The sequence below is a fragment of the Halichoerus grypus genome, chromosome 14 (genome assembly GCF_964656455.1).
Source record: "Halichoerus grypus chromosome 14, mHalGry1.hap1.1, whole genome shotgun sequence".
Lineage (NCBI taxonomy): Eukaryota > Metazoa > Chordata > Mammalia > Carnivora > Phocidae > Halichoerus > Halichoerus grypus.
This window is the reverse complement of record NC_135725.1, coordinates 4,636,807-4,780,985: the sequence shown is the minus strand read 5'-3', so window position 1 is coordinate 4,780,985 and position 144,179 is coordinate 4,636,807. Positions and strand designations below refer to the sequence as shown.

General features: G+C 41.6%; 2 protein-coding genes and 1 pseudogene across 3 annotated transcripts; 1 reads left to right on the top strand and 2 right to left on the bottom strand.

Annotated features, from left to right (window-relative positions):
* Window positions 1-13,355: 13,355 nt before the first annotated feature.
* Window positions 13,356-61,429, bottom strand: LOC144380133 (serine/threonine-protein kinase MRCK alpha-like). The gene is given in 10 exon segments (XM_078062186.1): window positions 13,356-13,455; window positions 23,972-24,111; window positions 24,755-24,891; window positions 26,438-26,543; window positions 28,856-28,939; window positions 41,960-42,070; window positions 53,618-53,684; window positions 57,351-57,427; window positions 59,785-59,872; window positions 61,365-61,429. Coding segments are annotated over 10 exon segments (975 nt in total).
* Window positions 33,987-34,181, bottom strand: LOC118535980 (small nucleolar RNA U3; annotated as a pseudogene).
* A 24,784-nt stretch (window positions 61,430-86,213) lies between the features above and the next one.
* Window positions 86,214-139,770, top strand: SPTLC1 (serine palmitoyltransferase long chain base subunit 1). 2 transcript variants are annotated; one of them, XM_036092658.2, is made up of 15 exons: window positions 86,214-86,338; window positions 88,395-88,502; window positions 90,191-90,285; window positions 102,217-102,310; window positions 102,860-102,932; window positions 109,762-109,894; window positions 116,353-116,482; window positions 120,238-120,327; window positions 126,790-126,897; window positions 128,840-128,935; window positions 129,296-129,392; window positions 130,469-130,523; window positions 133,735-133,852; window positions 136,709-136,782; window positions 138,381-139,770. In XM_036092658.2, the coding sequence occupies exons 1-15, from the start codon at window positions 86,282-86,284 to the stop codon at window positions 138,610-138,612; spliced, it is 1,560 nt and encodes a 519-aa protein (XP_035948551.1). In that variant the 5' UTR covers window positions 86,214-86,281; the 3' UTR covers window positions 138,613-139,770. The 2 variants fall into 2 exon arrangements, with proteins under 2 accessions (XP_035948551.1, XP_035948550.1); XM_036092657.2 differs by having other exon boundaries at window positions 138,349-138,582.
* The last annotated feature ends 4,409 nt before the right edge of the window (window positions 139,771-144,179 follow it).

Genomic DNA, 144,179 nt, shown 5'->3' with positions numbered 1-144,179 from the left:
CCCCATCCATTAATTGCACATTAATCTCACAATTAAGGAACTGTACAAATCTACTACTCTAATTTTTAAAAGTTAAAACTGGATGCTTATGGCATCCATTATCCATTATCAAGAATATGAGGGGAGCATTAATGAACAGAATTTAATGTTCAGTTTAAACAATACTTGAAAAATAAAACTGCTGATATATAGACTTATATATCTATAAAGCAACATCATTTCTGTAGAAGGAGAGAGCAGTTGCACTGGTGTCTTTCCACTTTGGCCTTCACGTGTCTGTGCTGTTTTCCTCCTACCAGATTTTTGTGGTGTAAGGGCATTAGAATATTCTGTTGTGCTGCAGGGTAAAATGTAAAGGGTGAATCTTTCTATAAATTAAAACAATTACTGTAACAAAGCAAAGCGTTTCTGAGGCCCACAACAGGAGGAAGAGGTGCAGAGGTCGGGTAAAGGGGAGGTATACCTACCTACTGGAGGTAAGATGTGAAAGGAAACCCTAGGAAGGAGTTGTTGGAGCCTCTGACCTATACCCTGTTTGTCAGAACCACAGGTGACAACCTGGGTTTGAGACTTACGTCTGAAGTGGAGGGGAGGGGGCAGTCTTGGGACTGAGCTCTTCAGCGGTACTACCCTATCTCCAGGTAGATAGTGTCAATACCTACCTACTGGAGGTAAGAATCAGCCTCTACTGTCTGCCTCTTCTAAACTTTGGGGAGGATGCAACTCTTCTTTAGACCCCTAGGAGTCCAGGGCCCACTCTATTTCAGTTCTTAATATCTAGAAGTAAATAGAACTGTCACCCAGAAACCATCAAAACTGTCTTAGACTTCAAAAAGAAAATGAGAAAGCTTGTTACAGGTTAAATTGAGTCTCCTCCCAAAAGCTATTAATGTCCTAACCTCCAATACCTGTGAATGTGACCTTGTTTGGAAATAGGGTATTTGCAGATGATCAAGTTAAGATGAGGTCATTGCAGTGACCAACCTGGAGCAGGTTGTCTCTCACAGCCTTCAAAAGGGACAAACCCTGCAGACACCCTGATCTTAAACTTGTAGCCTCCAGGACTGATAAGCAATAAATTTCTGTGGTTTAAGCCACCTAGTCTGTGGTACTTTGTCATGGCAGTCCTAGCAAACTAATACTTAGCTACACTCTGCATTCCATTCTTTCAGTAAAATAAGGAAAAAAAGAAATGAATCCATGTGTTTTTTTCATACCACAAATCTAGAGTCTAAAAATATAGGTGGGGGAGGCTGAAGTAGGGCTTGGATTATATTGGCTCCATTTTCAGCCAATAATGAAGGAGAATCACTCTTTGCCACCAGCACATTGAATCAATGTCACATCTTCTCCACTTGCTTGCTCTGTGACCTTGGGAAGTCAGCTAGAGACATGGTCCCTTAGAAGTAGTTCTACTAAGAAGAGAAGTTGTTTCTTACATGTCATCTTATTTTTGAAATAGATTAATCTAATTGTCTCCGAAAGTAAAATATTTAGGGATCCTTCACTATTCAGGGGTCGAACCTAAAATAATAAAAAGCAAGATTACCATCTCAAATAATTTTTTTAAATTAAGTTATAAGTCTATTTGCTTATATATAAAGCATTAGTTAATAAAATATTCTAAGCGCCCGCCTCACAATACTTTATTCTCAAAACAAAACAAATAAACAAAAAAAAACAGAAAAATACCAGTCAAAGAGAATGGATGGTGTTACAAAATCATGGATAAAATTTCAGAAACGTGAATATCCTAGGTTAAAGAAATCCGAAAATTGGTAACAAATAGAAATACATTCCATTTTCAAGTTAACTTTTTAAAAGTTACTAGCAATAAAAGGTTATCTTCAGAAGATTCATCTGCCTCGTAAATTCATTTTATCAAACAGTTAATGTGACTGATTCACATTTAGAATGCTGGAAAACTTCCATGTTTTATGTAGTTGGGCAGTCCTTGCAAAAGCTTTTCCCAAGCTGATATTGTTTAAAGTAGGACAAAATCTCACATAATTGTGACTGCATTCTTCATCCTATTCCTGTATAAACTTTTTTTGATACATAGCTCATCTTATGTATAAATATCCCAAAATTTAATTATTCTTAAATCTTCAGTGATCTTTTCTTATAGAATGGCAGTCTTTATTGTTTAAATTTTTATTTATGTTTCAGATTATTTGTAGTAGAGATATACATTTTTTATTATGAATTTATAAAATCCTAATTGAGAATCTTAAACACAGGTTTGGTTATATATTTTTCTTTTTTTTTTTTTTTTCCTTAGCTTGTAAAATTTTCCTTTTCAGGATGCAAAAGTATACGAAGTGAAAATTAGTAACAAGTAAAAGAAACTAAACTGAATGTGGTATGTAGCATCTATAGTGTATGACATAAATAAATACGTATAAATGTACTATTTGATCATAACAGTCCTACTTTAATATAAGTATGAATCACAAAATAGCTTTTGTACTAGTAATAAAATTAACCAATTGGGGTTTTGATGTGGATTTTCTGTTCTCAGTTCAGCCTTCAAATTAGTAAAGGCACAAATGAATATTCCTGTTTCCATTTTCAGCCAATAATTCATTAGTCACATGATCTCAATGTCAAATCACCTTCTTGAGAGGGACAGTCTGGATCCATTCCATGGAGTTCACGTTAAAGATGTCCACTGCATTTTCACTGTACACGGAGAGATATGGGGCATTGTAACCTGGGAGATGGGGAGGAGGTGACAGCAAGTGTGGGCTTCAGGATTCATTTTTTAACTGGATTTTTTATTAAAATAATTATAAATTCACATGCAGTTTTAAGAATACAGAAAGATCTCTTGCACACTCTGCCTAGCTGAACCCAAGGTAACATTTTGTAAAACTAGGATACTGACATTGACAGAGTCAACCTACCCATCCTAGGCAGATTTCCCCAGTTTATGTGTGTGTGTGTAGGTCTCTACAGTGTTATCACCTGTGTAGGTTCACGTATCCAACACTACAGTCAAGATACAGAATATTTACACCACCACGAGGATCCCTCAGGGTTCCCTTTTATAACCCCACCCACATCCCCTCCTTCCCTAACTCCTGGGAATCAATAATCTGTCCCCCATTTCTAAAATTTTGTCATTTCAAAAATGAATGAGTGGAATCACACAGCATTCATGATAAATTATATCTGCTAAGCCATAATACATTAAAAAAAAAAAAACCTTCAGATTGGGAACCTAAGAGAATCCCATTATAATATTCTAATTATCATATAGTTGCTGCCTCAAATATTTTTAATATGGTTAAAAGAAATAAAAACGATGATGCACATGGTTTACATTTTAAAATACGACACAGTGAAAGTCTGGCAAAAAGCTTTCTAACATTTTCATCTAATGGCAGCTTTATTAAGTAACTGTGTAACATTTCAAAATCTGCGGCTTCTAAACTAATTCAGCTCATGGCAAGAATATAGTGTAAGATTAGAAAAGTATATGTGGAGAGTGAAGTTAATGAACAAAGCAGTGAAAACTTGCAGCCACTAACATTTTTGGAACTTTCTACATTACTAATAATAATTTATGATTATGTAAGTCTCACATGAATGTCTCCCCATTAAAGCAACAGCAATGTAACAACTCTTCTATGCTCCGGTTGTGCCATCCTTCTCCCTTTTCTTATAGCCAAGCTCTTAAGAGTGCCATCTACCTTTCTTGCCCCACTTCCACACCTCAGTCTAAGCAGTCTGACTTGTGCCCTAACTCCTCCATTAAAACTGCTGTCACAGCAAATCTTCAACCACCAATTGTTGCTGAAACAAACAGAAACTTTTTAGTCTGTCTTACTTGACTACTCAGTGATACTCGCCTTCCAGAATTAACCTTTGTGGGCTTCTTGCCCCCTGACCATCCCTCTAACATTTGTGTTTCTCGGTTCTCTAACCTGTGCCCTTTTCTCTGTTTACTCTCCCACTGGCAGTACAAACTCAGCATGTCCAAGGAATCAGGCTGACGACATCAGAAACTAGTAATTCATTTTAGCATTGCCACGAGTAGATGAGCAGATATCATGTGCCCCAATGTGCTTCAGTGTGACATACACAACACTATTAATGATGTATTCTTAATAATAGTCTTTAGAGCTTATTTTCAGTTACAGGAAATTTAGAATATAGAGGAAGAAAGAAAGCACCATGAGGAAACAGACCCAGATTGTGGAACATCCTGCAGGGTAAAAAAAATCAGCAGCATGGAAGACCACTCAAGATTAGACAATATTTAAGTTATAATAATAACAAGGAATATGTGGACCTTCTTCAAATTTTGATTCCAAGAAATACATTGTCAAAAGAGACATCTTTGTGATAATCAGGAATATTTGAATATGGACTATGTATTTGATGAAAATAAGAACCATTTGTAACTTCTTAAGGGGTGATAAAAGCAATGTGGTTTTATGAGAAAATGTCCATATTTTTAGAGATGTAATATAAAATGTATAGAGGTGGAATGATAAGGACTTCTGGGATTTGATTTAAAATATTTCAGTACAACAAAAAAGAAAGAAGTTGAATTATCACAGCCTTCATCCCCTGTCTGAGTCTACCCTTCCTTGTGTTTTATTAGTAAATATCAGTGACATCCACCCATTTGCTCAAGTTCAACATCTGAGAATCATTACTGATTGTCTTGTACCTCAGCTTCCACTGCCAATCAAGTGTAAAGTTTTGTCAGTTATATCTCTTCAATATCCCTCAAATTCTCTCCTCTCCACCCTAACTGCCTCTACTTTACACAATTTTAATCCACAATTTCTATAATGACCTCCAAGTTGGTCTCTTGGCCTCCAGTCTCACCTTGCATCATCTTTAATCTAACCATTGGAACCTAGGGATTTTTCTGAAATGCAAATCTAATCATGTGCCTACAAAACACCTTCTGTGGTCTGGCTCATGACAACCCCTCCAGCCCCATCTCTTGAACTGTCATCTTGAACTCGATGCCTGAAACACTGAACTTATAGTTCCTCACAAAGTGCAGTTTGGATGGCCTATTCCAGTTGTGACGAAGCAGCTGATGTTGGACATACCCTGCCACAATCAGTAATTATAAAGCTGGAAAAATATGTATATGAAGTAACTTTTTAGGTATTAGTATACAGCACAGGACTGCCATCCCTAAAAAAGGAGAAAGATGTGAGATAGATCCTACATTCCCCCAGCTTTCTGCTAGGGAAAATTTCCAAACTGCTATGCAGAAAAAAATGGAGCCCAAGCATAGAGTGGAAGTTTTGCTGGGCAGAGGAAACAGATTCTAATGTGTCTGGAATTTGCAAGGTAGAGTACACAGAGGAAAGAGCCACAAAAAAGTCCCAGACATCTGCACACCGATCCCTCAAAGTCCCTAGCCAAATCCAAAGCTGCTCGTGGACAGAGCAAAACTCCATGAGACCTGCTCAGAGCATTGAGGGATGAACAGAAATTTTATAGGTAGTACAGTGTTGGAAAGACATTAGATTTCTGACCTAGACAGAGTGGAGAGACATTGGCAAAAACCCTGGTCATTCAGTTGAGACCCCAAAAAGGCCATTCTTTAGGAGAAAGGACTAAAAGAAAAGCCAAAATAGGCCCATCCTAACAAAGTATAAGGCCAAGCCTCAGCAAAACCAAGGTGACTAGTCCATCAGTAGATTGCCTATCAGAACAAAACACAGCACTCTCTAGAGAAATGCATAATGTAGTCGAGCCCCTATGTCCTAGCATGATAACATCCAGTGAAGGGTAAAAAAAATAATAAGATGTAAAAAAGCAGGAAAACATCCTGGAGCAAGAAGAAAAAAAAGTCAATAGAAACAGACCCACAAATGAGCCATATGTTGGAATAATTATAAATAATTATTGTAAGTAGCTCAGGACTTTGTGAAAAATATAAACATATTAGAAGATAGGACAATTTCACTAACTGGAAATTTCAAAAAAATTGAAATTATAAACAGAAGAATATCTCAAATGCTTAATTCCTGGATAAACCAGGGAAAAAACATCAGTGAAGTTGAAGATGGGGTCAATAGAAATCATCCAAACTGAAGGAGAGAAAAAAGGATAAAAAAAAAAAAGCCTCAGTGACCTATGAAACAAAATCAAGAGATCTGGGGGCACCTGGGTGGCTCAGTCAGTTAAGCATCTGTTTTCGGCTCAGGTCATGATCTTGGGGTTCTGGGATCCAGCCCCAATTCAGGCTCCCTGCTCAGCAGGGAGTCTGCTTCTCCCTCAGCCTCCCCCACCCCACCCTGCTGGTGTGTGCACGTGCATGCTCGCTACCTCAAATAAACAAATCTTATTTAAAAAATGAAGAGGTCTGCTAAACATGTAATTTGATCCCCAGAAAAGAGAAAATAGGTTAGAAAAATTTGTGGAAATATAATGCCTAAAAATTTTCCAAAACTAATGAAAGATATCAATCTTCAGATCCAAAAAGTTCTGAAAACCCCAAGCAGAATATATACAAAAAAAAAAAAAACTGCATGTAAGCCCATCATAGTCAAATTGCTGAAAACCAAAGATAGTGAGAAAATCTTAAAAGCAGCTGAATAGAAAAGACATGGAGGGAACAATGATGAAAATGGTTGATTTCTCATCAGAAACAATGGAAGCTAGAAAACAGTGGAATGTGTTTTTGAAGTGTTGAAAGACAAAAACCCTTCACATTTCTTTAGCTGGCCTTCCCTGACCCACTGGTTTAGATTAAGCATCCCTCCTGTGTGCTCTTGTAGAAAACTCTGCTCCCCTATCACAGCACTTTCTTAATTATTGGTCTCATCTCATGATTATAATCTCCATATGGACACAGACTAGTTTATCTTATGTTTAATATTGTGCCCTTAACCCTTGGCAGAGTAAGTTGCTCATATTAAGTGCTCAATACTATTCTCTAAGTGAATAAAAAAGGCCATATTTAATTTATAAAATTAATTTATAAAATTGGCCTGCACCAATAAAATATGAAATAAGCTAAAATTATTTAGGAACATTACATGTATACTTCACATAAACTAAACCTAAAAGGTAAAAAATAGTAACTATTTCTTATGGTTTATTAATGTGTATGTGATTTTCAGTGACCATGAAGATAACCTATTTAGGAGCTTACAAAAAGCAACAATTTGGATTAAGGATATATTCAAGGTAAATTTTCCTGTGAATATAGTAAAAGATAAAGGCTAAGTTATCACATGTATGACTTAGATACAACTTCATTAGAGCTGTTCTACTTAGAAAGACTTGGAAATATCTTCAGTGATGTTGTTTCCAGAAATAAAACCTATCACTAACAATAGCAGAAATAGAAATATAATAAAAAAGGCAAGAAAGATACAGAAAGACAAGGGAACAAATTTTAAGATAGCCTTACAGCAATAAGTTGGAGTTGCAGGCCACATCAGTTCAATTGGCCTAGATCGGAGGCCCCTGCTGTCAGTGTAAATTCCAATGCTCTTAAAACATAACAGATACTCAATACTGGAGATCTCAATTGCACAGAGAGCATCCACTGGTTGATGAGCAATAAACGATAGTGTAGGATCATGTGAGTGGAGCATCCTGTATGGAATTCCTTCTCTTCTCAAAGGGTATCTCAGGAATCCTGACTGGAATCCTACACAAAGCTGTTCACTGAAGATGGCCATCCACTGGACATTGGTTGGGATTTGGAGCTCTTTAAATTTTCTGTGAGAAATTTTCTTGCTCTGAAACAGCTCATAACAAAAGACTTGGCTTTTCCTAGCTACACAGAGGCATGTATGGGCCCCTTGGCACACTGTTCCAGAAGTCAATGTCTGACACCCTTTTGTTTCTGCCAGCTTGTGAATATCAGTCTTCCGTCCATCCAAAGCTGACATGGGGAACAGCTGCACGTGGTGACTTCTCCCAGAGATCACTGCAACCATCTGGCCATGGGGAATGAGCTCAATCTGATGAATCTTCTTCATGTCACCAACCCGAATAATTTCTACACAAATAAACATAGTTATAAGTCATTTTCAAATTTAAGATCTCTATTTATTTTGAATGTTCTCTTCAATTTTATGCAAAAGCAATTGAAAGGGGTCAATAAAAATGATCTCATAAATGTTCTTAATGTTATTAATGTGAATAAATTCTTTACAAATGGCAAGTCACATTCAAATTAGCAATGTCTTCTTATTTTTTTAAAAAAAATTTTAACGAGGTATAATTGAGGTATACCATTATATTAATTTCAGGTATACAACAGAATGATTCAATATTTGTATATACTGCAAAATGATCACCACAATAAGCTAATTAACATCCAGCACCATACAGAGTTAACAAAATTTTTGTTCTTATGATGATAATTTCTAAGATCTACTCTCTGAGCAACTTTCAAATATACAATACAGTATTATTAACTATAGTCACCATGTTATACATCATACCTCCACAACTTATTTATTTTATAACTGGCAACTTGTACCTTTTGACTCCATTCATCCATTTTGCACCCTCCCTTCCCCACCTCTAGCAACCACCAATGTGTTGTTATCTATGAGCCTGGTGTGTGTGTGTCTGTGTGTGTGTGTGGTTTTTTTGCTTGTTTGTTTAGATTCCACATAAAAGAGCCATCATACAATATTTGTCTTTGTCAGATTTATTCACTTAGCATAATGCCCTAAGTTCCATTCATGTTGTCACAGATGGAAAGATGTTCTTTTTATGGCTGAATAATATTCGATTGTATAGAATACCATATTTTTTATCCATCCATCCATTGATGGACACATAGGTTTCACATCTTGATTATTACAAATAATTCTGCAGTGAACATGGGGTTGCAGATATCTTTTCTAGTGAGTGTTTTTGTTTTCTTTGGCTAAATCACCATAACTAGAATTCCTAAGTCATATAGTAATTCTATTTTTAATTATTTGAGGAACTTCCATACTGTTTTCCATAGCAGCTGAACCAAATTACATCCCCAGCAATAGTATATAAGAGTTCTCTTTTTTCCACATCCTTGCCAACACTTGTTATTCCTTATCTTTCTGATTGTAGTTTTGATTTGCATTTTCCTCAAGATTCAGGATATTAAGCACATTTTCATGCCCCTGTTGGCCATCTGTGTGTCTTTTTGGGGGGAAAAAAATGTCTATTCAAATCCTCTGACCATTTTCAAAGCAGATTGGAGATTTTTTTGCTAGTGAGTTGTATCATTTCTTTTTTTTTTTTCTTTCTTTTTCTTTTTTTTTTTTAAAGATTTTATTTATTTGAGAGAGAGAGAGAGAGAGTGAGCACGAGAGGGGGGAGCAGGAGAGGGAGAAGCAGACTCCCCGCGGAGCAGGGAGCCTGATGCAGGACTCGATCCCAGGACCCTGAGATCATGACCTGAGCTGAAGGCAGATGCTTAATGGACTGAGCCACCCAGGTGCCCACATACTACTTTTTTAGGGGGAAAAAAAAAGTGTCCTTTTTTCCTGGCACTACATTGAATCCTTTATTACACAGGTATGTGTTGAGTGGTCCCTATGTGCCAGGCACTGTTTAAGTGCATGGAGTGCAGTGCAAACAAAAAGAGACCAGTTCCTGTTCTCTTGCTGGACACCTGCTGGACCTTTCATGGGCCTCCTCAGCAACTGAGTCACCCACACAGCACAGGAGGCCTTCGATGCAGAACACAGTTAATGTCTTCAAATGTGGGTTCTCCTTTAGCTAAGCCATCGTACAGGTGCCAGACATTCAAGAGGACAGCGGTATAGAATAGCTCTGTTTGACTTCATCTAGTCCTCCATTTCTCCTTCAAACAACCGTGAGCACCCAGACAAAAACAAAGAACTCTACTATCTTCTCCAGGACATACCCAATTGTATGTTATTACTCCCTGTGGTACCGATGTAATGGTGGGGGGAGGGGGTAACAAGCAGAACTGTGTGTTTTTTTTCAGGTGCCAATTTGAAGACAGTAAACTGAGTTCTTACAGTAGACTTATTATATAAAATCACCTGTGAAGATATTTAGACTCTGGGGAATTATGGATCTTCAGATATTAGAAAAGTCATCATTTGACTTGAAAACATATCAAACCAGATCTGGAAGATTTACAGAATAAAAGAGAACAAATCTGTTATTGTTATTTTTAGCGTTATAGCAGAACAGTAGACTCTCCTTACCATCTATGGTAACGTGCACAACAAATAACCCTTCTTCATTTCCCAGAGCAATTCTTTTGTGATCTATATTTGACACATAAATATAAACGTCAAGGATTTTTTGGGGGGGGTGAACATTAAGTAAAGCTATTAAAATAAACTGGACAAATTTATCAATATGGAAAAAGTTTAAAGTCAAATTAGATACATATTTAGCATATGTAAAAATGAAACAATTCGCACTATTTTTCTTTCAGATTATAGAAGTAAAAATAAAACATGAGTTTTCTCAACAGAAAGATCATTATCTTTATGAATACTTGAAAAGAAGATAACATTTAAGTAATGATATATTTTTTAATTTGCTATCAGTAAGTAACTGTCTCGTGAATGCAAAAAATTGTATCATTTAATTTGTCAGTGCTCCTGGCCTGAACTGTAACAGCATTGGGTGTGTGTAAGAACACACTGAGAACTAAAACTCAGAGTGCAAGGAGAGCATTTATTGAGTGAATGCCTTGAATACAAAGCACAGAACCTTCCCTATATTAGCTCACTTAACCCTCTTCATAACTGGAAAGCAGGAATTATCTGCACTCAATGCATAAGCACGTAACAGGTTCCACGCTACATAGCAGTAAATAGCAAAGTGGCTCTAAGGCAAAAGAAAGGATGTTTGGGAAATAAAAATATTCTTGTTTATTGAATATTGATCTTGGCAATCATTCATTTGCTCATTATTTTTCATTTATTTATTGAGCTCTGGGCATTGGGAATACAGATACGAAAGATAGTCTCTGCCACCAATGTAGGTAGTTCACAATTACTACACAGGGTCACACCTCTGATGCGTTGGAGCCAGATGGGTTTGGGAACTCAGAATTACTCAGACTCAAGAAAGGTATTACTGTATATTAAAGAGACATCATTTTGCATAGGGCCTGGGGAACCATCATAGAATCAAATATATTAATATTTTTGCTGAGTAGTAATGGGCAGGTGGGCTGTGGGGAAGACCCCTCAGTCAGGTTTGGCTGACACATGAGTTGTGAATAAAGTTATGGTTTTCAGATCTTGATCTGGAGATTGGGGTGAGGCATACGAACCTAGGGCATAAATGTTGTAAATCCATACCTATGATTGCAGCTGTCTGGGTGGTTTTGATCAGGGGCAGACTGCTATCATAAGCCTCTTTCAGCACGTAGACTGAGCGGTCTCTGGAGTGACTTTTTCTCAGCATCTTGTGCAAGTCACTCAGCACTCCCACCCACTCACACTTGTCATTCTCACTGTCTGCTAGGATTGGTACTGAGTACTGATTGCTAGGCGCCGAGAGCTGAGAAGCCGTGACCTGCAATGATTTAAGGAATATCTCAGTTATAAGAAAGCAGAACTCTTTATGCCAACCTGTTTAACATTTTTCATCAAAATCACCATTGGTAGATGACACTTCTAATACTATTACCCTCTCCTTGGTTAGTAGAATAAATGATGTGAGAGCATCAGAACCCAGGCCAAAAGAAAAATGTCAGAATCACTTCTATTTTGATCCTCATAAAAATACTGGGTACTCTGCCTAAATAATATTGAACTTCATTGATGAAAATAGTTACCATTTTATTGAGGACTCTGTACCAGGAACTGCTCTAAGAAATGTACATATGTTAATTGATTTAATCCCCATGGAAAACTCAGCAGGTAGATACCACTATTCTGTCCATTTTACAGGTGAGAAGACAAGCACAGTGGGAAAAATTGCTAGCAGTATGATGCCAGAACCCCACTCTGAGCCTCTCTGTTTCTTCAATTCTAGACACAGCTTTATACCTTTTGATAAGTGTCTTAATTGCAATCAGGCAATGTGTCTTAATTGCAGTCATCATAATCAATTTTGATATTATGCAACATTCAGGGGTCCTTTGTTATTAAGTCACAAATACTTAGAAGTAATTATGCTTTCCTGGCTGCTACGTGCCTATAACTTACATCATTACTAGTGAAGGCAAATAAAATTTAAATTTAAAAATAGATTCTTAGCCTAGCAGCACTCTAAATTTTATGTAAAACTTCTTTTGTAAACATCAATTAAGCAGCAGCAGCGTAATAAATTCCTGCTTCCTAAGTCAGTGCCAATGGCCGGGTCTTTGTAGGGTTTTTTGGTGGTTGGGTAGGGTCTACATAGATTTCTATCCCTGGACTAAGGAACTAGAAGCACCTTTGTGCAGCGTGTGTTAAATACAAGAGTCATGGGTTGACTGTAACCACCTGGGTCACAAGGGGACTGTAGTCCTTTGCTTTCTCTGTCACTTTATAGATAAAGAATCACTTCCAAAATCACTTTAATTTTTTAAATGAATTTTAAAGAGCGGAGTGTTTATTTTTTAAGAGAATGCAGGGGCGCCTGGGTGGCACAACCGGTTGAGCGTCTGACTCTTGGTTTCGGCTCAGGTCATGATCTCAGGGTTGTGAGATCAAGCCCTGAGTCAGGCTCCACGCTCAGCAGAGTCTGTTTGTGTTTCTCTCTCCCTCTCTCTCTGCCCCACCCCCCTCCGTGCGTGCACTTTCTCTCTCTCCCTCTAAAACAAATAAATCTTTTAAAAAAAAAGAGAGATTGCAAAAGTACATTCTTCCTTGATTTTTTATTTTGTAATCTTGGTTTGAATTTGAATTGACTTCGAAAGGTTGCCTCAAAGGAAACAGTTTTACAAAGTGCTTCTAGTTTCAGAAGCCGCACACTCATGCTACCAAGGTCCATGATGAACCATTGGTCATGATGACCTTGAAGGAGGTCATCTCTCTTTCTCCGTCACTGTTTTTCCCCTCTTCGTTCATACTCCCAATACCACTCTGCTTTGTAAGCTTCTGTTTTCAGCTATAGACTGACATCTGTCCTGTTAACTTATAGTGTAGAATGAATGGACCTCCTCAGGAACATCTGCATTTTAAGGCTTAGATTTAACTGAAGGATGAAAAGACTGTGGCTCGTGTAAAAAGCTCTTTACATTATCCCCAACTAGAAATAGGGGAATAGATTTATTGTCGCAATTGGGAGGTAGGAAGGGGGGACATGATCCCCCAGCACTTCTGAAATCTCAACCTTCAATGACCTTCAGCAGCACAAAGTGCTTTGACCTTCTATAGACAGTCAAGAAAGGGATGAAACAAAATGTACCATCCAGAGATCCAGTGGCAGCATGCATGCTTACTTTAAACATACGGGGCATTTCCTTTCTCCTTGCAGGAATAAAATCAGAGGGCCAGACAGAACTGACAGAAAATGCTCCATCCCTGGAGGAAAAGCAAGACACTGAAAGTGAGTAGAATCACCTGAAAGTGAGTAAAACAATATATAAACATAATCATCAATTTTAATTTCATTGATTTTTTACATTCTTTTCTATAGTAACTGATATTAATCAAAATATTGTATCAGCAGTGCTTGCCCAGCAGCATATTAGAAAACCCAAGTAGGGGCACCTGGGTGGCTCAGATGGTTGAGTGCCGACTTTTGGTTTGGTTTAGCTTGTGATCTCAGGGTTGTGAGATCAAGCCCCACAGCAGGCTCCCGCTCTCCTCTCCCTCCCACTCCCCACTCACGCACTCTCAGTCTCTCTCTCTCTCAAATAAATAGATCTTAAAAAAAAAAGAAAGAAAGAAACACCAGTAAACTCTAGGCTGACCCCAATTCAGACAGTCCTCATGGACTGGAATAGGAGCACCTGACTGACTCCAAAGCCACTGCCTAGAATAGGGGACTTGTGCCCTCAGATCAGCTGCTTTGATAGATTTTTTTATACTAAGGTATAACTGACCTACAACTGCGCATATTTATAAAGTGGACGATTAGAAAAGTTCTGATTTATGTATACACCCGTGAAGCCATCACCACAAAATGTACATGATGAACATGTCCATCACCCGAAAAAGTTTCCTGGGACTGCTTTGTAATCCCTCCCCTTCCCCAATCAACCACTGATCTGCTTCCTGCCACTTTAGTTTGAATTTTCTAGCATCTTATATAAATGAAGACATACAATATGTATTTTTTCTGTCTGGCTGCTTTTTCGCAGCATAATTATCTTGAGATTCATCCATGTTGTCGCACAGATGAATATTTAATTTCTTCTTATTGGTTTGCAATATTCCATTGTATGGATATGCCACAACGTATCCCTTCACCCAATAATGGATATTTGGGTTATTTCAAGTTTGGAGCTATTTTAAATAAAGCTGCTACGACTATTCATGTGTATCTTTCATGGACATATGATTTCTCTTGGGGAAATACCTGGGAGTATTTCCAGGTATTCCAGTCTCTCCAGAGAGACGGGATGATATAGTAGATGTGCATTTAACTTTTCAAGGAACTTCCAAACTCTTTTCCAAAGTGATTCCTCGATTTACAAAGCAGTGTAAGAATGTTCTAGGTCCTCACATCCTCCCAACACTGGAAACGGTCAGTCTTTTCAATTTTAGCCTTTCTTATGGATGTGTAGTGCCATCACATGGTTGTTCTATTTGAATTTACCTAATAATTAATGATGTTGAGCATCTGTTCATGTGCTTACTGGCCATATGTGTATCTTCTTTGTTGAAGTATCTTTTCAAATTTTTGCCCATTTTTTGAAAATTGAGCTATTTATTCTCTTATTATTGAGTTTTAAGAATTCTTTCTACATTTTGGATATAAGTCCTTGTCAGGAGTTCAATTTCCCCCACTCTGCAGCTTGTTACTTCTCTTAACAGTGGACTTCAAGGAGCTGAAGTTTTAAATTTTGATATAGTCCAATTTATCAATTTTTTTTTCTTGTACGTATTGTGCTTTGGTGTTACATCTAAAAATTCTTTGTCTTATCCATGGTCAGAAAGGTTTTCTCCTGTGTCTACTTCTGGGTACTTTACAGTTTTAGGTTTTACATTTGGTTCTATGATCTATTTTGAGTTAATTTTTGTATATGGTAAAAAGTATGGATCAGAGTTTATTTTTTTTTTTGCATACAAATATCTAAAATTCCAGTACCATTTGTTGGTAGCCTTTACAACTTGTAGAAAATATTGTATACAGTTGACCCTTGAACAATGTGGGGGTTAGGGGCATTGACCATCCCCGTGCAGTCAGAAATCCATGTATAACTTTTAACTCCCCAAAAACTTCATTGCTAGTCACCTACTGTTGATTGGAAGTCTTACTGATGACATAAACAAGTAGATTAACACATATTCTGTATTTTATATATGTTATATACTATATTCTTAAGCTAGAGAAAAGAAAATGTTCTTAAAATCATAAGGAAAAGCAAATACATTTACAGTGCAGTATGATGTACTGTGTTTATCAAAAAAAAATTTGCATGTAACTGGACCTGTGCAGTTCAAACCAGTGTGGTTCCAGGGTCAACTGTCTAACTAATAGAATAGAAAATCCAGAAAGGTATACACAAATCTGTTATGTATATACGTAAATATATTTTGTATATTTGCAAATATATTTTGTATGTATGTTATAAATGTTTTATATATGTATGTATTTGTGTATGTATTTCTGGATTTGTTCTTTTTTTCAAAGTTGTTTTGTCTCTTCCACCTCTTTGCATTTCCCTATGAATTTTAAAATCAAATTTGTCAATTTCTACAAAAAGTGAAAAAGCCTGCTGGGATTTTGATTAAGATTGTGTTGAAAGTATAAATCAATTTTGGGAACACTCATATTTTTAAAATATTGACTTTTCCAATGCATGAACACAGTCACTCTCCATTTATTTAGGTCTTAATTTTTTAATCAGTATTTTATAGTTTCAGTGTACAAGTCTTGCACATCTTTTGTCAGACTGATTCCTAACTTCTAATATGTTTTGATGCTATTGCAAATGGTATTGCTTATTTAATTTCAATTTCTGATTACTTGTTGTTAGTGTAAAGAAGTGCAGTCCATTTTTATATATTGATCATGTATCCTGCAAACTGGCTAAATTCATATATTAGTTCTAATAGCTTTTTTATAGATGGCTTTGGATTTTCTTCATAGATGTTCATTTTGTCTATGAATAACTTTGCTTCCTTTTTTCCAACCTGGATGTATTTTATTTCTTTTTCTTCCCTGGCTAGGATTCCAGTACAATGTTAAATAAATCAGGGTCGTAAGAGTAAACATCCTTTTCTTGCTTCTGATCTTAGACAGAAAACATTGAGTCTTTTGCCACTAATTTATGATGTTAACAAGATTTTCATAGATGCCCTTATCAGGATGAGGGAGCTCCCTTCTAAGAGTTCATCAAGAATAAATGTGATTTTGTCAAATGCATTTACTGTATCTTTTGACATGATCTTTTTTCATATGTTAACGTAGTAAATTGATTTTGGAATGTTAATCCAACCTTCCTCAGATATACCATACTTGTTCATGATGCAATATAATTTTTACATAATATTGGATTCAAGTTACTAACATTTTGTAAAGACTTTTTGCAACTAAGTTCACAAAGAATATAGGTTTGCGCTTTTTAAAATATTTTATCTTATTTTATTTCATCATGATAAGTATACTCTTGAATCCCTATCCCCTATTTCCCCCATCCTCCCACCCACCTCCCCTCTGGTAACCATCAGTTTGTTCTCTATAGTTAGGGTCTTTTTCTTGATTTCTCTCCCTCTCTCTTTTCCTTTGCTCATTTGTTTTGTTTCTTAAATTCCACTTATAAGTGAGATCATATGGATTTGTCTTTCTCTGACTGACTTATTTTGCTTCACATTATACTCCCTAGCTCTATCCATGTTGTTGCAAATGGCAAGATTTCGTTCTTTTTTATAGCTGAATAATATTCCTGTGTGCGTGTGTGTGTGTGTGTGTGTGTGTGTGTGTGTGTACCACATCTTCTTTATCCATTCATCTGTTGATAGATACTTGGGCCGCTTTCATAGTTGGGCTATTGTAAATAATGTGGCAATAAACATAGGGTGCATGTATCCCTTTGAATAAGTGTTTTTGGGTAAATACCCAGTAGTGCAGTTACTGGATTGTAGGGTAGTTCTATTTTTAACTTTTTGAGAAACCTTCATACTCTTTTCCACAGTGACTGTACCAGTTTGCATTCCTACCACCAATGTAAGATGGTTCCTTTTTCTCCACATCCTTGCCAACACTTGTGGTTTCTTGTGTTTTTTATTTTAGCCATTCTGACAGGTGTGAGGTGGTATCTCATTGTAGTTTTGATTTGCATTTCCCTGATGATGAGTGATGTTGAGCATCTTTTCATGTGTCTGTTTGCCATCTGGATGTCCTCTTTGGAGAAATGTCTATTCATGTCTTCTGCCCATTTCTAAATTGGATTATTTGATTTTGGGGTATTGAATTGTATCAGTTCTTTATATATTTTGGATACTAACCCTTTATCAGATGTGCCATTTGCAAATATCTTCTATTCAGTAGATTGCCTTTTAGTTTTGTTGATAGTTGCTTTTGCCGTGCAGAAACTTTTTTTTTTTATGTAATCCCAACAGTTTATTTTTGCTTTTATTTACCTTGCCTCAGGAGACATATTTAAAAAAGAGTTACTTCAGCTAATGTCAGAGAAATTATTGCCTATGCTCTCTTCAAGGATTTTTATGGCTTCAGGTCTCACATTGAGGTCTTTAATCCATTTTGAGTCTATTTTTGCAGATAGTGAATGATAGTGGCCCAGTTTCATTCTTTTGCACGTGGCTATCCAGTTTTCCCAACACCATTTGTTGAAGAGAGTCTTTTTCCTGTTGTATATTCCTTCCTCCCTTGTCAAAGTTTAATTGGCCATATAATTATGGGTTTATTTCTGGGTTTTCTGTTCTATTCTGTTGATCTATGTGCCTATTTTTATGCCAGTACCATACTGTTTTAATTACTACTGTTTTCTAATAGAACTTGAAATCTGGAATTGTGATATTTCCAATTTTTTCTTTTTCAAGATTGCTTTGGCTATTCGAGGTCTTTTGTGGTTCAATACAAATTGTAGGACTGTTTGTTCTAGTTCTGTGAAAAATGCTATTGACATTTTGATAGGGATTGCATTCAGCCTGTAGATTGCTTTGGGTAGTATAGGCATTTTAACGATATTTGTTCTTCAATCCAAAAGCATGGAATATCCTTCCATTTCTTTGCATTGTCTTGAATTTCTTTCATCAGTGTTTTCTAAGGGTACAGGTCTTTTACTTCTTTGGATAAGTTCATTCCCAGATATTTTCTTGTCTTTGGTGCAGTTGTTAATGGGATTATTTTTTTAAATTTCACTTTCTACTGCTTCATTATTAGTGTATAGGAATGCAACAGATTTCTGTACATTGATTTTGTATCCTGTGACTTTACCAAATTCATTTATCAACTCTACCAGTTTTTTGGTGGAGTCTTTAGGGCTTTCTATACATAACATCATGTCTTGTGCAAATAGCAAGAGTTTCACTTCTTCTTTTCCAATCTGGATGCCTTTTATTTCTCTCTGTTGTCTGATTGCTTCCTGACCTTAGGGCAGAAGCTCTCAGTTTTTCACCATTGAGTCTGATGTTGGTTGTGGTTTTTTCCAAATAAGGCCTTTATTATGTTGAGCTATATTCCCTCTAGACCTATTTTGCAGAACGTTTTTTATCATGAATGGAAATTGTACTTTGTCAAATGCTTTTTCCGTATCTATTGAAATGATCACATGGTTTTTACCCTTTCTGTTAGTGATGTGACATATGTTGATTGTTTTGTGAATATTGAACCACCATTGTGTCCCAAAAATAAATCCTACTTGACGTGTGCTGTATGACTTTTTTAATGTATTATTGGGTTGGATTTGCTAATATTTTGTTGAAGAATTTTGCATCTATATTCATGAGAGATATTGGCCTGTAATTCTCCTTTTTTTTTTTTGGTGTCTTTATCTGGTTTTGTTATCACAGTGATACTGGCCTCATAGAAGGAATTTGGAAGTTTTCCTTCCTCTTGTATTTTTTGGAATAGTTTGAGAAGAAAGGTTTGTAGTTTTCTTGTAATGTCTTTGTCTGGCTTTGGTATCAAGGTAATGCAGGTTCCATAAATGAGTTAGGAACCTGCTCCTCAATTTCCTGGAAAATTTTATGTAGAATTGGTATTGTGTGTTCCTTAGACATTCAATTAAAAAAAAAAAAACAAACCTCAGTGAAACTATTTGGACTTGGAATTTTCTATAATGTTTCATTAAAATTGAATTACTTAAAGATACAGAGTTACTCAGTTATCTTGAGGTTTCCAGTCTGGCTGGTTGGAACAGGCACTCTTCTCTCTAATCCTTCAGGTGGTTCTTTCACTAGCGTCTGGTAGTTTCCTCACATGCATGTGCTGATCAGTAATTTGCTGACTCCTTGAATGAAATCTTCTGTAGATCCCTGGAGATTTCTCTGTCTCTCCCTCTCAGCTACATGTCTTCAACTCTAGGAGTCTACCTGGCTCTGCCTGGAATTCCTCTTCCTGTGTTATGTCCTAGAAACTCTCACAAGGCAGTAACTTGAGGCAAATATAGAGATCACCTCATTTGTTTCCACTTTTTAGGAGTCACTGCCTTTTATTATCTGATATGCAGCACCTTAAATCAGTTTCTTGGTTGTTTCAGAGGGAAGGTTAAATATGGTCCCTGTAACAGGGGACTCCATTTTTTTTTTTAATTCTTTTTAGTAATCTCTACACCCAATATGGGGCTCAAACTCACAACCCTGAGATCGAGTCACATGCTCTTCTGACTGGGCCAGTCCCGCACCCTGAGTCCCTGTTACTCCATTTTGGTTGAAAGTAGAAGTCTGTTTGATCTGGCTCACTTGATGATTTTCTGCTGCTTCAACATCTAAAACTAACTTATATCTTTCCCCCAATATGATCATTTTCCATTGTAACTTTACTGCTGTTACCCTTTCTTATTCTTCATGACTTAAAACCTCAGTACCATCTATTATTGTTACTCTTTTCTTCATTTTCCTTTCTCTGTGAGATCACCTTAGTAGTATTTCTTGTACCCATCTCTTCTTTTGTAATTCCTGGAGCCATCACATTAGCACAGACACTCATTCAGTCTGAAGAATGGATGATTGCAAGCTGGACTTGACTCCAGCATTGCTTTCATTTCCCATCCCCAACACCAAACACTCTCTCACATAAAAAATAAATCTACTGCCAGACTAATCTTTCAAAGTCACCTTCAAGATAATCTGGTTTCCTGTGCCAGTTATTCAAGGTACTATCAAATTTCTGACAAGGGTGACATTAACTTGTATGAAGAATATAGAGCAGAGTTTTTGAGTAAGGAATCAAAATAAGACAGGATGAATATGAAGACCCAAATAATCTGTGATAGAACATTCAGGCAGAGCATGTCATCATGGTGCAGGTGATGCCTGGAGCCACAGGAAATGATGGGATCACCTTGGGTGTGTGCAGAGGGGGAAGAGTAAAAGGCCAAGGAGAGATACCCAGATACACTAAGAGGAATGTGCAAAGGGACTTCAGAGATTCAGAAGGGCAGGGGAGACAACATATTATTGCATTTCTTTCAATAAGATACACTTGCTACAAGTTCACTGATTCAATAATTACTTAATAATAAACAAAGAGACATCGGCAAAAATGGCAGAGTAAAGATCTCTGAAGATTCTCCCCTTCATAAAAAAAAAAAAAAGAGGGAAAAAACTGGTAAAATGAATCAAAATCAACTTTTTCAGAACTCTATAACCAAAGTTTGTGGCAATCTGAGGAGGATTTATTCAAGAAAAACAGCTAAATCTTGATGGGAATCCTGAGCTTTGTGATGATTTAACTTGCCCTAGTTGCATGCTCCATTTTCCAGCTCCTCAGTAGCCTTGAAAAATGGCAGCCTATTTACAGTGCATCCTAGAAGCCAGTGGATACTGGGGGGAGCAGAAAAGAGGAGGAGGTATTAGAAAGAAACTGGTATATTTGATTTAACTCAGAGCTCTCCAAGTTTGAAAAATCTATCCCCAAGGGGCTCTTATAGAAAACAACTACCAGGAAGCATCTTAACTACACAGCTGCCTAGGCAGTGTTTAACAACTGGGGCAAAAAAAGAGATTAATCAAAAATCTTAAAAAGATAAGATAGGAAGTGAGATGTCCATAGGGTCTTTGAAAAGCTCGGGCATATTGCTAGGAATCTAGATGTCGATGCACATGTATAGGGCTATGAACATTCCTGGAGCTGTGCTATACTCAGGGAAAGACCTGAGAAGGCCATAAGTTCTCACTTCTTGCTGACTTGGATGTGTAGATTAATGTTTTACATCAAATTTGGGAAGTTTTCAGCCATTATTTCTTTCATTATTCTTAAGGACTTGCACAAGTAGAAAGTAAAGGCTAGGACAATGTTATCAACTGCCTGGCTGAGTACTGAAGGAGTGCCCCAATTTGCACACAAAGCCCTTCAGCAAAGACTGGGAGATATAATGGATCCAGATGCTTAAAAAAATCTCTGCACAGTCATTAGCTGACCATTAAGCTAACAAAGTAGCGACTTCAGTGACCACACATGACAAAGAATAAAGACTTTACAGATTAGTTCAGAAAAGTCACCAAAGAAACAAAAAACAATTACAAGTAACAACAACAACAAATTCTGGAGAGGAGGTGGAATTGAATTACCAGAGTTGCCAATTTCATTAATTGAAATATCCAATTTTTAAGAAAAATTTATAAGACATGCAAAGAAACACAAAAGTATGACCAATACACAGGAAAAATGCAGCCAGTAGAAACTGTTCCCCAGGAAACCCATATGTTGAATTTATTAGACAAAGATTTTAATCAGCTATTTTAAATATGTTTGAAGACCTAAAGGAAGCCACGGCTAAAGAACTAAAGAAAATTATAAGAGTGATGTCTTGCCAAATAGAAAATATCAATAAGGAATCCAAAATTGTAAAAAAAGAACCAAATAGAAATTCTGAAGTTGAAGAGTAAAATAACTGAAGTGAAAAATTCACTAGTGGGGCTCAAAAACAGATTTGAGTAAGCAGAAGACAAAATCACTGAACTTGAAGATAGGTCAGTAAATATTATCCAATCTAAGAAAAAGAAAGAAAAAAGAATGAAGAAAAATGAACAGAGCCTCAGAGACCTGCAGGACATCATAAATAATACTAAGATACACATCATGGGAATCCCAAAGTAAGAGAAGAGACGAAGGGGGACAAAAGGAGTAATTAGATGAAGACCTCAATTCAATAACCTAACTTTCCACCTTAGTAAACTAGAAAAAAGAGCAAACTAAACCCAGAATAAGCAGAAGGAAGGAAATAACAAAGAAAGAGTGGAAATTAATAAAACAGAATATAGAAAAATAAGAGAAAATCAATAAAAGCAAAATTCGGTTCTTTAAAAAGATTAACAAAATTGGCAAGCTTTTAGCTAAACCAAGAAAAAAATGAGAGAAGATTCAAATTACTAAAATCAGAAATGAGAGAGGGAACATAACTAACTGACCTTTCAGAAATTAAAAGAAGTATACAGGAATACTATGAACAATCACATGCCAAAAAAATTAGAAAATATAAAAGAATAGAAAAATTCCTAGGAAACACAAAGTATTAAAGCTAACTCAGGAGGATAGAGAAATCTGAATGGATTTATAACAAGTAGAGATTGAGATAGTCATCAGAAAACTTCCCATAAATAAAAGTTCAAGACCAGATGGTTTCATTAGTGAATTCTGCCAAACATATTTAATACCAATCCTTCACAAATTCTTCCAAAAAAATAAGAGGGGAAAGAGTACTTTCCAACTCATTCTGAGGCCATTATTACTCTAACACCAAAACCAGGCAAAAATATCTAATAAAAGAAAACTATAGACCAATATTCTGTATTAATACAGATGGAAAAATCCTCAATAAATTTGCAGCTAATCCAGTCCAGCAGCATGTAAAAAGGATATTCCTATTTTTCTCACAACGTAACCAAGTGGGATTTATCCCAGGAATGTAAGGTAGGTTTTATATTTAAAATTCAATCAGTGTAATACACCATAATAAAAGGGAAAAAAACCATATGACTCCCTCAATAGACACAGCAAAAGCATTTGTCAAAATCCAACACCCTTTCCCGATAAAAACACTTAACAAACTAGGAATAGAAGGGAATTTCCTCAACCTAAAAAAGGGCATAAGCCGTAAAAAGTAATGAAATATGGATACAGGCGACATGGAGGAAACTTGAAAACAGTATGCTCAGTGAAGGAAGCCAAAGGCAAGCTTCACATATGATTCCATTTATGTGAAATAACCAGAGTGGGCAAATCCATAGAGACAGAAATAGATTCGTGGTTACCAGGGGCTTTGGGGCAAGGGAAAATGTAGAATGACTGCTAATGCCTATATGGTTTCTTTTTGGCATGATGAAAATGTTCTAAAATTAGATTGTGGTGATGGTTGTATAACCTTGTGAACATACTAAAAACTGGTGAATTGCACACTTTAAAATGGTGACATTTATGGTGTGTGAATTACATCTCACTATAAAGTGTCTGGTTTTGAGATGCTATTTCTTCTCTTGCCGTACACCCACACCCACACCCACACACATACACAGACTAAGAAGATAACTTTTGGGTAAAAAACTCTTAGAAATATCGCCCTGAATTATAATGCATACCTTAAGGGTGGTGATGCAAACTTTAGACAAAAATCTTCTATTTTGAAGTTTACATGGCAATGGAGAAAATTAGGAACTTTAACATAAAGTTAAATTTTAATGACAACAGTATTTAAAGAAAATATCAGAAGCCATTTTTATTCCCATTTTTTTTAATTAAAAAAATTCTCTCTTTCAAAGCTTACCTCATGTCAATCACTTGACTCACGACAACATTGGGTTTTGAGTCTTTTTCTTCATCCATATTATACAGGAAGAGCTTGAAGTCACAAACTATAGCTAGTGCTCTCTGCCATCCTTTCTTCACCCCTGCTTTCTTTGGGATCTTTAGTTTTGATTTTAAAAAAACAACAACAACAAATAAAAACAATCTGAGCTGAAACATCAAATACTATCCAATTATTACATATAAAATTAAAATAATAAATGTGTTATAAATCTGTCACTTTTCTTGTTAAAGCTGTGGAACAGAACTGTGTATAACATAATTAAAATTTTAAAAAACAAGGGAATTCCTTTGAAGACTGAATATCTCTTGTGAAAATAAGATTGACACTTGTCTCTTTGTCTCTGGTAACATTAAATTCAAATTTGGTAACACCATGCCTCAAATTCAACTCAGAGTTTAAATATTTCTCAGAAAGGTTATTTTACTTTTAGTCTCAAAATTTGTCATTGCTGACTGGAATTCAAAGTTCCATCATTAGTTTTCAACATTTGTTCATCACGGGGTGAGGTTTGCACAGAAAACTTAAGAGACATTTAAAAATATCCTATTGGGGACAGCTAAATTTTGTTCTCAAACTAGCTTCTTAGGATGGAACAAATATGTTGATTTGCATATGATTTGTATTGTGTAATCTGTTATAAATATTATATAACCTTTTTTTTACAAATGTGCTCACAGAGTGCGAGGTGATTAATAAACTTATCTAGAGTTCATCTAAACCCCAAATAGTGACACTTACCCAGACGTGGCCTTCATAGGCTGTTCCTGTGCCTTTCTGTGCATCCAGACAGAGGGCACCTTTCTTCTGTTGAGAAGGCGCTGGACAAGCTCTCGGAGCCTTTTCTACACAGGTTGTGTGACATGAGAACCCACATGCTTTTTGAAGGGAATAAAGAGACATGATAGCGGGAAACACAATGGTTTTACTCTCTCACCCCCCACTGCAGTTCTGTCTGCTCTTAGAGAGATCAAAATGCTCAAAACTACATTTTCCAGACTCCTTGCAGCTGAGTTTTGGCCCTGATTGAAGTTCCACTAGTAAGAGGACTTCCTGTGAGACCGCGTTGAGCCAGGCTGGGAGAGGTGCAGGATGCAGACCACCCACTTTACTGCATGGATGCAGCCCGCAGGGGTGTGAGGTCCCAGCTGCGGTGGTGGCCTTATTCCGTGGGTGATATTCTGATTGTGCAGACTGCAAGTCGCAGGGCCTTTCCTGATCCCGGCAGAAGTAGCAGGCTCTGGGAGCTGCCCCCGTGGTGGCCGCGGCCTGATTTTGTCATCTTTTTCTGACCCTGGTAGCAGCTGTCCCAGGCTCAGCAGAGACCGAGCCACGCTGGAGGCAGGAGACGCTTCTGAGCACTCAGCTCAGAGCCTGCTCCCTTAGCCCTGGAAGGATATTATACGCACCTAATTCCCCATTTTAAATCCTGTTTTGTTTCATGCACTAGGTTGCGATTATGGTTAAGGTGCCTCCAACCATGGCAGTGCTGAGGGCAGGAAAGTTGTCCCGCTTAGTGCTGTGTCCTGGAGGGAGCACTGGACAGGATTGGCTAAGGGAACCCACGGCACAGAGTCTGTTCCCTAGAAGTTTTCCTCATGCCTTGTCCAAGGGCACAGTGATCCACTGTTCGGTATCTCCAAAAGCACATTGCTCCCTTACAATAATGTTTACCGCGATAAATTAAATGAGTCAAATAAAGCAATTGCAACTCACCGATAGTGTTCCATTTCCCTGCCACATAAACTAGTGAATTGGGTCCTCGTGCTCTACCAGTGCTATGGAGAACGAAATATATCTAAATGCATGTTCTTAATAGATATGGCCCTGCCTGCAGGCTACACAACAGGACCTCCGGGGACAGCGTTCACAGGCTGAAAAGGCCGGAGTCACACAGTGCCAAGGTCCCCCCAAGCATTCCCAATGGCCATGGGTCCAATCTTTCCAATATGAAACAGATTCAGAGAGATTTTTAGCAAAGGGGTCGCTTTACTGACATGCTTCTGCAATTCAGAAAACAAAATTTTTGCTTAATAACGTATTGCAAAATTCATATGTTGACATCATATCCCCCAGTGTGGTGGTATTTGGAGGTGGGACCTGTAGGAGGCGCTGAGGACCTGAGGGTGGAACCCTCATGAATGGGATGAATGCTCTTATGAAAGAGGCCCCAGAAAGTTCCCTGGCCCCTTCGCCCTGGGAGGGTACAAGCAGAAGTCAGCAGTCTGCCCCCCTGAAGGGAGCTCTCGCCAGAGCCGGCCCACGCTGGCCCCCTCATCTCAGACTTCTGGCCTGTGAGCCATTCCTTCCTGTGTTTATAGGCCACCCAGGGAGTGTGCTTTGCCGGCAGGCCCTGCGGATGGGGGCACGTGAGTGTAAAGCTGCCGGCCCTGGCCCCCCACACCTCTCTTCCCCAGCTCTTACCGTCACAGGCACAGCCTTGTCTTATCAAACCCACCATCAGAGACGTGCACTGGTGACACTTGGTGGGGGCCGTGAAGGACGTGAGGAAAAACCGGTGGCTCTGACTCTACAAGACAGACCAGCCAAGCACTGAGGGTGAAGTAACGTGGAAGGGGTGATTCTGGTCACAAATCCTTGCCCCAGATATCATTTTATGTACAAAGAAAAGCAGCTCCCCCACTTTCTCACCAGAATGGAAGATTCTTGTCCCCTCATTACTTCATAATTAGGAAATGTTGAGCAAGAGATCCAAAAAAAAATTACCGAGAAGAGGAAGAAGAGGAGGAGAATGATTTCACTGGTGATCACATATTCATTAATACTGTTTGGAACCAAATAAATCAAGCCTGGCTTTTATTTGGGCCGATATATCCTGAACCTTGCAAAGATGCTTTCTCGACTGACAGATTCTTCGATTGTTTCCTTCTCAGTCGGTGGAGTGAAAATTGCCTTTGTGTATATACTTGAATGAGGAAGGGTAAGCAAAAAATAACATGGTTTTTATACCTTCTCTGGAGGGAAAGAATAATTTCAAAATTTTCTCTCTCTAGCAAATCATGTGTTTCATTTTCTACTGTCAATAAAAAAATAATCATGAATTGGAAGGTCCAGTGAAGCAGGCTATGTCACTCTGAGACAGAGGGCATCCAGAAATTTCTAACTGAAACCCCGACAAGGAAACCTGCAAATGCTGTCACAGAATTAGCAACAAATCAGTCACCCCCCGAGGACTATCCATTTCTTGATCGGGCCTCTTTGTTATCACAAATTAGCAATAAGTACATCCTAACAAACTCTGGCTTCTCCAAACACTAGTTGGCAAGTTTGCTCTCCTTTGTATATCTTTTCCCTCCTTGTAAAGTGGACAAAAGGGCAGAGTCTACAGGCCCTGCCATGGGCACTCTGTGTGGACCGGGCTCCCTGCACCCCATTCAGGTCTTCAGTTTGCCCCCATTTGCAGAGCTGCACATCACCCTCCCCTCCTGGGGCACCTGGTGCCTCCAATCCCTGAGTCTCTCTGGGCTTCCAAACTACCGACTGTCTTGTGACTCTTCAGTAGGCCCTCCCCATCACTTGGCATGCAGATTTCTCAGCTCTGCTAACCTCACCCAGGCTTTCATCTTCCAACCTTATGCCGACTTATTTGCCTGTTCTTTTTTCTCCCTTTATTGGCTTTCATTAGAAAGCAAAGATGTATGCCTTTTTTAATATACTGTGATTAACCACAAGTCCCCAGGGGAAGAAGGGAAGGAAAACAGGAAAGAAAATAAAATACTTTTGATATTCTAATTGATACTGCCTTATAATACATTAATTTCGACAAAATCCTCATCATGTTTATTTTTTTCTTGGTTTTAATATATATTTTTGTTGATCTTGGCATATAAATATCTTCTATTTCTTTTCTAGGTATTCATTATATAACAGAGATAACCCATGTTATTTTATATATTTACCTTATGTTCAGATTACTTTATTAATTTTAGTAGGTTTTTGGTTTTTTTTTTTAAACCAGAGTCTCTTAGGTTTTGTGGGCAAACAATCATATCAATCTTACGAAAGACTTTTATGTTCCAACGTTTATTCCAGTCATTTTATTTTCATTTTTATTGCATTGCTTAGAAACTACTGAATACTAATGGTGATATGGGGTAATTCTATACCGTTCCTGGTTTTAATTGAAAAGATTTAGTGTTTCATCATTTATGATAATATTTGCTATCAGGTTTGGGAAAACAGGTTTATTGTATTTATGAATTTTCTTTTTATTGCTATTTGTTACAGCCTCTGGTTACTTATTGCTAATAAAGAGGAATGCTTTGAATATTTTGGTCATTTTAAATTATTTGTTAAATAGGCAGTATATTGAAAAATAAATAAATAAATAGGCAGTATATTGATTCAAAAAACAAAGGCTTTCTCTCTTCCAAAATTATAAGACTTTCTAGTACATTTCTAGTACTTACGTGGTTTCAGTTTTACATTTGAATTACGGCTGAATTTAGAATTTATCTGGGAGTAAGTTATGAGATACAGCATATGAATCCCTTGAGCAGATTTCAAGGCAAAACTCGGTTAATTAGTTTACCATCATCTATAATTTCGAAATGAGACTTGACAGACACAAAACAAAGCCCATTTAATAGAAAAGACATTCCCCTGAAATTGTCACTAAATGTTTTACCCCTATGTTGGCTGTATTCAACCTTAAGAAGATTTTTACAGTGGAATTTTCTGTTGTGTAAATTTTTAAATCTGATCAGATGTTTGATGAATGTAACTGCAAAAAAATTTTGGTCAATGCCAAGACAGTAACAGCAAAACCAATTTATTCTCATTTTGAAAGGAACCCGCTAAACTTATAATTAAATCACGTACCTTGGTTGGAAAGAGGATACTACTATGATATTCCTTTCTCTTTATTGTTGGTGTGTGAACCGGTAGATGAGCAGAATCTACAATCTGAATCAAGGAAATGAAAATAAACAAGGGCAAGTGACATATATCTCCAAAATTATAAGAATTAAATAATTCCTCAAGTGAGGCAAAAGAATTATACTTGTTAATAGACAAAAACATAGTAAAATTAATATTCTTACAGTGGTGAAAAGATATTTTAAGTAATTTAGATATATGCTTCACTTTTTACAAACAAAATATATGTATATTTTATACAATTTATTGCAGGTGGGCTATTTTAAAATATTATGTCGTAGCATGTATACTACATTAAAAGAATGCTAATCATACATATATTTGAAAGGGACTTTTAATAAGTAGATATATAATCAGAATCCTCAAAAGACTCTTTGAAATACCTGTTTTATAAGTGTAAATGGGGGTTTTATGGCTGTACATATATAGGAATATATCAAAATCAATTACAGAGGGTTCAGCAAGATTTTGTGAGTACTAACTATCTAAAAATATTCTTAGGTAATCTAGATCACCTTTATGTACTTAGACTTCAACAACTATATAAAATTTTGCTGTTTATATGATATAAAACATTTCTTTCCTGGGAACTCATAGAAAATAATTCTTGAAATGGGAAGAACTGGATGCTTGTGGGTGTTACTGGGAAGTACAGCCTAGTTGTAAGGAAGATGTTAAGTGGTTGAGCAGAAGATGTAAGTATACAGATTTGATGAATGTCCCTCCTTTCAGGATGGCAGATACCATGGAGAAAACATACAAGTTTGGTAGTAAATGCAGGAGACCCAGGACATTTGCCATATTTACAAAAATACTTTAAAAAGATGGTGTTTCACTCCTTTTACTATATATCCCATTAAATAGACTTTTTCATATGAATTTATAAAAACGAATATGATAAAGATTCCCTCTTAAAAATCTTAGATACATGTACTGATGAATTACCCTTGTTTTAGCTTTCTTTTGTTTAAAAAGAGACTATCTTCAGTCTAAAGAAGAGATACCACATCATACCAGTTGATACAAAAGCATTTGACAAATTCAACATCTATTCATGATAAAACTCTCAACAGACTAGGAGTAGGAAGCACTTCCTTAGTCTGATAAAAGGCCTCTACCAAAAAACAAAAGCAAGCATTACCACTCAGGATGAAAAATCAACAAAAAAACAAAGGCGGGCATTACCACTCAGGATTAAAAATCAAATGCTTTCACCTAAGAATGAAAACAAGGCAAGAATGACCACTACCACCACTTTTATTCAACATTGAGCTGAAAACCCTAGCCAGTGTGTCAGGCAGAATTAGAAAAGATAGGTATACATGTTAGGAAGAAAGCAAACTGTCCTATTTGCAGAGGACATGATTGTATGCACAGAAAATTCCAGGGAATGTCAAAGGAAAAAAATCTTGAACTACTAAGTTTGGTAAGATCCTATGACACAAGATGTATTTCTCTGTAACACCAATAAATAATTGGAAACTGATTTTTTTTTTTTACTAAGACAATTTTTCAGAACCGTTTAAGGTTCACAGAGAAATCGAGGGGAAAGTACAGAGATTTCCCAAATGTTCCCTGTCTCCACACATGCATAGCCTCCCCAGTTATCAACAACCCCCACCAGAATTAGAATCAATGAAATACTGACACATCATAATCACTCAAAGTCCACAGTTTGCATTAGGGTTCACTCTTGGTGTCGTACATTCTGTGGTTTTGGACAAATGTATAGGCATGTATCCACCATTATGGTATCGTACAGAGTATTTTCACAGCCTTGAAAATCCTCTGTGCTTCACCTATTCATCCCTTCTCCCAAACTATGGGAACCACTGATCTTTTCACTATACCAATGGTTTTGCCTTTTTCAAATGTCATATGGTTGGAATCATACAGTATGGAGCCTTTTCAGATTAGCTCTTTTACTTATTAATAATTTAAGGTCTCCTCATGTCTTTTCATGGCTTAATAATTCATTTCTTTTTAGTAGTGAATAATGTTCCCTTGTCTGGATGTACCATTTATCCATTCACCTGCTGAAGGACGTCTTGGTTTCTTCCAAGTTGTGGCATTTATGAATAAAGCTGCTGTAAACATCCATGTATATAATTTGATATGGAGATCAGTTTTCCTTTTTTTTAGGTAAATATCAAGGAGTATAGGTGCAGGGTAGTATATGGTAAGAGTATGTTTAGATTTGTAAGAAACTGCCAGACTGTCTTCCAAAGTGGCTGTACCATTTTGCACTCTCAGCAGCAGCGATGAGAGTTGCTATTGCTGCACTGGCATTTGGTGTTGTCAGCGTTCCAGATTTTGGCCATTCTGATAGGTGTGTAGTGGTATCTCGTTGTTTTAATTTGTACTTCTCTGATGATGTATGATTGGAAGCATATTTTCATATGCATATTTGTAATCCACCTATCTTCTTTGTTGAAGTACCTATTTAGGTCTTTGGCTCATTTTTAATTGAGTTGGTTTTTTATTGTTGAGTTTTAAGAGTTCTTTGTATATTTTGGATAATAGTTTAAATTTGTCTTTTGCAAATATTTTCTCCCAATCTGTCGATTATCTTTGCCTTCTCTTGACATTGTCTTTTACAGAGGAGTTTTTAATTTTAATGGAGTCCAGCTTATCTTTTGATATTGTATCTAAAAAGTCAATGACAAACTCAAGGTCATCTAGATTTTCTCCTATGATATCTTCAGTGAGTTTTATAGTTTTGCATTTTACATTTAGATCTGTGATCCATTCTGAGTTAATTTTTGTGAAGAGTGTAAGGTCTGTGTCTAGATTCATTCTTTTGCATGTGGATGTCCTGTTGTTCCAGCACCATTTGTTGAAAGACTATCTCTGCTCCATTGTTTTGCTTTTGCTCTTTTGTCAAGGAGCAGTTGATTATATTTATGTGGGTCTATTTCTGGGCTATCTGTTCTGTCTCATTGATCTATTTGTCTATTCTTTTACCAATACCACACTGTCTTGATTACTGTAGCTTTATAGTAAATATTGACATTGGGTAGCATCAGTCCTCCAACTTTGTTCTTCCCCTTCAATATTATGTTGGTTATTCTTGGTCTTTTGTCTCTCTGTATAAACTATAAAATCAATTTGTCAACATCCACAAAATAACTTGCCAGAATTTTGACTGGGATTGCATTGAATCTATAGGAAATTGATTTTTAAGTACTATTTAAATACTATTTACAGTACCTCTAAAATTTAAATATATATATATATAAAACTAAATAAGTAAATATATATTTACATATATATGTAAATAAGCCTAACAAAACATGCACAGGATCTGTTGACTGACAACTACCAAGCACTGATGAAAGAAATTAAAGAAGCCCTAAATACATGGAATGACATATCATGTTCATGAATTGGAAGATGCCATGTAGTTAGTATATTAATTCTCATTAATCTATTCATTTAATGCAATACCAATCAAAATCCCAGAAAGAGTGTTTGTAGATACAGACGAGTAGATTCTAGTTTTTATATGGACTCAAAGAAACTAGAATAACAGAAGCATTTTTTAAAAACTTGTAAAATATATTAAAAAATATATATAAAGATATTTTAAAAATATTTAATATATATATATAAAATATAAAAGAAATAGAAGATATAAAGAAGAACCAGTGGAATTTGAGAAATTAAAAAAATACAATAATCATTATTAAAATATCAATGGATGGCCCAATAAAAAAATGAAGAGGACAGAGGGAAGAATTCGTGAACTTGATAGAACAATATCAGTTATCCTATATGAACATCAGAGAGAAAATAGACAGGAAAATAGGACTATTACCAAAGATCTAACATCAGAATCCCAGAAGGAGAGTGTAAAGAGTGAGGCTGAGAAAGTACTCAGAGAAATAATGTCTGAAAATTTCCTGAGTTTGGCTAAAGACATAGTAGATTCCAGAAGCTGACTGAATTCCAAATAGGATAAACCCAGAGAAATACATGCAAGACACAATGTAGTAAAACTTCTGGAAACTAAAGGCAAAAATGAAATTTAAAAAAATAATAATGAAAGCAGCCAGAGAGAAACAACATATTAAATGCACATTGCTAAATGAAAGAAGCCAATCTGAAAAAAGCTGTATGATTCCAACTATCTGACAGTGGAAAAAGCAAAACTATGAAGATAGTAGAAAGATCGGTGGTTTCCAGGATTTCAGGTGGAGGGAGGAAGGGAAGAATCAGTGGAGCACAGGAATTGTTAAGACAGTGAAAGTGCACTTATATGATACTGTCGTGATAGATACATGTCATTGTCCATTTGTCATTTATCCAGTTGTACATCTGTAAAATGTATAATCCAAAATGTGAACCTTAATGATAGACTTTAGTTAATAATAATGGCTCATAACTGTAACAAAATATACCACACTTTTGGTGTTGGTACATAAATTGTTAATAATGGAAGTTGTTAATAATGGAAGAAACTGGGACAGGGGCGCGGGTGGGGTGGGTGGTGGTGAGACAAGTAAGTAAAAACTTTGTATTTGCCACTAAATTTTTCTGTGAATGTAAAACTACCCCCAAATAAAGTCCATTAATTTTTTCTAAAGATTTTATTTTTAAGAGGCACCTGGGTGGCTCATTCAGTTAAGCATCTGCCTTTGGCTCAGGTCATGATCCCAGGGTCCTGGCCACATTGGGCTCCTTGCTCAGCAGGGAGCCTGCTTCTCTCTCTCTCCCTCTGCCCCTCCCCCTGCTTGTGCTCTCTCTCTCTCTCTCTCTGTCAAATAAATAAATAAAATCCTAAAAAAAAAAGATTTTATTTTTAAATAATCTCTACACCCAATGTGCAGCTCGAACCTACAACCCTGAGATCAAGAGTTGCGTGCTCTACTGACTGAGCCAGCCAGGTATCCCTAAAGCCCACTAATTTTTTAAGTGATTTTTAAATCAAAACAGTCGCAAAATCTCTAAGAGAACTTGTCTGCAGTATACTTAGGATAGCTACAGTAAGTTCTCTACAAGAAAGGAAATGAAGGAAGCAAATGGGAAGAGTGAAAATATGGGTAAATAGGATCCTGTGTTTTTTTTTTTAGAAACCTTTCAAAGGGTGTCCCTCCCTTTTCCCCCTCCAAAAAAGGAGAAAAACGATCATCAATGGCAAAGGGCAGCTGGAGAAGCTTCACGCTCAGGAAGGGACACTGTCTCCTTCTTGTGGTTTCGAGTACTCTACACATTCAGAGAAACTTCTCTAGTAACAAACTATAGAAATGATCCCTGAAAGTATAGTCTTGATAGATTTTCTAAATTATGTTAGATGGTTGAAGCAAACATCATAACACTAATATCCCTCAGTGCATAGAGAGAAATATGTAGCACAATTATATTACAAATGGGGAAGAGTAAAATGATGTAAAGGGAGGTGAAGTTGACACACTTCATTTGATCAGATAAAACGTTGTTGACACAATATAGTAGTAAATTATGTATCCATAATGAAATCACTTAAATGAAATGGACCAATTTCTCCAAAAGTACAAACTACCACAACTCACCCAATATGACATAAGTAATTTGAATAGCCTGATAACTATTAAAGAAATCAAATTTATAATTTAAAAACTCCCAGAAAGAAATCTCCAGAATAGCTTTATTGAAAACTTATAGCAAATGTTTAAAAAATAATTATCAATAATTCTCTATAATTTTTTTTTACAAAATAAAAGAGAATACTTCCCAACACATTCTATAAAGCCAGTATTACTCTGATGGCAAACTCAGACAAGCACAGTACACACATGAAAATACTACTGAGCAACATTCTGGGCTAATGTGGATACAAAAGTCTAAGGGTAAATTAGCAAATAGAATTCCACAGTATATACAAAGCATATACATTATGAGTGTTGTGTTTACTTCAGGAAAGTAAAGGTGATCCAATATTTGAAAATCAATCAATGTTATCTATCATATTAACAGGCTAACAGAAAGCTCATGAGATAATACATTAATGCAGAAGAAGCATTTGACAGAACTTAACATCCATTTGTGATAAAAACTCTCCACAACCTAGTGAGACACTTCCTCAAATTGATAAAGAGCATCTACAAAAATCCTACAGCTACCATCATAATTAATGGTGAAAGATTGAATTGTTTTCCCTTAATATGAGTACAAGAGATGTCCATTCTTATCAGATAGTAGTAGAAGTTCTTGCCAGGGCAGTAGGGCAAGAAAAGGAAAGAAAAGTCATACAGATTAGGAAGGAAGCTATTTTCAGATGACATGATCATAGAATATTCCAAGGAATCTGCACACACACACACACACACACAAACGTCCTAGAAATTAATGAGCTTAGCAAGTTCTCAAGTTACAAGATCAGCATACAAAAATCAATTGTACTTCAACAATACTAGCAACAAATACATGTAAATTGAAGTTAAAAGTATAGTACCATCTACAATTGCTAAAAAAAAAAATACTTAGGTGTAAATCTCACAAAACACATCCAAGACTTGTGTGCTCAAAATCACAAAATGCTGTTGAGAAGAGTCCAAGAATATCTGAATAAGTGGAGAGGCATACTGAGTTCATGAATTGGAAGACTCAGCATAGGAAAGATGCCAATTCTCTCTAGATTAAATACAGGTTTAATGCCACTTCTCTCAGAATACTAGTACTGTAAGGCTTTGTTATAGATATAAACAATATTATTCTAAAATTTATATGGGAAGAGGATATATGGATATTGATTCACAGATGATATGATCATATCTGAAGAAAGAAAAGCTCCATTTGTAATAGCATGGAAAAGAAAAAAAAAATGCTTAGGAATAAACTTAACCATGGAGGCAAACAACTTGTTTACTGTAAACTGCAAAACATTGGTGAAGGAAATCCAGAGGACACCAATAAATGGAATAACATCCCATATTCATGTATTAGAAGAATTAATATTGTTAAGATGTCCATATAACCCAAAATGATCCACAGATTCAGTGCAATTCTTATCAAAATCTCAGAGACACTTTTTTGCAGAAATAGGAAAATGTATCCCAAGATGCATATAGACTCTCAAGGGATCCAAATAGCCCAAACAGTATTGAAAAGAAGAACAGAGTTGGGGGTCTCACACTTAGAAAGCTAAGTGTGATACTGACATCGGACAGTCATATACACCAATGGAATGCCCAGAAATTAACTCACTTATATGATCAACTGATTTTCAACAAGGGTGCCAAGACCATTCAGTAAGAAAAGGATGGTACAGATGGGGTTGGGAAAACAGGACAGCTGCATGCAAAAGAATGAGGACCACTTTCTTACACCATACACAAAAATAAATTCAAGATGGATTAAAGACCTAAATGGGAGACCTGAAACCATAAAAATCCTAAAAGAAAATATAGGCAGTAATCTCTTGGACATCACCCTTTGCAACATATTTATGAACATGTCTCCTCAGGGAAGAGAAACAAAGCAAGCATAAACTATTGGGACTACACCAAAATTTTAGAAAACTTGCACAACAGAGGTAACTATCAACAAAATGAAAAGGCAGCCTCCTGAATGGGAGAAGATTTTTGCAAATGCTATATCCAGTAAGGGTTAGTATCCAAAATATATAAAGAACTCATGCAACTCAACACCAAAAAGCCAAATAATCTGATTTTAAAATGGGCAGAGGACCTGAATAGACATTTTTTTTCCAAAGAAGACACACAAATGGCCAACAGACACATGAAAAGATGCTCAACATCACTCATTGTCAGGGAAATGCAAGTCAAAAACACAATGAGATACCACCTCACACCTGTCAGAATGGCTATTATCAAAAACACAAGAAATAAGTGTGGACAAGGATGTGGAGAGAAGTGAACTCTGATCCACTGTTGGTGGGAATGCAAACCGGTGCAGCCACTGCGGAAAACAATACGGAGTTTTCTCCAAAATTTAAAAATAGAAATACCATATGATCCAGTAATTCCACTGCTGGGTATTTACCCAAAGAAAATGAAAACACTGATTTGAAAAGGTACACGCACTCCTATGTTTATTGCAGCATTATTTATGACAGCCAAGATATGGAAGCAACACAAGTATCCAACAATAAATGAATGGATAAAGAAGATGTGAATATGTGTATATATATGTATACATATATATAACAAATTATTATTCAGCCATAAAAAATGAGATCTTGTCACTTCCAGCAACATGGATAGACCTAGAGAGTTTTATGTTAAATGAAATAAGACAGAGAAGGATAAATACCATATGACTTCACTCATATATGGAATCTAAAAAACAAAATGAACAAACAAAAAAACAGAAATGGACTAATAAATACAGAGACCAAACTGGTGGTTGCCAGAGGGGATCAAGAAATACAAACTTCCAGTTATATGCAACTAATGAATCATTGAACACTACATCAAAAACTAATGATGTACTATATGTTGGCTAATTGAATTTAAATTAAAAAAATAATAAAAAATAAAAACTTCCACTTATAAATAACTCATGGAGAGGAAAAAGTATGGCATAGGGAATATAGTCAGTAATTATGTAATAATGTATGTTGATCATATAAGTTAGGGTTAATTCAGTGCAATTCTTATCAAAATCTCAGAGACTTTTTTTTGCAGAAATAGGAAAATTTATCCCAAGATGCATATAGACTCTCAAGGGATCCAAATAGCCCAAACAGTATTGAAAAGAAGAACAGAGTTGGGGGTCTCACACTTAGAAAGCATTACATTTAGGGCGGTGAGCGTTGAGTAATGTATAGAATTGTTGAATCACTATGTTGTACACCTGAAACTAATAAAACATTATATGCCAACTATACTACAATAATAAAAAAAGAAAAAACAATGTACATATCTTAATTTAAAAATATTTTATCTCTAAAAAGTGCCATCATCTGAGCTTTCAGCGAGTCATAGTCACTGATCACAGATCACGTAACAAATACAATAATAATGAAAAAGTTGAAATATTGCAAGAATTATCAGCATGTGACACAGAGATAAGAAGTGAGCAGATGCTATTGGAAAAATGGCACCAAGAGCCTGTTTGACACGGGCTTGCCACAAAAACCTTCAATTTGTAAAAAACGCAGTATCTGTGAAGTACAATACAGCAAAGCACAGTGAAATGGAATTTACCTGTACAAATTATCAGGGAAATAATAGACAAGTCAGTCCATGGGATTGGACAGCTATCATGCTGGCAATAGTTGATTTGTATTTTCTAGCAAGCAAAGATCTAATTTCCCAAATGTGAAAAGCAAAACCTTAAAATCTTTTTGGAACTTTTGGGATAGAAGGATAGGATAGAAATGGATTTCTCAGAAAACACTAAAAAAGTGCAAGCAATAAAAGAAAGGACTGATGAATTTTACAGTGTTAAAACCATAACTTAAAAACCTCTGTGTGACAAAATGAAAGCAATAATTAGATACCACTTTATACCCATCAGAATTACAAAATTTCAAATGTCTAGTGTCAGTGTTGACATGGATATAAGGAAATGAGAATTTTTACATGCTGCTAAGTAGGAGTAGAAGTCGATTCTCAAAAACTCTCTGCTCCAGGCAGAAGAGTGTGCACATGCAGGGTACCCTGGAATGTGGATGCAGAGCCCACGTGGGGTGAGGATGGGCTATCTGCAGAGATGAACCCTATAATGTTGGACTGGAATTAGTTATTTATGTGTGCACGAACTCAGTTTTGGTAGATAGATAGATAGATAGATAGATAGATAGATAGATAGATAGATAGATTTGGGGGCACCTGGGTGTCCAGGTCCAGCCAGTTAAATGGCCAACTCTTGATTTCAGCTCTGGCCATGATCTCGGGGTAATGAGATTGAGCCCCTCGTAGGGCTCTGTGCCCTGCGGGGAGTCTGTTTGGGATTCTTTGTCTCCCTCTGCCCCTCCCCGCGCTCATGCTCACTCAGGCACGCGCACACTCTCTCTCTCTTTAAAATAAATAAATCTTAAAAAAAAGATTTCTACATTTAGACTGATGTACAAATTTTCTGTAGTAAAAGGGCCTGGAATAGTGATATTCTAGTAGCAGTGGGCACACCTAACACTTAGAGCGAGACTTCTGAATACCATTCTCCATCAAAAGCAATCAGTGTTCCTTGGAGAAATGGCTGAATGCAGGGCTGGGGCAATACCGTATGGATGAGTTGATGCGTCTTGTTCTGCCAGATAGAAAGAAGGTCCTCAGTGAACGTCAGATGGACACAGTACCAAAGGGCTCACACAGACCACATCTGCGACCGTATGGACATCAGAATAAATAATGACACGAATGGATTGTAAGCCATTGAATAAAATAAGAAACCATGAGTCCATAGAGATATAAATAAATGGAAAGTTTGGTGAGCAATAGGGTACTTAAATGGTTTCAAAGTACCTCTCTACAAAATACTTATCAATTACCAAGGAAAAGAGAGGCCTGGAAAATCCCACCTTAGTGCAGTGGTCAAAGCAAACATCCCTCCTGGTGGGATAGAGTGAGAAAACCACAACATCCCTTCTGGGGTATTCTGGCCAATAAGGCGTAAGCTGCATAAAGCCACGACGAAACTTTTTTTTTTTTTTTTTAAATGAGGAGCATTCTACTCGACATTGGCCTGTGGCTTTTGAGAGTCTCAAGGTCACAAAATCAAACAAAGACTAAGAAATTGTTGCAGATGGGAAGAGACTGAAGAGAGATGACAAGCACATGCAAAGCAGGATTTTGACCAGGATCCTTTTGTTGTGAGGGGCGCCACGGGGACAACCCGTGAAACCTGAATGGGGCCTTAGGGTCAGATGGTAGGAATGCGCCACCATCAGGCACAATGCTTGTACTGTGGGGGTATATATATATATGCAGGAGAATATTCTTTTTTTTTTTAACTTCTTTATTTTTTTATTTGAATTCAGTTAATCAACATATAGTGTATTATTATTTTCAGAGGTAGAGTTCAGTGATTCGTCAATCTTATATAACACCCAGTGCTCATTCCATCCCGTGCCCGCCTTAATGCCCATCCCCCAGTCACCCCATCCCTTCATCCTTTCCCTTCCAGCAACCCGCAGTTTGTTTCCTATGATTAAGAGTCTCTATGGTATGTGTAGGAGAATATTCTTAATTGTAAGAAATACACGCTGACATATTTGAGGTGATAGAAAATCAGATAGCAGCCTTCAGTAGTCTAGGAAAAATAAATTCATATGTACCTGCAAAGTTCCCATAAAATCTATAACTATTCCCCAAAAATTAAAGCACTGTTGCCAAAATTTTACATTGAAAATACGCATATATGTGAAAATAACAAACTCTCCCATATGTATACAGACCCCCAGTGAATGCCTGAAACCACAGATAGTAACAAATCCTATATATATAAACTATATTTTTCCTATTCATACATACCTTTGAAAAAGTTTACTTTATAAATTAGGAACAGTAAGAGATTACAACAATAACTAATAACAAAATTGAACAATTTTAACAATATACTGTAATAAAAGTTACGTGAATGTGGTCGATCTCTCTCTCTCTCCCCGCCCCAAAACATCTTGTCCTGTCCTCACCCTTCTTCTTGTGATGATGCGAGATGATAAAATGTCCCTGTGATGAGATGAAGCGAGGTGAATGCTGTGGACACTGGGACCTGGTGTTAGGGGACTGTTGACCTTCTGAGCAGGTGTCAGGTGGAGGGTCATCTGCTTCTGGACCCTGGTTGACTGCAGATGACTGAAATCACGGACTGGGGGGAGGGGACTACCGTAGAAGCAGCAGGAACCAACAGGCTCGTTATAATGGAGAAATTGCGGTAGTGAGAAATGGAATCAACCCAAATGTGCATCAAAAGGAGCCCTGTCCTGTAAGTCTAAGTGTATTGATACACTGGAATACCACCCAGCAGTCGGAATGAATGAAGTAGCTCAGCATGGCTAGTTGTGCAATAATAGGGAGACTCTTTGTGTGAGTGTTTTAAGCCAGCGAAGCAGTCCCCCCACTTGAAGGACATGTGCACATGTACAAGAAGGTGGCAGGAAGAATGCACACATCTGCTAGTGATGTCCTGTAGCCTCCCAGGAGGGAGGAGAGTGCAGTTCACGCGTCCCGTGCTTTCCAGTTCATCTAATTTCTCTTATCTAACACAAAAATTGTGTACAACAAAAATTGAGCCCTGTTTTGCTAAATTTGTGAGCAGTAGGTATATCAATAGGTGTATGGATTCATGATAGATTATTCCTCTATGACGGAAATACTTTATCATTAAACTTTTAAAACAGTAAGATAAAATTGTTATCAAAATTTCAGAGAATCTGAGCAGAATTTGCAGATAACGTCTGGCCTGGCTGCAAGGCACACCGAAGCTTTCCCCACTAAACTATACACCCCCCCCCACAACTTGTAGCCCAGCCCCCAGATTCCAAAGCAGGCAGGAAGCAATCCCTGCCCGGATTAATGGATTAATCGGGGTGAAGGAGATGCAGAGCGGGAGGGGAGCGGCATTTCTGAACAGGGAGCGTGTGAGCTGAGAGACACCAAACCCCTCGACTTCTGGAGGAAAGATTTTCTTTGGCAGCGACTCACAGTCTCTGAGTAACATGAAGGAAGGGCCAATGAAGCATTGCTTTACGTACCATTGTACAGAAGAGAAGAAACTATCTCAGACCTTAATAAGCATCGTCACAAATGTATTTTATAGCTTACTAATTATACATAACCCCAGACTTGGCGTTACAATATACTATGTCCCTGCCCTATCCTGACTCCTGAAACGTTCAGAGTGGACACAGTGATGAAGCCTGTTCTTCCAGACCCAGTAGAAGCTTTGTCATTTGTTGCTGACTTTCGGGAATAGTGTTCTCATCCGAGTTTCAAGTCTCCCAGTGTACCAGTTAACCTTAATACCCTCTAAGGGGCTGTGCCAGCCACACAGTGTATTTGACTAGGAGAGAAATGCCGCTCTCTTTCTGATTGGGGTTCGTTCCCCCTTTGTTTTGTTGCACGTGCAGAGTTTGGGAGCAAAGCTACCCCAGGGAGGCACCTTAACTGGGTCAGCTTCGTCTCCACTGTGAGAGGACGGAGATGTGGACCCAGAACTGATGTAAAACTTGATCTTGAGGTTCTGTTCAAATATGTTCTCAACTGGATCTGTCTAGAAAAAAAAAAAATCCGGAGCTCATTGTTTAGAATTCACAGTTCTTAATGTCAGTCATGAACATTACAGTATTTCTCAGTAACAAACTATAATTTTAGTATTTTTGTTAGAAGTATTTCAACGTACGAGGCTGCCGTAGTGAGCAGCCTGCTCCACCGCATCCTTCTGTTCTGCTGCCACGTGCTGGCACGGGCCGGGGGCGCTCGGGTCGTGATCCCAGGCTCCTGGGATCGAGCCCCGCGTCGGGCTCCCTGCTCCGCCGGGAGTTTGCCTCTCCTCAGCCCCTCCCCTGCTCATGCTTACTTATTCTCGCTCTCTCTCAAATAAATAAGTAAAACCTAGGAAGGAAGGGAGGGAGGGAGGGAGGGAGCAAGGAAAGTGCTAAGATGTCAAAAGAAGAGTGGATTCCATCCAGAGTGGGTAGTAGAGAAATGAACTAGAAACTAAAGAGAAATCTGTCTGTGGGAGTCCTTAACGAAGGTATGCCAATTTGGTATATTGATTATTTTGAATTAAAGTTACTTGAGAAACAGTCCAGTGCAAGAAGGACACTCTGACCCTCCTTTGTCTTCCTGAAAACAGGTGATAAATCTCCCCTGTGAAAGGTGCCCTCCCTGTACCAGGAGGAGGGAAGACATTCTTATCACCAGAGGTGGGATATTTGAGGCCAGGAAGGCTGTGTAAACAAACCTCGTCTTAACTAGCCCACAGCTTCCTAGTTACTTCTTCAGCACTCACTGCCCGCAGCCCCAACCCCTTTATCGTGTCAAGTCTCCACATACGATTTGTTTCTTTGTCTAAAAGGCGTAAGAGCTTCCTGCTCTGGTCACTTCTTGTCTTGTGGAGACTCTCGCATACAAGTGAACATTCAGTTAAAACTGGTATGTTTTTGTTTTGTTAATTTCTTATGTCAGTTTAATTCTCAGGCCCAGCCAGAGACCCAGAGAGAGGAGGGGAGAATTGTTCCTCCCCTACACTGCGTCAGGCATTAAGTGAAATACAAACCCCTGCTTATTTAGCAACACAGAAACACGGGCACTCAACGCCAACACCGTTCATGTTAAGAAATTTTTAAAATTGAGTTTGGAAGATCATATAATACATAATACATACATGTAATACATACATAATACATATAATACATAATACATAGTGATTTCCAAAGTTATAAAATATCTTAAAATGCAGAGGCAGCTCCAGGATTTCTGTATAGGAGGGGATCGGTGCAAAGACAAGGGGGAGCCTTCTTGGGGTTGCATGCACACAGTGTTTTGTATGATACTAGAGAAGAAAAACAGTGTGTTTTGCTATTTTCGTACACTTAATATTTAATGTTGTTAAAAAGAAACAATATGGGGCGCCTGGGTGGCTCAGTCGTTAAGCGTCTGCCTTCGGCTCAGGTCATGATCCCGGAGTCCTGGGATCGAGCCCCGCGTCCGGCTCACTGCTTGGCAGGAAGCCTGCTTCTCTCCCTCTCCCACTCCCCCTGCTTGTGTTCCCATTCTCGCTGTGTCTCTGTCAAATAAATAAAAAAAAAAAAAAAAAAAGAAACAATATACTCAAAATGGAGTCACTTACGTTAAGCCCCACCAAGACTTCACACCTAATCTAAGTGCTGTTTCAGCCTCTCCCAGCACTGGAACTGTGAGCCAATCAGTCTGGAATTTCCTCACCACACTGTTGATGCCCTTCCTCCTCGGGGAAGGTGACCTCCCTGAGACCATCCTTTCTTTCCTTTGCTAATAACATCCTTTTCCCACCTGTTTCTGCCTGTGAAAGCCTTCCGTTTGTATTACTCATCAGAGCTCCCTTCTGTTTGTTAGATGAGATGCAGCCCGATTCGTAAGTTGTTGAATGAAGCCCATTAGATCTTTAAATTTACTCAGTTGAATTTCTGTTGTTTAATAATACATACAAAATTATGCTCGTGGTGGTTGTGGTGGTGATGGCATCTGTAACTGGGGATTTAGGGGTTCTGGGGGAGCTGGGAGACATTATAGAAAGGCTTACACGGCCTGAGCAGCCCTTAGTCTCGGAGCCTTCACTGATGGAAAAAAAAAAAAAACAAAACCTAAGGCTTTGTCTGAGCACGTTCTTGGGCCAACAGAACAAACTCTTCAGAGAGTCAGGCCAGATAATTAGAAGCAGAAATAATTGATGATGTGCAAAGCAAAAATCTCTGCTTAGTAAATTACTTCCTGGACTTGTTATCAGTTCAAGGCAGCATCCAAAACATGGCTTAAATCCCCGAATGCCCTGTTTTTGTTTTTTTTCTCTCAAGTTGGAGACAGCACCTTTGATCGTTAATTCATGTGACCCTTTTTGTGAAATAGGACACACTGTTCACGTAATATTTGATTGGTGCTTTTCTGGTGTGGAGAGTTTAAAAGTCCGCTTTTGGATTGATTCCTGTTCATTAATTCCATGTTCTCTGTGGCTAATATTTAAGAAATCAGCAAGGTTCCCAACAAAGTCCTTAAGCCTAATGCTAAAGGTTGGAACTCAAAACCCGGCAAGCCTGCCTGTCACTTACTGCTGATAGACGTGTTCCCTGGTAGGGCCCGGTGCCTTGCGCTCCTTCAGCGGTCATCACAGTGCCCGTCACTCACCGGAAACTCAGGCCCTCCCACCTCACTCGCTGTGGTCCCTTCACTCCACCCTCCCGACCTCCGATCACAGCCGCAGGGGGTCACACTCCTCTACCTCACCAGCTATTCCGTTGACATTGGTCCTCTCCCTCTTTGTTCAGTAAACTGTTTTTCAGTGTGAGATGTAGCAAATACAGGGAAAAGGGCCTACGCCATATAACGTTAATTATTGTAATGCTGTAATGCGCACAACCTGGAATGTACCACCTACATCCAAAACTGGGACACTGGTGGCACCCAGGAGCCCCTCCTGTGTCCCCGTCACAGCCTCCTTCCTCCCTAAAGGAAACCATCTTGGGTACAATAGTCACCTCTTTGCATTTGTTTAGGACTTTACCACATTAAGTATGCATCCCTAAACACTACTACGGTGTAAGCAACTGCCATGAAACGTCTGATGGTAATTTAAATGCTTGACATTCAGCTTTTGATTGCGGAGGCATCCATTTCAAAAGACATCCATCCTGAATAAACATTCTTCCAGATGCATCACACAGCTGCCCGCCAAACAGCCAGAGAAGGAATTAGGCTGTCCCCACTGGTTAGGGTCAGGGTTTCTCGCTCAGAAAGCCCTGGGTAACCTAGACACCTGACCACTTGAGGGGCCCCGCTTCCCCCTTCGCACATCCTAATTCCTAGGCTTATGCTTTAAATTTGCCAATAAAACGTGGCCCTGGGCATGCTGTGTATTCTCCAGGACTGTCCGTGATAAATCTCAGTTCCTCAGAGTTCCCTGAAGGTTGTTGTTGAAATGAGTCTTGCAATCATAATAAGAACCACAAGGCCAGTCCAACCACAACACTGGCTGTGGGAAATGTCTGCGGGGCGCTCTGCTAGTGATAGAGGCCCAGCTGAGTGCCCCCAGCCAGCCTAGCAGAGAGCATCCCTGCTCATAGGCTGACCCAGACACAGCTAGAGTTCCATTTTGTTCCCTGTGTGTTCTCCTGCGTGCCTGGCTTTTTTCACTCAACGCTGTGGGTTTTTCTTTTTAATTTAATTTAATTTAATTTAAATTCAATTAATTAACATATAGTGTATTATTAGTTTCCGAGGTAGAGTCCAGTGATTCATCAGTTGTATATAACACCCAGTGCTCTTTCCATCATGTGCCCTCCTTAATGCCCATCCCCCAGGGACCCCGTCCCTCAACATTGTGTTGATGAGATTCATCCATGGGGTTGTGTATCGCTGTGGCTTATTCATCTTTATTGCTATGTGGTATTTCATTATATGAATACACTACAATCCCTTTGTTCACTCCCCAGTTGATGAACATTTGGGTTTGTTCCCATTTCAGCTGTTAAGAACATTCGTAGATGTATTTCCTGGCATAGATGTGCAAGATTGCTCCAGTGTATAGTACGGTACATGCCGTCCTCATTACGCCAAATACTCCCAGTGCTTGCCGCGCCTCTGCGGTCACTGTGTCGTGCTGTCTCAGGAGGTCTAGAACTTTTAGTATTTTTATTGTCTATTTGGATTTCCTCTTTTATGAATTGCCTGTGAAGCTTCTTGCCCCTTTCCTGCTGAGCTGACTTTCTCTTACTGATAGAGGGTTCTTCATATACTCTGAATGTAAGCCTTTGCTAGTTGTTATGGTGCAAGTATCCTTCTCCACTCTGAGGCTTGTGGTTTCAGTCTTTGCCCCACTGCTCTGCAGTCCTAGCTTTATAATAAGTATCCACAGATACCTTTTTTTCTGGATATTGTTCTGTTCCATTGGTCTATGTGTCTATATGTTTGCCAATACCATACTGTTTTAACTAATGTCGTTCTTTTTTTAAGATCTTATTTGAGAGAGAGAGAGAGAGAGAGAAGGAGCTGTGGGAAGGGGCAGAGGGAGAGGAGAAGCAGACTCCCCGCTGAGCAGAGAGCCCGATGCAGGACTCGATCCCAGGACCCCAAGATCATGACCTGAGCCAAAGGCAGACGCTTAACCCACTGAGCCACCCAGGTGCCCCTAATTACTGTAGTTCTTTAATGTCTTGACATTTTGTAGAGCCAGCTTATCCAATTTCATCTTCAAAAACATTCTTGCTTTCTTGCTCTTTTGCATTTCCATATACATTTCAAGTTCCATGGAGAAAAAATTGGGATTTTTATCATGATTATATTGAATCTTGATATAGTCTATTGAATCTTCAATCTTGATAGAATGTTGGTTGAATATGATCAGTTAAGGGGGAATTGAGATCTTTATAATATCAAGTCTTCCAGTCTAGGAATATAGTGTTACTCTCTATTTTATTTAGGCCTTTTCAAATGTCCCTCTTTACAATTTTATAATATTTCTTCCCGGAGGTCTTTTAGCTACTATTATATTTATTTCTAAAAACTTGATTTCTTATGCTATTGTTAATGATGTCTGTTTTAAAAAAAGGTAATTACATAATATTTCTCAGCTGCGTATAGAAATCCATTTGATTTCTGTGTATCAACATGGTAGTCTCAATATATTCTGTATATACAATATATTCTATACACAATTTATTTCACATATTGATTTCTGTAAATATTTCTGCATATGTATATATATTAGCAAATCAACCATCTTGCTACACTTTTTTTTATTAATTCTAATAATATGTTGAAAAGGCCCTCCATATTATATCGAATAGAAATAGTCATAGCGGGCATCTTTATCTTGTTCCTAAATGTAGAAATTGAAATGTTTCAACACTTCACCATTAAAAATACTGCTAAAAACTGTGTGGCTGGGCGCACCCGGGTGGCTCAGTCGATTAAGCGTCTGCCTTCGGCTCAGGTCATGATCCCAGGATCCTGGGATCCCACGTCTGGCTCCCTGCTCAGCAAGGAGCCTGCTTCTCCCTCTCCCACTGCCTGCTCCCCCTGCTTGTGCTCTCTCTGTCAAATAAATAAATAAAATCTTTGAAAAAAAAAATTGTGTGGCTGTTGCTGATACCTTCTATGAGATAAAGAAGGTTCTTTTCTGTTTCCAGCTTGTGTTGAGGGGTTTTGTTAAAAAGATACTGAATTTTATCAGATTTTTTATGATCTTATTGAAATTATACAGTTTAATTTTTTTAATCTGTTAATAATATGTTATGCTGATGCATTTTCTAGTATCAAACTTTGCCTTACTGGGAAAGTACCAGATAAGTCAGGCTATGTTATTTTTTTTATATAACTGGATTCAGTTCAGCAATTTTTTAAAAATAATTCTTCATGTTCAGCATTTCATGGGAATTCCCATTGTACAGCTAAGATCATTCAAAAGGTCAGATTTGGTGTTTCACAAAGATGTTCCACCTTTGGGCAATAACAATGAAATATATTGAAAACAATGTATATTATCTTTGAATTGCTTCAAGGAATACCATTTCTATCAGCATGAGTGAAACCATGCTTGTCCTTGTTAGAATTCAGAACTACAGCTCAAAGATGCTTCTGTGTACTCAGCCAAAATTCTGGGTTGTATACAGTTTTCTTTAATAACCATAGGAGCATCATTATTATAGGCTTACCCACAACAATCTTTTAAATCTGTGGCTAAAACTTAAGGCTATGTTCTCAGTTAAGACAAAAAAACTTGTATTTTTCACAGCAGATACAAAACCAATAAAATACTAATTTTTTTAAAAAAGCATTCTTTTTATCCATAGTAAGATTAGACTGTAATCCTTCCTTCTAATAGTGTCCTTATCAAGTTACATTAGCCACTCAAAATGATCCGGGGAGTGTTTTAGTTAACTAGGGCTGCCAAAACAAAGTACCGTAGAGTGGGGGGCTTCTGCAGCAGGAATTTATTGCTCAAGACCAGGTGCCAACACAGTGGGGTTCTGGTGAGAGCCTCTTCCTGGTTTGCAGATGGCTGCATTCTCACTTGGGGGACAGGGGTAGGCAGAGGGGAGGGAAGGAGGGAGAGAAGCCCTCCAATCCCATCAGAGTAGAGCCCCCAACCTTATTATCTCATTTAACCTTAATAATCTTATAAAAAACCCTATCTCCAAATGCAGTCACATTGAGGATCAGGGTTTCAACATAAGAATGGGCGGGGAGACACAATTCATTTTATAGTTACAGTCCCTGTCCCCCCAAATTCATGTCCTTCTCACATACAGAATTCTTGCATTTCACCCCAACATCCCCAAAAGCCTTTACTCATTCCAGCACCACCTCTAAGTCAGAAGCCCAAGGTCCTGTCTCGGTATCACGGAAATCAGGTCTGGGAGGGACTAGAAGTAGATTCGTCCCAAGGCAAATTCCTCTCCAGCTGTCAATCTGTGAAACTACACCAGTTATGGGCTTCTAAAATACAGGCCCAGGGGAGAGAGACCTTGCAACTCCAAAAGGGGAGAAACAGGAAAGAAGTGAGGAGTGGCAGGTCCCAGGCAAGTCCAAACAGGCAAATTCCAGTAGATCTTAAGGCTGGAGAATAATCCTGTTTGGCTCCATGTCCTCCCATCCAGGCCCACTGAGGTGACTATCCCCTCCCGTGGCCCACGTGGTACTCTGCAGCTATTCTGCCCTCTGAAACCAAGGACAGACATAGTTTTGCCCCCTTAGCTTGTGGTGAGAGCCTTTATGGGCTCTGGTTGGTTGGTTGGTTGGTTTTTTAAATTTATTTGAGAGACAGAGATAGCAACAGAGAGCTTGAGCTGGGGAGGAGAGGGAGAAGAGGGAGAAGCAGACTCCCCACTGAGCGGGGGGCCCGATGTGGGGCTCGATCCCAGGACCTGGAGATCATGACCTGAGCCGAAGGTAGACGCTTAACCAACTGAGCCACCCAGGCGCCCCAGCCCATACGGGGAATAGTGCACGTTCACAGCCCAGTAGCTCTGTGGTCCAGCCCTGTAAAATCCAGTCCTTCATTCCGTCAGCCTTGTCTGTCCCCTTCCCTTCAAACTGTCAGTGTCTCTGCTGGTTCAATGCCATCTCTGTTCCTGGCCTCTGCTGACAGGGCTGCTTAAATTTGTGAGTCACAGCCATGATGTCTTTATCAAATGGTGATTCAGCCGTGCCCTTGGTGTTCTCAGGAAAAGCTTTCTCCTTTTTTGCGATATGGACAGGCTTGAGAATTTTCTAAACTTCTTTTTTTTTTTTTAATATTTTATTTTTTTATGATTTTTTATTTATTTATTTGAGAGAGAGAATGAGATAGAGAGAGAGAGCATGAGAGGGGGGAGGGTCAGAGGGAGAAGCAGACTCCCCGCCGAGCAGGGAGCCCGATGTGGGACTCGATCCCGGGACTCCAGGATCATGACCTGAGCCGAAGGCAGTCGCCTAACCAACTGAGCCACCCAGGCGCCCGAGAATTTTCTAAACTTCTAATTTCTGATTCCTTTTTTTTTAATTTAAAAAATGTTTTATTTCAGTTTGCAAAAGCATAGTCTATTAAATCCAGAGTTAGAAATGGATCAAGAAGAAAAGGCTTTTTTATCTACTCATCACACAGAACAGTGAACATGTAGCAACACCACCCTACTTTCCATAAGAAGTGACCATAACTAGATTTCCTTCCGTGCTTCATTCACTTCTTCTTAATTAATTCTCATTTCGCTGGATCCTGGGCAGAGAGCAGGCTGCTCTCGTGAGTCATCTATCTCTCAGCTGATGCAGTCTTTGTTTCCACGAGGCCCTGACACTGTCCTTCACTGTTGAAGACTCAGCATGTCTGTAGTGTGTAGCAGAGGCTCGGACAAGCCTACAGGGAAAGTGGAAGCCACCTGCTGATGACGATAGAGGTTCTAGAGGCTAGAAGTGCACAGGCAGGGCCCGGCTCCCTCCGAGGCTTTCTGGGAAGGATCCTTCCTTGCCACCCCAGCTACCGTGGCCCCAGGCAGCCTGAGCTCCCCGCAGCATAGCTCCGACATCTGTTTCCATCTTCCTGGGCTTCTTCCTCCCTTTGAGTCTCTGCCCCTCCACACGGTATTCTCCCCTCTGGCTCATCCCTGCTTGATGATTCCTTCTTTCAACTCATTTCTCTCCTCTTGCAGTAACGAGGACCCAAGCCAGACCTTCAGTACGTGGCCCAGAAATCTCCTCTACTAAATAGGGCAAGTTCTACCCTCCACAAAACCCTAGAACACAGTTCAGCCAAGTTCTTTGCCCCTTTACAACAAACTTTGCCTGCCCTTGGCTTTCCAGTAAGCTCTTCCTCATTTCCATCTGAGAACTGTCTATCTATATTCCACCAGCGCTCTGTCGTGATTATTTGTGTGTTCTCTAAGAAGATGGAGGCCTTCTCCCCCGCTCCCTACTTTTCCCTCCCGGCTCCCACCAGAATCACCCAGAACGCCTGTAATCTACCCACAGCCCCTTCATGGTAATCTGGGCTTTTTCTAGCTGTGCTTCAAGCCGTTCCCAGCCTCGCCCATCACCCAGTTCCAAAACCACTTCTGCATTTTTAGGTATTTATTGGAGCAGCACTTTACTTCTGGGCACCAAAATCCTTCTTGGTCAGAACTTTCCAGAGGAACAGATCCATCAGAAGTACATCTATCTAGATCCATCTATCTCTTGTTGGTTCTTTACCGTAATCATGTGAGCCAATTCCTTGTAATAAATAAATATATATATTTACTTATTTGTTTATATATCTTTATATTTTTATATGTGTTACTTTAACTTCATAGACATATAAAGGTTTATTAAAAGGAATTAGCTCACATGATTATGGAGGCTACAAAGTCCCAAGGTCTGCAGTCAGCAAGCTGGAAGTCTAAGAGAGCTGTAATGATATAAGTCCCAGTCCAAAAGCCAGCAGGCTTAAGACTAAAGAAAAGACAATGTTTCTATTCAAATCCAAGAAAAGACAATGTCCAGCCCATTCGGTCAAGCAGAAGGAGTTCCCTCTTATTCATAAGAGGGTCAGCGTATGTGATCTTTTCAGGCCTTCAACTGATTGGATAAGGCCCACCCACATTGGGGAGGGCAATCTGCTCTACTCAGTTTATTCAAATGTTATCTCATCCAAAAATACCCTCACAGACAGAATGTTTTGACTAAATGTCTGGGCACCCTGTGGTCCTGTAAAGTTGCCACAGAAAATTAACCATCACAGGAGTAGTTCTTCCTTTTCTATCCTCTGGAAGATTTCAGTAAGATTGGAATTATTTCTTCTTGAATGTTTGATAGAAGTTATCTGGGCCTAGAGTTTTATTGGGGGAAGATATTTAACAACAGATTCAATTTCTTTAATAACTATAGGAATATTCAGGTTTTTCACATTTTTTTCTTGAGTTGATTTGAATAATTGATATTTTCTAATAATTTGTTGAAATTTTCCTTGCATATTGATATGAAATTTTTTTCATATTTTGAAATGGTCCAAAGTTATTATGTATTACGTTATCTTTAACTATCTGCCTCAGATATGATGTCCTTTTTACCATTTTTTTTATATTGGCCTTATGTGCCTTTTCTTCCCATTTTTGTTTCTCAGTGAACCATCACATATTTTTGTCACTTTTATTGGTTTTTATCAAAGTTGAAACTACTGGCTTTACTGTTCCTTTCTATTTTATTACTGTTTCTATATCATGAATTTTTGCTTCTTGGTTATTATTTTTTTGCCTTCCACCCTCTTCAAGTTTAAATTGCTATTTTACTATAACTTCTAAAAATGGATGCTTAGCTCATTAATCTTTCAGGCTTTCTTCTTTTATATTTTATGTACATAAGTTTTAATTACTGCTTTCGCTGCATTCCACAAATACTGATGTGTAGTGTTTTTGTTATTAGTCAGTCCGAACTATTCTCTAATTTCCATTAGAATTTCTCCTTTGACTCATGGTTTACTTAAAAATGTATTTCTTAATTTACATATAGGAATTCAACATATATATTTTAAATACTTCTAACTTTGTTCTTTCCTGGTCAGACAACATACTCTCCATGAGTCCAACCTATTGATGTTTGTTGAGACTTAGTTTGTGGTCCGTCTGCTCATTTTTTAAAAAAAAGTTTCTGTGATTTTAAGAAGAAAGTGCTTTCAGCATTTGTTGTGTGTCCTGTTCTGTATTTGTCCATTAGATCAATTTTGTTATCATTTTATTCAAATATTTCCTATAAATTACTGAATAATTCCCTATCATTGAGGATTTGTCTATTTCTCCTTGTACTTCTGTCCCATACTACAAATATTTAAGGTGCACTATTTGGTCCATATATATTTAAAACTACTATGACTTCTACGTAAAAGTAGCCTTTCATTATATTATTACATGACTTTCTTTACTGCCAATAACATTTTGTGTGTTAGGTTTTATCTGATTATTTATTTAGTGATCTCAGCCTCCCTTCAGTTAATGTCTAACTGACATTAAAGCTTTCTGTAGTCTAAGTTTAGAGGTTTCCCTCATGAACAGTATGTAGTGTCTGTTAGATTTTATTTTATCTATTCTGACAGTATTTATTTTGTCCCTGGAGTGTTTTCGTTTCTTGTAATCAGTTTGGTTAGCGGTTACTGAGATTTCTTTCCACCATCTTGGTTTGTGCTCACCATTTGTCCCATCTGCTCACTATTTCTTTGCCTCTCCTTTCTTGTCTTGTTAGATTAGCTGACTGTTTGTGATTGCTGTTTCTGCCTTTGAACGTCTTCCTAATGTTTCTATTCTATTTGTAGTTTCCCTGGAAATTAAAGCGTGCCCAGCTAACTCCACAAACCTGAATGTGATCAAATCTTTCCCCTCCTTCCTGGGCAATACCCGGATCTTAGACTATTGTAGATTTGCTTACCTCTCTCCTGAATTAAATGTTATTGTCTCCAGTTTAAGTCCATCTTGTTTTGTTTTTCAGTCCTCTAGACATTGTGTCCACTGTTTTATTCAGTCAGTGTTAGTTTACATTAGCTTATATGTTTACCACTTTCTTTGTTCTCTATTCTCTTATGTTAGACCTATCCTTTGAGACCCGTTTCTTCTGCCTAGAGTACCTTCTTGAGAATTTCCTTCAGTGAGATTGTTTTGCTGACAGATTCTCTTCTCTTAGTTCTCATTCGTCTGTAAATGAAAGAAATTCACCCTCATTCTTGAAAGATACTTCTGCTGTGCATGCATTTCTAGGTCGACAGTGATGTCCTTACAGCACATGAATATGTCTTTCTTCTTCAAGCTTCTGGTGATACTGTTAAGAAGTCACATATCATTCCATCTGCTCTCATGTTTAGGCCATCTATCTTTTTTTACTCTGGATGACATAAGATGTAGGTCTGCAGCTTTGCTATGTGTCTAGATGTGAATCTATTCTCACTGATCACACCTGGGATTTGCTAAGCTTCTTGAGTCTATGGATCTACTCCTGAGTCTGAAAAAGTCTCACTGTTACATTTTCAACTATTGCTCTGTTCTCTCCACTCACCCTTCAGAGCTTGGACCAAATGCTGGTTAGACTTCTCACTTCACTCGGGCTATGTTTATCCTCCCTGCTGTATTTTCTAGAATTTTCTCTCTCTGTCCCATTCTGATTTGTCTTACAATTCACTAATTCTCCCTTCTGTTCTGTTCATTTTTCCTGCCAATTATGTCCATATAATTTTCATTTCCAGAAGATCTGTTTGATTATTTTCTGAATATGGCATGACACATTTTATTGCCTTTTCCCTGCAGTTATTTTCGAGGTGTGTCATTGGCCATATTTTACAAACTATAAGACACACCTTTTTTTGTTTTTAACATTTTAACATCTCTGAAATAGATATATGTATGGAAACTAATGACTTATAATTACTATCAGCCAAAAAGCAGTTATAGAGATCATTAATATGCATACAAAATTGAAGTTAGAAATTGGTATAAGAGGAAAAAAAAGCATTTGTAAGATAGATAACTATAAAGCAGGTGTGAGAGGTCTTTTTCTCCAGTAAAGATAGCAGATAGGGAATAGGAGTTGCAGTTGGGGTCACCATGTGGTTAAGTTTCAATGAACTATTGCATTCTCCAAGGTCTATCTGCTTCTGCACAGAACAAACAGGCAGCAGAGGAGGACCGATAAAGACAAGTAGCCCAGCGTTTTTCAGGGCTTCGCACTGCGCTCTGCAGCTGGCCCTGGACATGGCATTGCTTTCGCGTTACTATTTGTCTTAGCTTCCTCTTGCTGACTCACAAATTACCCTAAGTCGCCACCCTCCACCGGTCCATCATCTCACAGTTGTGTGCATCAGGAGTCTGGGTGTAGCTCCTAGTCCCCTGAAGGTCTCCTAAGGCCGAAATCAAGGTGGTGGAAAGGGCTGGGGTCTCATCTGAGGCTTGGGGTCCTCTTCGTAGCTCTCATGGTTGTTAGCAGAATTCCTTTCCTTGCAGCTATCAAACTCATAGGGGCTGCATCTTCAGGGTCAACGGGAGAACGTCCCTCAGACACAAACTTCTTGTAAAGAGTAATTATATTATGATTAGGTCAGGTCCAACAAGGGTAATCTCGCTTCTCATTGAAGCTCAGCTGATTCGTACCTTAGCCATGGGAGCCAATAGTCTACCTTGTTGTCACTCATCCTGCCCAGACTCGGGAGGGGATCTTAGAGCATTTGTACACCAGGTGGCATGGAACTTAGGGATCACTTAGAGTCCTGCCTACGAGACTATCCTACAAGGAACGGCCCCAGGCCATGGAGCTCATGCATGGGTCATACCAGGTTTTGAGTATGTTTATTCCCATCATATACTCAATGACTATGGAACTCACCCCAGGTTAGAGGCATGGACCACTGGGCCCACTGAGAGACCGTCCCAGGCCAAAATGTCATTTGCCGCCCAGTGTGCCACAGCTCCGTGCTGACTGGTGGACCCTGGTGGGGGGACCAGAGTGGTTCTCAGGAATTAGCGTCGACAATCTCTGATTTTGGGTGTCTCCTCTTGCCCAGGGCACGCCAATTCTATAATCATCTGCAGAGCCCTGCCTGCCAGAGGTCATTGGCCCAGTCTGCAGTTCCCTTCCACACCCTGTGAACCTGCCTGTCTTCCAGGCTTCCGGGCTCTGAAACCCCAGCCCCATCCGTTTGTCTCGCAAGCCCCAGAGGTGGTAGCTGCTTCTTGCGGTTGCTGCCTCGGTGTTTGCTTTTTGCCTTGTTAGTCCTCTGATGCATGTTTTATTTTTTTAATTTTTTTTTGTTTGTTTGTAAGATTTTATTTATTTGAGATAGAGAGAAAGAGGGAGAGAGAGCATGAGCAGGGGGAGAGCGGGGGGGAGAAGCAGGCTCTCCACTGAGCAGGGAACCCGATGTGGGGCTCGATCCCAGGACCCTGGGATCACGACCTGAGCTGAAGGTAGATACTCAACCAACTGAGCCACCCAGTTGCCCCTGATGCCTGTTTTAAAATGTCTTTACTACATGGCCGAACGCGGAGGACATGCGAAATATAATAAGCCCATCACAGAATGATTCCACTTACATGAGGCATCTAAAATAGTCACACTCAGAAGCAGGGAGTAGAATGTGGTCGCCGGGGGAATGGGGAGATGTCGGTCAACGGCATAAAGTTTCAGTTGTGCAAGATGAATAAGGTCTAGAGATTGGCTGCACAACACTGAGCCTATACTTAACAATATTGTATTGTGCACCTAAAAATTGTGAAGAGGGTTTATCTCGTGTTCACTGTTCTTACCACAACAACGAAAAAGAGGCATAAGGAAGCTTCTGGAGGTAATGGGTACGTCTGTTAACTTGATTGTGGTTTCAAGGTTGTGTGTGTCAAATTGTATACATTAACTATGTACATCGATTGTATATCAATTGCACCTAAATAAAGCTGTTTAAAATAAATTAATAAAATAAAATGTCTCTATTGAAATAACTGATACATGGGGCACCTGGCTGGCTCAGTGGGTTAAACATCCAACTCTTGATTTTGGCTCAGGTCATGATCTCAGGGTCATGAGGTTGAGCCCTGAGTTGGGCTCTGCACTGGGCGTGGAGTCTGCTTAAGATTCTCTCTCTCTCTGCCTCTGCCCCTCCCCACTACCTGTGCACATGTGCTCTCTCTCTCTCTCTCTCTCAAATAAATAAATCTTAAAATAAAATAAAATAAAATAAAATAACTGGTACAGCTCCTGTTTTCCTGACTGGAGCCAGACACATATCCAGAGTTTCTCAACAAAAGAACGGGGAAGCAAACCCCACCATGTTCATATAATGGACCACTACACAGAGACAGCTGAATATACTTTGCCCCACGTGAATGACACTCACAAACGCAACACTTGTATACAGCATGGTTCCACTACATGCATTTTAAAGTAGAATCCTCTGTGGAGTGTGAACACATGACAAGAGGTGAGGAGGCCAGTACCCTGAGCAGCAGCCCCCGCAGAGAAGGAGAGCTTGCTACCCAGCAGCGAGCGTCCCTGGAGTGTCAGCCAAGCTTCCGTGTGCACCTGAGTGCGGGTCACACAGCTGTTTAATGCACTTCTCTGTGTGTGTGTCATAGTTCACCATGTAAAATGTTTTGTCCATTATTTTAATCGAATGACTAAAATGACTTTACATCTTATGTAAACTTGCAGCCTAATTTCCCACCACACCCGTGTCTTTCCCGTGTGCTTGCGTCAAGCCTTTGGGCCTCTCACCTGGAAGGGTGTCACAACGGTTTTAGTGCAAGAGGAAAGTACGATTTTGAGAACATCAGTAATTTCTGAGGAGCCTGCAAAACATCGTCCAGGAGCTTCGCTCTTACCTCACACCGAGCCGTAGCACCAGGGGCCGAGTCACAGAGAGCCACGGAGGGTGACCCCGGGTCTTCTTGCACTGTCCCTGGGAGACAAGGGCAAACATGTTTTAAGCTAGAAAACTAAAACTAATGTTCATGCTTTTTTGGTCTTAATCTATTTAAAATTGTTCTCAGCCTATATTCTTCAGAGATGATCTGATTTCTCATGTATACATATTTAAATCAAAATGTTTCTATTTATTCATATAAATTAAACAAATTTACTATATCTTAGAACTCTGCATCTCAAAGGAAACAATTTTTAGCAAATTCATGGTAAAATTATAAGGAAAGAAATAAATTAAGTTTTCACGAATATAATTCCTGTGTGTCACATCTTTGCTTTCTTTTTCTTTTAAATGTAAAAGTATTACATTTAAATAAAACTTAACACATTTTGGGAAGACCCGAGGGGATTTCAGAAACATGGTCATGCGAATGATGGCTGCTTTTTCTGTACCAGCTCCCCCCCCAGGAATCCGTTTCACATCACCCCCCCACCCCATACGTAGTGTGCGCTTCTTAACCTACATTATCTGTAGTAAGAACATAGGCAGGTCTAGAACAAATATTAGTTATACTTAAAACTTCTATCAAAGTATCAAGATATTTATTTAGACAGAATACACTATCCAACTATGAGGTTTTTTTCCTCAAAGTTTTTTTTTCTTCTTTTTTTTTAATTAGGCTCCATACCCAACGTGGGGCTTGAACTCGCAACCCTGAGATCAAGAGTCACATAGTCTACTGACTGAGCCAGCCAGGCGCCCCTCCTCAAAGGTATTTTAAAGAAATTCCATACTTTATTATCTACCAATTGTACTAATTTTAAATATACTGTATTCAAAATGAAATCTTGAAGTATGCTTATAATTCCATTTAAATATCAGAGATGGAAAAGCACAGATTGAGACTCTAAGAAGCATACCTTTAGCAAGTGACATTGCTAGAAGTTTTTCAGCTATAAATCCTTAACATGATCGCTTAATAGTCAAATAAGGAAGTGTGTTCAGAAATGTCACAGAACACTGAACAAAGATTTTATTGCTCTGCAGCATTCAGAGACAAAATAATGGTAAAAATAAAACTCGAGGTTAAAATGTTAACTTCATAAAGCATGATGATAATATACGGCCTTTCTTTTTTAGGTTCCTTCTTAAAAATGTCAAGCCCATCAGGACTCCCACCAATCGATGTTTTGGCACCCAACATACCCCATCCAGTGGAGATCTGCAGAGGGCAAGACCGTGGCCTTGACTTTGCTGGAGCAGCCGCCCCTGGGCCACCACCACCCGAATGCTCCGCATCTCTTATCCCATGTTTAGTGCCTACTTACATCGCTCTTGAATTAGAACCTATCCCGGTTCTCATCCTCACAAGGGCCCTCGAGTTCTCTTTAACTGTTTCATTTACTGTCCACAAAAAAGCCAAGCCACAGATATTTATTGAACAGTCACTGCTTTCCAGAGTTTGCCTATCTCAGGTTCCTTATTAGCCTGCTCCCTGCCCTCCAGAATATTCGTCAGCTGGTGCAAACCCCCCGTGGTCCAGGCTAGTGAGCCACAGAACCATGCAGTGAACAGAAAGGAGAGCTCGGACACGTGGAACGTCCTCTAACTGATTTGTATAAGAAATGGCCTCTGTTCAGAACACGGAATAGCCCTTCATTTAAAGGTAACATTCACTGCTTATTTTTATTAAATTCTCATATCAGTAATACTGTCATAGTGGAAGAAAATTTAACGAATTCATGTATTAAAGAGTGTGACAATTCTTAGCTTCCTGATTCATGGGAAAATGTCCAGGAAATCTTAATGGGGAAAAAAAGGGGGGGTTAATAAATTGCTGAAAATGCCCTAAAGCAGGTACTCCAAGAACCAAAAAGTGGAGGATGATCACTAGCATCCGATGCAAGTCCGAGTGAGGCTCCCTGGTGTCTCCCCAGCTGCACATTGTCTCCCCACACGACCTCTTACAGCTTGGAACACGCAGACACGTGTTGCCCCAGCCCTACCCAGCCTGACCCATAGCGGACCGGCAGACGGCCAGAGCGGCCTCGCCTCAGGTTGTGGGAAGTGACTGGTGCAAAATAAAAATGTTGTATCGATGACAAAAACATTTTTATGAACTATTTCATGGTACTGGAAAAATGTAGTTCCACTTAAAGCTTTCACCGTGATAGAAAAATCTCTAAATTGTATTAAATTGGACCAAACAAAATGGCTCTCTCAATATTTTATCAAGAGTAGACACACACACACACACACACACACACACACTAACCTGGAATCTCAGGCTGCTGTTCTCCCACCTGAGCAGTGAGCTGGCTCTCACGTGGCCACAGGGACCCATGGGAGTGGAGGGCAATAGGTCCTGACCTAGGCAACAACTAGCCCCATACCCTTTTAGATCTGAGCTCCTCACCCTCATTCAGGTGTTCAATTTCTAACCACACATCGGATTGGTACTTCTCTTTGGCTTTCATTTTACTAAAAGAGGCAGAAAGAAGGGAAGATGTCATTAAGCGCTAAGTGCTAGAGACTGACCTATAATTGGCTCCTATATAACTGGAGTGTGGGGATAATTCAGTAAGGATCCTCAGTCAGTCCAATTTTGTGTTTAAAAACATTACAAATAAAAGAGATTTGACAATTGCATCAGGGTTGTTTAATAGGGAACCAAAATAATGGAGTAAATAATGAATAATGAATGTATATATATAATGGAACAAAAAATGAATATATATATATATATACACACACTATTTTCCATCTGATTCACATGCCTGCTTTTGAGCAAAGGTATGAATTGAGATGCCTTGGGCATAAGTTGAAATACCACATTTATTCTGAAATAAATAAATAAATACCAATAACAGATGTTATTGATAGTTCTGTACACTGTCTCATTCTCATACTGAGAAATGTATTTTCCTTTTCTCCTTTAAATAAAGGATACTGGTCTTCTTATAACTGAATCATTTGTAACATATGAAGCTTGTGGCTTTCAGTAATTCACCTTCTTGCACTGAAGTTGATCCAGACGTTGAGGACTACAGTCAAGTGCAGAAGGGTTTAGGCACAAAAGTGGCCCTCAGAGGCTGGTCTTTCTTCCCATCTCATTCAGTGATGCTTTTAGAGCATGTTTATGTAGGAAACAGATGTCATATTTGTATTTTTACACTGGGTTGAATTTGGGATTTTTTTTTTCCTTTTACCCTGCACTGTTAACACCATCTCACCTACACTGATGTATCATTAGCTACGATTATTGTCTATTTGTATAATTATTGTATTGTCATTCACCTTGTTGGGGTTTTATTTGCCCTATGTTTGTGTTAAGAAGAGAACAAAATTCTCTAGTAACCAGCAGAAGGGAACAAAATTCTCCACTAACCAGAATGGGGAGAGGCACCTTTTAAAACATACACATATTGCAGTACACAAGATAAATTATAAGCTATAATTAAAAATACGTGGAAACCAACATCAGTGGACCCTTCAGAAATTAAAGATCTATGGGAAATAGGCAACAATTTTTAGTTTCCCTCAATCTATTTTCATTAACAGGTGTTCTTCTACATACACAGGGTATTGCTTACAAGAGGATTTGGGTGCTTGGGAATCAGGAACTTTGACAAATAAGAAGGAAAAAACAACAGAAACCTCATTCACAAATGTATCAGTTTTCAGAAGCATTGATAGCATTTTATGGACATGCCGGATTCAATGAATGCCTGTTGAAAGTACATATGGTAAAAGTACCTAATTGTTTTCAAATGTTTCATAACTTTTCATTTCATAGAAGAAATCTTTTTTTTTTTTGAAAACTGAACTCCATGTCATAGGAAGAGACTGAACATGTCACCGCACCATGAATACTTCGCAACCAGACTCTGTGTCGTTCTGAGAATGGCACAGTCGGGCTCACCAGTGTGCAGTGCGGGCAGCAGCCTGTGGGAGCGCCTGTCCGAAAGCTCACTCTCTGTCCAGAGCCGACTCCAGCTGAAGCATGGCCGACACGCCCCGTGGATCAAATCGCTCCATCGCCCTGGCATCTTCTACAAAACCAGTTAAGTAGGCTTTCATTTGTCTTCTATTTACGCTGTTTTAAATCACATCCAGAAAAATTTAGGAGGTGCTCAGGACTTTTACTTTTCTTGAATAGTGAACAGGAAAATTGCTTGTTAAAATCCATTACTTTTTATTAAGTTTGGACACAGTATTAAAGAGTCATATGAACAGTCTCATTTTTATACTTACACCGTGATAGCTGTCCCCCCACCTCCACCCCCCACCACTGCTGGCAAAGAGCCGGGCAGATTTCTTAGGAAAAGGCTCTTTGTGGGTTGAGACCTGTATATATTGACATAGTTCAGCAACTTCATCATCATGGTTTCCAGCTTCTGTCTTTTCCACCCCGTGAGCCTTGCTGGTCTGTGAATGACACCCACCCTTGCTCCTGTAACCGAGTGGGAATTTCTTCAAGACTCCACTTCTTTGGTTATTTCTAAGGTCAAGCCCTGACTATCCTTTTCATCCCTGATGCTAGAATGTAGGAAGTAAAAGTTATGAAATGCTAACGTGGAAAAAGAAAATCAGCATAAATAAGGGTAGAAGCCAAGACACATGACAGTAAATCATAACATAAGACTACTGAAGGAGTCCTAAAGAATTTTTTTTACTACCAGCGAAAAACAGTAAAAACCTGGTGATGCTACCAATGCAAACGTAGAGCCCTGGATTTTGACAAGGCTCCTAGGAAGTGCAGTGGCCCCATCAACTTAAGACGCACTGGGCCGGAGCAGCCTACTTCCTGGACTCAGATCGTGCATCTGGTTGGAGAAACCATTCCTTCTTTCAAGGCAAAGACAGTTTTACAGACCTGATTAAGAAAGGGCACGATCCCAGACATTTTATTCTTAGAGATTAACTTAAATATTGGCATAGGCATTGAAATTCTACAGTCCGCCCATCTGTGGACCAGGCGGCCGCCGAGCAGTATGTACGGTGCACACCACTGAATAATGTCACGGCATTAGGCCTCTCTTCCCAGAAGGATCGCCCCGTCACCCCACAGCAAGTAGTGAGGCTGGCACATGACAACCCGGGTGTGAAAGAAACGAAAGACTCGTTTGCGCATGCAGAGAGAGAAGGTTTACCACACACACACTTTTCTGAAATTCCTCCAGGACGCTCGCTGGTGCAAAACAAAATCTGACTTCAGGAAAGAAGGAGACAAAGGACCAAAGAAGAGAGGCAGCCTAACTAGTCACTTACAGTTAAGTCTAAAATACTGTCAGTGAGTAATCATCTGCCTCTGACGCCCCAGGTCATTCCAGCGCTGGGGCTGGAGTGGAGCAGACACAGGCAGAGTGCAGCCTGCTCTCAGCATCTCCCACGTCCCGTGATTTCCAGGAAGCTGGCAATCCCCACAGATCACTGCTTCTTCTGGACCCCAGCCAATGCCCACCGGGAAAACAGGCACCTTCCTCGAGGCCCTTGGAGAAGATGTGCCCTATAGAAACCAGCTATGCAATTTTGAATATTTCTATTGCTAATGAGAACAAGAGCATTTTGTATCCTTACCATAGAGGAAATGTCACAGATTCTCATATCACTGAACTTGATGTGCTTGGAGAATTTATTTCTTCAAATCTGATCTAGAGAGACTTCGTTGGGCTCAACGACGATGCTTTTATATTACATGTAACTATATTGGAACTTGTTAAAACAAGGCTGCATCTCAAATATACTTAACACGGGATACATGATATGAAAGGCTTTTAGGAGAAAAAAAATACTTCTTTCCTGTGCGTTAATAATCAGAGAAGCAAACCAGGCACAACATATGACCAAATTCTTATGGGAAATAAAAGGAAATAAGTGCCCATGAACAAATCACAATTAAAAGAGGTTAGACAATTCAGACACAAACCAAGATCTGTGCAGGGAAGAAACATAGCAGCGAAAATTGTAAGGCATTAGGCCACGTGGTCCTGAGCACCCGTTGGGTCTAGCTCCAAGGAGTTAGAGCCTAGATGTAGTACAAAACATCTCTGAACTGAAACCATGAAATGGGGTATTAATGCACATATGATGGGCATTGTTATTAGAAGCATCCAAGATATAGACATATATATGTATATCTTCTGATCTTCTGATGCCTGAACATTTTGGGCACGCACCTTCTTTTTTTTTTTTTTTTGTATCCTGAGGCAGTAAATCATGACATCTGCATATTTATTTATTTCCTGCATTTATCCACTCATCACAAGAACCATCGTGCTCACATATATTTATGTTGTACTTTGTTATATAAAGCAACACACTTTTTTTGCTCGAATTGTTGCAGCTCTTGGGCACACACCTTCTACTGTGTATTGTTAAATACAGCCCAAAAAACAGTTAGCTTACAGAAATTGTAATTAATTTTAATCCTCATTCAAAACCTTAGACTTGATGACTCAGGAAGATGAACTGAAGAATGTTTAGGAATTATAAATTCGGTTAATTTCCAAATTCGTTAATTTCATGATGTATTTTAAACCTAGGGTTACCCGCATTTCCGAGCACCATTTCCTGTTGCAATTTGTAAGAGAAGCAAATAGAAATGTATCTTAAAAAGAGAAATACACATTTTAAAACCGAAGCCCTGATTCTCAGCTGAGTACAGACACTATTAATTAGATATAAAAGAAAGTGTGCGTAGGTTATAGTTGGTGAATTAACAGGGAAAGAACTACAGCCGTGGGCCCACGTACCTTCCTGAGGCATTCCGCAGGGGCCTCTAACCTTTCATCCTGCGGGAGGAGGGAGTTCTCTCTTTGCTCATAGTGATGTGAACACTCCCAGGGTTTCCCTCCTGGAGATCTTGCCAGACCAGGAAAGCCTAGTTGCTGGCCCTCCAACAGCCCAAAGGAGGCTCTGGCTGCAGGCCAACTGATGCTCTCTGGGGGTTCCGAGGCCACCTCCTGCCCAAGCAGCAGTTACCCTGACGGCTCGGCCGTGCAGACTGGACGGGCGCCATGTGTTACGGTCCAGCCTCGGGGGAAGGAGCTCATCCTTCCCTGGGTGGTAGGTGGGAGAAAGCAGGAGGGCACTCAGGAGATGACATAGTGATACCGGACTGTTCGACACAGCCTTTGAATTACGAATGTTCAGATACATATGTATATGAAGATGTATATCCAGATAGAGGTCCATATGTATGAAGATGTACATATATGAATATGTGTGTATAGACAGGATAATAGGAATCGTAAGTTTCTTTATAAGTGTTTTGTTTTACTGTGAGATTTTCTCTTAGTAACCTTTAATTTTGACATAGTTTCAAACTTGCAGAAAAGTATAAGAATAGAAAAAGAGCTCCTATAAATTCTTTATCAAATTTACCGTTTTAAACATTTTGCCCCATTTGCTCTATCTCTCTCTCTCTCTCTGTATATGTAATATGTACATGTTTTTTCTGAACCATTTGAAAATAAGGTGCAGACACTAAATACTAAAGAATAAGGACACCTCTGGGGCGCCTGGATGGCTGTCAATTAAGTGGCCAACTCCTGGTTTAGGCTCAGGTCATGGGATCGAGCCCCATGTTGGGCTTTGTGCTCATGGGGAGTCTGCTTCAAGATTCTCTCTCCATCTCCCTCGGCCCCTCTGCTCACTCATGTGCTCCCTCTCTGTCTCTAAAATTAATAATCTTCAAAAAAAAAAGTCAGGACACGTCCTGCATAACCACAATACCAGGATAAAAATCCAGGAATTCAGCATTTCCACACCATTGATTAAATTACTGACAAAGAGGGGGGAAATGACATTTGACTTTCAAAGGAGTAACGGTAAGATTTTTCACAAAGATTACGAAATTGAGAAAATAAATAATGGAACAGCATCTTTGAAGTGCTTAGTGAAAATAACTGCCAGTTGATAATTCTATACCCCGTATGGGATAGCCTTCCAATATGGAGGTGGTTCTACTGGGGGTCAGCGTAGAGCGTGGTGATTGTGGCCAGCACTGCTGGATGGTAATGTGAAAGTTATGAAGAGAGCAGATCCCAAGACTTGTCACCACAGGGAAGAAACACCTTCCGTCCGTCTGAGGTGACGGGTGTTAACTAGACTGACTGTGGTCATCATTCATCATTTCACCCCACCTGTAAGTCAGCTCCTCGTGCTCTACACCTGAGGCTTCGACAGTTGTTTCTCAGTAAAACGGGGAACGAATCGAAGGTGGTTAAGATGTTTCACACAAACAAACAAAAAATCAAAGAATGTATTTCCACAGATCCACACTGAAAGAAATGCTAAAGGGAAGTTTTGAGTCATAAGGGAAAGAATTACAGATGGGAATATGGTAATTAATGCAGGAAAGAAGAAAAGCAGAAAGGTTAATATGTGGATAAATCTACGTAAACACCAACTATTTAAATGGGAAAACTAATATAGCTTTAAAATACATGTGTAAGGGCACCTGGGTGGCTCAGTTGGTTAAGGGACTGCCTTCAGCTCAGGTCATGATCCTGGAGTCCCAGGATCGAGTCCCACATCGGGCTCCCTGCTTGGCAGGGAGTCTGCTTCTCCCTCTGACCCTCCCCCCTCTCATGCTTTCTCTCTCTCAAATAAATAAATAAAATCTTAAAAAAAAAAAAATACATGTGTAAGTAAAATAAATGATGGTCCAGGAGAGGCAGAAGGGGGCTAAATGGAGTTAGTGTGTCAAGGTCCTCACACTGTTAGTAAATTCTAAAATTCATACAGATTATGAATCCAAATGTGAAATGTAAAACAACGAAATATTTAAAAGAAAAATCATGAAATTATTATGACAAACAAGGTAGGCAGAGTTTCCCGAATTAAGACACAAAAAGTACCAATTATAAAGGAAAAAATGGCCATGTTAAAATTAAGAATGGCCATTCATCCTAAGACACCAGCAAGAGAGCGAAGAGGGAAGCCTCAGAGTAGGAGAGATTAGTAACTGATGTGTCTGTTGAAGGTCTCATATCTGATGTGTGATACAATCTATGATCTATATGCACCTGTATGAGTTATATGCATTTTATATGTAATACAAATTATGCGTGTGTGCACGTGCGTGTGCACGTGTGCGTGTGTGCGTGCGTGTGCGCGTGCGTGTGCGTGTGTGCACGCGCGTGTGCATGTGTGCGTGCGTGTGCGTGTGTGTGCATGTGTGTGTGTCTCGAGTCAATGGAAAAATGTAGGCAACACAACACCAACTTTATACTCAGAGAAAGGCAAATCAAAACCAGTGGGATACTACTACAAAACCACCAAAATGGCTAAAATTAAAAAGACAAAACGTGCCAAGAGTTGGCGAAGATAAGGAAGAATGGGAAGTTTCACAGATCGCTAGTGGGAGTGTAAATAAGACTACTTAGGCACACTCTTTAGCAGAATCTTCTGAGGCCGAGCATATGCACAGCTTGTGATCCAGCAGTGCCGTCTCTTGGAACACAGTATAAATATCCAGGTATGGAGACAAAACCTGGATGCAAATGTTCACAGCAAATTCTTTCATAATAGCCAAACACTAGAAACAATCCGGACATCCATCAAAAGTAGGAAACATTTTTATAAGTATGATATATTCAAATGAGAAACAACAGTGAAGAAAAAGAGAAAATGTGACTACCTGCAACTCATGGGCAAATCTCTGAGATATTTGGGAAATGCAAATTAAATTACAATGAGATACAAGTTCCCATCTATTAGAGTGGCTTAAATCTTTGCAAATGTCTGGCAAGCATACAGGGTAACTGAAAATCTCACATATTGTTGGTGGGAATGTAAAATGACACAGCCGCTCTGGAAAATAGCTTGGCACGTTCAAGAAGTTAAGTACATACACACACTATTTGACCCATCAATTCCCAATTCTGTGTATTCAGTCTGGGCAAGTGAAAGCCGTGACACAAAACCTGTACACAAATGTTTATAGCAGCTCTCTTGATAAATCATTGTAATCACATTGTGATCATTAATCACATATTTGATAAAGCTTGAGGACATTACACTGAGTGCATTCTCAAAATGTTACATAGTATATGATTCCACTTTTTAGATTTTAGCTATTTGTCTTAGAGAGAGAGAGAGTGGGGTGGGGGGCAGAGGGAGAGGGAGAGAGAGGATTTTAAGCAGACACCACACTGAGCACAGAGCCTGACCTGGAGCTTGATCCATGACCCTGAGATCATGACCTGAGCCGAAATCGAGTCGGATGCTTACCTGACTGAGCCACCCAGGCACCTCCGTATGATTCCATTTTACAGTAATCTGTGCATGTGTTAAGACTCACAACTGTATACCCAAAAGAATATTGACTTATTGTTGGTAAAATTTTTATTTTTTTAAGATACGTTTCTTTATTTGAGAGAGAGAGAGTGCGCGCAAGCAGGGGGGAGGGGCAGAGGGAGAGAGAGAAGGAGAAGCAGGCTCCCTGCTAAGCATGGAGCCCGATGCAGGACTGGATTTCACGAACCTGAGATCATGATCTGAGCCGAAATCGAGTCGGACACTTAACTGACTGAGCCACCCAGGCACCCCCCCTTGTCTGTAAAATTTTTAAATAATAAAAATTAACACTGCAGCTTAAGTTGTAGCCAAGAAACCCAAGAATTCTTCAAAGACTCTTCGTTTGATGTGTGTCTTGTTCTGGTGCTTCTCTGAATTCTTAAAACTTCTTTTTCCTTGCAGTTGTGGGTAACCTTGGAATCATTCTCCATTTGATTCATTTCTGGCTCAATGAACTGATCTCCTTTTTGGCCACTAAAGGAGAGAAAATTCTTATTTGGGGGTTTCCTTTAGCCTTGTCCAAGTATCCTCCATTTTGACTGTTCTGAGAGATCACCAAATTCAAGAAAGGAAAGGAGAAAGGAGAAACACACTAGCCCACCATATTTTAAGCAACTCTCATCGAATCTACAGAAGGGCCAGCCCCATGGCAAAGGTGCTCCATTCCCTTAGGGCCTCCTACTGCAACTGCCAGAAGGTCTGAGGTGATCGCACTCGACCCAAGGGAGGCTTGCTTCTCCTGGGCAGGCAGGGAATGAAGGAGGTAGAACAGCAAGGGACAGGCCCTGTCAGAAGAATTTTTCAGCCACGCTTATTCACTTTTCCGCTCACTTTAAGTAATAATCAGATATTCTGCTGGTGAGATTTCTTTCCCTGAATGATTTCACGGAAAGAGCCACCACCCCCCCTTCCTGAGACAAGCAGACAAAGAGGCAAGTGTGTGTCCACACATCTGACCTGGAGACTGAGCACCTGCCTCCCTCATTCATGTCTGAGATGACTGAGAGCAATGGCATCTGATCCTAACTCCTTCTTTCTCATTCGAGACTCAGAGAGGGGAGCCACCTCTAAGAGAAACCTCACCAAGTAGGAAGCATCAAAAAGCACACACACAGACTTCACCAGACTTTCATTCCCTCCCTTGTAATTCATATAAATTGTCTCCTGGGAAGAGAATAGTCCAGCCTTGTGGTCTCCCCAAGTGACAGCTTATCAAATCTACCTTTTCCGTGATGAAGGAAGGATTGTTACAGCGCAAATGGCCAAAAGTTCTGTCCTGCAAAGTGGTATTTTCCATGGGTCCACGACACACCAGGCAGTCTTACGTTTCCTTAACAGAATCCCAATCCATTGTCATTGGAGCTTCTGCCACACTCGACTACAGCCCTGGCCTCTGGCCTCCAGTCCCCAGCATCCCCACAGGCCCTGATGCTCACATCCGTCCCGTCTTTCCTCCTCCGGTAGCCTTGCCCCAGCCCACCCATGTGCTTTTGTCTGTCCCCTTCCATTTTGTTTGCCCCTGTTCACCCTAGTGTTCTGCAGCCTTTCCTCACCCTGGCCCTCCGGTCCCTGCCACTCCTCCCCATCCCCCCTGCTCCCTTTTCACAGAGTTTTCCATCAGTCCTTTCTCTTCTGAACAGTTCTTTTCTGTTTCTCTGGTCCCTGCTACTCACCTGTTCATCAATGAAAGAGCATTTATTGAGAGAGATAATAACAAGTGTTGGCGAGGACGTGGAGAAACTGGGACACTTCTGCACTGCTGGTGGGAATGCCCCAGGCAGCAGTTGCTGTAGAAAAGGGCCTGGCAGGAGAGGTCTCTGGGAAGATGAGGGGGTACGAGGCACCAAGAGTCTGTGTCCCCCCACCTAGACGACAGTTGCACTGGCAGAATCTGTCCGATGTAACTCTTTTGGAAATCTGGTGTCTATTGAAGGCTTGCAACTTCCAGGAGAAGACTTGGGTGGTAAATTGCATTCAATTTTGAGCAATTTCGGCTCTTAACACAGTAGCAGCTACCCATTCCCCACCCCCAGCCATGTGGCAGGCAGCTGTGCATGTATTCCTGAAGCAGCTCACACACAGTTTGCAGGACGTAGAGCAGGCAAAAAGGACACTGTCCTCCAAATATTGGGGATCTGTGCCGTGATCACTGATTGCTGCTTCTGATCACAGAGGTGCAGACAGACAACGGTTGTTGTTCTTCCCCCAGTGTTGCAAACCCGTCCTCTTGGGCTCAAGAGACATCCAGGAGATTTCAGAGGCCAGTTCCATTTCATTCCCCCTTCAATTTTTTTTGCTTTTCCCCTTCAGGAGCCAGACATTAAAGACTAGGACATTCAAAAACAACTGCATATACGGGGAAAAGTAGAAAATGACTGTATGCCCAAGGAAAGGCTTAGACAAGACCTAAGAAGACATTACGTTTATCCTGCAAGCTGATCCTTGGCACAGAGAGGCTACAATTAAAAAAAATTTTTTTAATTAAAAATAGCAAACCCTGGGAAACAGGAAATTGTAATTTCCAGAGTTACCACATTATTAAATTCAAATGTCTAGCGTTCAACAAAAAAAATCCCAGGCATACAAAGAAACAGGAAAGTATAGCCCATTCTAAGGGAAAAAGTAATTCAATAGAATCTGTCCCTGAAAACATTTAACAGAGTATCTATTAGACAAAGACTTCAAAATAATGCTCTTAAGGTTGCTCAAAGAACTAAAAGAAGGCTTGGAGGAAGTCAAGGAAATTATGTGTGAACAAAATGGAAGCATCGATGAAGAGATAGAAAACATGCAAAGAAACCAAAAAGAAACAGCGGAGCTGAAAAGTACAGTAACTGAAATGGAAAACACGGGAGAAGCATTGGAAGACAGTGCTAGGCAGGCAGGAAAATAATCCTTGAGCTTGAAGATGACACTTGACCCATTATGAAGGCTGAGAAACAAAGGAGAAAAGATTGAAGAAAAGCAAGCAGAACCCAGAAGAACTTTGGCACCTTCAAAATGATCGACACACATATCGTGGGAATCCCAGAAACAGAAGAGACAGAGAAAGGGGCAGAGAGAATACTTGAAGAAATTATGGCTGAAAAATTCTAAATTTGAAGAAAGACATGAACATAAACATCAAAGAAGCTCAGTGACCTCCAAGTAAGATGAATTCAGAGAGACCCACAATGAGACATTATAATCAAACTTTCAAGAGCTAAAGACAAAAAGTGAGTCAACACAGGGCAAGGGGTCCCCAGTAAGGCTGCAAGCAGATTTCTCCTCAGAAACTTGGAAGGCCAGAAGACAGTGGGTTGATACATTCAACGTGAGAACAGGAAAACTGTCACCAAGAAATCCCGTATCTAGTTAAAGTGTTCTTTGTAAGTGAGGGAGAAATCAAGACATTCTGAAAGAAACAACAGCTGGCGGAGCTGTGACTAGACCTGCCCTGCAAAAAAAAAAGGTCAAGGGAGTCCTGCAAGGTGCAATGAAAGGTCAAAGAGTAACTCAAAGGCACGTAGAGAAATAAAGATGTCAATAAAGATAAATATATGGACAATTATAAAAGCTGGTGAGGTTCATTGTCCCGGTACGCAGGCTCACCAAAAGACTGGGACCTCCTCACGGGGCTAGAGAACAGCTCCACTCCCCCCACACCTCACGACCACGTTACTAAAAGCTGTTCCTGGGAGTTCCTTCTGTCCAGTGCATCATGCTTGGCCATCTAGAAAAAATCGCAAGCCATATCAAAAGGCAAAACACACGGTTTGAAGAGAGAGCAGGCATCAGGACCAGACTCAAATATGGCGGGGCTGTCGGAATTATCAGACTGGGGAATTTAAAACAACTCTGATTAATATGCTAAGGACTTGAATAGAAAAAGTAGACAATATGCAAGAACATATGGGCACTGTAAGCAGAGAGATGGAAATTCTAAGAAAGGTTAAAAAGAAAAGCCAGAGATCAAAAACATTTTAACAGAACTGAGGCACGCTTTTGATGGGCTCATTGGTAGACTGGACACGGCTGAGGAAAGAATCTCTCTCTGAGTTGGGGATGTGACCATAGCAATTCCAAAACGGAAAATCAAAGATAGAAAAGACTGGGAAAAAAACATAAAAGACTATCCAAGGACTGTGGGACAACTGCAAAGTTGTAACATACGTGTAATAGGAACATCAGAAGGAGAAGAAAGAGACAAAGGAAGAGCAGCAAAATTTGAGGCAATCATGACTGAAATACTCCCCAAATTAACATCAGGCTCCAAACCACAGATCCAGGAAGCTCAGTAAGCAACAAGTAGGATAAATGTCAAAAAAACCCCACTACCCTTATGCATATAAAAATGAGGAGGAAATAAAGACTTTCTCAAACAAACAAAAATTGAGGGAATTTGTTGCAAGCAGCCCTGCCTTGTAAAAAACGTTAAAAAAGTGTTTCAGGAAGAGGGAAAATGAAATAGGTCAGAAACTCAGATCTACATAAAGAAAGGAAGAGCATCCAGGAAAGAATAAGTGAAGGTAAAATAAAAACTTTTATTTTTCTTATTCTGATAGCAGTTTGTTCAAAATAATAACAGCCACTGTGTATTTGATATGTATATTTATGGATGTTTATGGATGGGCATATAGTAGAGATACTCTTACCATACAATCCAAGAATCATGCTCCTTGATATTTACTCAAATGATTTGAAAATTTATGACCACACCAAAACCTGCATATGGATGTTTATAGCAGCTTTATTCATAATTACCAAAACTTGGAATCAACCACCTCGGTGAATGGATAGATAAGCTATGTTGCATCCAGACAATGGAATGTTATTCAGCGCTAAAAAGGAATGAGCTGTCAAGCCATGAAAAGACATGCAGGAAACTTACAAGTGTACCACTAAGTGAAAGAAGCCAGTCTGAGAAGGTGACATATGGTATGATTCTAACTCTATGACATTCTGGAAAAGGCAGAACTATGGAGACAATAAACAGATCAGTGGCTGCCAGAAGGGGACGGGGGCATGAATAGGCAGAGCCCAGAGAATTTTTAGGGCAGTGAAACTATTCTACATAGTACTACTACAGGGCTAGAAACGGGTCATCATCCATTTGTCTAAACCCATAGGTAAACTATGGACTTTGGGTGATTATGATGTGTCAGTGTAGGTTCACCAAATGTGACGAACGTACCATTCTGGTGGGGATGTTTATAGTGGGGGAACACAGGGGTTTCTGGGAAATATCTGTACATTCCTCTCAGTTTTCGCCATGAACCTAAAACTGCTCCCCAAAAATAGTTTATTAATTTAAAGAAAACATAACCATGAGTAACAAAGACATGAGCAGCATTGTTCTGCAATTATTTCTGTGGTGATTTCATTGCTGATTTTCCCTATAGGGAGTGAAGAGGAAGTATTTCAGGTAGGTTAGTCAGTAAATTCCTAACCACCTTTCAATTTCCTCAGGAATTCTAAAAAGTGTTAGAACTCGTGTGTCAACAACCATAGTTTGGACTGGGAAAACCTCTTACCCTCCCTAAAAATGCTGTTCCAGGATTTAAATCCACATTTAATCAGAGGAATAAACAGGGAACCCAGTGTTAAAACAGGTAGCTGTGTAGGCGTCTTAAATGCTATTGTGCAAACCTGCTATTGAGAAATCCAACTCAAAGGAATCTAGCAAAGGAGGACATGATGTTGTCAAACTTGTCCTGCTCCTGTGGATCCTGAATGTTTGACTCCAGAAACCCTGCACTTAATTCTCATCAAGATCTCCAGGAAGACACAGGACACTCCCACCTTCCTTGGCTCCTTCACCCTGTCCCACTCAAACAAGATGCACTCTGGGTTCGAGATGGCGTTGCCACACACCTGAACACACTCATGTTCGGAATGAAGAAAGAGAGGTTATTAATTTCCCTCAGTCTGTGACATTAAAAAAAATTAACTCTGTTTGAGAGCTTGAGGTTGCAGGAAAAAAACACAGTCGAGTTTCACATTAAAAAGCTAATTGAGCCTAACTCAGTCCAGATTTGGGATGAAGGATTGACTTCAAGGCTCCATCTGGGAGGGGCTGGGCCTTGCCTTTGTAAGGCACTTTGCACCAGATGGAGAACAGACTGACTCTCCAAATGAAAAAAATGTGGGGCGTGGGGAGGGGTAGTGATAGGGACTCGGAGGAGCTCAGAGCCCCCTCGGGCTGCCCGCAGCATTCCCCTGACTCCACCACCACTTCTGTGGGCTCCTCCCCGAGCACCCCCGACAGATCAGGCCAGTTCGCATTCCAGTTAGCTAACACAGTGTGACGTTAGTTTCAGGGGTGCGATCTAGTGACTCAGCACTTCCACACAACATCCCGCGCCGCTCACGACAGGCGCACTCCTGGGTCGTGAGTCATTTTGAGATGAATGGCAAAAGCTGCTTCCTGAGTGAAGCATGCCCGGCACCCATCTCGGCCAGCGGCGCGGGCCTGGGGCCACGTGGGCAACCGGTGACCCCCTGGCGGGATGGGAGCAGCTCTGCCTTCTCTCCTTCCCTGTCACCAGGGAAGGTGACCGCGTGTGCCAGGAGGACAGCGCCCGTCCCTCGTCCCTGCCGTCCTGCCCGTGCCCACGCTGTTCCCTCCCCTGAGAGCCTCACTCCGGACCTGCTCTCCCCTCTTGCTTCCTCTGCCGCCTCCCTAGCGGCCCAGCTCACACCTCTTCCAGGAGGTTCTCTCAGCAGCACAAGCTCACAATTCTACTCTCCTCTTCTGAAGCCCTGCAGGACCTTCCACAGACCCTCCACCGTGATCACTGAGGTGGTTCTGAGTTGCTGCAAGAAGAAGCTCCCTGAAAGCTCCCAGCACCGAATCTAAAACATGCTGGGTGCTCAGAAATGAAGACTAGTGGGACTAGGTTTTGAAAATAACATAGAACACGAAGCAAAATAAAAGGGACAATGTAAGGTTTTTGGTAGAAATTTTTCATTTTAAAACACCAGGTTTTTTCCGGGCACGAGCACAGTAAAATATCCAGTGAGCATTGGCCTCATGCGGGGCACAGTTCTGAACTCGTAGTGTGTGTCCGCTCCTTTATCCCCCTGGTCACACGAGGAGGAGGCTGCTGATGTCATCCCTGCCAAACCAGGCGTGGGGGTTTGGCACCTCGCCCGAGTTCACACAGCAGGAAGGGGGGATGTGGGGCTGGACCCCGTCCACGTTAGCTGCTCCACACCCCCTGTTCTCCCTGACACGATGCACACATCTTGGAGGGTCAGGAGGGACCCCATCTAAACAGCACTGCCCCTGCCCTAGGTCCAAGGCCCGTGGCGATGTTCAGCTCACCGTCCCGTCTGTGTGCCCGGAGCGTTCCCGGGGCTCCCCTCGAGAAGAGCTCGCCCCCACAGCCCAGCACAAGGACACAGCCCCATCATCGGTGGGGTTTACTCTTTTTAGCAGTTCCAGTTCATTGTTCGGTTTGACTCCTCTGACCCCAGGTCAACTCGTCTCATATTTAACTTTCTTAGGAAGTCAGATTCTGTATTGTTTTGTTTCGGAAATTCTATCTTGATTACATTTTCTTCCCGTTGGAAGAACAGAGCAGGGTCCACCCTGGAGAAGCAGGTACAATTCTCTCCACAGGAGGTGGAGGGAAACTGGGGTGGGTGCCAGGCCCGTGGCTGGCCCAATTCAGCAGCGGCCACCCTGGGCAGCACTTCACGGGGAGGAGGAAAATCCAGGCCTGCCGCCTCGGTGAGCCCCCCTTTGGCCCAGCGCTGCCCCCAGTGCTACCACCAGCATGCTCCCCGGCCACGCAGGGCTCACTTGGACTCCGTGTGGCTCCGTGAGCCTTCAAGAGCCGGCAGGCGCTCGCAGTATTCTCCGCATACCAGTACTTATCTGATACGGCCCTGGAGCCCTTCGTAGATACCTCACCGTAGGCGCACCATAACAGTATCAGAGGTCACTGATTAAAAGAAGACTCTCAACTAAAAACCAGTGCAGTCATTTGAAGGAACATTTATATTCTGCCCAGTATAGGGAACAGAGAGAGAGATTTGTTAAGGATCCGGGACTTCAAACTGTGGAAAGAGCCAAGATGTCCATCGACAGAGGAATGGATAAAGAAGATGTGGTATATATATACAATGGGATATTATGCAGCCATCAAAAGGAATGAGATCTTGCCATTTGCAATGACGTGGATGGAACTGGAGGGTGTTATGCTGAGCGAAATAAGTCAGAGAAAGACATGTATCATATGACCTCACTGATATGAGGAATTCTTAATCTCAGGAAACAAACTGAGGGTTGCTGGAGTGGAGGGTGGGGTGGGAGGGATGGGGTGACTGGGTGATAGACACTGGGGAGGGTATGTGCTATGGTGAGCGCTGTGAATTGTGCAAGACTGTTGAATCACAGACCTGTACCTCTGAAACAAATAATGCAATATATGTTAAGAAAAAAAAAAGAAGAAGATAGCAGGAGGGGAAGAATGAAGGGGGGGAAATCGGAGGGGGAGAAGAACCATGAGAGATGATGGACTCTGAAAAACAAACTGAGGGTTCTAGAGGGGAGGGGGGTGGGGGATGGGTTAGCCTGGTGATGGGTATTAAAGAGGGCACGTTCTGCATGGAGCACTGGGTGTTATGCACAAACAATGAATCAAGGAACACTACATCAAAAACCAATGATGTGGGCGCCTGGGTGGCTCAGTTGGTTAAGCGACTGCCTTCGGCTCAGGTCATGATCCTGGAGTCCCTGGATCGAGTCCCGCATCGGGCTCCCTGCTCGGCAGGGAGCCTGCTTCTCCCTCTGACCCTCCCCCCTCTCATGTGCTCTCTCTCTCTCTCTCATTCTCTCTGTCTCAAATAAATAAATAAAATCTTTAAAAAAAAAAAAACCAATGATGTAATGTATGGTGATTAACATAACAATAAAAAATTAAATATAAAAAAAAAAAGGATCCAGGACTTCTGGCTCTGGGGCCGCACGGGGGCCTCAGAGCCACGGTGGTCTCTGCCCCGGGGCCCCCAGAGCTGCCCTGTCCATCCGCACCTCCTCCTCAGAGGACCAGAGAAAACTCATCGTCCAAGACAGGGCACCCAGAGGCCAGTTACGGGCTAGGGGTCCTGGCTCATGGGACTAATTTCTCCCTGCTTCTTCTGCCTCACTGGGTCGCAGCAGGACCTGGGAAGGACCTGCTAGTCCTAGAACAAAGGCCTGTTGCACCAGAGCACAAGGTAAACAGGACGAAACAAAATATCTCCTCATAAAACCCAGAGTCTCTTCTTTCACAACCCGGGTTATCCGGTTCTCCTAACTAGCTGGGAGACGTTCAACAAGTCCCTTTATCCCTCTCCGGAAAAATGACTGAACTTGAACTCAAACGCCCTTGGTGCCCTGCCATCTCAGGCCCTCTGGGCTGCCGGAGGCCCAGGTGTCAGGCAAGGACAGTGCCATATGCTGAGTGCGTACAGCCGCCCTTGATTTCATGTAACCCCATTTCCCGAGGTAGATACTAATGCCCCCATTACACAGACGAGACTACAGAGGTCTGAAGCCCACGCCCTTGGCGACTCTGCGCCGAGAGCCAGCGGCTGTGATAGATGCTGGAGTACCAGCCACGGTGGGGCAGCGCCTGCCAGGGCCCGGCCACTCTGGTCAGTGCTCTGCGTGCACCAGCTGGCCTAATTCTCACAACGGCGCACCCCCTTTAACACCTCAGGAAACTGGAGCACAGAGATGTTAAGCAACTCGCCCAAGGTCACACAGCCAGTACGTGTAGGAGGGACATCCATAAGCGCAAGCCATAACTTAGAACCCCGTGCCCCCTTCTTTATAATGAAGTATGAACACTGAGCACTGCAGGGTGGGGTTATTAATAAAATGCATTAATTTCTAGAACTATCCACGTCCTTCTTTAAGGGGACTCACGTTATCATGTCAATCTGGCCTTTTTCTTAATGGGTAACATAGTTACCCAAAACTCGAAAGATTAATAGGATTCTGTATCCTTATAAATTGCTTATTTGTAGTATCCCGAACTGAAACTTAAAAAGTTCACCAAGCATAAAATAAACTCCTGTTTAAGCAAAATGGAACTTACCATATGGGCAATTTAAGATCACCCTGTTGAAGTTTTTTAGGATTTACGATCCAAAGTAACTTTTTAAAAATGCCTTCAGTTATGACCCAGCAGCAGCGTAAGGGATTGTGGGAGAAGGTGAGGGAGGAAATCCCATTGTTCAGCTATTTACTAGTTATTTATTGAGTATTTAGATACTTGTGAACATAGTGACAAAGATATTGCCACAGCTCACATGTTTGGTGGAGAAGGCAGACGTTCATCAATACACGCACATTTCCATACTTCGGTTTTATTACATGAAACCGAGGAATGCAGAGTTCGAAGACAGCATGCAACTCAGCGGGCAGCTCCCTGAGAAGGTGGTGTTTGAGCTGCTGTCTGAAGCATGCAAACCCCAGATGCTGGCTGGGAGGAGAAGAGAGCATTCTAGCGACAGAGCATACCTCCCGGTACACGTGCCAAGACGCACAGCGGTGAAGAAGGGAACGGCTAGTGGGGATGGGGCTCAGAACACAGGCGTGGCCAAGGACTGGGCTGGATCTAATGGTGTGGCAGGTACTACGGCACATCCAGTCCCACCCCCCTTTCCAGAAAACAGAACCCCAGTTAATTCAGGCAGTGGGCAGAGACCCCTTGATCGCAGCGAGGACAGACCATAGACCCAGAAGATGAATCATAAGTGGTTGGCCAATTCTAACCCCAATAAAGTATAAAGGGAAGAATCCTGGAGAATTCCTGGGAAAAATCAGGTTTCCGGATAAAACCTCAGCGCTCGAGAGAAGAAGACTTTTGCCCTGACTGTCCCGTCCTGACTGCTTGTGATTGCGTGGCACCGTGGTCATCTGGAGTTGGTGATGGTCCTAACAAAACAAAGCCACCTTGCTGAGGATGGCGCAATGGAAACTTGAAAGAGTCTGGGTCTTTGACATGGCTGAGCCACTGATTAAATCCTGGAACTGCCTCCCCCAGGCTTCCTGGGATTGCGGAGTCATTGAGCGCCTTCGTGGAAGTCATTGCCGGCCAGGTACCCTCTCACTCACAACTGAATGCAGCTTAAACTGATTTACACGGGAAGGTATTCATCTCAGTGATGCGCTGTTAAGTCACAACCCACCCCAGAGCTGAATGACATAAACACCCGTGTGCTGTTATCTCTCATGGTTCTGTGGGTTGACTGCCCAGCTGGGGTCTTGCAGGATGTTGCAGTCATAGGGAAGCTGGGGCTGCAGTCCCCTGAAGGCTCACCTGGGCTGGATGCCTAAGGTGGCTCACTGACATGGCTGCTGGCTGGGATCTGAGCTGCGCTGTCAACCATCGTGCCCACACTTGGCCTCTTACGTGGCTTCAGTATCTCACAGTATCGTGGCTGGTTTCCTAGAGTGAGTATTCCAAAAAAGAGCATTCCTAGAGGCCCAGGCATAAACAGTTTTTTATGAGCCACTTTCAGAAGTCACACAACATCATTGGTCAAAAGCAAATCACAGAGCAAAGCCAAATTCAAGGTGAGACTACCAGGAGGTGTAATTCAGTGCAATGGCCATCTTTGAAGATGAGCTACCAACCATCAACGCATTTTAAGTGATGGGTGGCATAGTCAGATGATTGCTGTATTGAATGGATTGGAGGAAAAACCAGATACAGATAAAATGGAGAGACCAGCAAGCTGGCCTTAGAGGATTGTGATTAGCTCCCAATATCCATTCTGTCCCTCTGTTGTGTAGCCGTGAGTCATCGCTTCTCTCCTCTACACTGACTGAGTCAGGAATGGGCAGACCCAAGCCACTGTGGGCCAGGGAGCCTTGGGCCGAGCTCTCAGGGTCCCCGAGAAAGTTAGTTCCTTGCTCTTAAGAAGAAATGTCAGGAAACCCATCTCTCTCTTCACCTGGACCTGAACATGGGATCATTCAGAACTGATTACCATCGACTGAGGACTTATGGCCAGTAAGGAGTAGAGTACTGGTCTTCAAATGATCTTGCTATTGGTCTTAAAAAGAAGTTAATACTCTGGGCAGTGGAGCAAAGATCTCAGAAGAACCAATCTCCAGTGGCTTTGTTGGTCCACAGAACTAGAGCTCTCCAGGGACAACCTGAATCTCACTTTTTACATTTTTCACAAATGATTTGAGTGGAGAATGTCACTGCATAAATTCTGCAAGGCTACAAGTATACTTAAAGATGTGAGAGCAGGTGTCCAGAAGGACAAGGGATGGGAGTGGAAGTGGGGACCTGGGACAAAAAGGGAGAAATGAACAGAGGGATGGATTACAAGGGCTCTATAAACTTAGCCATCTGGATGACTCGACTTATATACCATGATACAACAGTAATGAGTTGAAAGCCCTTAAGAAACTAAGAAAGAGCTGCAGGAATGGATTCAAGAGTGCGTATACAGGGGCGCCTGGGTGGCTCAGTTGGTTAAGCGTCTGCCTTCGGCTCAGGTCATGATCCCAGGGTCCTGGGATCGAGCCCCACGTTGGGCTCCCTGCTCAGCAGCGAGTCTGCGTCTCCCTCTGCCCCTGTGATCTCTCTCACTTTCACTCTCTCTCAAATAAATAAATAAAAGCTTTAAAAAAAAAAGGAGTGTATACAAAACTACATGTCTGACATGCTGTTGGGTTATGGGAGAATTAAGGGATTTTCAGTTAATTTTATTATGCCAACAAATCTTTTCAATTTTAGATCTAAACAGAAATCTCTCCACATTACTTCACTGGTTCCTACACATAAATCACTAATGACAGGGACCCACACATAGCACTAACTATGTTAGGTAAAGAATTATAAAGGTAAAGAATTATAAAGATACACTTTGGTTTAATTTTGATTTTCCCCAAGTAGTACATACATTACAGCTTAAGGACTCAAATAAAAGCACAAGGTTTATAACAAAAAACATCAGTCCTGTCCCCCCCTTCCCACCCCCAGATTCCCACTTCCAAAAGACAACCATTTCTTTTAGTTACTTCTTGTGAAAACCTCCTGTGTTTAAATGGCACGCTATCCACCATCTCCGATGCTTTCACTTTGCTACCGTTCACCGACCACTTACTGCAGACGGCGAGGATCCCAGGGTCTCACCTCCCCCCTCACACACACTCCACCAGCTCCCATCTTTTCCGCGTCGTTTGGACCCATTATTTAAAGTTCCTTCTGCATGTTTTCATGACTACATGACTTTAAATGTGGTTCACTGCTAAACCAAACAAAGATTTATTTCTGTAACATTTTTCTTCTGGGCGTAATTGCCTCTTTTTCTTAATTTGCTGGGTGGCGACCCACCCAGGTCCATTCCCCCTCATCCAGCATGACCTGGTCACACGGTAGGGAGGCCTGCCCCCTGGCTGCCATCCGGGATCTCCTCCCTTTCTTTCCTGAATGAGCTATCTCATGCTGGCTTCTTTCTTGTCTGCTCCCTTGTTTGGGAGCTGCATATCACCCAGGGGCTTCTTGAGAAAGCCTACCTCAGTAGATCAGGGACGCTCCAAGGCAGAGGCCCTCACCTCCTCTCTCCTGTGTCTACACTCATTCCCTGGGGCTTCAGCCACTAGACTCTCAGCTGTACACTTCTATTCCCGACCCCTTGTCTAGCTGCAGACTCGAACACCCACCTGCCCCTGGCACGTCTCCACCTGCAGGTCCGATGCCCACTCCCAGACTTGCTCTCCTTCCATCTTCCCCATCTTAGAAACGGTGACACCATTCACACAGTGTGGTTCAGGCGGAAGATCTTGGGTCATCCCTGATCCCCTTGCTCTCCCACCCACAGTAGCGAATCCTATCAGCTCCACCTTCAAACACCGTGTCAGGCATGAGGATTTCCCACGTCGGCCACCCTTGCCTCCGGCGCCCGAGCGGGAGCCGCACTCACCCCACACCAGCCATACTCCGGGGCTTCGTGAACCCCCCGAGCATTTCCCCATCATTTCCCTCTGCCTGCATCACTCCCTCGCAGAACACTCATGGGTCTCCTTCCCTCGATTTATTGAGTTCTGTCCAAATGATATGTCTTCAGAGAGGCATGCCCTGTCCACTCTCTGTAATTCTTTATCTCCGTCCATACTTTCCTTTTCTCCATAGCATTTCATGACTTTAAACCACATCTTTAGTTGTGTACGTTTATGGTCTGTCTTCCCGTGACAGTGTGCGCTCCGGGGAGGTCGGGACGTCACCTGTCTGTGGTCCTGTGACTCCAGTGCTAGAGGGAGTGCTCAGGAAATACCTGCTGAGGAATGAACGAAGCAAATTCGAATTAACATTCCTAGAAATGATCACTGAAACTCAAGCTGAAACCACTGATCTGACAGGCTGCATAGGCACAAGATAAAATTAGTGGACTGGAATACTGACTTCAGAAATTTTACCACGATGAAGCATGAAAGGATGAAAGTTGGAAATTTTGAAAAAAAAAGTTACTTTATATAAAAGATAAATATATACATATAAAGAAAAAGTAGGGGTTTTTTTTTTTTACTGTAGTAAAACACATACATAACAAAATCGATTTTAACCACTTTTAAGTGTATGATTCAGTGGCGATAACCACCCAATCATGTGCTTAGTGATTATTTGTATATTTGCTTTGGAAAAAATGTCTGTTTGAATCCTTTGCCCATTTTTTACTTGGATTGTTTGGGTTTTTGTTACTGAGTTGCAGTTCTTCATGTATTCTGGATATTAAGCTCTCATCAGATATATAGTTTGCAAATATTAGGGAATTAGGGTGTGGGAAGGGGGAAGCAGGGCCACTCAAGTGGTCAGGTGTCTAGGTTACCCAGGGCTTTCTGAGCGAGAAACCCTGACCCTAACCAGTGGGGACAGCCTAATTCCTTCTCTGGCTGTTTGGCGGGCAGCTGTGTGATGCATCTGGAAGAATGTTTATTCAGGATGGATGTCTTTTGAAATGGAAGCCCCCGCAATCAAAAGCTGAATGTTAGGCACTCATGTGATAGTATGTACATGGGTACGTCCTATATTATATATATAGTTATATAATATTGGTTATATGATATACAACATTCTATATAATATTATACAATAATGATATAACATTACACAATATTGGCTGAGTGGTCGAATCAGGAAGAGAAGGAGGTTGTTGTGTAATTAAGGATCCCAAGATGAGATCATCCTGGACTATCCGCATGGGCCCTAAATCCGATGACAAGTGTCCTTATAAGAAACACAGAGGAGAGACACATAGAGAAAGAGGAGAAGGCCCCGTGAAGATGGAGGCAGAGATGGGAGCAATGCGGCCACAAGCCAAGGGACACACAGAGCCCCCAGAACTAGACGGAGCAAGGGAAGAGTCTCCCCTAGAGCCTTCAGAGGGACTGCAGCCCTGCAGACACCTGGATTTTGAACTTCTGACTTCCAGAACTCTAAGAGAATAAATCTCTCTTGGTTTAAGCAACCCAGTTTATGATAATTTGTTACGGCCACCCTAGGAAACTCCTACAGATTTTGGTCCTGGGAAGCCAAGGTGCTGCCGTACAAAATGCCTCACACCATTGATGTGGCTTTGGAACTGGGTGATTGGATAGAAGTTAGAAGAATTTTGAGCTGCGTGAGAGATAAAGCCTGGACTTCCTGAAGAGACTATTAGTAAAAATATGGACTTTAAAGGCAACCTAGTGAGGGCTCAGAAGGAAATGAAGAGCACAGGAGAGAAGTTTTCTGCCCTCTCAGAGAATGCATAGCTCATCATGAACAGTGTGTTAGTAAATATGGATGTGACGGGCGTGTCTGTTGAGGGCTCGGAAGGAAATGAGGAACACGTTAATGGGGACTGGAGGGAAGGTGATCCTTGTGGTGTGCTGGCAAGGAACTTGGCTGAATCATGTCCTGCAGTCATGGGGAAAGCAGAACCTGTAGGTGATGAACTTAAATAATTAGCTGAGATTTCTAAGTAAAGTGTTGAAGGTGTGGACTGGTCCCTTCTTGCTGATTCTTAAAAAATGGGAGAGGATAGAGGTAAGTTGAAGAAGGCACTGTTGAGCAAAAACAAAACCAGCACTTGATGATTTGGGAGAATCCTGGCTTATCCATATTGCAAAGGATGAAAAATGAGTAGCTTCACTGTGAGGGAGTGCATGAGAGAGGGTGGGGGGGCAGGATGTGGCTGGACAACCTTCTGTTGAAGACATGAGCAGGGGACTGATGGATCCACTCAACTATCTCCGCAGAGCCAGGAACAGAGATGGCGTTTGCAGGAAGGATGTGTGGGGGACCCTCTTGTCTGATGGCATGAAACCTCATGACAGACATGGGAGACCCACAGAGTTTTTGAGAATGTTGTATCAGCGGGACACTGCCAGGTTGGCCTGAGGGACAGAGACAAGACAAAGTAGAAGAGGGCTGTGAGATTTCCAGAATTCTATAGCCAGAAAATGGGCTGATAGAGCTACTCAGTTATAAGAATATGCTGCCTTTCAAGAAAAAGGAAGAATGATTGTGGGGGCAGAGGCACGAACATAGAGGTAGAAGCCGGAGGTGTGGGAACAGGGGCCCGTGGAGCCGTGGGCACAGACAATGCAGCTCCAAGCCATAGAGGATAATTCTCAGACCTTGAAACCAAATGAAACCTGTTCTGCTGCCTTCTTGACTTGTTTGGGACGGATGACCCCTTTATTCCTTCCGTTTTCTCCCTTTTGGAATGGGAATGTCTATCCTGTACCTGTCTCACCATTGCATTTTGTATGTGATCTTCTAGTTTCACAGGTCAATAGACGGAGAAGAGCTTTGTCCCCGGATGGATGATACCGGGACTCACCCACATCCCTTATCTGATTCTGATGACTTCGATGATGAGATTTGGGACTTCTGAGCTACTGATGTGTAAATGTGGGTTAAGATTTTGGTTGGATGGGGTGAATGTATTTTGCATGTGGGACAGATGTGAACTGGGTGGCCAGAAGTTGGACTGTAGTGGGTTGAGTGGTGGGACGGATGACCCGTTTATTTCTTCCCTGTCTACATGTCTACATCCTAAATCCTGGGACCTGTGAATATGGCCTTATTTAGAAAAAGTTTCTTTGTAGATGTAACTAAGTTAAGGCCCTTGAGATGAGATCATCCTGGATTATTATGGTGGGCCCTTAATCCAATGACAAATGTCTGTTAAAAGGCACATGGAGGGCAGAGAAGGGAAGGCCATGCAAGGACAGAGGCAGAGATTGTGGTTATGCAGCCACAGCTGAAGAAGAGACACAGAAGCTGGACGAGACAAGGAAGGATTCTTCCCCAGAGCCTTTGGAGGGAATGCAGCCCTCCCAACGCCTTGATTTCGGACTTCTGGCCTCCAGAACTGTTAGATAATAAATTTCTGTTTCAAGCTACCCAGTTTGTGATCATTTGTCATGGCCCATACGTCTCATCCTATAAAAATATAGTTTCCAAAGTAATTAAAGAACCAGCTGTAAACAACAACAAACTGGTGCAAGCCTGGGAAGATGGCATAGGTCTGGAAGAGATGCCCTTTCTAAGCAAGATCTGAATCCAGAGGCAATCAGTGAACAGTCTGACACATTACCTAAAATCTAAATTGTAGGTGTGACAGAAGACAACATAAACAGCTAGAAAGAAACTGGGCAAAAATGTCACCTATAAAAGAGGAAAGTTAAAAGATACTCAGAATGTAGAAAGAGCTCCTGTAAATCCATAAGAAAATGAAAAATCACCAAAAGAAAAATGGGCCAAGAATATGAATTGGTGATTCACAAAAGTGCTACAAATGCCAATAAAAGTTGCCCAACCTGACGAATAACCAGAGGCGTAAAAAAGAAAACTCAGTGAGGCGTTACTTAATCTCTATTAAAATGGCAGAAGCCATTTTTTCTTGTAGTGTTTTCCCCATTTGTCCATAAATCTTGTGTTTTTAATCTTAATGAAGACCGTGTCTTGGAATAATGTGTTATATAGACATATTTCTTGTTCCATTTTCCTTAAACGTTTCCCGATGGTGAATCGGTTGTCGATCAATATTGCCCATAGGGTCCCTGTTGGATCTAACACGTCCCGTCCGAGGAAGCGTGTGCACACCACGTTTGCACGAGCCTACAAAGGTTCCAGAAGATTCCACACCAAACTGCCGTATGACTTAATTCCCGCCAAGCGTTGGTCTATGCAGAACACATCGCACGTGCTATAGAAGAGGCTACTTTTATTTCTACTTCTGTATTTTTTAGGATAATACATTCCGGGGTTACTTCTGTCATTTAGTAGTAAAGAGCACGTCTGTGATTACAGAACACTACCGGCCCAAGGCAGGGGCCATTTATTATTAACCCCTCCCTCCCGAGAGCCTGGCACGGGTCCTGGCACAGCACGGCTGCAGAGGAACACTTGTTCCCACCCCTCGCGGCCGCCAGGTCTCTGAGGCCCCGGCCTCCCGCCTTCCTCCAGCGCGCAAGCGCCAGGAGGCGGTGACCAGCGCTCGCCAGCCCCGCCCCAGGCGCTACGACGTCACTGGGCTGCGCCGCGCGCTGTTTGACGTACCTGCGACCTGCTTTCGGGAAGGGAGCTCCAGTGGCTGAGTATGGCGACCGTCGCGGAGCAGTGGGTACTGGTGGAGATGGTACAGGCGCTTTACGAGGTGAGCTTGAGTGCTCGAGCGGCCCACGACCACACCAGGCCCTTCCGGGGTGGGACGGGTCTGGTGGATTTGTGGCCTGAGTCCTGGGCGGGGTTGGCTGGGTCACGTCCCGACCCTCAGCTTCTCTGGCTGGAGGGGCCGCGGGGGAGGCACGGGCGGAGCGGGAACCGAGGGTCTCCTTTGGGGCTCAGGAAAGAAACGTGGGAGGGGCCGCAGGAGCGAGGCTGGTCTTGAAAAACCAGAGTTGGGACTGATGGTAAAACGGGGTGGTGAAAATAGAGTGGAAGATCTGAGTCTGGGAAGGTCCTAGGGAATTCAGGTCCTTGGGACTGTGGAACAGGTAATGGGGACAGAATTGTTGTATGTTGGTGTTTGTTTTTCTCAGCATGATTTCATTGTGGAGCGGAGATGCTTAGTGACTTGGGCAGATGCTTACCTACTAGAAAACAATTATTGAGAAAACCAAAATAATATTTTTTTCTTCAAGATTTTATTTATTTGTCAGAGAGAGAGAGTGAGCTCAAGCAGGGGGAGCAGCAGACAGAGGGACAAGCAGGCTCCCCACTGAGCAAGGAGCTAGACGCAGGACTGGATCCCAGGACCCTGGGATCATGACCCTGAGCCAAAGTCAGATGCACAACCAACTGAGCCACCCAGGTGTCCCAAGAAAACCAAAAGAATATTTAGGCTAGAGTCCTTATTCTTAAATGAATTATTTTCAGGGGGGATCAGTATATTTAAAAATGATCTTAAAGAGAAATTTCCATTCTTATTCCTAGTCTTGTTAGTTACAGTTAGTGTATAGAATTTGAGGAGTCTTATACCCAAAAGAGAAATAATAGTATGTGTATGTAACATACGTATGTAGTTAGAAAGATAATTGTATATTGACTTAGAAGTTTACCTATGAATTTGTCTGCAGTTTTCCTGTCTCCACATTCTGGAGTTTTTTTTTTTAAACTATGGTGAATCACCTTCACTTTCTTTTTGTCTAATGTTTGCAAATAATTTGCATTTACATTTCTAAATACCTCTTTAAATGACCTTCCAGTGACAGCCTATTGGAGTAGACCACTGTGTAACTGATTGGGGTTTAGTCACTATCTGCAACCTTCCACATGCACTTAGTGTGTCTAGTTCTGCAAAACAGAACAGTCAGCCCAGCCTTTATCTTGGAAATGTACAGTTGAGAAGAAGACCTGGCATGGATAATTTCAGTAAGGTGCCTTTTTGCCTATTGACTTGGAACACACTGCATACTTTTGGGGAACTGCTGTAGGAAAAAAAACCTGCCATTCCTTTAGGCATTCTAAAGTCTTTTTTCTCAGCCATGTTCCAAGAAGGATTTAAAGAGGCTTATCAGGGATACAGAAAATATAGTAAGATGTGCAAAACTCTAAGAATTGTGGAAACTGAATTTCAGATAACTCTCCTAACTTATCCATGGTACACTGGGGTGGTAGAAGGCTAGCAAAGCTGTGAAATGTTGGTTACTGCCCTTTCCCACCAGTAGAAACACATTATCTGAAGGATCTGATGGTTGGTATTGTTTCACATGTTGGGATTCTGCGTCCGATTTTATTTTAAGAATTAAATTTCTTGGGGTGCCTGGGTGGCTCAGTCGTTAAGCGTCTGCCTTCGGCTCAGTTCATGATCCCAGGGTCCTGGGATCGAGCCCCGCATCAGGCTCCCTGCTCCGCGGGAAGCCTGCTTCTCCCTCTCCCACTCCCCCTGCTTGTGTTCCCTCTCTCGCTGTGTCTCTCTGTCAAATAAATAAATAAAATCTTTAAAAAAAAAAAAAAAAAAAAGAATTAAATTTCTTTCCTATAGAGGTTTTAAAGCTGTGCTATTAGAGATTTTTCATGTGAAAGAGAAATTGCCGACTGTTAGAAATGGGGAAAGGACTGAGTAGAAATGAAAGGAGTTTTGAAAATAAATCTTAATAAGTAATAGGTTAAAGGTCATGGGAGGCAATATATATGAATGCATTACTTTTTATGTGCAGATTTTGGAAGTGTTTATTTCATTTCTTTTTTGGTTTTTGACTCATTCTTAGGCTCCTGCTTACCATCTTATTTTGGAAGGAATTCTCATTCTCTGGATAATCAGACTTCTGTTCTCTAAAACTTACAAATTACAAGAACGATCTGACCTTACAGTCAAGGTAAGAAATTAAATCTCTGTCATTATTCAGTGTATGATTACAGTTGCTACATATTTCCAAAAAGTATTTGTGGTGGCTCACCTATATATGTTAAAATATTTTCTGTAATGTAAAAAAATCAAGGGAAAGGAAATATCAGGGAAGCAAAATACGGGGAAGCCAGGGGTAAAGCAGATACCCAGAGGAGCACCCTGCCACAGAGCGCTGCACTTTGTGAGGGAAGCAGCAGTCTTAGGGACAGACGGTAGGAGGGAAGCATGGGCAGCAACAGGGTTTCGATTGTCAATGTACAGGGTGACGTGAGCTGCTCAGGAAGAGCACCACTGTTTCTGAAACCCAAACGAAAGTTTTCCCTGTGTTCTTCATAAAGGAAATTCAGAGTTGGAAAGAATCCTCCCACCTCCCCACCCCAAACTGAATTTTGATACGTTCTCTGTAGTAAGGGACCCAGCCCAAGCCAGGCAAACCTTAGGAAGCAGAAGTGTCTAGGGGACCTGTGGCACTGCCCACATGGAGTCCTGTTCGCCTGAAGGATGAGGGGGCTTGTGGAAAAGAAGCTTATCCTTCTCACTCCGGTGGGAGCACCTAGGAATGGTGCCCCAGTGCAAGAGGGAAGAGCGGTTCTGACCGCACCGTGGTTTCTGTCACTCGGATCCGTTCCCTGTCCAGCCTCTGTAGCGCTGGGCCAGGATGCTTAGAGAAACCAGTGACTGTGAGAAAGGTTTTTCTATGAAAATCTGTACAACTTTGGTTCACAAGGCATCACTGAGTACAGTGTGGAGTTGGGGTAGAATTAATGCAGCAGTGTGGCGATCACTTCCCGCATTGCACCGGCTGGCTGCCGCCGTCCTGATCGTTCATATTAATCATAAGACGGTCAGGCAGTGTCCCCCAAAGGACATGAAGCACATGGTTCTTAGGGCAAATATAATTTGGAAACCTGGCTAAAGCAGAGTAGGGGATGTCTTTTTGTATGATGTCATGTAACCTTTACTAGGCCAGTGGATATTTGAACCTCTGTATGGAATGATGCCCTCACCTTGACCATAGATCCTTCCCTCCCCCACTGTTTTGTCCTGACTACCTTGTGGGATTAGTGTGCCATGGAACACTCTGGATAGCACTGTAGTAAGATTGGGCCATCCAGGGCAAAGGTCCTGTCTCTGTTTTTTCCCTTGGCATTTCAGAACTCCTTGTGAATGATCAGGTGGCTGGTTTCTAGCTCAGCTTTTTAAGCGGTTGATCATTCCTGGTATTTTGAGTTTTTGTTTATAAAGCTGGCAGTCCACACATATATACATTTTTTAAAAGAATGACTAGACATAACTTTAGAGTAATCCTCTGAAAGCTGAACTTAGCAAGATTTAGTAATCACAGACATCTTACCCTCAAAGCTGTGGAAGAAAAAAAACTGTGTTTTTAAAGCTTAACTTCTGGCAGCATAGATGCAGTGCCCTTCTGTTTTACGGACCTTGAATACAGGGGATCTTGAGTTGCTTCTGACTTCTGGCCCATGGTCACAGGTGGACAGTGTGGGTGACATACCCCGGCCTCGCGGGCTGCCACGTGGTCAGTGGCAGAAACAGATGAGCAATTTACTGGTTGCTTTGTAACGGAAGTGTGGGAACCAAACAGTCGCTGTCCGGTGACCAGCACCCTGCTGTATTCTATTTCCTTCTCTCCCGTAGGAAAAGGAAGAATTGATTGAAGAGTGGCAGCCAGAACCTCTTGTTCCTCCCATCTCGAAAGACCATCCTGCTCTCAACTACAACATTGTTTCAGGGTAAAGTGGTTTGCTTCTCGAAGGACTTGTATTTGGCTTCCTATAGGTATACTTGCCAAACCATACAGAGGTTTATGTAGTATTTCTTTTATAACAGAAATAAAATATTCAGAAGTCTCTGAAGATCAGAAACTCTCTGCTTTAGTGCCCAATATATGACTCTCTATTAAGGGTGTATGGATATTTTTTATAGTCTCCAATTTGGGCATTGCAGTTTGTCCCTTTTTTCCGTTCAAAGAAAAGAAAAATCTTTTTTTGCGGAATAATACATGCTCCTGATAATACTTCAAATAGTGAGATACACTTGAAATGAAAAGCAGCACTCCTGCTCTTTCTCAGCTTGATTGTTACTGATTTTAGATTCATAGTGGGCTACCTCCGTAGCCAGATGTTAATAGTGTGCTCACACTTCTGCTTAGTGGTTAGCTGTAGACAGCAGCACTTGACTTTCACAGTTCGAATTCTGAAACTTGACCTTCCTTGTGCCGCCTCACTCCCTGCTTCCAAGGTCTGATCTGTCTTTGTGTTTACTTCTTCTGTTGCTAGTCTTTGCTTCACCATAGATGCTTTCTTAAATGAAGAAGTATTTTAATTTTACAGGAACTATCTGACCCATGTATACCCACCATCCAGAATAAATAGGCATTAACATTTTGCTATCTTTATTTCAAATCTACCTTAAAAAAAAAGAAAACATTCCAGATATAGCTAAAGAAATGCCTTCCCATCTACCACGTAACTCTTATCTGCCACAAAGGACAACCATTATCATGAAGTTGGTGGCTGTCTTTCTTTCACTTACATTTATACGTTTGTTTGGGGGTTTTTTGTAAATTTATTTATTTATTTATTTATCTGAGAGAGAGAGAGAGAGAGAGAGAGAGAGAGAGAGAGAGCGTGCCCAAGAACAGGCAGGGGCAGAGGAAGAGGGAGACAGAATCCTAAGCAGGCTCCACGCTCAGCACAGAGCCTGATGCGGGGCTTGAACCCAAGACCTGGTGATCGTGACCTGAGCCAAAATCAGGAGTCAGACACTTAACTGGCTGAGCCCCCCAGGCGCCCCTATATTTATACTTTTACACATATCCCTGACACCATGAAATTATTCAGTATTTTGTCTAAAAATATGATGCGGCATATTCTCCTGAGTGTATCCTTCCATTTCTGGTCTGATGTGAGGGAAGCTTGCATTCTTCACTCCATGGATTTCTGTGGTCATACAAAATTTTTACGGGTTCTGAACTCAGACTTACTCTTCATGAATGCTGTGGTTAAGAAGTCCTTCCCTACTCCGAGAGGTCGAATGTGCCTGTTCCTGTATGGTGGTCAGCTATCCCAGCATTCTTAATTGAATTGTCCGTTGTATACCTACTGAACAGAAATTTCCCTTTTTTTGTAGACTACGTGCCCTTCTAACGGGTCTGTTTCTGGCTGTATTTCTCCTCTGTCGGCGTATTTGTCTCTCCCTCTGCCAGAACTTCATAGAAATAGCACAGCTTAAGAACAAGCCTTGACTAGAGTGAGCCCTTCACCTCCTTGTCCTTCAGAATCGCTGGGCTACTTGCAGCTCTATTCTTCAGTGTCAGTTTCAGTTTAACTGATTAAGTTTGACCGAAAAACGAGTTTGGGTTTGTGACTAGCAGTGCACTGATTTGGACTCACTGGAATCTCGCTGACACTGAATCTTATCACTGTGTGCCTCTGGTGTATCACTGTGGTCTTTCGTGTCTTACAGGAAAGTTCTGTATTTTTCTTCATAAAGACGGCGTATCTTTTTTTTTTCCCTCTACTTTTTACATTGAAATAAGAGTAGATTCACATGTGGTTGTAAGAAGTAATACAGGGAGATCCCACTTACCCCTCATCAGTTTCCGCCCATGGTAACGCCTGCTTAACAACCAGGACGTGGATGTTGTGTGTCTTTTAATGGATTTGTCTCTGGGAACCAGAGCGTGTTCGTTTCTCCTGCTCCTGTGTTACTGCGCTGGCTAGGACACCTCCCATGCAGTTGCATAGGAGTGGTGACAGGAGCCTCCATGTCCTGGTGGCCTCTGAGAGATGACCTGTACCAAGTCTCAGTTTGCTAAGGGAGCTTTTTCGTTAGTTTTTTTAAATCAGAATGTTAAATGCTATCCCATGTTTTCCTGTATCTGTTGAGATGATGGTATGATCTCTCTGCTCTAGTCAGTTACTGTGTTAAATTATACTGATAGGTTTTTTAAATGATGCATAGTTGTAAGTTTTTATGAGAAAGACTGCAGCCCACCATGCCACCCTTCCTCACCCCAGATTCCCACTCTCCAAGTAATCACTTTCTGTTTCTGGGATTTACCTGTATTTTTCTAAGGAATGTGCTTATGCTGTTATTTCTTGGTGGTGTCCTTTCTTTTCCAGTTTTAATTTTACCCATTCATTGCAGGAGGTAAGGACTGGCTCTCTGAAAACACACCCACACTCCCAGGCTGTAGTCGTCCCTCCACTGCCTTCATGTGGTCGAGAAAGGCGGCCCCTGACCCGGGAAAGGCAGCAGCCTGCTGTGGCCCCCGGCTGTGGTGGGGCTCCCTGGGCCCCCTTGACAGGACATCCCCTGCAAGCCACACGCAGGCCCCTGTTCCTCCCTTCTCCCCAGCACAGATTTGTTACTACACCAGGTGGCCCTGGATTATTTAGTGTTGACACTTTTGTGACCACATTAGTATCATTCATGAGTTAAGCTTAGCATCACCTTTTTTTTTCAGTATGTAGACAATTGTAATTACATTTTCTCCCTTGTATGCTTTTGTTTTCCTTGTTTCCTGCTTGCTTGCTTGCTTGGCTCTCCAAGTCAACCTAATTCATCCTGTCATCTGCCTCCAGGAGCGTCAGTCTCCATTCAGAATGTTCCCATGTACGTTATCTGTGGGGTTCATTTCCTGTCTTCCTGAAACCTTTGTCCTGCCTTGGCCTGACTGGTGCTTGCTTCCTCGAGCTGCCTCCCCGGGCGGCCCGGGCCCTCCCATCACCCTAGGCTCAGGAATTCCCTTTGTCCCTCTCCTGCCTTGGCCACCTCTTTCCCGGCTTCCTCCCTCACATTAGAGTCCACATAGCCTCCTGAGGAAGGGCTATGAAGGGTACATTTTTTTTAAAACTTACACATCTATTTTTTTTTTTTTTTTAAGATTTTATTCATTTATTAGAGAGAGAGAGCACAAGCAGGGGGAGCGGGAGAAGCAGACTCCCCACCGAGCAGGGAGCCCAATGTGGGACTCGATCCCAGGACCCTGGGATCATGACCTGAGCCGAAGGCAGATGCTTCACTTACTGAGCCACCTGGGCGCCCTGAAACCTTACACATCTTAAAATTGTTTTTTATTTTACTTTTTTACACTAGAGTGATTGTCTTATCGGTTCTTATTGATCTGTTAGACACCTCAGTGTCTGGTGATCCTTAGCATCTATATTGTTTTCACTATATAGAATATTTTCATAGTAATTAACAGCATTTTGTAAACAGTCTGCAAAAACTACCAAAAAATCTTGAAGCCTGTTTTGCTGTTGTTGATAAATTTACTTTTCAGTAAATGCAAAAGTGCTGTTCATTCAGTACCGAGTTAACATGAGTAACTGAATTTACTTACCTTGGATAGATTTTTTTCTTTCAATAACAGCCTTATTGACATATAATCCACAGACCATGAAATTCGCTTTTTTTTTTTTTTTTAAGATTTTTATTTATTTATATGACAGAGAGAGAGCACAAGCAGGGGGAGTGGGAGAGGGAGAAGCAGGCTCCCCGCTGAGCAGGGAGCCCGACGTGGGGCTCGATCCCAGGACCCTGGGATCATGACCCGAGCCGAACGCAGATGCTTAACAGACTGAGCCACACAGGCGCCCCGAAATTCGCTCTTTTAATTCACCATGGTTGAGTGGGTTTCACTATATTCATAGAGTGGTGCAACCGTTGCCACCATCTAATTTCAGAATATTTTTATCACCCCGAAAAGAAATCCCACACTCACCCCCATTCACTCCCTGCCTCCCCCTTTCCCCAGCTACTTTCCCCTGACACCTGCTAATCTGCTTTCCATGCATTGGCTGTTCTGGACTTTTATATAAAAGGAATCCTGCAGTAGGTGGCCTTTTGTGTCTGATTTCTTTCACTTAGCATCATATCTCCAAGGTTTGTCCGTGTCATAGTAGCATGTGTCAGTTTTGTGGCTGAATAATAAAATATTTCACTCTGAATATATCACATTTTATTTGTACATTCATCAGTTGATGGACGTTGAGGGTTGTTTTCACTTGGGAGTATATGAAAGGAGAAAAATTATGTATGTACATAAACTCCCATGGGTATTTGTGTACACATTTTTTTAAATTTTACCCTTTTTTTTTAAGATTTTATTTATTTGAGAGAGAGAGCGCGTATACAAGCAGGGGTAGGGGCAGAAGCAGACTCCACACTGAGCAGGGAGCCCGACGCTGGGCTCCATCCCAGGACCCTGGGATCAAAACCTGAGCCACAGGCAGATGCTTAACTGACTAAGCCACCCAGGTGCCTCTGTGTACACATTTTTTCTGTGGACATATGTTTTTATTTCTCGTGAGTATACACCTGAGAATGGAATTGTTGAGGTTTGTGGAAACTTACTTGGAGGAACCACCAGTCTGTTTTACAAAGTGGGTGAATCATTTTCCATTCCCACCAGCAATGCATGAGTTATAATTTCTCCCTGTCTTGGCCAACACTTACTGTCTTTCATTGTAGCCATCCTGCTAGATGAGAAGTGATAATCCCCCTGTGGTTGGGATTTGCATTTCCCTATGATTAATGATGTTGAGCATCTTTTCATGTATTAATTGGCCATTTATATGTCTTTTCTGGAGATTAACCTACTTAAATCATTTGCCCATTTTTTAATTGGGTTATTTGCCTTTTTATCATTGAGTTATAAGAGTTCTTTGTATATTTTGGATACCAGTCCCTTATCAGATATATGACATGCAAATATTTTCCCCCATTTTGTGGGTTTGTCACTTCTCTGACAGTGTACTTCGAAGCACAAATGTTTCTAATTTTAATGAAGTCCAGTTTATCTGTTTTGTTCTTTTGTTGCTTGTGCTTTTGTATTAGATCTTAAAATCCTTCCCTAATCCAAGATTACGAAGATTTACTCCTTCCAGGAGCAGGGCTCAGTGTCCCATTTTTCATTAGGTAGATTTATATTTGATTCCTGTTTTCAGCATGGCCCCATCCCTCAGCTGTCCTTAGGACTTTGAGTTTATATTCAGGCTTTTCCAGAGAGTAAGTCTCCTGTCTTTCTGCAGAGCAGGAAGGGGATCTGAGTGAATGGCTGCTGCTTACAAGAAGGGTTCCAGGCTGTCCCCAAGCTCAGAGGGAGCCGTTCCCCTAGCGTGGGGTCGTTTTCCAGGAGTTGGGGCTGAGCTGCCCACTGCCGGCTCACGTGCACCTTTCTCTCTGGTCTCTGACTTCTCAAATACAACTTGTCCATTTGTTAACTGTCATCTCTCCTTGCATCCTGGTCTTAGGAGCATCAGATATTTACACCTTGGAGGCATTTTATGTCCCATTAGAAGGGACCAGAGGTTGATGGGTTTTTCCTTCATTCTGTTTTGTTTACCAGAAGCCACTGGTAGGTTTTCCTATTAATAAATAGTTCTTACATTCTTGGAATAAGGCTGTTTGGTTAGTTGTTTGGTTTTTTTTTAAAGATTTTATTTATTTGACAGAGAGAGTGAGAGCAGGAACACAAGCAGAGGGAGTGGGAGAGGGAGAAGCAGGCTTCCCGGCGAGCAGGGAGCCCAATGTGGGGCTCGATCCCAGGACCCTGGGATCATGACCTGAGCCGAAGGCAGACGCTTAACGACTGAGCCATCCAGGCGCCCCTGTTTGGTTAGTTTTTATACATTGCTGGTTTGTTTTGCTAATGTTTGGGATTCTTAACCTGTATGTTGAAGCGTGAGTTTTGTTTCTTTTCCCTTACTGTGCCTGGTCCAGTTCGGGTATCAGATATAATTGGTCTTACCCTTTTCTTAGCCACCATATCATAGGCATGCTGGCAACACTGACTCTGCCTCTGGCCCTCCATCTTCGTCCTGCCTGTGCAGTGACCTCCCTCATGGCTCCGTGATCCAGCCCCGTGGAGGTTAATGTGTGCCCTGACCAGAAGGAGGGAGGGCTTGTTCTGATCTTCCCTAAAGAAGGCACTTTAGGTAACTGGTCAAGATGACTGGCGTGCAGAAGGCCCCACTTTAGATAACTACCCTGTGACCTCACCCCCATACCCTGTGCTCCGTAAAAGCCAGGGGTTAGGCTCACCTGGACTGGGCCGAGAGTGGGGGCCCGGGGTGGGGGCTGAGGGTGGGGGCCGAGGATGGGGGCCGAGGAGGCTGCGCACTGCCCTGCTGCTTCATCACCCCGTCGGTAAGTTACCCCGAACAAAGCTCCGTCAACACGATGGAGTGGCTGGCTTCGGTTTTCAGTGTTGAAGTGCTTTCTCGGTCTGGAGGACACTTTACTGACCCTCCTCCGCCTTCTAACAAGTCTGCATTTGTTGTGTTGTCGGTTCTTTCGAGCCTCGATTTTTCGTCCTGAACTTCATGTCTTCAGTGAGTTCTTCAAGCTGTTCGGGTGTCCTTCTTGAGTAAGTTTAGGTACTGTCGTTTAGTAATTGTTCATTTCTTCTTACTGTTTTTGAATGTATTGGCCTGAAGCAGATTCTAGGACTCTGTTGGTCTGCAGGTGTAAAACATACCCCCTTTAGGTACACACGTGTATGACGGCACATCTGCGGGGTCGCGTTTCCCCCGCGGGCAGTGTGCGTTTGCGTCCCCTCGCTCACTCAGCTTTGCCAGAGGCTTGTCTTCTGACTCAGCTGAGGCTCCGTCTTGGTTTCTCCACGTGGGGCCTTTCTTATGGACACAGATGCTGACCCTGTCCTCCGTCCTGCTCCGGTTGGTGCCCACACGGCACAGCACTCTGCTCTTGGGTGCTTTATCCGTTGCCTCCTTTCATCCTCCCCCCACCCCCCACTCAGCCCCCCCACTGAAATACTTCCACCAAGCTTTCATTCATCATTTGATGTCATATATTTCTAAATTATTAAGATGATATGTTTTATTATTTTTATTCATGTATTGTTAACCTTAAAAATAGTTGTTTTAACCAACAAAAATGGGTTTATTTGGGAATAAAAATTGCAATTTGGGACCAGCAAGTTATGGCTAAACCATAGGCAAGTCCAACAAACAAGGGAGAAGAATGTTATTTTCTGGAGAAGGAAGAGGCTGTTGAGAGGGGTTGTTTTAATGAAAGTTTATTGGAGAAAAGCAAGATTTCAGGGCAGTGAGGGTTTGTTACAGGCTGAGTCGCAGGGGTGGTGGATCTCTTGTAGGAGATGCAGTGTCCATCTCTCCCAGTTGGGGCCTGTAATTGAAGATTCCTTCCCTGTGAGGGGCCTGTAATCCCCAGTTCTTCCTTGTGCCTGACATTGAGCCAAGCTGCTCCCCCTATTAGCCTCCCCTGCAGCCTCCCCTCCAGCACCCCGAGTCTGCTTCAGTGAGGTTTCCCAGTGTTAATTGTCACAATACCTTTGAAACCACATCTTAATGGTTTATGAATGTATTTTTTTAATTTTGTGCTCCAGACTTCATTGTGATTTTTTAATTCACACTCATTTTTTTGAACATATGTTTGCATGCCCATTGTGATCTAGGAATGTGCTGAGCACATACAGTAAATCAAAGTCTTAGTTCTTCTGCGACAAGACAAGCCAAGAGTGAAGTAAGTAGAATGTTAGCTGGTGTTAAGTGATAATGAAGAAATCTCAAAGCGGGGCAAACAGAAGAAGTGGGAGGACTGGATGTACTTCTTGTTCATTCCTTCTGACTGCTATGTAGGATTCCATTGTGTACTTAGCTGCTTTCCTCATGATGGATACCTAAGCTGTCCCCCTCCCCACTGCAATACAAAATCTGGTGATTGCTGGCCCCTTGTACAGCTGCATGAGCTCTCTGGAGCCAGGCCTGGGGTTCTGACACACGCCTGTCTGATTTCCCTGTGGGGCTTCTCTACATGGTGATCCACGCATCTCCGTTCCCCTGAGTTAGGATATGGGGACCAGTTTCCCCATAGCCCTGCTTGGCAACATTGTTTTATTTTGTATTTTTCTGATTATCTGAGCCTTTGAGTATCATTTCATCTTCTTACTAGCTGCTGGGGTTTTCCCCTCTGTGAATGCTTCTTCACGTCTTTTACCTCTTTTTTTTACTGGATTCTTAGCGTGTTTTTTGATTAGCAAGAATCCCACGTACCATGTAGACTTTCATCTGGGTCTGTTTTCAATACAATACTCTGTACGTTAATTTTAAGACACACGTTCTTGTTTTTCCTATTTTAAGATCTCTGAAATGGGGATGAGCCTTAGGGTTGCTGAGAGCCATTGTCGGCGGGGGGGTCCTTGCCCGTTTCTCCATGAGTTGGTCATTGCTGTGCTTACTGCCAGCACGTCAGTAGAGTTATGAACACTGCTGTCAGGTAGATCGGTGGGTGGCAGGAGAGAGGGCCACACTCCTCCGAGCCAGTGAACAGAGGCTGCAGTGACTGAGGCTTTGAACAGCCTTTGTCAAACTGCTGCTGCCAATGGATAATTATAGCTTACTTTTAGAAATGTGAGTCGATCGGGGGAAAGATGATTTTAGTCCAGTGGGAAAATTCCAGCATCAAAACTTGAGGCATGGGGGACACTAACCTGTCAGGTAACCTCAGAGGTGATGGGGGAGCATCCTCCTACACGACATGGGGTACTCCTGACAGCAGGGAGGAGAATATTGTAGGAGCACCTGTGAAATCCGTGACTTAGCAGCAGGGAGAAAACAGTCGAGACTTGGGTCAAGAGGTTAGGGATGTGTTGACTGATTTATGTTATGTTTTCCCTTTTAGACGTGCAGACATAGTGTGACAGAAATCTGTGTCTAAGCATACCTAATAGAACTTCATATAAGTGTAAACTCAAAAATTGTAAGATCACAAGAAAACATCATTATGTTTTCATTGGCACTGTTTTCCTTCCTTAGTTGTAGCTAAAAAACAGTGATGGCATCTTAGATTCAGTGAAGTACAGTAAATATCACCCATCTGTTAGCTTTGTCTGTGGTGTCATCACTGAACCAAAATTCTCTTCTTTTTTTTTTTTAAGTAGGCTCCACACCCAGTGTGGAGCCCAACACAGGGCTTGAACTCACAACTCTGAGATCAAGACCTGAGCTGAGATCAGGAGTCGGATGCTTAATCAACTGAGCCACCGGGCGCCCCAACCAAAATTCTTAATTTTGACTCCTATTCATCCATTTTGGTCTCGCTCTTTGTGTGTGGAGGGACTTGTTTAGAAATCATTTCTATACTCCACGGTGTCACAAGGACATTTTTCCACATTTTCTTTTGTTATCTCTTTCAAAATATCTTCTAGGTTTTTAATATATCTAGAATTCACCTTTGTACATATTTATCCAACTTTATTTTTTTCCATAGAAAAAGAAATGTGTGTGATTTGGTAGTTTGTGGGGCACCTGCTATCATTTTCCAGGCATTTGTATACACACGGTTCTCTTGAGTTCTAGAGTCTTTCATTGCTCTAAGTGCCTGTTCTCACACGGTACCCAAACCATTGTTAATGCGGTTCTGTAATCCTAGTCTCCTGTTAAAAACACTGTCCTCCTTATTTTTAAGTTCACTTTATAATTACTGACTCTCACTAATAGTGAGGTGGTGGCTTTTGATTGGAAAGGGTTTTATTTTCCGTCCTTCTAGTCCTCTGATGCCTTGATTATGGAGTTGTCTTTGTAGGTTGGCTTTCTTTGCTTCTGCGAGAGACTCTGAAGGGTCCTGTGCTCCGGCCTCCCGTGTGTGTAAGTGCTGGGTGTGACATACCTGCAGGCCTGCGCAGAGCTCACGTGTGAACCTTCCGTTTCTGCTAGGAACTGCCTTCCTTCCCTGCTCCATGTGCCGACAGAAGCAAGATCCCTGTACTCCTACGTCATGATGCCTCTTGACAGCTTATCAGCTGTGGTCAGGGGCTTTGGGCGTATTTTTTCTTGATGGTTTGATTTCTCTGCCTATTAGTTTTTGTAGAATGGCCTTGACTTTTCCAGCAGTAACCTTAGTACAGACTTGTCTCCAAGGGCTTTGTTTTTTCATCTTTTGTGAGCACCAGCACCTCCATACCAGGAGGATCGGGACACTTATGAAGGCCCGAGAGGTAGGAAACTGACATGGTGGATTCAGAATCAGAGCAGGTGTTTGGGGGGAGAAGAAGCCCTTGAGGCCATAGGGAAGAAGGAAGGAATATTTAGAGAGCACCTCTTATGGACCACGCACTTTTATAGCAATTCACCCTGAGAGATGGGTTCTGTCCTGACTGCGTAGATGAAGAAGCAGAGACTCACAGAGCCAGGGAGGTTCCCCGAGCTCCTGAAGCCAGGAGGAGCCATAGTGCGGGTGGGGTCTGCCTGCCTCACTGCAGCCCATGTTTTTTTCCGGCAGTCCCCCTGCCTTCTATACAGGTCCACCTGCTTCTGGTGGTCATTCTCTTCCTTCCTGGGTTTCCCAGCATCTTCTGTTTCTCTGCTCGAAAACCAGTTCTGTGAGCCGGTCCCGAGAGCAGGGTTGCCCAGCCTTCTCTGGCCGCAGTGCATCTTCCCAAGCAGCCCGTGGGCACAGCAGCACGGGGGACGCGGGAAGCAGCTTCGTGCCACAGCCCTTGCCCTGTGCCCTGTGCCGGGCGCTCTGCTGGTCTCTGAGCCACTCTCTCACGGCTTCCTTCAGCTAGAAGAGGCTGGTCGTGACCAGTTGGCCCCACTAGCTCGTGACCTGCGGTTTGGCCCCGTGGTTTTGCAGTCTGGCCTCTGGGAGTATTGTCAGCAGAGCACTTGGTCATCTAAAGAGCCCGTCTCCTCCCAGCCCAGCTGAGACCTGGGCTCCCGTGCTGCTGGCCACCTTGTTTCTTTGTTTCTCCCCGGGGATAGGGGGAGGGATCCCTCTTAACGTAGTATTCCAGCACTAACTAGACCTGGGAAACATCCCACTGACTGCTGTGGTGTCTTTCTATAGTTAACATGTATTTGTAAACTACTTAACTGTAAAGCCATAACTTGTTCTGCCCATTCTTGCTTTTGATCTTGATGTTTTTATATTTCCTTCCTGTTTGTCTTATTCCAGATTTTTTCCCCCAAGGTATTTCACTTCATTTAGCTGCTACTTTCTTTTTTTTAATTTTATTTTTTTATTTATTTATTTGACAGAGACACAGCGAGAGAGGGAACACAAGCAGGGGAAGTGGGAGAGGGAGAAGCAGGCTTCCTGTGGAGCAGGGAGCCCGTTGCAGGGCTCGATCCCAGGACCCTGGGATCATGACCTGAGCCGAAGGCAGACTCTTTAACTACTGCAGCTACTTCTTTCTTAATGAGTTTTAAAACCAAATAAAAGATTTGCCATTTATCTGTGTTGGAATTTTAGCTCACTTTTTTTTTTTTTGAGTACTGCAAGTTAGCCTAATAAGAATAGAATTAGTGACTGATTTGTAATATACCACTTTCTAATTTTACATTTTAAAAATAAGAGGGGCCCCTGGGTGACTCTGTCGGTTAAGCGGCTGACTCTTTTGATTAAGGCTCAGGTCATGGCTTCAGGGTCATGAGATCGAGCCCCATGGCGGGCTCCGCGCTCAGTTCCAAGTCTGCTTGAGATTCTCTCTCTCCCTCTGCCCCTCCCCCTGTTCCCGTGTGTGCACTCACACTCTCTCTCTAGAAATAAATAAATCTTTAAGATAATCAGTCAGTTAGTTAGAATAGAGAGCTAGTGACTGGTGTGCAACTAGGGTAGAGTGACATCACTTCTGTGTCGCTCAAATATACCACTCTCCTCTCTTTCCCCAGCCCTCCCAGCCACAACATTGTGGTGAATGGAAAAAAATGTGTCAACTTTGCCTCATTTAATTTTCTGGGATTGTTGGATAACCCTCGGGTCAAGGTAAGTAACACCTACCGAAGACAGCACGATTACTTATGAAACTGGGCACGAGATAAAAGACAAATGCAGAACATCGGAAAGGGCTCTGTCTGCTGGCCATTTGCCATTACTCTTTCTTGGCAGAGCTGTGAGCAGGGTTTCGACAAAGGGTGGGCAATCAGGATGTCTGGTGTGTCTTAGCAGCGGTGACATCCAGAGACCCGTGTGAGCCAGCCCCAGGTAATAGTCGGAGGTGTGCCTAGGAAATTGCTCTGTCTCCTGGGAGGTTGTGAGCCAGTGAACCGTTCTGAGGAAAGACTTATGCCCGGAAATACCAAAAATCATAAAGGCCTTGAGTTAACCACGTTTGGATAACTAACTAATACAACTTTTCCATGTTTGAAGTTCTGTCCCTAAATCTTTACATGTGTCTGCTTTTTATATCCTGTTAGAATTGCCACGGTTCTGAGGAAGGAAAGTAGTTGGGGGGGGGGGTGTTAAAGAATAGGAAATGTCAGTTTTGAACCCTGAAAGATAAATTATTAAAGACCTGAATTTTTTTCCACAAAGGCAGCAGCTTTGGCATCTCTAAAGAAGTATGGCGTGGGGACTTGTGGACCTAGAGGATTTTATGGCACGTTTGGTATGTTTCTGCTGTCTTTTTCAAACTGCTTAACTGCTTTTTTTTTTTTTAAAGAGTTTATTTATTTATTTGACACAGAGAGAGAGAGACAGCGAGAGAGGGAACACAAGAAGGGGGAGTGGCAGAGGGAGAAGCAGGCTTCCTGCGGAGCAGGGAGCCCGATGCGGAGCTCGATCCCAGGACACCAGGATCATGACCTGAGCTGAAGGCAGATGCTTAACGACTGAACCACCCAGGCGCCCCTACTTAACTGCTTTTAAGGATTGATTCAATTTGATTTCAAAACTCCTTGGAAAAGATAACCTTGATTAATTGTGATGTGGAGTGGGTGAGTGCTTTTTGTGTGAGGTGCAGCAGTCCGGGACTGGATGTCGCTCATGGAGGAAAGGCCTTGCTGCCTCGGGGGCACCATGTCAGTAGGGCGGAGCCTGAGCTGCTGTTGGTAGGCTCCCCAAGGAGAGTAGTACGAGGAGACCTGGTTTGTTTCTGTCGCGCATGAGTGTTGGAAGGGGAAGGGTCCCGTTGCAGGTGGCTCCACTCTTCATAGTTCTGCAGGAACCTGGTTCCTCCCCGTCCCCTTCCTCTAGTGCTGAGGGCACTGTCCTTGTCCGCGAGGGTGCAGCCAGGTGGCAAGTGTTGGGGGGAGCAGGCGTGCATGGCCGTAGTACCCCTTGAGGCAGGCAGGGGGCGTTGCACATCACTGCCCACATTCTCTTGGGGAGCCCAGAACCTGGGTCAAGCCTCACTGAGTAGACTGGGAGATGGCTTCAGCTGGGCAGCCACCTCCCGCAGGAAGGAAGACCAGAACAGATGGGGGTAGGGGGTGGGCGAAGGATTCATAATGTAGCTCTTTTCTTTCTGGAATGAAGAGGAAGGGTCATTGATTTCCAACTACATATTAGGATGAGTGTGGTTTCAAACACTACAAAGTCCCTAACAAAGAGTCCTCAGAGAAAATGTTGTTAAATAATTGTTCAAATGAATGTATTCCTGGAAATAACTTTCTGGCTTACACATGTCAGCATGTGGGGAAAATAGAGTCCAGGGAAGTCTCTTCTGTCTTCTGTTCGAGTTTCCATTTCTAGGCCTTTGTGTGTGTGTGTTTCGCTTAAACAGTTAAGGTGTTTTTATTTAAGGGAGCACCTTTCTTTATTCCTTAGCTAGCTTAGTAGTTAAATTATTTGTATTGGAAACCGACAACAGAGTAGGTGTCCAAGCCTTTTAAGCTGGAAAGGATCTGAAATATCTTGTGTTCCAGCATCCCAGCCCTTCAGAGGCAGCATAGAAAGTTCAGAGAGATTATGTGACTTCCTCACGGTCACACAGCTCATTAATTTCAGCCTTATAACTAGAAGCCAAGTATCCTGACTGCCAGTCTTAATGGCAGGATCAAAGACTTACAGAGCACCAATCAGTCTTCCTCTTTGCCTCAGTCTAGTGCAAACATGGGTTGTTTGCTTAGTTTTTATTAGTAAGGAATTATATCCTAGATACATAGTATTAGAAAGCTAGGAAAGACATTTTTTTATGGGTTGTTTGTTGTAATCCGATCAAGACTTTCTATGATTTGCTTGCTGGGGTTAAAAAAAATAACTCTCTTAAAAGCTTTTCTTTCTAGGGGATTTTATTTTCATGTGTGGCCTTGGCTCCTGCTTGGGAGTTAATTTGAGAAAACAGATAGCAGATTTATTGCTAAATCAAGTCATGAAAAGAAAAGTTTCAACTCTTCAAAACCAGTTTTCCCAGATCTGGTAAAATAACCCAGTCAGCTTTCTGTTTGGATCCCCTGGAATATAATATGCAATAATAGGTTGTTGTGTGCTTCCAGATGTGAGGCCTTTAGTTAATGGTTTTTAAGTTAATATTCTTGACTGAATAATTCAGCCCATGATATAAGCTTTGGAAGGTTATAGAGTATAGAGAATGAAAGTTGTCTCCTCCTCCACCATTATCGCACCCCCCCCCAAAAAAAGACAGCTGCTATCAGTAGTTCCTTATTAATTCTTCCAGAGACTTTCTTCAGCAAATGAAAACGCTTCCATACATACATTTTCCATCTATTTTTTAAAAAATGGTAGCATAGCCCACATGTATTCTGTACCTTGCTGTTGGAGTGAGTTTGTTTGAAATTTAAATTGGATTTGGATTTTCAGGGGTCTTAAGCAGACTCCTCACTGAGTGCAGAGCCTGACGCGGGACTCAGTCTCATGACCTTGAGTTCATGAGCTGAGTCGAAATCAAAAGTCAGATGCTCAACCAACTGAGCCATCCAAAGGCCCCCCCAAAAGCTTATTTTTAATTTCATCTTTTTTTTTTCTGGGAGTAACATTCAGGCATCTATTTTCAAAGATGAAAATACTTCCTTATTTAGCTCTTTTCTCAACTTTTCAAAAATGAATGTAAATCACTAGTAAAAGTAAATTTCTTTATTAAAATGTTCTCTTTTTTATTATTTCATAGTAACATATTAAATGACATTAGATGATTAATACAGAAGTCGTCAAACAATGGTTGAGTTAAAATTTGTCTAGTTTCTTAGGCTGAATGTTCTCCTGCCTTTGGTAAGTAGAAATCCACAAGTTCTTCTGATAATCTTGTAAGGACTATATGGTTAGGAGTTTTTCCACCGTCTCATTTTATTGTTAGAATGTGTGTTTGAGAACGGAGCGAGTGGATTTGTCAGGTTAGAGAGCGTACTTTCCTCTATGCACTTTGATGCTTTCTCTAATCCAACTTCTTTGTTTTCTTTGAATACATTCAGATCTCTTTTGCTTGAGGTTTATCACTGGTTTCCCAGGATGCACTTTGCATATACAATGCCTACTTGACTTCTTGTTCTTAAACTAAATCAGAATTTAGTCAGTGGCAGGATTTCATGGTGAGGGATAGTGGCATTTAATTGTGTTCAAGAGCGATTAGTAAAAAGTAAATTGTTCAGTTGTTTATTTTTCAAAATATATTCTTTCTTTTAGAGCAGTCAACTGAATCATGACTGCATATTTTATTAGGAAGAACGTTTGGTCATAAAGGTCCTAGATCTGCCACTACTTACCGGTCATGGGATTGTTTTTGCAGTGTAGGAGGGGGACAGTCCTTGTTTGCACAGCTTATAGCATTTTGGCAAGAATCACATAAGATGCTGCACTTAAAAACATTTTGGAAAACATTCAGCCCTGTATTTATGTTCTAATGAGTGCATAAGTGATATTATTGGTTTTAAGAAAAGTTGTCCGAGTCTCGAGGGATTAAAAAGAAAACAGTATATAACACAAAATATAGAAGCCTTAATAAAAAATGTAGTTGTTGTTTTTAAACTGTTCTAAAGTTGACTCTTTTATAGTCTTTCATTTGGAAGACAACCAAGAAAGCCAAAATACCTCTTAGCAGAATAAAGGAGGAGATATATAAATGGGAAGCTGAATGAACAAGTTACTGTAATATAAAGTTCTTAAATATCTGGGATTTAGACAACTTAATTAGAAAATAATGTAACTGCTTTTTTCCTTTTAAAAGAAAACCTTTTCTTTTATTCTACAAATACTGATTTAATTGTACAAACACTTAAACGGTGTATTGGTTTTTCCATGCCAGACGTTACTCTGAGTGTTTCATAGGCATTGACTTGTACACAAGTTCTGGTAACAATCCTTTGAGAATGGTCTGACTGTTACCTGTTTGACAGAGGAAGGACCTGAGAGGCACGGAGCAGTTTCAGGCCTGCCCTGGTCCACACCTGGTGAGGCGGGAGGCCAGATCTGGAACCCCCTGCGATGACTGCCGTGGCCAGGCCCCATCCTGGGTGCCAGACATCCTGTACCGGCCTTGAATCCCTTCTTTTAGGTTCTGGTTAGAGAACAGGTGCAAGAAAGGGCAGCGATGGCTGGGAGGGAAACCTCCCTCCGTGACCTCTCCCCTACAGTTTGTTCCTAGCAGTGAATCATAGGATGTGGTGCTTCACTTGCACTCCGTGCGAATCTGTGGCACCAGTCGGTGGAACAGATCGTCTCTATAGAAGACAGACATCAGAAGCAGGAGAACATGGCCTGGCACTTTTCCTGTTTGCTGCCTCCCCTTCCCTTGGGTTGAGAGTTTTTTCATTGCACAGAGTAGCTATCACACATCAGGAGAAGTTATGCAGCTCTCCATATCTACCTGTCACAAAACCTGCTTTGCAAGGCTGCCTTCAGCTAAAACCCAGTGTCTTCAGGTACGAGGAGAAAAAAAGCCAGTCTTTGTTAAACTTTTGGGAAAGGCAACAATCAGTAAGTCATTTGACTTACTGTAGATTCTTCTTAACCACTTTATGGCAGTGATGTAAAAACAGTTATGAGTATGTACAACCATGAGAATGTTTCAAGCATGCAATTTTCATCAACTGGGTAACTAACGCTAAAGCCCTGAAATTAAGCCAAGATTGTTTTACTTTCTCATCGCTCATCAGTGAAAAAAATGAGCCCTTTAAAGTGGAGTCTACAGAATGATTTAAAATCTTTTTCGTAGTTGGCAAAAATAGTTTGTGTCCATAGCACGTATTTTGTTTTTGAAATGGAGATACTGGATGAGAGCAGTTCTGGGGCTCGGATTGTCCGTCTGCTAGCTAAATCATGGAGATTTGGGGTAGATAGTCCTGATTTAGAGGCCACATTGTCATTTGTAGAAGGGGGACCTGCCCTCATTCCGATCAGAAGTGGGGGTGATGGGGACTTGCCTGTAGCGCTCTAAGGAAGGGGCAGGCGCTCCTTGCTCAGCGTGGGAGGTGCCCAGTTCTCCAGCGTGTGGTGGTTTTCCCCGAAACCTGTCACTGGCAGCATGTGGCAGAGGGCGGGCAGTCAGGGTCAGGGTCATGTCCTCTGTGCTGGTGATGTCGCAGGTCTGATGCTTGAAGACCTGAGCACCCCTTTGATACCATTTTGATCAAATGGGATGTAGCCATCTTAACTTTGTTACTATAAAATCCCATCCTTATTTAATGTCGATGTCATTCTGTACAATGACTATGACCTTTCGGGAATGGAAATCAAATGGCACTTCCTGTGCTTTTTGTAATCGATTATGTTGGTGTACATTTTTAACTATAAATAGGAAGAAGCATGTTTGGTCTTTTATGTATACGCGTCTTGGAGGATTGTGAAAATGAACTCTTTATCCCATTCCGATCAAGTAATAATAGAAGAATGGACTTGTTAAAAATACATTGTAGGAAGTAGTTAGATGAGGGAAGTCCAGTAATGTTCTCAGTTAGTCATTTATTAAGCAAACATGCAGTGACTGTCACGTAAAGACAGGTAGTCTGATAAGCACAGGGTCAGGGAGAAAGACCAGGTTTGTGCCACCTGACAAAGCGACACAGCTGAGAGAGGCAGGTAGCAGCTAGCATAGGAGAACTCCGGAACTCCAAGCCCGGAGGGACGAGGCCAAGTCGAGCCTGCGGTCTGCTGGCCCCTTCTACACTCAGAAGTACAACACGTGCACCGTGATTTCTGACCGAAGACTGAGAGCACTTGGTTGTGAACTGAGGGCACGGGTGGGAACTAACCACCGAGTGAGAGGTGGCAAACTAAGCTAAACCCCAGTTTGATGGCAGGAGACCTATAGTGAGGAATCCGAGAATTGAGCAGCAATACCCAGAAAATAAACTAAAGCCCACTTTATGTATATGCTTCCCTGACCCTTGACAGGGCATGTGGCAGAAATCTGATTTAGGTCCTGCTGTAGTGAAAAGAGCTAAAGGAAGTTTGAAAAGTCCTCTTCTCGGGGCGCCTGGGTGACTCAGTCGTTAAGCGTCTGCCCTCGGCTCAGGTCATGTTCCCAGGGTCCTGGGATCGAGCCCCGCATCGGGCTCCCTGCTCAGCGGGAAGCCTGTTTCTCCCTCTCCCTCTCCCCCTGCTTGTGATCCTGCTCTCACTGTGTCTCTCTGTCAAATAAATAAATAAAACCTTTAAAAATAAATAAATAAATAAAATAAAAGTCCTCTTCTCTCCTGGGTAATGCCTCATTTTAGGACCACTTTGAAGTTTTCAGGTTCAAAGGTGGTCTGTGCACTGTTTATTCTAGACATTGCTGGGCCCTCCCTGCCAGGGCACGCAGCCTCGTGGCTGAGCCTGGGAAGGTGAGCAGCAGTAAGGAACCACGATAGGAGAAGGAGACGTACCAGGTTAACGGGCACAATCTATTCCCGCTGTTACATCAGCATTCTTCCCAAGGGGCTTCTGTAAAATACTGCGTTTCTCCTTGTACTGTACATTTGAAGTGCCCAGTACACTTAAAAAGAAATTCAGACAGAAAAGTCAGTGCTGCCGAGTGAGCAGGTGCACAGGTGTGTGCTGGTACAGCTACCAGAGAAGGGAGCACCGGCTTGGTGCGAGTATGTGGGGTTCTTTTACTCGTCGTTTTCCTCCTAAGAGTTGGCTAACAGTTGTCTTCATGTCTGGTGTGGTACCTTCTGCTAGCATGCAAAAAGGCTTTAATAAATTAATGTGTCACACATTGGTGACGCCTTGGTGTGGTTGGTTGAGGGAAGTTAAAGCAGGTGAAGTCACTGGGCCTTGTATTGCCATGCTAGAGTGACGTAGAAGCAAAACCCAGAATTGGAGCTGCCCCACTAACACACTGTATGGACAGAGGAGTAGCTGATTCCATTCACAGGTTTGAGAAATCATTTTGGCCGAGAATCATCTAAACAGATCTCATATAATTTATAACTCAAAACAATTTTATTTTGGCCATAAAGTGACAGTAATACTAACTAAACTGCTTACATTATTTTCTTTATTCTTTATTTAAAGAAAAAGAATTAGAAGATGTTTTAACCGTTTACGTCTTATTATAGATGTGCACTTGGATTTGGAAGACCGCCTAGCGAAGTTTATGAAGACAGAAGAAGCCATCATCTACTCGTATGGGTTTGCCACCATCGCCAGCGCTATCCCCGCCTACTCTAAGAGGGGGGACCTGGTGTTCGTGTGAGTAGCTCCACCTGCGTGTCTGATCACAGTTCCTCTGGGCGTAACGGCGATCTTCCTGGAGAATTCCTTTGTTAGAGGTTGTCTGCCTTAGGTAGTACTGACTTTCTGTTTAAAGAAGTACATAGTAACTTCCATGAAGTAATTATGCAGCATTGATGAGACCGTCACTAGAAAGACGCCTGAAGTATTTTTTTTTTAATTGGTTTTATTTATTGATGTTGGGAAAGCCAAACCTACCCTGGGTGAGGCCAGTTATCTCCCTTCCCTCTGCAGTTCTGTCCTTGAGAGTCCACGGTCACTGCCTACGTGGTCACTCAAACTGCCTGGCAGAGTCCCTCATTGCTCCCCACCCCACCCCGAGTCCTGGTCTCTGCTGACCTCGCTTCATGGCTTGCTAGGATCATAGAAGCCACGAGCAAATCTGCACACTCGTGCCCACGCGCACGGGCTGTGTGGCGTTGGCCACTTGTGTGGAGAGGAAGAGCGGAGAGTGGGGTGGGGCTGGCACGGCTGGGCAGCTGGCTGCACCCACCGCACACACTGCCCTCTAGCCCAGGCCTCTGTCATCTTTTGAGTGGACCATTAAGTGAGTTTGAATTTTAGGTCTCAGATTTACTTTTGTTTCCTCTTTTCCTTTTTTAGAACAATCTTTTTAAAAAGTGCTAATCTGATTATGTCATGCTTAAGAGCTTCCATCATTCCTAAAATAAAGATCCAAGCCCATATTACAATCCTCTGCGTTCTAGACTACCTTTTCAGACTCATTTTGTACCCTTTTCATTCAGGTGTTCGTGCTGTCGCCTCATCGGCCCTGTATGCTAGTTTCCTCTCGTTTTAGGACCTTTGCCCACGCCAGTCCCTGTGCCTAGAATAGTCTCCTCCTCTCCTCTTGATACCTGCTCATTCTGCTCACCCTGCACGTATATCGCCTCTGCAGGGAAGCCTTCCCCAACCTCTCAGACCAAGCTGAGCCCCTGCTGCGTGTGGAGGAAATCTCACGGCCAGAGGAGTTTGGTATTCTTGTGAATCCATGATCTCATGGTGCTCACGCTGCCTGGCCAAGTCCCTCTGCTTCTCAGGCCTTCCGTACGCGCATGTGCACACACACACAGCCCCTCTGTTCTCTGCTCATCTTGCCTCACACTCACGGTGCTCTTCTTTTGTTGCACTTTCATCGGTTTATCCTAGTTTACTGCCTAGGAGAGCATTTGCCATTCACCTGTGCTCAGTAAACACCAGCTCAGTAAATAAATGAACAGAGATTGGTGCTTAGAAGAGGGGTCCGAGTGACACGGCTTCAGAGCCCAGCTTCCCGTGGCCCCTGCACCGGCCTCCTGCCTCTCACTGGCAGGCTCCTGCCGGTGCAGCAAGCTCAAGCACACACCGCAGCGCTGGCTCTGCCTGGGCTTGGGGGGCAGGGGTGCTGCCCGTCCTGCCCCACAGCCCCGCAGCAGCCCAGCAGCACCAACACACGGCCTTTGCTGAACTTATATGCTTCCTTTGTCAGATCACGAATACAGTATTGTCTTCCCCATTTTAACTGCCGGGAAGCCTGGGCCACACTCACTCCCACATGCCATTCACCGCATCGGAGAGCTTCAGTTGCTACTCAGTTAGGCAGCTTAGTTATTCTCTTACACGTAGTTTTAAATATTCTGCCCAGAATTCATTCAGAGATAGGAACACTAGAGGTAATGATGGTGTTTAGTAAATTATTTGATAAATTCATTAGGCCTAGACAGTATGCCTAGGGCTTAATTTCTTCCTTTTAAAAGGTAAATAGTGATAAAGCACAGTGGTTGCTCATATGCTACGTCTGTCCCTGTTTATGACAAATAATACAGAGATTCTGTGTGCCCTTTGCCCAGTCTCCCCCAGTGGTTACTTCATAGCTGGGATTTTGACATGGATAAAGTCAAGATACAGAACATTTCCATCACTGCAAGGATCCCTCAGTCGCCACACGTGTGGTCCCCCCCACCCTACCCACTCCTTACCCCTGGCAACCACTAGCTAGTCTCCCTTTTTGTAATGTTGTCCTTTCAAGATTATTAATACAAATGTAGTCATATAGTAAGTAATATTTGGGGATTCACTTTTTTCACTCAGCATTAATTCTCTGGCGATCCATCCATGTTGTATTCATTGCTTTGGATTGCCGAGTCGTATTTCATGGTATGGAAGCACCACAGTGGGTTGAACCACTCACCTATGAAGGACATCTGAGTTGTTTCCAGTTTGGGGCTATAACAAATAAAGCTGCTGTGAACATTTATGTACAGGTTTTCTCTAAACCTAAGTTTTCATTTCTGTGGGATGCGTATGCCAAGGAGTACAGTTGCTGGGTCATACGGCATCGCATAGTTTTTTAAGAAATTGCCAAACTGTTTTCCAGAGTGGCTGTACCATTTTACATTCCCATAAATAGTATGTAAGTGATGTAGTTTCTTGACATCCTCAGAAGCATTTGGTGTTGTCATTTTTTTAAATTTTAACCATTCTGATAGGTGTGTAGAGATATTTTATTGTGATTTTAATTTCTATTTCCCTGATGGCTAGTGATGTTTACATTTTTTGGACTTTGTTTGGTCTTGGCATCAGGAAACTACTCCATAAAATCTGCTGGGATTCCCTCTTGTATTTTCTGGAGAAATTGTATAAAATTATTGTTAATTCCTTGAATGTTTGGTAGAATTCTCCAGTAAAGCCAACTGGGCCTGGAGATTTATTTTTTGGAAGTATTTTAATTATGAATTCAATTTCCTTAGTACTTACAAGGCTGGTCAAATTATCAATGTCATATTGATGATTTAAGATGGCTTGTGTTTTTCAAGGAATTGGTTCACTTCTCAGTTGTCAAACTTCTATATGTCATGTTCTTTGTAATATATCCTTATTCTTCTAATGTCTGCGGAGCCTGAAGTGATAACAGGTTACATTCCTGTGTGGTAATCTGTCTACTCTCTTTCTAGAAGTCAGTTTTGCCACAGGTGGTCAATTCTATTTATCTTTTCAAAGAATTGGCTGTTTGTTTCATTGATTGTTCTCCATTGTATTTTTGTTTTCAGTCCTATCATTTTCTGGTGTTATTTCCTGCCTTCTGCTCTTTTTTGGTTTCTTTTTGCTCTTCTTTTTTTAGATTCTTTAGTTGGGAATTTTGATTGTTGATTTGAGAGTTTTCCTCTTTTCTAATGTGTTAGTGCTGTGCATTACTTACGCGCTACGGTGGCCTCGTCCCATACACCTTGATCTGTTTATTTTTATTTTCATTTAGTTCGGTGTATTTTATTTTCCTTTAGACTCTCTTTGACCCATAAATTATTTAGAAGTGTGTTTAATTTCCAAGTGTTGGGAGATTCTAAATTTGTTCTAGTTTGTGTCATGGCTCATGATGTGGTCTGTGTTGGAGTATGTCCCCTCGTCACTTAAAAAAGAGTATTCTGCCATTGCTCAGTGGACTGTTTTATAAATGACAATTAGATCTTCTTAGTTGATGGTGTGTTGAGGTCTAATATACCGTTGCTGATTTTCTGTCTGATAGTTCTACAGTTACTGTAGTTGTGATTTATCTATTTTTTCCTTTCACTTACCTTAATTTTTGCTTCTCACCTTTTGTAGTGCTGTTGTTTGGTGCATATTTTCTTGGTTAATTGATCCTGGTTATCACTGTATACTGTTCTTCTCTGTCTCTGGTAATTTTCTTTGTTCCAAGGTCTACTTTATTAGATATTAATATAGTCATTTCTGCTTTTTCCTGATGAATGTTTGCATGCTATATTTATTGTATATATTACATATACATCTACTACTACATTATTATATGTCTTATTGTATATTTTCTTATTAGGCAGGTTATTGTTGGGTTATGTTTGATCCATTCTGCCAGTCTTTGTCTTTAAGCTGTGTATTTTGGCCATTTACATTTAGAGTAATTATTGGATATGTGAGGGCATTTTATTTTTTGTTTGTTATCTTTTTTGTTTTTCTGTTTTCTTTTTCCTCCCTTTCGGTTAAGTGAACATGTTTTGGAATTCCATTTTTACTTATCCATGGTGTTTTTGAGTGTTTCTCATTGCATAGCTTTGTTTGTTTTTAGTCATTGCTCTAAATATGACATTGTGTATACACATAAGTTATCACATTCTGCCGTTTTCATCATTTTACCAATTCAGGTAGAGAAACCTTTACCTTCCTTTGCATTTCTCTGCTCTCCTTGTTTATAATTGTTTTAAGTACTTTCTGCACATATATTGAAAACCCCATCAGACAGTGTTACAATTTTTACTTAAATCATCCAAAATAATTTAGAAAACTTGGGAAGGTAAGAAAAGCTTGCTGTGTTTGTTCATACATTTTACTGTGTTCTTTCTTCCTTTCTGATACTCTGAGATTCTTTCTTTTGTTTTCTTTTCTTATTTTTTTCTATGTAGAGAGCTTCCTTTAGCCATTCCTTTTCCCCTGGTCTGCTGGGGCCATCTTCTCTTGGTTTTCCTTTAGCTGAGAATGCCTTGGTTTCCCCTCTACTCCTAAAGGATCTTTTTGCTTGTTATAGAATTCTTGGTTGAGAGTTCTCTTCTTCCAAGTATTTGGAATATATTGTGACACTTTTTTCTGGTCTCCATGGTTTCTGATGAGAAATTATTTTTCTCTTCTATGTAAGGTGTCATTTTAGGGGGGCTGCTTTCAAGATTTTTTTGTTGTCAGTTTTCAGAAGCTTTACTACAATCTTGGCATTTATTTATTTGGGTTTACCTGTATCAGTATCGCTCAGCTTCTTACAAATTTGAGGCATTTTCAGCTCTTACTTCTTTGAGGACCTTTTCAGCTCTGCCATCCTTCTGTCCTTCCAGACTCCACTGAGGCCGGCATGGCTCTCTGTAGTGGCTGCCCAGGTCCCTGAGGCTCTGTGCTTTCTTCGTTGTTTGTTTCTCGCTGGTTTACCCTGCCTGGTTTCTGGTGTTGCGTCTGTCACTTCTCTGAGTCTTTCCTCTGTCCCTCCCAGCCTGCTGCTGAGCCCACCCACTGTACTTTTTCTTTGGGTCTTTGTGTTTTTCAGTCCTCGTTTCTCCATGAGATTCTGTGTCTCCTATTTCTTTGCTGAGGCTTTCTGTTTTTTTCCCTTGTTCCAAGCATGTTCATAAGTGCTCACTGAAATATTTCTATCACGACTGCTCTAAAGTCATTATCAGGTAACTCTGACATCTGTCAACTCAGTATTGGCATTTGTTGATTATTTTCTTTCATTCTGTTTGATATCTTCTTACGTCTTAGTTGGCTTTCTCTGTCACTCTTCCATTAGGGGCAGAGGCACTCCTGCCTCATTGCTGCCAGGTAGAGGAACACGGCCAGGGTACCCCCTCTGCCTGCACTGACACCAGGCTGGAGCTGTTTGCATTTCTGCTGGCCTCAGTAAGAGCCCCACTCTCCCCTGAGCCTCCTCTGATACAGCCCGAGCCAAGAAAAGGAGGGTGCACCTCACTGCAGGGGAGCGGAGGTAGGGGCTCTCCATGTGGTCTTCACTGACGCCACCGTGAGGGCCACTGGTTACCGTCTCGGGGATCAAAGTCCGGCTCCCTGCTCTGATGCCACCGCGGCATTGTGGGCGTGCCTCTCAGCTTCGCGAGGGTCAGAATCCCGGCACCCCGCAACCCTCGCTGGTGTGGAGGGGACGGGCCCAGGCTTTTCTGTGGTTTGGCTGCAGTCGAGTCATTTCTACTTGCTGGGCCGCCCCCTTCCCAGGCTTCTCTGAGCTTTTTTGCCTGTGCCCCTTGGCACTTCAAGTCGGCCAGAGTCGTCAGCTCCAAGTCAGGGAAGTCCATGAGATGTCATTTCTTAGGTCCTTAGCCAGCCCGTCACTTCTCTCCACTTTTCAGTCTTCTTATGTTCGTTTTATGTGTAACATCCAGGGTTTGGGGTTGTACTTAGAAAAACAAGGAAAATAGGACTATTCCATCTTTGCGGAAGAAGTCTTACGTATACTTTTAAATAATACAACTTAATTTCAAAAGCATATTCCCTCCCTAACTAAGTTTAGAAGATCTTACTGTAGTTTCATCTGCAAGAACCAGAGTCAACAGGCAGTATTACTCCTCATGGCAAAGTAATGGCAGAGTCTGTGCTGGTCAAATCCGAGACGCCACCAAGGGTGAGATCATGGGTGCTGTGTGTGTTTCTCAGAGAAAATTGCTGCGGGTGAACGGACGTGCATGCTGACTTCGGAGAGGGTAAAAGCGGCAGGGGTGTGCTCCTTGGAGAGGAATCAACATGGTAGTTCTGTGAAAAGCACACGCAGAGGGAAGCACAACCAGTGGTGTGTAAGCCGTCAAATTTGTTTTCTTGATGTACTGTGTTAACAAGCGGATGTTCACCAGCTTACAAAAAGCAAGCATTCCTCTTCTGAGAATGTTGACAAGGTCTTTTAAAACCCCAGTTTGGTGGGTCTCTCTTCCTCGCAGAGATAGAGCTGCTTGCTTTGCCATTCAGAAAGGGCTGCAGGCGTCGCGGAGTGACATCAAGTTGTTTAAGCACAATGACATGGCTGACCTGGAGCGTCTACTAAAAGAACAAGAGATGGAAGATCAAAAGGTATGAGTCTTTTGAAGAAAATTATACAGTTCTTTTGTACTTGCTAACCAGCTGAATTATATATGAAATGGTAATTTGTCATGAAAACTTGCCTGCGGATCACATTTGGATATGAAGTGAGGGCATTCCTGCTTATTAAATGCACTCCGCATCGGAGAGCCAAGTCTGCTGGTAATGGCCTCAGCGTTGCCATAATTACATGCGGCAGCTTTGGGGGAAGGTAATGCAGGCAGCTTTCCAAAAGAGAAAAACAGTGTGCGTGTTGGGGGCTGGGGGTGGACTCTCAACTCTACAGAAATAACACCAGAATGCATTAGTGTGGTGACAGGATGTACCGTGTGGGTTCAAGAAAAGTTTATTTTTATCAGAATAAATCATGTATCAATTAACTGGAAGAAACAGTGCTAGCGGATCTTAATGTATGAGTTTATGAACGAAGGGCCTCTGTCCCTCCGAGCAGCTGCTGCCTGTGGGCAGCAGTGACCCCAGCCTGATTTCCTTCCTGAGCACCTGCACTGCATCCCTGAGGGGCGGGAGTGGGGGGGCCAGCTTCTCGGTGTTCTCATGAGAGAGTGCGGCACAGGAAAGGTGCCCAGAGCATCACCGGGCTTGTAGTTGTCACGTACTTCCCCTGACGACCCGGATGGAGAAGGCGGTTCTCAACCTGGGCACCACATCCTTTGTCACAAATACCACTTTCCAGAGGACTTTTCCCAGTGCAACTCATTCATTACCGGAGTAACTGATGAAAAATGCTCATCGTGTTCCTTAATTTTGTTTTTTTTTAATTTTCATTTTTCCAGATACATGCATCATTCCTTTAAGATTCTGTCATCTGTTTTAGGTGACAGCCCAAGAGCAGTGCTTCATGAATACACACTTTCCTATGATGAATATGCATGGATTCTCACTGTTTTTTTGGGTTTTTTTTAACGATTTTATTTATTTATTTAATTGACAGAGAGAGAGAGACAGCGAGAGAGGGAACACAAGCAGGGGGAGTGGGAGAGGGAGAAGCAGGCTTCCCGCTGAGCAGGGAGCCTGATGTGGGACTCGACCCCAGGACCCTGGGATCATGACCTGAGCCGAAGGCAGTCGCTTAACCAACTGAGCCCCCCGGCGCCCCGGATTCTCACTCTTTGATGCTGCATGTGCTATAGGCCAGTGTTTCATAGTTACGTAATTTAGAAAAGTCTGTTGGGAAAATCTTAAAATTGAGACCATTCCACTGATGAATTTCTTTTGACAAATTGTAAAAAGATGTCCGTAATAGAATGCTACCAGGTTGGAGAAGGCAGACTTGAGAATGTGACCAGTGAACCAGTGTCCTGTAGAGTTTATTTTCCCAAGGGAGTTCGTACTGATTTGGAAGATAGGGTGTGTGTGTGTGTGTGTTTTACAAGATTTATAATCTGTGGAACTTTTTTTATGAACAATGAGAAATAAAATTCTCTTGAAACTTATTTCCGTTTTATAGTTTTTACCTTTTTGCTAATTAATTTATACCACATTTTTTTTGGCACGGGTAGGCTTTCTAAATAACCTTATTACACTTGGGTTTTTGGAAATAATTTTTTTTTCAGTTTCTATTTTCAGATAAATACTAAATGCCCAGCTTTTGAATATTTTCTACTTAGACGTTTATCTTTTATTTGAAAGTGAATTAAAATATTGTGGTTTCATCCAATTTGGAACAAATTTTTTGGTGTCCATTTTTCAGGTAGTTCATAGATGTTTTTTCATTCTCTTTCATATAAGGTTCTCTTGTTCCATATTAATTCTTCTTTTAAAAAAGGACAGTAGGGGGGTGCCTGGTGGCTTAGTCGGTTAAGCATCTGCCTTCAGCTCAGGTCATGATCCCGAAGTCCTGGGATCGAGCCCGCATTGGGCTTCCTGCTTAGTGGGGAGCCTGCTTCTCCCTCTCCCTCTCCTGCTCCCCCTGCTTGTGCTCTCTTTCTGTCAAATAAATAAAATCTTTTAAAAAATAAAAAAGGACAGTAGGTAAAAACAACAGTTCTTGGAAGAAATACAAATAAATGTGAGCAAATGAAAAATACTCGGGTCTCACTAAGAATTGGTGAAGTTAGGCAAGGAGGTTTCGCCTGTCCGATGAGGGAACATTTTTCACCGTTAATAACCAGTGCCAGCACTGATCTGTGTACTGAAACAGGCCCTCCTGTAACTTTGGGGAGAGTGCCAACTGGGGGTAAATGGGCTGCAGAATTCTTACATGTCTGTACCCTGGTAGTGTATCTGGGGTGCTGTCTTTAGAAGAGAGTCCCAAGTGGTGTTAAAGATTAAAAGATAGTCACAATGTGACGTAAAAAAGCAAAAGGAGGGAAACAGCCTACATCCAGCATTGGGGGAATAGTTAATATATGGTATATCCACCGGTAGAATAGTATATCTCCATTGAAATCGTGTTTTCAGTAATTATTAATTAAAATAAATTTTTTTTAACTCTGGTCGTAACACTGTTGCAGTAAAATCCTGATTTGAACAAAGTCATTTATAAAGATACGTATTTACAAGAAAGACAGCGGGTAGTGTAACTAGCTAATCTGTTAAAAATTTTATGTACTTTCCCATTTCCCAAGATTCCTACATTGAATATTTTTAAGTCATAATAAAAATACTTCATTTTGGAAAGGTAAGGAGAGGCTCACCTCTCCTCACGTGACCCCCCAGCAAACCCATGGCATTCAGGTTTGAGTTAAGAACAGAGTGAAGATGGCCAAGCAAACACAGTGGCGTGTACTTCTGCATACTTCAACAGACACTTTTCTGAGCATTACAGCGGTGGTTCTAAAATGTCCTGATTAGAAGCTTAAGAGGCAAGAAACCTTTGAGTAGGAAGATGGTGCCAACTTTACCTAAGGATCTCAGTATTTTTTTAGCCTTGCACACCTGAAGCATCTACAAATTGACCAGTGTGAGTGGTTTATTATTAGTGACTTGCCATCAGTGGGGTACAGGAAGGTTATGTGTTGTTTGAAATAGGCCTTCCGCCACCACCTCAGACATGCCTGGATGAGGTCATGGTTGAGTTGTACTTGACCCAGTAGTTAGGAAGGAGAAGATTTTATCTGCTGTTTGGTAGATGGAGAGCAGGGTTTGTCTGTTTAACTTTTTATCATAGAAAATTTCAGGCACTTTCAAAGGAAGTACAGTAGTATAAGAAGCCCCCGTGCCCTTTTCCCAGCTTTGTTATCAACATTCTGCCATTCTTGTGTCATCTGAGCCTTGGCTAAACTCCCTGCCCCATCTCTGTGATGATTCCCATCATCATTGCAGTTCTATTTTAGGTAAACTTTGTAGACATTGAAGTGAACAAATCCTAGCCATACATTTTGACCAGTGAATAATCCAGATAATCATGGCCCTGTTGCGACCTAAAATGTGCCCATCTCCCCAGAAATTTCCCTTGGGCTCCTTCTCAGTCATTCTGGGTTTGGAGGGCTTTGTTTGTTTCAGTATTCTCAGAGTGCTTAAATTGTGTGTGTGCGTGTGTGTGGTCACCTTGTTGATTGTGTGAACGAGAAAAACATCAGAGAAGAAAGCACTGTTCTTTGTCTCAAAATAACAGGGTATGAAACCATGAACTTGAAACTCACCCAGACTGTCTTTTTGTTTACTTACTCAGATGTATAGATCTTATCAAGTGGAGTGCTAGGGAGCATCTAACAGATTCTGCATTTTGGAGTTACTGAAATTTAAAATGTCTTTTTTTTTTTTTTTTTTTTTCCTTTTACAAGAATCCTCGCAAAGCTCGGGTCACACGACGTTTCATTGTAGTGGAAGGGCTGTATATGAACACTGGAACTATTTGTCCTCTTCCAGAACTGGTAAGCAACCACGTTTACTCAGTGTTTCAGGACTTGGACCATGGGGCAGCTATGCTATTTGTTTATGAGCACTTCTATTTTTTTTCTTTTTTTCTTTTTTTTCATTATGTTAGTCTCCATACAGTAGATCATTAGTTTTTGATGTGTTCCATGATTCATTGTTTGCGTATAATACCCAGTGCTCCATGCAGTACGTGCCCTCCTTAATACTCATCACCGGGCTAACCCATCCCCCCACCCCTCTCCCCTCTAAAACCCTCAGTTTGTTTCCCAGAGTCCGTAGTCTCTCATGGTTCGTCTCCCCCTCTGATTTACCCCCCTTCATTTTTCCCTTCCTTCTCCTAATGTCCTCCATGTTATTCCTTATGTTCCACAAATAAGTGAAACCATATGATAATTGACTTTCTCTGCTTGACTTATTTCACTTAGCATAATCTCCTCCAGTCCCAACCATGTTGATGTAAAAGTTGGGTATTCATCCTTTCTGACGGCTGAGTAATATTCCATTGTATATATGGACCACATCTTCTTTATCCATTCATCTGTTGAAGGGCATCTCGGCTCTTTCCACAGTTTGGCTATTGCGGACATTGCTGCTATGAACATTGGGGTGCATGTGGCCCTTCTTTTCACTACATCTGTGTCTTTGGGGTAAATACCCAGTAGTGCAATTGCTGGGTCGTAGGGTAGCTCTATTTTTAACTTTTTGAGGCACCTCCACACTGTTTTCCAGAGTGGCTGTACCAACTTGCATTCCCACCAACAGTGTAAGAGGGTTCCCCTTTCTCCACAACCTCTCCAACATTTGTTGTTTCTTGCCTTGTCCATTTTTGCCATTCTAACTGGTGTAAGGTGGTATCTCAATGTGGTTTTGATTTGAATTTCCCTGATGGCTAATGATGATGAACATTTTTTCACGTGTCTCTTAGCCGTTTGTATGTCTTCTTCGGAGAAGTGTCTGTTCCGTGTGCACTTCTCATGTCTAGCATCTGCATTGCTTTGTACCACAGGTGCCATAAGTACATCCTGACTGTACCCGGGAGGTAAATTACATCACATGCCGACCCTGGTCTTGAAAGAATAAACAAGGCCCAGCTTTTTATTTTTTTTTTTATTTTTTTCTTATTTTTTTTAAAGATTTTATTTATTTATTTGAGAGAGAGAGAATGAGAGAGAGCACATGAGAGGGGGGAGGGTCAGAGGGAGAAGCAGACTCCCTGCTGAGCAGGGAGCCCGATGCGGGACTCGATCCAGGGACTGCAGGATCATGACCTGAGCCAAAGGCAGTCGCCTAACCAACTGAGCCACCCAGGCGCCCTAGGCCCAGCTTTTTAAAACCAACTTTATTGAGGTGTAATTGACATACAAATAAAATACATTTACTTTAAGTGTACAGTTTTTTTGTTTAAAGATTTTTATTTTATTTGAGAACAAAAGAAAGCACAAGTGATGGGGAGGGGCAGAGGGAAAGGGAGAAGCAAGGAGCCCAGAAGGGGGGCTCAATGTGAGGACCATGAGATTATGACCTGAGCCAAAGGCAGATGCTTAACCAACTGAGCCACCCAGGTGGCCCAAAACAGCTTTTTTAACAGGAAAAGCAATATACTGTTTTTAGAAACCATGACTGTTGAGATTTCTTTTTTATGGAGGTGAAGTTCACATAAGATAAAATTAGCCATTTTAGAGAGTACGGTTCTGGCATTTGGCACGGGCACCCTGTTACACAACCATCAACCATCTGGTTTTCTCCCAATAAGACCCCTGCCCACTGAGCAGTCACTCCCCATTTTCCCCTGCCTATAGCCCCTAGCAACCACCAGTCTGCTTTCTGTCTCTATGGATTTACCTATTCTGGTTATACCTGATAAATAGCATCGTATCATCTATGACCTTCTGTATCTGGCTTCCTCTGCTTCCCATGTTTTCGTAGTTCATCCAGTTTGTAGCATGTATCAGTCCTTCATTCCCTTTTAATGCCAAGCCATAGTCCCTCGTGTGGACGTGTTGCACTGTTGATCTGTTGATGGAGATTTGGATTGTTTCTGCTTTCTGGCTGTTGTAAGTTGCCATGAACATTTGTGTACAAGTCTTTGTTTGAATCCCTGTTTTCAGTTCTGTGTATATTCCTGGCCATACAGTTGCTGGATCGAATGGTAATTCTGTGTTTAACTTACTGGGGAACTGCCAGACGCTTTTCCCCAGTGGCTGCACCATTTTACATCCCCACCAGCAGCGGGGAGGGTTCCAGTTTCTCCACCGCCTCACCAGCACTCAGTTGTTTTTTTCAATTTCTGCCACCCTGGTAGGTGTGAAGCACGTGGTTTTTATTTGCATTTCCCCAAAGACTAATGATGTTGAGCCTCTTTTCCTGTATTTGTTGGCTATTTGTATATCTTTGAAGAAATGTCTTTAGAAGTCTTTTGCCCATTTTTAAATTGGGTTGTTTTTCTTGTTAAGTTCTTTACATGTTTTGGATTCTAGACCCTCACTAGATTCATGATTTGCAAATATTTTCTCCAATTCTGTAGGTTGTTTTGTCATTTCTTTGATTAGTGTCCTTTGATGCACTGAAGATTTTAATTTTGATGAAGTCTAATTTATCTAGTTTTTTGTTGTTGCTTGTGCTTTTGGTGTCATATCTAAGAAATTTGTTGTCGAATCCAGAGTCATGAAGATATACCACTGTGTTTTCTTCTAAGAGTTTTTAGGTTTAGCTTTGTTTTAGATATCTGATCCATTTTGGTTTTTTGTTTGTTTGTTTTAAGATTTTATTTATTTATTTGAGAGAGAGAGAGAGCACAGAGGGAGAGTGAGAGGCAGAAGCAGACTCCCCCCTGAGCAGAGAGCCTGCTGCTGGGCTCGATCCCAGGACCCTGAGATCATGACCTGAGCTGAAGGCAGACACCTAACCGACTGAGCCACTCAGGTGCCCCCTCTGATCCATTTGACTTAATTTTTGTATGTGCTATGAGGGATGTGTCCAGTTTCATTCTTTTGCATGTGGTTTCAGGTTGTCCCCGTACCATTTGTTGAAGAAACTGTTGTTTTCCACTGAATGGTCCTAGTCCATTGACCATAGAGAGACGGGCTGTATTTCAGGACTCGAGTCTGTTCCACGTGTCTGTATGTCTAGCCTTATGTCAGTATCATACCATCTCAATTACTGTAGCTTTATAGTAAATTTTGAAATCAAGACATGTGAATTCTCCAACTTTGTTCTTTTTTAAGATTGTTTTTGCTTATTTGGGGTCCCTGGAGATTCCATTTGAAGTTTAGGATCAGCTTTTCTATTTCTGTAAAAAAAAAAAAAAAAGCCATTGAAATTTGGATAGGGATTGTATTGAATCAGGATTGTATTGAATCTGTAGATTGCTTTAGGAAGTATTTCCATCTTAATGATATTAAGTCTGAATCCATGAACACAGAAGTATTTCCATTTATTTAGATCTTCTTTAATTTCTTTCAGCAGTGTTTTGTGGTTTTCACTGTACAGGTCTGACATCTCTTTGGTTAAATTCATTCCTAAGTATTTTATTCTTTTTGATGATGTTATAAATGAACTTGTTTTAGGGGTTGTTAACAGCTAGTTTATAGAAATAACAACTGATTTTGAGGGGTTTCTTATTTTTTATTTTATTTTTATTATTTTTTTAAGATTTTATTTTTAATGTAACCTCTACACCCAACATGGGGGCTCAAACTCACAACCCCCGAGATCAACAGTTGCATGCTCCACCAACTGAGCCAGGCAGGCACCCCTGATTTTGTGTTTTAATCTTGTATCACGGAATATTCTATATATAAACTCCTGTAATCTATGAATAGAGATAGTTTTACTTCTTCCTTTCCAATTTGGATGTCTTTTATTTCTTTTTCTTTCCTGATTGTTCTGGCTAGAACCTCCCGTACGGTGTTGACTAGGAGTGGCAAGAGGGAGAAGCTTTTCAGGCTGCCACCATTGAGTATGATATTAGCTGTGTGTTTTCCCTAAATGCCCTTCATCAGGTTGAGGAGGTTCCCCCCCCCCATCCTAATATGTTGAGTGTTTATACCATGCGAGGTTTGGATTTTGTCAAATGCTTTTTCTGTATCAGTTGATGAGTTGATCATGTGTTTTCCTTCATCCTATTAATATAGTTGATTTTCCTATGTTGAGCCACCCTTGCATTCAGCCACTGAAACTTGAATCTGTGAGTTCATCAATTGAATGAAGATTCAGAATAAGGATTTCATATCTTGTTTTTAAAGTTTTTCACTGTTTCTTGAGGAAATCTAAATACATCTTAAATATCACTGAAAGAGATGTATTTGTTTTCCTCTTCTTATTTTCATGTCAAAGACTGATAGAAGCATGTGGGGGTGATAGTGGGCCAAAAGATACCAGAATTGCATATTTAGGACTCTGATAGTAAAGCAGTACCAGTGGACAGATAATACAGCCAAGCCATGAAACAAAATATAAAGTGTAAGGAACAGGTCAAGTATATAGTAGCATTGAGTTTGTAAAGATTACAGAATACAGATTAGGGTTTGACTTTGGGATTTCTGTTTTGTTTCACTGATTGTCTGTGTACCAGTGCTGTCATAATATTATTAAAAATTTTCTAAAACATGATTTTTAAAAAATATCTCATTCCTATAATGTTTCATACATATGAATGGATGGCAAATAGTGTTGAAAAGATAGAATTCTCCCCAAATTAGCTTATTCATTATTAATAAAAATCCATCTAAATTTAGTGGTTGATAATCACTGTATTTTAATTGACTTGTGATACTGATCACGTTCATACCATTTAGGGATAAATCAATTAAACATTGAGGGGGGAAGCTGTATATAGGCTTGCATATCTTCAGTTTCCCACTGTGTAAACCAAAAAGTAACATGAAATAATTAGAAGAACCTAAGCTAAATATACATCTAAACCTTTGCTGGGAAAAGACTTTCTTATAAGACCAAAAGCAAAGAGAAAAACAGATTGAAAAGCATATTAATGAAAGCTTTTTCTGAATTAAAAAAAAAATGCCATGAATTCAAATTAAAACACAGTGCCACTGAGGGAAGAATGATATACATTTCCTCAGGAATTTTATGTATAATCAAACCAGTATTTAACAGATAGATTATATGTCATCATTCATATCTTAATATTTCCGTCTTTAAAAATTGGCATTGTGCTGTGTATATTACTGAGTTAAATTTAGAGCATCTAAAGTACAGCCTCTTTTCGTCGTCGTGGTACTGTTGACCATTGAACAGTGCAGGAGTTAGGGGCACTGACCCCCACGCAGTCCAAAGTAACTCTTGATTCCCCAAAAACTTAACTACTAATAGTCTCCTGTTGACTAGAAACCCTATCCATAACGTAAACAGCTGATTAACACGTTTTGTAGGTCATACGTATTATACATCCTTAAAGTAAGCTAGAGAAAAGAAGATGTTAAGAAAATCATAAGGAAGAAAAAATACATTTACAGTGCTGGACTGTATTTATTGAAAAAAATCCACATCTTAGCAGACCTGTGCAGTTCAAACCTGTGTTGTTCAAGGGCCACCTGTTGTTATGTTCTAGAAAGTGCACGTACATAGTTATGTTCTACATACAGGCTGTAAATACTGAACTGTGGCTCTCAGGGCAAATGTGGTTTGTTCTCTGCAAGCCTCTGGTCAGAGCATTTTCATCATTCGCTCAGTACCTAACCTTGTTTTATGTGTTTTTTGTTCAAGGACATTTTATTTAACACATATTGGGGAGTTTTTTTGTTTCTATTATTATTTTTTTAAAGATTTTATTTATTTGTGAGAGAGAGAGCACAAGCAGGGGGAGGGGCAAAGGGAGAAGCAGGCTCCCCGCTGAGCAGGGAGCCCAACGTGGGGCTCGATCCCAAGACCCTGGGATCATGACCTGAGCCGAAGGCAGACGCTTAACCGACTGAGCCACCCAGGCGCTCCGGTTTAACACATATTGTTGATTCATTCACATTGAGCTCAGGGCTGTCAGCACTGTAACTCATGCCTGAAATGCAGCTGATCTAACAAAACTGTTTCCTCTGTAAGACACATCGTAGCTGTCTGACACTTAAGAATGCTAGACGGCACTTCAACGCTGTACTTGGGGCCCTCCTAAACAAAATCGCCAGCAGAGAGCACAAAATGCAAAAAACATGGTAATAAAGAAATCCTGAAGAAGGACACTTGTTTACAGTATGAGCTGAAGCAGTAGTCCCAGCAGCTGGGAATATGCAAGGATTTTGCCCCTCTACACTATGCCTTGTGTGTTGATTACAAAGAAACTTTAGCAGGTGGGCAGATGCACAAATACAAATCCACCAGTATTGAGGATCAACTGTACATGCTTTTTTTTTTTTCTTTTTATTTTAGGTTTAGGTTTGTTCTTCCCAATATATTCTCTAGTGTGCTAATCATCAGTATTTTAAAGTTGTGTTTTGTTTACCACTTAGGTTAAGTTAAAATACAAATACAAAGCAAGAATCTTTCTGGAGGAAAGCCTTTCGTTCGGAGTTCTGGGGGAGCATGGTCGAGGAGTCACTGAACATTTTGGAATCAGTGTAAGTTCTCCTACTCTGGGACATTTCCTCGTATAGAAAACATGCAGTCCCATCCTGCCGGACACGTTTCATGGGCACAAGACGGCGTTCCTCATCAGTGTGCAGGGTCATGCAGCTTTGGGGTGTGTCACTTCGCTGAGCCCCTAGAGGATCAGGTCAGCCAGACCAGGCCTTTCTTCCCTCAGAACCTGTAAACTCACAGTGGCTACTCAACAGAATTGTGGTCTGTTTACTTGGTAGCATTTGATCTTGGCTTTCAATATCTCTTCTCTAGAAATGTGTTTTTCTTAAAAACAGTAAGAAGTCCCTAAAGTAGTCCTTTAGAAAATATTATGATGGCAGTGAATGTTGTTTTTTCTAGTATTCGTAGTTCTGAGTCCTCTGTTATTTCTGTGTGTGGGCTGTTAGACAGTCATGACTTCTGTAGAGAGTCAGAAACGATGCTGGCGCAGATTACGCAAAGCCTCAAGGTTCCCGACAACTGGAATGAGTTGGTCACGTGTCCTCTTGCTGATGGGAAATGAGCCCCACCTGCCCCCAGTCTTAATGGTTTGTGCCCCTGGAGGCTGTCAGGGAGGAGCAACGTCAGCCTGTCCGCAGGACCTGTCTTCACCCACCACCGTGTCACCTGTTGAGCTGAAGGGAACTTTTCTGCAAATCCTGTGCATAAAAGTTTTGCAACCTATGTTAAAAAGTTGAACTAAAGAGCATGAAAATCACCTTAGATTATCTGTATCCCACTACCAATATGGTCCAGAAAAAAATGGAGAGCAGAACAAATATCACACGAAGTTAGACTGACATATACTCCTCAAAGACAGACTGACATTTGGTGATTAAATGCACTAAGAAAAAGTGCAGAATATATGGACCTTATTTGGATCCTGATTCCAGCAAATACTACAGAAAACGAGCTTTGTCAGACAGGTATTTGAACACTGAATATTTGGTGATATTAAGAAATTTTTCATTTTTTAGGTGTGATAATAGTTTTGTGATTATGTTTTTGAAAGTGTCCATATCCTTTAGAAATGCACACTGAAATACTTAGAGATGAAACCATATGAAGTCTGGGATTTGCTCCAAAGAAATAATGAGGGCAGCAGGGAGCTATACAAGGTAATGGGTTGTCCATGAGCCGATCATTACTGAATCTGGTGATGAGAATTGTTTACTCTATTCTCTCTACTTTTGTATATGACTGAAATTTTTCATAATAAAAGGTTTTTTTAAAAAAGAGTACACAGATTTCCTTGTTGGGTCTGTGGACCATTTAGAAACCCCCAGCTGTGCTTGGACCAGCTGTCATCACGGCCATCAGTGAGTGATTTTGAGTGGCTGCTGTGTGCCCAGGATGCACTTGGTCCTGGAGCCGGTGCTGGAGCCGGTGCTGGTGCAGAAGGTGAGGGTCAGCGGAGCGCTGAGTTGAGAAGTTGGGCGGGACTCAGAAGCCCACGGGTACACAGCAATTGATTTTATTTTTGAAAAGTTGAAAGGTAAATTGAATGTAGGGATAAAATGCTCAAAACTCTGATAGATTTGTTTGTATTTCTCTCAAGTACCTTCTAGGGGAAGGCCAGCTGGACACTGTTTAAGCAAGGAAATGATCTTATTTTGTACCTCTGAATATTTTTGGTATGAAGCAGTTTTGGATTTCATTTTCTTTTAATTTCTCTCTCTCCTACTGCTGTGAGTAAATTGTGTGTGCATGATGAAATGGCCAAAAAGTGTAAAGTGAGACCCTTTCAGAGGTGCACTTCGACACATCCGTCCTTGTAGGGATAAATTTTGTATGGTTTACCCTTCACTTGGCATGTACGTAGTGTGTTTGAACGGAGATGTTGACGTGATCAGGACTGAAATTTTGTCTGCAGGCTTGACATTGGTTTTTATTTTTTCTTGTAAATTGAGGAATAACTACTACTGTCCCACTTTTTTGCAGATTGATGACATTGATCTTATTAGTGCCAACATGGAGAATTCCCTCGCTTCTATTGGAGGTTTCTGCTGTGGCCGATCTTTTGTGATTGACCATCAGGTGGGTTCATTTTGAAAAACAAAAGCAGAAACTGAAACCAGTTGTTCCACTGGTCATGCTAAGCAGTTACTCAGCATGTAACTTCCAATCACAGAATTTCATTCTGACCTAGTTTACCACAATTTTTATTTAAAAGTCGATTTGTTACTGGAATCACTCAGAATATTTACAATTGAAATTATCTCCCTTTTTAAAAAAGTCTTATTTGTGTACACAAGTATAACTTGTACACACGTGTGGATGTTACCACCTTACCGTTTGTACACACTGTTTGGAGGTGTTGCAGAGCTGGTGCCTTTAGGTTTTTAGGCCAAAAAAAAGAAGCATATTTATATCTTTAACTTGTTCGTTTCTTCTTAGAGACTTTCCGGCCAGGGGTACTGCTTTTCAGCTTCGTTGCCCCCGCTGTTGGCTGCCGCTGCCATCGAGGCTCTCAACATCATGGAGGAGAATCCAGGTATAATCTTCTGAACCCAGGACACCAGGCATCGCGGTGACGTCAGCCAGGCTGCTGGCGTTCTTTTGGAGTAATTAGCTGGAGGGAAAGTGTTGACCACACAGAGCTGTGCCTCTGAATGACATTACCTGGCGTTTATAGGGAGAATGGCAGTGAAGACATCATCCTGCCTCTGGGATTCAGTGGAGAGCTTCTCTCCTCCCAGGAGACAAGCCAGAGCCAAAGTGGGGCTGGCTCCCAGGATGGGCGGCGGTGCCAGGAGGAGGAGTCAGCTCTGGGCTAGTTGTCATTGGAGAAGTTAGCTGAAGTGTGCTGCTGATTCTCGGTACATATAATTTGTAGCTTATCCGGTTTTTTTCCTTCAGCCTTTGACTGATGAGTTGGTACTAAAGCCAAACCTGGTTACCAACCATTAAAGCTTCCTTAACGGGCCAATTTGACTAAATTTCAAATGTGCCTTTTGGCTGTGATAGCACTCCTCACAAAGCCTAAAACAGAAATGAAAAGCAAGCCTTACTTGGTATTTCTAAATTTAGAATTTTTAAAATTTCTAAATTCTTAACGGTTTTAATTCAGAGAATCAGGAAATGTGAATGTTTCTGGGTGCACATTCATATGCTTGCTTGTGAGAAGGCCTGGCACTCGTGCCTCTTGCTTAGGTGTTTGTTTTTTAATTTTCCATGAATAAAGTGAAAATATCAAGGGAAAGGTAGTAAACATACTACAGTGTCTATCTTTTACCAAATTGTTAAGGGTCCAGAAATAAGTAATACATTTATACCCTTTTATTAGCCAGATTATTTGTAGAACCTGATGAGAACAAGAGCCATTGTTTTATTGTGGAAAACCTCATCCCAGATTCTGCTGAAAGTGGGTGAGGAGCTGCCAGGACATGTGTGCCAAAGACCAAGGCTTGGGCCTTTGGAAGTGTTCCTGTCTGTGTGCTAGTAGTCTGTAGGAGTATTTACAACATTTTAAATTGATGAACTTGAACTTTAAAAATCTTTAAAAATATTTTTAGATTAGTAATAGCAGATCTTCCAGATATACTATCAAGTGCATTTCTTTTCATACAGGTATTTTTTTAGTGTTGAAGGAAAAGTGCGAACGAATTCATAAAGCTTTACAAGGGTAAGTTTTATATATTTTCAACCAACTTAAAGTTTATCTGTACCACATTTAAACAACTAGTGAAAAATTTTGAATGTCACCTCTTTGGTTTTGAGTATATTTAATAGGCTTGGATCAGTTTGACTGAATTACAACTAAGAAAGGAGAGACTCCATTCAGTCAGATTTGTCTGTGGGCTTGAAGCCAGAACATCCATTTTGTGGTTGAAGAATCATGACTGTTTTTCTAAAAAGAATACAAGCTCACTAATAATATAGCAGTACATACAGGACAAAGATGAAAATAACCATCAAACATGCTACCACCAGAAATAACTTCGGGTAAACATGGGAGAATCTCTCCACATCTGTACAGATAAAATGATACCATTATATGTTATGGAATTAGGTGACAGTGGGTTCATACTGGCCATACTCTTTAGAAAATTACTAAGTTTTATTTTAAATTAATATAAGAAAAACAGGTGAAATTGAAATGAACCTTTCGAGTTTTTACTTGTGTTTGTCTTAACTACACAAGAGTAGCTCTGTAAGATTCCTCTGGAATGGAGAAAAAATTCAGGTTGGTGACAGCTTCAGGCAGATTCCTGGTCTTACAGAAGATGATCTCACGTTGCCCGAGGTATTTCCTTTTGCCTTACTTAAGGTGGAAATATGTCTTTTCAATCATGAAAGTCCTACCTATTGACAGATGTGGAAACTCGAAGCTTCTGTAAAGGACAAGGACAGTGAGTAAATGAGCAGATCACAGCTGTTCCAGATAAAGTAGGGGCAGAAATAATTAAAGTTCTGGGTGTGTCTACATGATAGTAACAAAAGTTCTTCTTGCATGATTTATGGTTAGGAGACATTATTTGTGTTGGTCCCAGTTACTTTGGTTTATAAAATATTAATATGCCAACACAGTACAGCATGTTGGAGTCACTGTAAATTTAGGAACACCAACTTCGGGTGCCCTTCATTCTGTCTAGTGGTATTATGGTGTTCATCTTATAAGCCCAGCCCTCCACCTTACCCACTCTTTCCCACCTTTCTCCCCCCTGGGTCCCCAGCCCCCTGTCTGCACTCCACCCACTGTTAGCAAACAGCCTGGCTTCATTGCTGTTACCTGGACTCCCGCATCTTCCCTCACAAATCTGTACACACACAGGCGTCTGAACCAGTCTTCCCTCAGGTTACAGCTGAAGAAATGCCTCCTGCCATCATAGCTCTTCCCCCTCAAGGGCCCAGCGCCTTTGGCTGTCTCCTCTCTTTTGTCACCCTCTCAGGAGTCATTTGATTAGCATTGAGTACACTCCACCCTCTTGTCTGAACTGCTTCTTTCCCTCGAAGACCCCACCTTCTCCTCCAGCTGCTAGCCAGTTGCCACTTCTCCTTGTAGCTAGTCTTCTCTGGAGTTTGCACTTTGTCCTCATGATCTGATACCCAGCAGTCCTTCCAAACTCCTTCTAGTGGTTTGTTTCATTCTGTTTATGATGATGTATATAAAAGTCCTATTATCTGAATAATGGTTCTTTCTTCCTTCCAGATTCTTAAACATCTTAGTAATTTTTCCTCTTATTGCATTGGTGTAGGTCACTAACATGCTATTGACATCTTCTGTCACAGTAGTGATATACCTGTCGTTCACAGTATAAAAACATTTCTTCATTAAGTATGAAATAACATACTGTAAGTTTTCTGTAGGTGGTATTTATCAAATTATTCCTAGATTTGGAGGTGTTTTAAAAATCATAGATTAGTCTTATGCTGAATTACATTGTTATAATTTTTCTGGTGTTAACTTACTGTATTCTGGAGTAAAACCCTATTTGATTACATTATTTTTTCCTGTGCTGTTCTGCAGCCTGGTTTATTGAGAGGTCCTAGTAGGATACATTACATTTAAGGAAAGGAGACATAAACTATAGTGCTCACTGGTGGTTTGAAAGGCAGGTGCAATTGGCTTCTGGCACCTCACATGATGCTTGACACACAGTAGTCATTCAGTAAAGCTTGGTGAGTCCTAAATGTGCTTAAGGAATCAAATGTGCTACAAAGTGCTTTATGTGCTAATTTCATTCTAAGGGAAAAGCAAATCTTTCCAAGTGAAGCTCGCTAAACAGAGGCAGTCTAAAATGTTTAGCTCAGGGGTGCCTGGGTGGCTCAGTTGGTTAAGCGTCTGCCTTCAGCTCAGGTCATGATCCCAGGGTCCTGGGGTTGAGCCCCATGTTGGACTCCCTGCTCAGCGGGGAGTCTGCTTCTCCCTCTGCCCGCGACTCCCCCTGCTCGTGCGTGCGCTCTTTCTCTCTCTCAGATAAATAAAAGCTTTTTTTTTTTAATTTTAAAAAATTTAAAAATGTTTAGCTCAATTTCAGATGGTCATGTATCACCATTTATAGCCTAGGAGATGAGTCAAAATCAAACTATTATTAGTATCAGATAAAAATGAACTTTAAGTGAACCTGACCTGCAGTCCTCTTGACATCTGTAATAATCATTTGAAAATACAGGATTTTACCCCTAAAGAAATCTCTCTCCCTCCCTGAGAAGCTGCAGATGTCTGTGCTGTTAAATCCTAAGAAAGATGAAAATAGTCATAATTCAAGTAAAACTTAACAGAAAACATGCAAATAAGAAGGGAACTATACAATCTAAACACACTTCTGATGGTCAAAATGCAATGTTTTTAATATCAGAATTCATCCCTATAATTTATGAAAGACAAGATACAGCTAAAGACTGAGATAATAAACAAGGGAACATTATCAATAGTAAGTAGTCACGAAGGAAACAGTAGTAGGAAACAATGGTGTAGACGCTTCCCTAGAAGAGTGGTTTGGGAGGGAGGCCCCAGGAGGTGGTCCTCAGGCTGGGACCTGGCTTATTGGCCAACTGCAGAACACAGGGAGAGGGGCAGATGAGGAGGGTAACTGCGGGCGGAGAGGAGGGAGCGGCCTGCAGGTGTGAGCCAGAGGTGGCTGTCAGGACACGGACCTGCCTTGCAGCCACACTCACAGAGCGGCCCTGTAGGCGCATCCTAGACTAGCGAGCCCCGCCCAGAGCATGGGTTTCAGCTGTGTCTGTCGGGATTGGAGCCACCACACGATGCTTACCTGGAAAAGCCACAAGCTTCTGTTCCATTCATTAATGCAGACTTTGTACGGTTACTTAGATGTGGGATATCTTTGCACCTGGAAGGGACTTACACTTGCATGTGTGTTTGCTTTCAGCATCTCTGGGTTAAAAGTGGTGGGGGAGTCCATTTCTCCAGCATTTCACCTACAGCTAACAGACAGCACTGGGTCTCGAGAAGAAGACGTTAAACTACTTCAGGAGATTGTAAATCATGTAAGTATGTAGTTCTTCTGCCTTGACCCCACACAGTGTTTAAATGTCTAAATGATTAGCTTTTCAGAAAACCCATTCGCTTAGCGTCCAAAGCCAGGCTTTCATACATGTAGGTGGGGTGGCATTATGAGTCACAATCCCACAGAGCACTGGACAGCTGTCTGGACTGAAACCCCAACATAGCTCAGAGACAGGTCCAAATACTCTTGTAACCAGAAAGGAAGAAAGACCACTCCTTTACCAGGCCTGATTTGGAGGTTGACTTAAATATCTTTATCTCCTGAAAGTGATTTTACTAGGAATTGTAACTTAGTTATTAACTGAGAAATGCCTCTCCGGGGAAGACTGCTTGCCCTTCTGTGCTCAGTAGAGCTGGTTTCTGGAGCCCTGCCCCGCTCACTTGCCTCCATGCAGCTCCCCCTCCTCCTCACAGAGGAACGGAAGTGGCCGTGCGGCCTCTTGGGCGAGCGTGCTGGGGTGGCCCTGCCTTTACCTGACCCTTCAGTGCAGCTAGCGTGCATTTGAGAATGGAAGCGGGCTTCGTCCTGCCTCCCTGTGCTGCTCGTCCTGATGGGTCCTTCCAGGGGCCTCGTCTCCGAGGCCCTGCCCCCGGGCGTCAGGGTGATGGCTGTCCTCTGCCGTGAGCCTTTGCCCTGCTGTGGCCAGGGGGTCAGGCCTCTCTCCCTGGTCCCGTCACTGCTCAGTGTGGAGACCAAGGGTGACGCCACCCTCTGCGTCCCAGCTTGCTTTAGCTGTCCTGCGTCCTGCAGTGTGAAGGATGGATCGTGGAGAGCTTCGTGCAGTTTGTGGCCTTCTGGAGTCAGTCCTCTCGTAGAACCAAACGCAGAATCCGAGATTCCTGAGTAAGGAAATGTGTGCGATTATGAGCAGTCAGGCTGCAGGGACTGTCCCCTTCTGAGTGCAGAGGTACCACGGGACAGGTGTCCCCTTGGGGCAGCTCTGCGAGCGTGAGGAAGACAGACTCCCTCTCAAGGGAAGAATCATCCCAGGGGCACCTCTTACCACCTCAGCACTTGTGCCGTGAGGTCACTGAGTGGAGACGGATGTAAACAAAGTACAGCGTCCTTGGGGTTAGGGTTCTGGTACGGATGCGGCAGCACAGCAGTTTGTCGGTTGGATGCAAGTGACGTGGGCGCGGCAGTAAGAGCGTCACGCTGGCTTCGTGTGACCGCCAAGCTCGTGCGCTAAGCAGATTGCCCAGCGGGGTGCCCGACACCGACTGCTGCAGGGCATCCCCCCGGAGCCGCAAGCCCCGTCACCCCAGCCCGCTCCGGCCCCCTCGGGATGGCGCTGTGCGCCGGCTCCGCGCCGCGGGACGTGGGCCGTCCCTGCTGCCAGGGCGCTCGTTCCACGTGAGAGCCCCCTCGGTTCTTGAGAGAGAACAGCAGTGGGGTCTTCCTTCTGCTTGTGCCAGAGACACTGCCGAGGGCAAGCGGGCCACACTTGTGCGTCTTGTCCTCAGAACGGAAGAGAAGGCGAGAGTCTGCACAGCTCACGGATGCCAGACTCCGTCTGAGGCCCCAGCCCCAGGCCGGCTCTCTCCGAGACCTCCTCATGAGATCCCTCATGAATCAGGGAGCAGAGCCTCGGGGGAGGGACAAAATACAGTCTGGAAACTGCCTTCGTGCACAGAAGAGCAGTCCTGCAGTGTGTTTGCGTCCTCGTCTCGAGCTCTGCTGCACGGCCCGGTCAGTGTTGGAGAGAGAGGAGACAGCTGTGGTGCGGACCGTCGCGTGAGCTTTGCACAGCGCAGAGCTCTTGCCAAGTGCTCGCTGAGTTGCTTGACAAGACACTGTTTTTACAAACTGAGCGATGGTTTATAATGTTCCTTAGCTAGCCAGGGCGAGGAGCAGAGCCAGTGCAGATGTGTTCAGGAGTAACCCCTCCGAGTATAGTGCAGATGGAGCATGAGTGGGAGTCTGCCGAGCTGCCTGCTGGTGGCTGCCGTCGGGCATGCGGCGGCGCACAGCGGGGCCCCTCTTCGGCAGACACCCTCACTGCCCAGCCCTGGGAGTGCTTGCTCCTTCCTTTATCAGTCCCCTGGCTCTGACTGATGCTTTTTTAAATATAATGCACAGACCAGAAAATTCACCCTTTTAAAATAATACAGCTGAGTGGTTTTGAGTACACTCACAAGGTTGTACACCACCTCATTCCAGAACATTTTCATCACCCAAAAAGAAACCCTGATCAACCGTGACTTCAGTCTGATTTTCATACTTTCTTTATTTTGATAGAGCATGTTTGAACTTTTAAAAAATATTGACAAGTGGTTAAGGTATGAGAAAGCTATGCAAAAAATGGGTGACACCAGACTTCTGGCCTGGTAGCACCTGCTCGAAGGGAGCCCACGGGAATCAGAGGAATGGCTCATATTTGAAGTGTGACCAGTTTGTCTCTGAAACCATTCACCTGGTGTTACTATTAAGTCCAACTTTTGGTTCATTCCTGGGGCTTTGCTGGGACTATTTCCCCATGTCCTTCTTCTGCTTTGTTTAAAATGGAAATTCCTAGCTTCCTGTGGCTATTTAAATTGAGTAAAATTAAAAGTTGAGTCTCTCGGTGGCACTAGCCCTGTTGCACGGTGCTGGACAGCCACATGGCTCATGGCGGTGCCCTGGGCGGTCCAGAGTGGAGGGCGCCGCCGCAGGGCAGTCGTGTCGCTTGGGGCTGCTCAGGATGGGGTCCTGGTATTGCTGTTTTGCCTTCTCACAGTTGTAACCGGAAAAATGAATGAATGCTGTGGTTAAGGATAGCATTTCAGAGTACCTTCCTGTTGTAATGAGCACAGTGTCCACAGCCCAGCTTGCAAACGTGTCCCTCTTCTTCATACAGTGCATGGACAGAAGCATCGCATTAACCCAGGCACGCTACCTGGAGAAAGAAGAGAAGTGCCTCCCTCCTCCAAGGTTGGTGGACGTTAAACTGTGACCTGACTTGTTTTTCCTACTTTCAGAACTCTGTATAAAATGTATTCTGTTCTGAAAATGTTTGAAAGACTATCACAGGATAAGGAAGAATGTGTACTATAGTACATCATCTGTTTTCTGTTCTTAAACTGGCCATTTTTTAATTTTTAACTGTAAAGCACCGCCCCAGGACTCACTGTACCCTCCCAGTTAACTCAAAGAAGTGTGTGAGACCCCAGGACTGAGCTGGGACAGCCGAAGTTCTGATCCGCAGAGGTCTACCACGACCCTAAGCTGCACGCGCTGTGCCAGCCACATCCGCCGTGAGGACTGTCCTGTGGGAGGGGCACATCCAGACGGTGGTGTTGACCCCACTGCTGGCTGGAGCGCTGTGTGGTACTTCACCTGGCAAACACATATAAACCACCCAGGGAAAAACAAAGCAACAGTGGGGAAGATCTAGAGAGGTTCAAGAAGCTGTATGGGAGAGCACTTGGACTCTTGATTTAAAATTGGTGCTCATTCGTCGGCACTTCAAGTATAGTCGAAGGAGGTAGACATCCAGAGCACGAAGGGCTCAGGGTCATAGCACAAGGTCGGTGAGGTCAGAGGAGGAGGGCATGATTCGTTCTGACCTGGAAGGGGCTCAGGCTTCTAAGAGTAGGTGATGCTCAAGCCAAACCCAAAAGATCAAGTACGTCAGACAGACTTGTTGGTACCACCTTCTAGCAGGGTGTGCGGTGGTGTGGAGACCCTCAAGTGCGTCTGGGGGGCCAGAGCACTAGCTTGAGAGGGACAAGGGAGAGGGCCCTGGAGAATGGGGAAAGCCCGGGGGGTCTGGGAACACTCTGGAGTCCCGAGCACTGTGCAGACACGGAGGGCCAGACCGGGATTCTGGAAGACCATTGGCAGCAGCTCGGAGGTGCCCTAAAGATCCTGCCCTCTCATGTCCGATTGCACCCAGGCAAAGCCGTGAGCCTGTGTTTCAGAACAGGGGCCACACTTGCTTTGTACCCTCGGGGCTCCCTGCCCAGCACAGCACAGCTCAGTGCAGGTGTCCAGTGGATGATACAGATGTTTGCAGAGGGAAGTAAGTGGGGAAGAAGAGGTAGACGTGCCCTGTCAAACTGATGGTTTTGGTCTTCGGTTTCCTGAAAACTTAAAAGTGTCTGCCTTGCCTCAAGTATTACAGAACGTCTGCATGACTTACCGAACTGTAAATGAGCACGGGCACGCAGACACTCCTTGATTTGAGACGTACTGAATTCCAGCTTCGGGCCTGGTGGTGCTCAGGGCAGTAGATGATGTAAAGGGCGGGATTCCCGGCACCCCCGGGCAGAGCCCCACCACGAGCTTCCCTGACTAGATGCACCAGCAGTCGGGCCAGGAGTGGCAGACTTCTGGAACTGGCCAGCCCGTGTGCACACTTGACTCCGCTGAGCAGTGAGGAAGTGGCTGTAGACAGTAGGCCCACTAATGAGTGGGGCCGTGTGCCAGTAGAACTTGACTGACAAAACAGGTGCCCTAGACTCTCCTTTGACGATTTTCTGTGTCGTTATTTCTCAGCATTAGGGTTGTGGTCACAGTGGAGCAAACAGACGAAGAACTGGAGAGAGCCGCGCGCACAATCAAGGAGGTGGCCCAGGCTGTGCTGCTCTAGGCCAGGTCCCAGGGCCAGGCGGCAGCCGCCACGCGGCACACGCACAGGCCTCTGCATCACTGCCTTGTGACCTGGGAGAGGCCTGCGGGTACCTGGAGGGGTGGCCACCGGGCGTGGGCGTGGGCGTGGACTTGGCGCCCGACCACGAGGAGGATGCTGGTTATTTTTAAAAAGAAAACACATCTGAAAGCCCAGGAACTGATTTTTTAAAGAAGAAAACTAATGACAGCATATAACTGGTATTTAAATTGTGCTATTTAGTACTGTTTAAATGTTTTATTATACTAGTATTTTATATTCTTTTTTTGTTGTTTAAAAATGGAGCTTCGGTTTATCTTCTCTCCCTCCAATAGTAAAGAGTGTGCAAGCACTCCTTAACGTTTCCTAGAATAACGTCTCTGCAGCATTAGAGCTTGGAGGAACACCTCACCGTCTAGGACACAAAACCTGTTCTCAAGGGTCTAATTCAACCGCATCTTTTTCAGCCTTCGTCCTGTGCAGCTCAGTGGTGGCTAATATATAAGGAAACGCTTTTTGTGTGATTATGATAAACTTTTAATTGTAATATATTTGAATCCTAAAATTTTTATACACACTAAATATTGATGTTACACCATTTCTAATAGCTAATCTTAACATACCTAACCGGAGAATGAGTACTCATTGTATTTCCTAAGTGATCAATAATTTAAATCAAATACTACTTTATTTTAATATAATTGACCTTCACATTTATTATGTGTTGACTTCTGATCTGTTTTAGGAAGAGGGTTACTGTGATGTTCCTGGACTAGAAATCATGTCCCTGATATTTTAGAATATCTTGAATGTATTCCTTTTTTGTGGAGTGGTTTGCCTAAGGATATATAACTACAGTCTTTTTCTAAGCTAAGGAAAATTACTTTTCCTTTTAGCTATGGATTTCAAATATCTAAAAATGTGAACGCACTAAAAATAAAGTTTTTAAGCTGTACTTTAGCTATCTTTTTTTTCTTTAGCAGACCAGGTTCGGTGGTGTAAATGTTGTGCTGGGTGCCACAAGGTAGTGCATAAACATTACACCATTGTTTCTTGTCTTAGTAAAGGTAAAGGAATAAAATTGTTTAAAAAATGTATAAGAATGCCATTTTTATAGTCTATGTTCCTATTAACAAATGGTCTTCAACGTCTTTTTAAATAACATATTTTTTTAATGTTCAGTTTCTATTTTGCTTGAGGCACTACTTCATACATCTGTTCCTTGTGACTGCTGCTGCAAGGTACTCTCTTTGGGGGTGAATCTTTCTGCTTTATTTTTTAATGAAATAAACCTACATTCCTGATAATCAGTCTATTTGCATGTGTAGTATATTCAACAGAACAGTCTCTTGATTTTAACTTTTCTGCATTTGTAGGGTGGTATTCTTGGTGTCTGTGTTTAGAAAATACTAGTTAAATGTCTTAGTGCCTTTCGTCAGTGTATAGTGTCTGGAATTCTCTGGGTTCCTACTGGTTGAGCCTGGGCCACTAAGCACAGAAGCCTGAGCTGTTGTTGTCATTAGCAAATGGTGATAGCAACTTTTCAGCTCTTTTCATAATATTTTCTGAGTCAACATTTCAACATCTAGATGTTCATTGTTATGTTTTAAAAATGACAGAAGCTCCTGGAAAGATGGTGGAAACAACACAGCATTTAACTTCAGCCCTTGGGAACATCAGCATTTTCAACAAAAAAACAAAACTAAAGTCTTTCTATTAAAACTACACAGTGACCAACATCCAGTTATATACACCACAAAAAAAAATATATGCTAGGAATAACAAAATTGTATAAAACTGAGGGGGAATGCTGAGTGAAAACTCCTCTCAAATCTGAAGCAGGGCACACATTTCTCTGAGAACCAGTGAGAAGGTTCTGGAGGGCTCTGTCCGTGACCTGGCTGGGGCAGGCAGTGCGGAAGCCATTTGGGGACCATTTTCACTCGGCACAGGTGCCCACAGGGGTGGGAAAAGCCAAGTGACTGCTCCCCTCCCTCTCTACAGCTAGGTGCCAACTCAGGAAGTGTGGGGCTCTGGACAAGTTGGGACACAAAAGGGAGCAGTATTTCAAAGCTAGAACTCCACAAACGGGACCATATGCATTTGTTTCATGTACCACTGAATGTAATATGCCAGTTGTAGGATGCATTTCAATAACAAATGTAATGTCTGTGGAAAAGGTGCATCTTTAAATCCATGAAATAAGACTGTAATCATTGGATGTGCAGGCCTGACGCCCTCTTTCCTTGTGTACGTAAAACCTTAGTGTCCCAGCAGACAGAATGTGTGAGGACGATTATGGCCACCTACATTTCAGTTATCTCTGTCTTCCCAAAACACTGTCTTTATGAGAATATCAAATAAAATCATTCATAACACACACCTACAGTATGGATTATGCTGTAGAGAATACCTAAACTTCATTTTCCTACCTAGTGCCTCGTAAAGAGGAAAATGGGGTAGGAGGTTTAAAAATAAAAAGTCATCTCTGAAAAGCAACATACAAAGGAAAACAAGTGGAGCAACATTGTCAAGATTCAAGGGAAAAAGAAATATGAATCAAGTATCCAGAAAAGCAGTCTTTCAAAAGTAAGAAGTTGGTAGAAAAACAATTTAAAGTTAGAGCTCAATATTGTGTTCATAAGCCCTTCCTGAGGAATCTGCTAGGGGACAGCTCCTTCTGATCAAGAAATAACTGGGGAAATGAGAATTAAAACAGTAAACTGAAAAATAACAGAAAGCAATAAAAGGAAGAATAGAGGTACAAAAATCAATATGAAACAGCAAAACCCCAACCATGTAGATAATTGCATTAGAACATAAATGGACAAAGCAATTCATTCAAAAGGCTGAGGTTGGCAGATTATATTAAAAAAATTAAATTATGCTGAGATACACTTCATAAAGACATAAATAAGTAGAAATTAAGGAGATGAAAAATTTGCCATGTAATCAAGAACCATATGAGAGCTGGAGTGACTGGTATCAGTATTAGAAAAATAATGGACTTTTAAGACAAGAAGTATTACTACAAATAGAGATATTACAGAATGATAAAAGTGTCAATGCATAGTGAAAATATATATATTTATGTTATAACATATAAGTGTATATGCTCCTAAAAATAGAGTCCTAAAATACATAAAGCAAAACTGGCATAATTGAAAGAATAGATAATTTAACAGTAATAGTTGGAAATTTGAAAAAGCCCACCCTAAATAACTGATAGAACAAACAGCAAGAAAGTTAGTATATAAAGAAGGCCTGAATAGCACTATCAACCAACTTGAGCAAACCTACCTACATTTGTAGAACATTCTACTCAGAAACTCCAGAACACATGGTCTTTTCAACTGCCCATGAAAGCCTTCAGGATAAACACATGCTGGGCTGTAAAACAAGTCTCAATAAATTTAAAAAGATTGAAATCACAAAAAAGTATATGTTCTCTGTCCACAACACAATTAGGTCAGAGATTCTCAAAAGAAAACTGGAAAAACCCCAAGTATCTAAATAACTCATGGATCGAAGAATCACAAGGGAAGCTTCTTAAATCTTCTGAACTGATTAAATATAACAAAATTTATGTGACACAGGTAAAGCAGTGGGTAGAAGGAAATTTGTAGCTTTAAATGCCTGTATCAGAAAAGAAGAAAAGGTTTCCAGTCAATAACCTAAGCTTCCACCCTAAGAAACGAAAAAGAAGAGCAGACGAGGCCTGAAGAAAAGAAATAAAGAATAGAGAGGAAATCAATAAAATAGAAACAAAGATAGAGGAAATTAATGAAACTATTGACAAACCCTTGCTGGACTGACCAAGAAAGTAACAGAGAAGACACAAGTTACCAAAAGACCTAGAGGGTCAACATCACTACCATTTCCACAGAAATTAAGAAGAGTATTATAAGTTTATGCCAATGAATTAGACTACGTGAATGAATTCCAAGGAAGACACAGATTAACCAACTGAGCCACCCAGGCGCCCAAGGAAGACACAGATTAATAAATTCTATGAGAAATAAAAATCTGAATAAAAGTATAACAAATACATTGAATTAGAAATTTCAAATCTCACAAAAATGTCCAGATCTAGATGGCTTTACTAGTAAATTCTATCAAACATTTAAAAATACCAATCACTCACAAATTTCTTTCAGAAAAAAAATGGAGGAGATGTGATACCAAAGCCAAACAAATTACAAGAAAAGAAAACTGCATATACTTTCCCTCCTGAACATGGACACAAAAAGTCCTAAATTCTAGTCACAATTTTACTGGAGAATCTAGCCTGTGCAATGGCAGGGGAGGAATTAGACTGGAAAAAAGGAAGTAAATTTATTTGCAGATGACAGTATATATAGAAAATCTTAAGGCATCTATATAAAGAACTATAGTAATAAATGTGTTTAGCAAGATCAGAAGATACCAGACCAATATATAAAAATGAGTTGTATTTCTGTATATTAGCAACAAACGATCTGAAATGAAATTAAGGAAACAATTCTGTGAAGAATAGCCTCAAAATAAATTTAACAAAAGGTAAAGACTTGTACACTGAAAAATACAAAAATTACAAAATATTGCTATGAGAAATTGACGAAGATTTAAGTAAATGGAAAGATATTCTGTGTTCATAGATTGGAAGATTTCCCACATTAGAGATTCAGTGCAGTCCTTATCAAAATTCCAGCAGACTTTTATGCCGAAATCAAGCTGATCCTAAAATTTATATGAAAATAGAGACCTATAGTAGCCAAAACAATTTTTAAAAAGAATAAAGTTGAAGGATTTACACTACCTGATTTTAAAATTTACTATAATACTGCAGTTAACAAGACAGTATTACTGATACTAGGATATATCAATGGAACAGAGTTGAGACTTCAGGAATAAACCCTTACATTTATGGTCAGTTGATTTTCAGCAGTGCCAAAGTCCTGATTCCAAGGGAGAAGGATAGTCTCAACAGATGTTGCTGAGAGAATTGGATATTTTAGTAGGTCAGATAATGGCCACCCAAAGAATTAAGTCCTAATCCCTGGAACTTGTAAATGTTATCTTATCTGGAAAAAGGGGTCTGTGCACCTATGAAGAAGTTAAGGATTTTGAGATGAGATTGCTGTGAATTACAATGGTGGGCCCAAAACGCCACCACACATGTCCTTCTAAGATAGAGGCAAAAAGAGCCTTAGACAGAGGAGATCACCCCAGAGGAGAAGGCCATATGAAGACAGGCTGCAGTGAGTAGCCACAAGGAGAGGAACACCAACAACCACCAGAAGCCGGAATGGGCCAGGAAGAGGTTCCCCCCAGAGCCATCAGACCGAGTGTTGCCTTTATGATGCCTTGATTTAAAGTAGACCCTTATGGGGCGCCTGGGTGGCTCAGTCGGTTGAGCATCTGCCTTCGGCTCAGGTCATGATCCCAGGGTCCTGGGATCAAGTCCCACATCAGGCTCCCTGCTCTGCAGGAGGCCTTCTTCTCCCTCTGCCTCTACCCTCCCCCCCACCCCGGCTCGTGTTCACTCTCTCTCTCACTGCTCTTTCTCTCTCTCTCAAATAAATACATAAAATCTTTAAGAATAAATAAAGTAGACCTTTATCTCACACTATATACAAAAATCAACACATAATGGACCCAAAGCCTAAATATCAGGTTACACTATAAAACTTCTAGGAGAAAGCATAGGAGAAAATCTTTCAACTCATTGGTTAGGCAA

Excerpts from the sequence above, each read along its gene's own strand:
- SPTLC1 (XM_036092658.2), top strand. The coding sequence starts at position 86,282 with ATGGCGACCGTCGCGGAGCAGTGGGTACTGGTGGAGATGGTACAGGCG. Across the intron at positions 102,311-102,859 it reads TGGATAACCCTCGGGTCAAG|GCAGCAGCTTTGGCATCTCT; the intron begins GTAAGTAACACC and ends TTTTCCACAAAG. Across the intron at positions 116,483-120,237 it reads AAGAGATGGAAGATCAAAAG|AATCCTCGCAAAGCTCGGGT; the intron begins GTATGAGTCTTT and ends TCCTTTTACAAG.